This window comes from Erythrolamprus reginae, chromosome 2 (genome assembly GCF_031021105.1).
Source record: "Erythrolamprus reginae isolate rEryReg1 chromosome 2, rEryReg1.hap1, whole genome shotgun sequence".
NCBI classification, from domain to species: Eukaryota; Metazoa; Chordata; class Lepidosauria; order Squamata; family Dipsadidae; genus Erythrolamprus; species Erythrolamprus reginae.
Window position 1 is genome coordinate 273568647 of NC_091951.1, and position 112821 is coordinate 273681467.

Sequence of the window (112821 nt, forward strand, 5' to 3'; positions counted from 1 at the left end):
ATGAAAGAAGAGTGAGTCATCAGAAAGGAAGGGAAAGATTGGAAGCAATTGGTGAGATCCTGAAAAGGGGAGAGATGGGAAGAACAAAAGGTAATGTCTGGATGATTTGAATAGGAGATGCAGTTAGAATGGTTGGTGTAAACTACTTTTAGTTGTATTTAGCTCACGTTTTCTTATTTTGTTACTCTAATATTCCTGGCCTGCTGTTCCTAAACAGAATAGAATAGAATAGGTAGGGTAGGGTAGGGTAGAGTAGAGTAAAGTAGAGTAGAATAGAATAGAATAGAATAGAATAGAATAAACTCTTTATAGGCCAAGTGTGATTGGATACACAAGGAATTTGTCTTTGGTGCGTATGCTCTCTGTGTACATAAAAAGAAAAAAAAAATCATCAATAATCAGATAATACTTTTAAGATTAAATGATCTGTAGAATTTTATTTCAGAAAATCCCACTTTTAAAACCAAAAAGAAAGTATGAGGCAATGACAGCTTACTCTTCATTAAAATTAGCCCCATAAAGCTCTGTCTTCTTTGATGACATCCAAGATTTTAATCTCCTTCTGTATCAGATTCTGAGAAGCTTTGATCTTGACAGAATTACTTTAGTTCTTGGCTTCCTTCCATAGCAACATAAGACTGATGCAGCCTGTATTCAAGATGGAGATGTGGGAAGCAGGACTGAGACATTGCCAATCTTTTTACCTTGTGACAGTGCCTTTTGAAGCTAATCCTGTGGGTCTCATACCCTATGGACAAGCAGCATGGGATTAGTGGTGCGTGGTGGATTCTTTGCTCAACGTTCCCCCAAGCTTTGTTTCCGGAATACAGATTATTCTGCTCTGTGATCAATGCAAACTGAAGAGTTGTTTCACCTTGCAGAGAAACATCTATTATGGAGTTGTTCATGTACTTTCAACATTGTTGATCTGACATTCCTGCTGCCATTATCCATCTTCAATAGATGTGAAGTAGCAGAATCAAGTCTTAAATACATTGGAGGATTGTGATGACAATGGGATTGAAGAATAAACACCTCTGGGTCAGTAAAATGGACTTTATTATCGAATGACCTAAGTGCTAAAGCCCACTGCAACAATATCGCCAAAAAAGCCTCTAGAGTTGTTAACCTGATCCTACGCAGCTTTCGCTCAGGCAATCTCTCTCTACTCACAAGAGCCTACAAAACTTTTGCCAGACCCATCCTAGACTATTGCTCATCTGTCTGGAACCCATACCACATCTCAGACATCAACACCCTTGAAAATGTCCAAAGATATTTCACCAGAAGAGCCCTTCACTCCTCCACTCGAAACAGAATATCCTATGAAAATAGACTAACAATCCTGGGCCTAGAAAGCCTAGAACTACGGCACCTAAAACACAATTTGAGTATTGCCCACAAGATCATATGCTGCAACGTCCTACCGGTCAATGACTACTTCAGCTTCAACCGCAACAACACAAGAGCATGCAACAGATTCAAACTTAATACGAACCGCTCCAAACTTGATTGTAAAAAATATGATTTCAACAATCGAGTTATCGAAGCGTGGAACTCATTACCGGACTCAATTGTGTCAACCCCTAACCCCCAACACTTCTCCCTTAGACTCTCCATGATTGACCTCTCCAGGTTCTAAGAGGCCAGTAAGGGGCGTACATAAGTGCACTGGTGTGCCTTTTGTCCCCTGTCCAATTGTCTTTCCTTCTTTCACCTATCTTATATATTCTCTTCCTTTCATATATCCTCTCCTCTAAGTTCACTTTCACCCTCTTTTATATTATCACATGTCTATTTTTCTTCCTATGTATTTGTGTATTGGACAAATGAATAAATAAAATAAATAAATAAATAAACTCAATCTGAGTGTACCAAGTATTGGCATGATGGGTACACTCATTATCAATACTGAATATTTATTCATACTAAATTCTACAGCATTATTCAGCACTTGGACATTCCTGTCCTCTAATGCAGTGTTTTTCAACCAGTGTGCCGTGGCACACTAGTGTGCCGTGAGACATGGTCAGGTGTGCCGCGAAGCTCAGAGAGAGAAAGAAAGCAAGAGAGAGAGAGAAAGAGAAAGAAACCAAGAGAGAGAAAGAGATAGCGAGAGAGAAAGAGAACAAGAGAAAGAAAGCAAGAGAGATAGCAGGAGAGAAAGAAAGCAAGAGAGAGAGAGAAAGAGAGGGAGGGAAGGAGAGAGAGAGAAAGACATAGAGGGAGGGAGGGAGGGAGGGAGAAAGAGAGCAAAAAAGAGGAAGGAAGAGAAAGAAAGAGGGATGGAGAGAGAGAAAGAAAGAGGAAGGGAGAGAAAGAGGGAGAGAGAAATATAGCGAAAGGGAGGAAGAGAGAGAGAGAGATAATTTTTTGTCCAAACTTTTTTTAGCACCCCACCCCACCCCATTCAATGTGCCCCAGGGTTTTGTAAATGTAAAAAATGTGCCGCGGCTCAAAAAAGGTTGAAAATCACTGCTCTAATGAGCCAATCAGCATATTGTGCTATATAATTTTCTAAATAAAAACCCAATATTTCCAATATTTAGTAAATTGCTTTCTTGCGAGGCAAATGTAAATGTAAGTAGGCATGCTGGAAACACAATACAGAACAAAGAAAATATTTCCATGCAGTCACAGCAAAGTGCTCACCTATTCTGTTTCAACAAGTGCAGTCTTGAAGACTTTTCAGAATTTTCTACAACTGAAAATCTTTGCACTCAGGAGCGATATTTCTACTGACAGCTTTGCATTTGGCATCAAATATTTTTCTCTTGAAAGCATGCCTTTGAACATCTTGCCAAGTGTTGTTAGCTTGCTTTAATGAAGTCTTCTTTACTGATGGGTGATATCTCCAAGCCCTCCTAAACCAACAGAAAATCATAAAGTCCTTGACTAAAGGAAACCATAAAGTACTGGACGAGTTAAGTATCATGTTGAACTAGATCACAGAAAGTCCTCATTTAGTGACTGCCTTGGACAACAACTTTTCAGTATTATGATGTTGAAGAAAAAGTTGTCACGCTGAGTATTGGCAGCCCCAGAGACATTCAGAGACTTTCAGAGTTATTCAGTAATTAAATAGTTAACAGTGTGTGTGTTTTATTAGTTCCTCCTATTATGATGTAAAATCCTGCCACATCATTCATGCATCACTTCCGTCCCCTCCAGATCCTCCATATTGTATCTACACCTTTCTTTGTTAACTGCCATGATGTAAGACGTATTTCATATGCCTCCTAAGGCATTCCTTATTTTTTTTTACTTTTGTAATAAAAAGAAACTTCATTTGAAAGCAGATTCTTTCTTAAATCCATCGACTCTCAGAAATGATTTATTATAGTCCACGCGGGCGGTAATTTATCTCTATTTCTGTCAAAAGTAACCTTGCAACCACATGTACAATTTTCACAACTTCTCTGTCATGTGTTCACCATTACAGCCAATTAGTATTGGCTGTTTATTTATTTATTTATTATTTATATTTGTATGCCGCCCCTCTCCGAAGACTCTATCCTGTGCTTGACCCATTTTTCTCCAGTAGACTTGAAAGATTGTCTAAACAAGCTGTCTCTTCCTGAACTACCTTTCTCCACAGCAAAGTAAATCCTTAAAAAGTGCTCCCTGCAAGTTTTCAAACTCAGTTCTGTGACCTTAAGTAGTTGAATGGAACTCTGGTCACTGTTGCTGCCTGAAATTGATAAGATTCTAATCAGTTTTACACTAAAGGCTTTTTTTTCATATTATGTTTGCCACTCCTACAGTAGCTCAAACCTGTGAGTGTGCTATAGAGGTGGTTTTCAGTAAGTTCTGACCAGTTCTGGAGAACCGGTAGCAGAAATTTTGAATAGTTCAGTGAACTGATAAATACTACCTCTGACTGACCTTGACCCCATCTATTTTCTGCCTCCTGAGTCCCAAGCTGATTGGGAGGAAAAGGGGATTTTGCAATAATCTTCCCATGGAGCAAGGAGGGAATGGAGCTTTTACAGTATCCTTCCCCTGCCACATCCACCAAGCCATACCATGCCCACTAAGCCATGACCACAAAACTTGTAGTAAAATATTTTGAAACCCATCACAGGTGTGCTAGGCAGACAGCTGGCATATCACATTCCTTTCAAACTGTATATTTTTTTTTATTTTGTCCAATACACAATAATACACAATGAAGGTTATAGAGGATATAGTAGAGAAGAAATATGAGATATAGGAGAAACTATAGGACAGGGGACGGAAGGCTCTCTAGTGCGCTTATGTACACCCCTTACTGACCTCTTAGGAATCTGGAGAGGTCAACCGTGGATAGTCTAAGGGTAAAATGTTAGGGGTTAGGGGATGATACTACGGAGTCCAGTAATGAGTCCCACGCTTCAACAACCCGATTACTAAAGTCGTATTTTTTACAGTCAAGTTTTGGAGCGGTTAATATTAAGCTTGAATCTGTTGCGTGCTCTTGTGTTGTTGTGGTTGAAGCTGAAGTAGTCTTTGACAGGCAGGACATTGCAACATATGATCTTGTGGGCAATACTTAGATCTTGTTTAAGGAGTCTTAGTTCTAAACTTTCGAGACCCAGGATTGTAAGTCTAGTTTTGTAGGGTATTCTGTTTCCAGTGGAGGAGTGAAGGGCTGTTCTGGTGAAGTATCTTTGAACATTTTCAAAGGTGTTAATGTCTGAGATCTATGCCTGCTTACTCTCTTGTAACTCCTTCCTGTCCAATAAATGTAAATAAACATTAATTCTCTTCTTGCAAATTAGCATGAGGTGAGCATTCCAATGGGTGGAGAAGTAGAGAGCAAGAGATACAAGTTTCATCTTTTTACCCGGCTTCCTTGTGAGTGGATTCTGCATATTTCCCTACTGTTTGGCTTTACCAGGATGTTTGGGGTCATATCCTTCTGAGACAGGAAAGCAGGGAAACCGAAGTAAAGTTGTAAGTGCAGTCACTGTCGTGTGATTTGTTTAGGACCACTTCGCTTCACAACCAAGTTGCGGACTAAACAAAAATTATTGTAATGACTACAATGCCATGGGTTTGGTTTTGTTTTAAAGGGAGGAAGGGACATTATCAGTACAGAAATATTTATGAAATATTATGAACTAGTAATTTTCTTCCTAGATCTGTAGCACAAGACTGACAAGATCTAAAACATTATTGACAACTTCAAATCAGAATTAAGAATGGCTGCTAAACTACTATTGCCTGCATACAAGTCTTCGGAGAGGGGCGGCGTACAAGTCTAATAAATTATTATTATTATTATTATTATTATTATTATTATTATTATCATCATCATCATCATCATCATCATCATCATCATCATCATTATCCAAATACATCATTTTACATTCTTCTATTTGCATAATGAGCACTAATGTGGAATGACAAGTATATGATGATGAAAAAAGATTATGGATTTGCACAGATATGGGGCAGGATCCCAAATATTGTCTTTGCTAATATCTTTTCTGGCACTGAAAGATTTCCAGATCATTTTAGGCTTCCAGTCTAAATTATACTATGGTTATCCTAATTTGGTTTCACTCTGGAAATCCAGTCATTGTGCTTTCTAAACTTAGTGTTTAGGTTCAACATTGTTAGGGAGGTAACTCAGTACCTATTTAACAAATAATGGCTAAAACATACAATAATTTACTGCAATATGTAATTTAAGCCAGTAGTCCCCAATCTTTGCAGGTTGCTTACTTTTGGGGGAGGAAAAAGGGGAGAAATTATGTACCAGGTATTCATCTGGCTAGCATCCTTAGTCTGTTCAGATTCAGCACATTATTTTACCCCCTGGTTAGAGCTGAGAAAACCTTTTTCAGAGGGGGTAGGAATGAAAACAAGCTTGCAAAGAAGGAACAACTGCTTCGGAGGGAATAGAAATAAAAATAAATGCTGCAAGCCAGGAAGATCATTAGCACCATGTTAGGGCTGGGGGGAAAAAAGCTTTGAAAAGCTACATTCAGGATATAAGACACAGGCAAATTTTCAGCCTATTTTAGGGAGGAAAAAGGTGTGTCTTATACTCCGAAAAATATGGTACGTGAATCTGGTTGAAAGTTGCAAACTGGAGAATACAAAGGAGCCATTCATTTTCTCCAGGAAGTACTGGTTATTCTATGAGTTCCTGAATTTATTTATTTATTTATTTATTTATTTATTTATTTATTTATTTATTTATTTATTTATTTATTTATTTATTTATTTGGTCATTCATTCATTCATCTATTTATTTATTTATTCATTCATTCATTCATTCATTCAAGTAATATTGGTAGTACGTATACAAAGATATAACAATGTTTATATACTGTACATGATACTAGTAAGAGAGAAACATTAGGACAGGACAGTAGGAATTCTGGTGCACTTATGCACGCCCTTTACTGACCTCTTAGGAATCAGGTGAGGTCAACAGTGGATAGTCTAAGGCAGAGGTGGGCTACTGCCTGGACGGGGGGGGGGGGACACAGTGGGGTAGCGAAAATGGAGCTCCACCCCAGAGCACCCAATTTGCACTGAAAGATGTTGAAACAAAATGCATAAGCCACGCCCGCAGTGTGGAAGTAAAAATGTTGGTAGCCCTTCACTGATCTAAGGGTAAAGTTTTGAGGGTTTAGGTGATGAAACCACAGAGTCAGGTAGTGAGTTCCATGCATTAGCTACTCAGTTACTAAAGTCGTATTTCCTGCAGTCGAGTTTGGAGCATTTAAGTTTTAGTTTATCCTCCATTGATCATACACTCAGTAATAATCATGATGATTGGATTCCAAAATACAGCCCTAAAACATAAAAATATAGAACACTAATAAAATGAATAAGTATAAAAGATCAAAGAGCAAAAGCAATTGCAATTAAGTCATTATTCTTCAGATATATTAAGTGGATTAGTGTGGTGGAGAAAATAGGAGGAAAGAGAATTGGTATATTTGCCATCATGAGTTATTTATTAAAAAATAATAAAAATGGGATATAAAAAATAAAATATGGTCCTTACATTCTAAGAGATTAAAGACTTGTTTTAATATCAATGTAACCAAGACATTATTAATGGAAGAAAATCATGAGTTCAAACTTTTATTTAGTCATGGTGTATTTAAACATGGGACTGCTTTCAAACATCACCTTGAAACTTCAGCTGGCCCAGAATACAACAGCATGTATGTTCAGTGATTAGTTGTGGCATTGCCATATTATACCTCTGCCTATTAACTGCCCTGTTTATTAGGAGGTTTCCAAGAGCATTTTAATGTTCTGGTCACAAGCTGTAAAGCCTTACAACCAGGGGTGAAATTCAGCAGGTTCTGACAGGTTCTGGAGAACCTGTAGTGGAAATTTTGAGTAGTTCAGAGAATCGGCAAATACCACCTCTAACTGGCCACTCCGTGGGAATTTAAATTTTGTAGCATCCTTCCCCCGGAGTGGGGTGAGAATGGAGATTTTGCAGTATCCTTCCCCTGCCACGCCCACCAAGCCACGCCCACGGAACCGGCAGGGTAAAATTTTGAATTTCTCTCCTGCTTACAACTTTATATAGTTCAGAACCTGGCATTGTAGGTAACTATTTTCCTTATTATATATAAAATTTATGTCTACTCAAGTACTAGAGTGCCTGCTAAAATCATTCCTTTCCAGAAGACTCAGCATTAGGAGCTTGATGGCAAACAAGCTCCATTGCAGCTATCTTCTGGAACAGCTTGATCCTTGAAGTCTCCTCTTTTCAAACCTTCTGGGAGGCTTTGTGAACTAAATTGTAGACACTGGTGCAATTTTCTCTAATAAAACTATTATAAAATAATTACTGTTTTAATTCATTTATTCTAATGTTATATTCTGCCTTTATTATGTACCTTCTCTAGGCTGCCATGAATCCACTTAGTTTCTGGCGGTCAAATCCATTTCATAACAAAAGAAAATATTGTATTGTATGAACCACAACTACTGAGGCAGGGTGGCGCAGTGGTTAGAATGCAGTATTAATATAACTACCCTGTTTCCCCAAAAATAAGACAGCATCTTATGTTAATTTTTGCTCCCAAAGATGTGCTACGTCTTATTTTCAGGGGATGTCTTTTTTTTTTCAATGAAGAATTCACATTTAGTGCTGGACACACAAAAAAAGAGAACATTTATTATATACGTACAGTAGTTGTCATCACAAACCAGCATAACCAGACAAACTGTGAATCCTATCAAGAATTTCTTACTACTACTGTACCATTATGTACTACTACCATGTTGGATGTGTTTTAAATCTGATTGATGCAGCATTTTGGGATGCAATTTATGGACAGCAGTATTATATATGTTCTGTTTGGGAATGCTGCAAAACGAAACGTCTCCTACATCTTACTTTCGGGGGATGCCTTATATTAGGCAATTCTACAAAACCTCTCCTATGTCTTACTTTTGGGGGTGACTTATTTTCGGGGAAACGGGGTATAACTATAGTAAGGAATAAAAATTCCTTACTAGGGACTGCCTTCTGCTGCACGAATCCCAGCGACCAGTTAGGTTCCACAGAGTGGGCCTTCTCCTGGTCCTGTCAACTAAACAATGTCATTTGGCGGGACCCAGGGGAAGAGCCTTCTCTGTGGCGGCCCCGGCCCTTGGAACCAACTCCCCCCAGAGATTAGAATTGCCCCCACCCTCCTTGCCTTTTGTAAGCTTCTTAAAACCCACCTCTGCCGTCAGGCATGGGGGAACTGAGATATTCTTTCCCCCTAGGCCTTACAATTTACGCATGGTATGTTTGTATGTATGTTTGGTTTTATAATAAGGGGTTTTTTAGTTGTTTAGTATTGGATTGTTACATGCTGTTTTTTATCACTGTTGTTAGTCCCCCCGAGTCTGCGGAGAGGGGCGGCATACAAATCCAATAAATAAATAAATAAATAGATAAAAATAAATAAAAATGTAAAAAAGCTAATCTAAGAAGAAATCTAGTTTATGTGCTTTTTGATTATGCTATTATAATTACTGTTATTATATTATTCTTATTGTTTTTAGCTTGTGTATTAAGATTTATTATCAACTTTTCTTTGGTTATGTTCCATCTGTAAACGTTATCCTGACATGGCACTATTTTTCAAATATGTTTATGAATAATTAAACATTTTTTTAAAAAGAATGCAGTACTACAGGCTAACTCTGCTGACTGCCAGCAGTTCGATCCTGACCAGCTCAAGGTTGACTCAGTCTTCCATTCTCCCAAGATGAATAAAATGAGGACCCAGATTGTTGGGGGAAATATACTGACTCTGAAAACTGCTTAGAGCAGCATATACGCCTAAGCACTATTGCTATTTAAATTTGTCCAACCAATGATGACGATTGCAGTATTTGTGGTTGTCATTTTTGCAACTTGGCTAAATCACCATCTTTAACACAGCTAATGATATGTTTGGGTTTTTAAAAAATCTAAATTTACTTCCAGCAATCATATTTTGCTCTTGTGGGAAGCTGAGAAATATTGCTAAGATTAATTCAGACAGAGACCATCCAAAAAACCCACCTAATTTCATTTTGAATCTATTCAGGTCTGCGTCTCGGGCCTTTAGATGTGCAACTGGAATCTTGAATACAGTTGCTGTGGCAACCTCTTCTCCCTGCTTTAGGTAGCATTTAATCTACAGTGAATATTCACTTATGGTAAGGTCATTAGCGAGATAAACCCTTGAGACTACAGCTAGGGAAATACAGAATGATCCACCCCCTATTTTTTTGCCCAGAAGCTGTTAAAGCACATTTATGTAAGTCTGTCATTACATTCCTGAACTTTGGCATCTTCACTATGAGCTGCTTACAGTTACACAGTCTTAAAAGTTTTACCTTTCTCCCAGACATACCATAATAGCTTCCTTTCAGAAGGTTTGAAAAAACAACAAATTCTCTCACTTATCAAAAACTAAACCCAAATAGAAATAATACAACTAGCTTGTATTATTGAATGAAGTCCCCAAAAAATTGAAATAAACAGCAACAGTGACTTCAAATTTCATTGCACTCTTTTTCCAAAGGAAACAAATCTTTCACACTGCCAAGCAGGACCTAATGGCTATTCAAGAAATCAAAAGAAATTTAAAGGGCTTTATGAAAGTTACGGATAGTTGAACATGTCAAACCAAAATTTTCATTAGAGGCCTAAATTACCTTCTTAGATTACCTAATTATGTGAAGACCTAGCTCTCTAGTGAAAGTTTTAATACTGAGAAAGATGGAAGGAAAAAGAGGACAACCAGAAGCAAACTGGATGGACTCATTTACATTCATGATGAGTGCGCCATTGGAAGATCTGAGAAGACCAGTCGTGGAGAAAATCTACTGCATGTGGTTGCCAAGAGATAACTCTGCCCTAATCGGGCAATCATTAATCAATCCATCAATCCATCATTTCCTTTTTTAATGCAATGTCAAGAATAATCCAATTACCATTTTTGGAGTATAAGACGCACCGGAGTATAAGACGCTTAGTTTTTAGGGAGGAAAATGGGGAAAAGAATCTGCTTAGCAGGTATTCATCTGGCTAGTGTCCTTAGTCTGGTCAGCTTCAGCACATTATCTTATGCCCTGGTTAGGACTTTTAAAAAACCTTATTCGGAGAGAGTAACAATGAAAGAGTTTGGCAGCCATTAAGAGCTGGGAAAATCATTAGCATCTGGTTAGGGCTGGAAAGAAACTTATTTGGAGCAATTTAGAGCAATGAAGAAAGCCCTGCAAAGACCTAGGTCTTGGAAAACATTCTTTGCAGGGAGAAACGGTGAAAGGTAAGAGCTGGGAAGGTGCTAGCGCCTAGTTAGGGCTGGGAGAGGAAGCTTTAAAAAAGCTACATTCAGAGTATAAGACACACCTGAATTTTCAGCCTCTTTTAGGGAGGAAAAAGGTGTGTTTTATACTCCGAAAAATACGGCATATGGTTTGGTTTTAGCCTTAGATTATATGTTATAAAACCAGTCACTGTATTAATTTTTTTTAGCTATGGGTTGTAGTATGCCGACAAATTGTGATAAATTCACCACTCAAAAATAATATTGTTAAGTATATGTTCTGCTTGAATGCAATAAACAAGTTTATGTAATACCTGTGTTTCCCTGAAAATAATACCCTGTCTTATATTTTTTTGAACCCTAAAATAAGTGCTTGGCCTTATGGCCACGCATTCAAAAGCCCAATTGGCTTATTATCAGGGGATGTCTTATTTGGGGGGAATCAGGGTAGAATTGATGGATATGTTGCAAACATCTGTGTAATATAAGCATATACTTTTACGATCAGCATGCAAGCAGATGCATTGTAGAAATATTTTTAAAATTGCAACAGGAGCTAAACACAACATGTAGAATATTTTGTGGAGTAGTAGTAAAAAAATGTGACTGGAAAAATGGTGTCTGTAATAAGCCATGTTAGTATAAAATTACGATATCAGAATAACATTTGATTGCATATAGGAAACACAGTAATTCAGTGAAGAAGCTTTCACAGATAGATGGAACATATTTGTCGTAATAAAAAAAGAATAACTGTAGAAGACACATGGAACAACTTCAAAATAATAAATTCCCAAAGGAAGAGAAAAATGAGAACACACCACTCTTCCTGGACATCCTCATCAACAGAGGAACTGAAAGCAAATTAGAAATTCAAGTCTAAAGCAATCCATACTATCCAAGTGCTCCATTATCAAAATAATGACTGAACCTCCCATAAGAGGATAAGTGGAGGAACATTATCAAGACAAGTACAAATGTACTGCTGTAGGCCAAAACACCAGAAGAAGGAAACAGACTGCCTACTGTAGGGATGTCAAACTCAGTTTTTTAATCTGTTTGGTTTGGAGGTCACATTTGGCCCTATTTGGACAGGGAGTCTCTGCTCACAGTCACTCATGCCCTCATCACATCAAGGTTCGACTACTGCAATGCTCTCTACATGGGGCTACCTTTGAAAAGTGTTCGGAAACTTCAGATTGTGCAGAACACAGCCGCGAGAGCTATCATGGGCATTCCTAGATATGCCCATGTTTCGTCATCACTCCGCAGCCTGCACTGGCTGCCGATCAGTTTCTGGTCACAATTCAAAGCATTGGTTATGACCTATAAAGCCCTACGTGGCATTGGACCAGAATACCTCCTGGACCCCCTGCTGCTGCATGAATCCCAGGAGTAATCTATGACGTGCAATATAAGGACTATTGCAACTACTGTGGAGGACCGATAGGCAGAAGATTAACAGAGCACATCCATAAACACCAATTAGCAGTCTGGAGACACAATGAAAACTCCTTAATTTTAATCAACACTTAAATATTTTTATTTATTTTATTTATTTATTTTGTCCAATACACAATGAGGGTTTTAGTGGGTATATATCTATATACACATAGTAAAATACATGACGAAGATTATAGAGGAGATACTCATAGTAAAATATATTTCTCACCATATATAGACTCAATCCTAGTTCAACTGTGAGCATCCTAAACCAAACCAAATCCAAAAACGAGAGAATTATCTGGAAACATGTTATTCAGAAAACTCAGCCAACAACAGGCTCATAGAGGTAAACCACATTTTCATACCATTGCAGAGCAGAGAGGCAATAAAAAGTCAGGACAGAAACAAAAATACCAAAACACCTCATTGCCAAGAATCAACACCTGGATAAACAGAGATTAGAACTAGAATTAATACTAGATAAACTGTCAAGCAGTAAACAGCAGTTTACTCAAGGAACTAATGAGGAGAAAACAATATGCCTATCAGCACTGACAGGCCGAGCTATTATATAAACATAGAGCAAACCCTACTCCTTTCAAGCATTGAGTCAGATAATAAAAAATCTGCACGCAAACAACCAAGCTCAGAAAACACCAAGGGCATATAATCAGAATGTAAAATCAGTGTAAGGAATAGATTCAGTCTACAATATTGAATGAGTGGAGCTAAAGAATGACTGTTAAACCAAAGTGGAAAAACTATATACTGTATATTCTCAACGTGAGAAAAATATTCATGGGACTTTCACTTTATTTATTTATTTATTTATTTATTTATTTATTTATTTATTTATTTATTTATTTATTTATTTATTGTTGGTTGGTTGGTTGGTTGGTTGATTGATTGATTGATTGGATTTGTATGCCACCCCTCTTCGCAGACTTGGGGTGGCTAACAACAGTGACAAAAAACATGCTCGCATAAACACCAAAAAAAATATGTGGGATGAAAGCTTTTAAGCAACAAAAGGTCCAACGGCTGAACATTGATTTCTAACATTGAATGCAAGAAACATGCTGCATTTCCATAAATATCATCTATAGAGGAATAGAAGATCCTTTAAAGAAGATCAGACTAATGGAAAATAATGGCAAAATGTAGATAGGTTCAGGAAGGATAATGATAATTAAATGACAAGGATCAGAGATATTAAAGGCATTGGTCTTTTCAATGGTAACATGGCTGTAAGAACATGATGCTGAAAACAATTGAGATGGAAGAGATGCATAGGATACTTTTGGAGACAGTCACTAATAATACCATGGAACATGGATCCATGCAATCCACGTTAATGCATGATCATACTTGCTGATGATGTCTGGCGAGAGTGGTGTGGAGGCAGAGCAACCATCCTTGCTTTCCTTGGTCTCTTATTAACCTTTGATAACATCATATTTTTTAGCTGGTTGTTGGGTTTGGGGCTGGGCAGCACAGTTTTGCATTAGTTTGGTTCCTTTCTCCAATCAGTGTGGATAAGGAGAGAGAGGTCTAGCCCATGGTCACTTCTTTGTGGAGTGCCCCAGGACCCGGTACCTTCTCCACTCCTTTTTAACAGCCTTCCGTTTCTCCAGGGTGGCCCTGGCCTTTCGTGTATTATTTGGTGGCTTAACGGCGATCACCGACCTGGAGAGACAGTGATTTAATAGAGGAATTCCTTGTGTACCTGAGGGAGGTCGGCGGACCCACCAGGAAGCAGGGAAACCCTTTTTGCCAGCGCACGAAGAACAAATCTGCAGATCGGCCTGAAGCTGTGACGCTCCGACTCCATTAAAAAAGCTGTGAGAAGACGGCGGTGAAAGCTTTTGGAGTGAAATAAGTGAAGAAATTTTATTTTATTTTATTTTATTATTTATTATTTTATTTTATTTTATTATTTATTTTATTTTATTTTATTTTATTTTATTTTTATACCGCCCTTCTTTTTAGACTCAGGGCGGCTTACAACATGTTAGCAATGGCACTTTTTTAAACAGAACCAGCATATTGGCCCCACAAGCCGCATCCTCATTTTACCCACCTCGGAAGGATGGAAGGCTGAGTCAACCTTGAGCCAGTGTTGATATTTGAACCGCTGACCTACAGATCTACAGTCAGCTTCAGCAGTCTGCAGTACAGCACTCTACCTGCTGTGCCACCCCGGCTCTTATATTAATTAAAAGGGACAGTGTGTTCCCTCCCTCCCTATCTTTTAACTATAATATCTTGATCGGGATTTCTATTTTTATTCTTTTAAAGGTATTTGTTGGGATTTTCATGTTTTAAAGCTAGAAGCTGCCCAGAGTCATTTCCATTATGAGATGGGCAGCAAAGGAATTCAATAAATAAGGATTGTTAATATAAACAACGGTTGATGGAACATTTGCTCATGCAAACAACAGCAATTAAATACAACTGAATGCATTTGGCTAATTAGAGCTAAACACATTGTGTAAATCCAGGTACTGAATTAGGTCAGATCTCAGAGTTTATCTAGCATACTCTAAGGATTAATCCACACAACCATTTTTGGTCCAGTACAACGTGAAAGCGATCACTGCTTTACTCAGGCCAAGATGAAAAATTTACATGGTAGAGGAGATTGCAGTGTTGTGATTAGTTTAAGGAAGGGGTGTCAAATTCAAGGCCTGCAGGCCACATTTGGGCTGTGAGGTGCTTAGATCTGGTCCACGGGGTTGCCCTATAACAGAAATAGGCAAAGTTGGCTCTTCTATGACTTGTGGACTTCAACTCCCAGAATTCCTGAGGTAGCCCGATTGGCTCAGGAATTCTGGGAGTTGAAGTCCACAAGTCATAGAAGAGCCAACTTTGCCTACCCCTGCCCTAGAAACAGCAAGGGATCACTCTGCATTGCCTCTGCCAGCAAAAGTGGACTCCCAATCGCCTTTTTCAGCTGGGACGGCCTCCTGCAACCCTCTGCCAGTGAAAACAGAGCTCAGGAGGACTACACATGGCCCTCCCAAGCACTGTTTTCACTGGCAGACGGTTGCAGGAGGCCGTCCCAGCCATAAATGGAGATTGGCAGCCCATTTTCACTGGCAGAGCAATTCAGGCCACTATAGGCGCCCCTGACATTAATAATGTCGATGTGGTCAAGCCCCCTCTGGCCATGCTCACCCCAGTACCCCAAGGTCAAACACAAACCTGATGCGGCTCTCAATGACATTGAGTTTGAGCTCCCTGATTTAAGGTTTATCTTACTCATTGTTTATGGGCTGTGGGTCTTGTTCTAAGTCCCAATTTTAAAAAATATTGCCATAGATACATTTGCTGGGAGAACCACTTTGGTGTCATGTTAAAGTAGGGCACCAGGTTAGAAACCAAGAAACCATAAGCTCCAAATTTGCGGTAGGTACAAAGCCAAGTTGTGACCTTGAGCCAGACCCTCTCTTTTAGCCCTAGGACAGGGATGGCAAACCTTTTTTTTCTTGGATGCCAAAAGGACACACACACATGCGATGGTGCAATGGCATGTGCCCACACCCATAATGCAATGGCCTCCCCTCGTCCTTGCGCACACAAACCCCATCCCCGAGTTTCCGAACTTTCAGTTGGCCTGCTGGGTTGTTTTTCTCCACCCACAGGTTCTGGAGGCTTTCCTGAAGCCTGGGAAGGTTGAAAACAGCCCAATGGGTGAAAACGGCCTGTCCCCTGCCCTCCAGAAGGCCAAAATTCAGCTGGCCAGCATGCATATATGCACTGGTGTTGACAGAGGGCAAAATACCATGGTTTGTGAGACCACCTTCTGACGCACGAATCCCAGCGACCGGTTAGGTCCCACAGAGTTGGTCTCCTCCGGGTCCTGTCAACTAAACAATGTCACTTGGCGGGACCCAGGGGAATAGCCTTCTCTGTGGCGGCTCCGACCCCCTGGAATCAGCTCCCTCCAGAGATTAGAACTGCCCCCACCCTCCTTGCCTTTCATAAACTCCTTAAAACCCACCTCTGCCGTCAAGCGTGGGGGAACTGAAACATCTCCCCCTGTCTATGTAGTTATTTGTGTATGATATGACTGTATGTATGTTTTTATTATTATTATTATTATTATTATTATTATTATTATTATTATTATTAATTAGATTTGTATGCCGTCCCTCTCCGAAGACTATATTGGGGTTTCTTGTTTTTTAGACTTTTTAAATGTATTATTGTTATTTTAGATTCTAACTATTAGATTTGTTATTATATATTGTTTTTATCATTGCTGTAAGCCGCCCCGAGTCTACGGAGAGGGGCGGCATACAAATCTAATCAATAATAATAATAATAAAATCTCGAGTGCCTTCAGATGTGGCTCTGCATGCCACCTCTGGCACGTGTGCCATAGGTTCACCATCATTGCCTTAGGAAGAAGACAATGGTAAATCACTTCTGCAAATCCTACTGGGGAAAAAAATTGCAGGGACTAATCCAGACAATTGCCAAGAGTCGATACAAACTCAAAAGTGCACATACAAAATTGCTGAATGTTTATTTGATTTTATTTGCACAGCTGCCCAAGTCAGCAAGCAGCCATATAACCACAAGACATACTAACAAAAATAAACAGTACAGAGGCCTTCTTTTAAGCAACACGGCTTATTTGTAAGATGAAGGCAGGGTACTCGCAGTTCCCTTGTTACTAATAGTGACAGATAAAGCACATTCGGGGATGTCTTGGAGTGACCAGAGGAGATGAGACTTGATTGACTCTCAAATATCAGATCGATTCCGAACAACAAAGGCCATCAGAAATGTGCCTGAGTTACTGCCCTTCCTCCCTGTCATAATAATCATATCTGGCAATGTTTGTGTTGTGATTGTGGCTTGCTTACTAGATTGTAGATTGCAGACTCAGCCAGAATATGTAGATCTTGGACGTGAACAGTTTCGGGTTACCCAGATTTTCTCTCTGCAAACAACATAAGAAGTTTGGTTCTCTTCCAACAAAGAAAAACATTCTGGAGGACATTATTAGCTATCATTTCTCACAGCCTCCAAGCTAAGTTTCAAGTTTCGAAGAATCTGAAGAAAATCCAAGTAAATAAAGCAGATGAATTTTTGCTGCAGAATATGGTTCTTTCAGTAGACGTAGGTAAAGCCTCTATGCAGGAATTTGCATGAGATATTATGTTTATTATTTTTTTGCTTTCTCTATTGTACTGAAGCCTCATTGGCCAATGTTCTTATTTCCCTGTACTACTAATAAGAAACACATTTTCCTTTTTAGAAATTATAATCTCTAGTAACTTGATGCTTCTCCAAGCATCTTTCCAGAGATTCCAGCAAGGAAAAAAAACAATTTGTAGCAGAAAAATGCCATCTTGTGGCCTGTCCAAACTATTATATTCTGTTTTAATTTTTATTAGACAATTTGGTCATTCATCTTCTTCAGCCCTGGAAAACTCCATTTTAATGTTAAAAAGAGGTTTTACAATTTATTTTCTGTTTTAATAGCATGTTAAGAATATTTTTTTAAAGAAAGTGAGACTACACTACAGTATTTCACTGTACATGACCAGACCAAAGTATTAGACAAATGATATCACTTTTTGTATTTTAATCACAGGATAGGTGATCAAAAGCCTTTAGAATATGGAATCCTGGTGTGTTTCATACCACAAAGATTAGAACAATAAGGAACTGGGTACCCAACATAATTCCTCTCAAAGAACATCAATACATGACATTAAAAAACCCAGATATAGAAAACTATGATGGCAAAATTATCTCAAAATAAGCTGTTGGGTGGCGGGAGCATATATCACTGTGCACTGTTTTGTGTTGTGTGTATTCGTTTATATTATAAAACTCAATAAAAAAATTTTTTTTTTAAAAAAAGCTCCATTGACCTTATGGGTTATTACTTCTGGATAATTTCATGTCAGCTCTTTATTTCAGCCAAGTGAAATATTTTTAAAAATTCCAGTAATTAATTAATTAATTGATTGATTGATTGATTGGATTTTTATGCCGCCCCTCTCCGGAGACTCGGAGCGGCTAACAGCAACAATAAAACAGTGTACAATAGTAATCTAATACTAAAAACGATTAAAAACCCATTCGTATAAAAACCAGACATACATACAAACATACCATGCATAGGATTGTAAAGGCCTAGGGGGAAAGAGGATCTCAATTCCCCCATGCCTGATGGCAGAGATGGGTTTTAAGTAGTTTACGAAAGGCAAGGAGGGTGGGGGCAATTCTAATCTCTGGGGGGAGTTGGTTCCAGAGGGCCAGGGCCGCCACAGAGAAGGCTCGTCCCCTGGGTTATTGCCACTGAATTCCGAGTGTTAAAGCTAGAAAGTCAAAAGGAAATATGTTGATCCCATTTCGTTACTTGTCTCTTTTTCTGCCTTCCTGTAAATGAATACAAAAATTGCATTTTCACTTGATTCACTTGAGAGGATAGCAAATCCCTGAATTATTTGGCTGTTGCAGCAGCTGATACATTTGCTCCGAAGCCAGATTGCTCCCATGCTGCCCTCTGGCACCACATCGCTGCTTCCTCTTACATATCCAGCGATATCTTCTCCCGTTCCTGTTGCATTTAAGCTTTGGTTGGCTTCACTGCTACCGATCGCACAATTAACCCTTCAGCTGTCATTCTGACGGATTCGTCTGAGGAGCTGGGAATGTGCATTTTAATACATATCTGATCATTCCGTTCAGTTCTGCACATTGTACTAAGGCACGATGCGTTTCACCACAATTACTGAATAAATGACAATGGAACACAGATTGCAGCAAACCACAAAACAAGCAAATCGAAGAATGACTGAGTATGAGTCATGAATCCAGGTTGGCTTAACATGCATCTGTGAGTCACGTTGTGGGTTTGTGGGGAAAAATTAGGCTTGGCATTATTCCCAGGCCATCTTGTAGGGGCCAAACTTTTATCGCCTCCCGTTTCCCTTCCTGTCAGAGAGGCAGACAAAGAAGAAGGGAAACATTTCTCAATACTCAGCAATCCTTTGTGCTCTTTGCAGGTAGTGGTGTCATGTTTAACGTAAATGTAGACATAACAGTCCTGGTACTGCAATCAAGACAGTTGCCAAAACACAACTCATGCCGCACCTGGTAGACAATTCCATGCTCGCAAACTGAATTCTGTAGCTTTCCTCCCCCTGTTTCTAATGGCCCGGATTAAAATCAAATAAACTTTTTTTTTACAGAGGTCAATAAAGAAAGAGCGAAAAGAAATGTTGGGATCTTGACATTGCCGCCACATTGCAGAGTTTTGTAAAATGAGCGATAGTAGGTGCTAATCTGCATTGTTCTTTATTATTCATTAAATTTAGATGCCAATGACTCTGCTCTTAATTAAGTAGAGGTTGAGGGAGCTCAGTGAAAATCCCTGTCTTTCTGTGTGCTTTCCCTTTTTTTATTCATAGACTGTTTTGGCCCGTTCGTGTCCTGCACAATTAGCCATGGATCCAGAGGACTCAGAGACAGTGAAGGCGTGGTACAAGCGACCTGTGTTCCCGGGCACCCAAGATTGACAGCGAAGAGGATGTGGTGTCAGAGGATGAAGAGCAACCAGGGCCTTCTGCACCTCCTGAGATGAGTGACTCAGGAGAAGAGGAGGAGCCTCTTCTTGATGCTAGGATTTGTAGGGCCTATAGGAGGCAAGAGTGGTTACTCAGAAGGAGGATTCCTCGTGTGTATCATTGCTAGCTACTGGGCCACACCCTCAGGCTATTTAAGAAGGAGTCACACGATGTTTCGGTGCAGGGGACAACACAGTTTCATTCCAGAATCTTGTTGCAGATCTTGTCTCTGGCTTCTGGTTTAAAAGAACCACATTCTTGTATGCATTAATTAGTTCCAGACTTCCAGCCAAACTCTGTAAGTCTACAATATGGAACTTTGCTACAATCTAATAATCACTGTTGTGTTTACCTATTCTTGGGACTCTGACCAGCTGCTAAGACTTTATAATCAGCATGGTGAAGCCTTTATTAAATTTTACTTACTTTTTTTTAAAAAAGACTCAAAGCTACTAAGACTTTTGTTGGTAGTAAAATTTTTAGTACTAAATCTGGTTGTGTACATCTTATTTTGTGGGGCTCAACACTGGGACAGACAACAGTGGCAGAGGCATAAGTAGTTTCTTTGAAGGAAAGCTAATTCTTCTGCGAAGATTGAAAGAAGGTCCTAACATTTTGTATCACAACAATGTAAGAGGAGACCTGTGTACAGTGGTACCTCAAGATACGAACCCCTCGTCTTACGAACAACTCGTGATACGAACCCGGGGTTCAGAAAAATTTTGCCTCTTCTTACGAACTTTTTTCGAGTTACGAACCGGCGTTCGGAGACTGCTGGGAAGCCGCGCGGCTATTTTAAAAGGTCACAGCCGGGCGGCGGGGCTTCTCAGAAGCCTCCCGAACGCTGGTTCGTAACTCGAAAAAAGTTCGTAAGAGGAGGCAAAAATTTTCCGAACCCCGGGTTCGGTTCGGCAGGTTGCTGGGAAGCCCCCCAACCCGTCTGTCACCTTTTAAAACAGCCGCACGGCTTCCCAGCTGTCTCCGAACGCCGAACGCGGAAGTTCGGGTTTGGCGTTCGGCTTCGGGAGACAGCTGGGAAGCCGCGCGGCTGTTTTAAAAGGTCACAGCCGGCCTGGGGGGCTTCCCAGCACCCCCCGAACCCCGAACCTTTGCCGAACTTCCGGGTTCGGGGTTCGGGGGGGTGCTGGGAAGCCCCCCAGGCCGGCTGTGACCTTTTAAAACAGCCGCGTGGCTTCCCAGCTGTCTCCCGAAGCCGAACTCGGATGTTCGGGTTTGCCGTTCAGCTTCGGGAGACAGCTGGGAAGCCGCGCGGCTGTTTTAAAAGGTCACAGCCGGCCTGGGGGGCTTCCCAGCACCCCCAAACCCCGAACCTTTGCAAAACTTCCGGGTTTGGGGTTCGGGGGGGTGCTGGGAAGCCCCCCAGCCCGGCTGTCACCTTTTAAAACAGCCGCGCGGCTTCCCAGCTGTCTCCGAACGCCGAACGCGGAAGTTCGGGTTTGCCGTTCGGCTTCTGGAAGCTGCTGGGAAGCCGCGCGGCTATTTTAAAAGGTGACAGCCGGCCTGGGGGGCTTCCAAGCAACCTCCCGAACCCCGAACTTTTGCCAAACTTCCGGGTTTGGGAGGTTGCTGGGAAGCCCCCCAGGCCGGCTGTCACCTTTTAAAACAGCCGCGCGGCTTCCCAGCAGTCGCCGAAAGCCCTTTTTTTGCGGGGGTTTTTTTGGTTGCACGGATTAATTGACTTTACATTGTTTCCTATGGGAAACAATGTTTCGTCTTACGAACCTTTCGTCTTACGAACCTCCTCCTTGCACCAATTAAGTTCGTATCATGAGGTATTACTGTAGTTTAAAGCAGCCGGGGGGGGGGGGAATCCAGGAATCTATTAGCGCCTTTTTTCATTAACAAATTATATAAAAGGCAAAAGCTTTCATGAGTTGCAGTTCTTTTCACCAAAATGCAACTAACAAAGGTACCTTCTGAACTGATGTGATTCTCCCCCCCCACCACTTTCTCTGCATCAGCTGTATAATTAAATTTTATTAGAGAGCACAATAATCAAAGAACTTCAGAAGGACAGTTTTTAATCTTAAGAATTCTTAATAGAGAGCAAGCTGTTAATTGGGTATCTGACTTCACAACAGAAGCCATTATTACATTAAATTATTAAATTAGCAGACTTCCTGCAAAAGTATTCCACGAAGGGCTCTCCTAATTTTTATTCTTAAGGCCTGAAAGAGGCCTAAAAATCCTTAGTGAAGGAATATTATTTGGTATGCATGTTCTCTTTTGCTGATTAAGACTTTCTTAGTATTATTTCAGTGTGAGTCAGTTATTTCAATCCCAAGTTAGTTATTTCTGCCACCGTGTGGCAAACCTCCTGTTAATTCTTTAATATTAAAATTTCTTTCTCTGTCTTCATTGCTTAATATGGCTTTTGCCTTGTCCAGCTTTGACCCATTGGTTTTGCGTCCTTTTGGCTCTTCCCGTAGATAGGCTGCTTGCTATCTTGGAAGAAAACTGTTTTGTAAAAGGAATGAAGAACTGAAAGTGCCCCAATAGCTTCTCTGGGCTAGGTGGAATATGAGTTCGAAGTCTAATCCCCTTGCTCTCTCTAGGGTTGTTGGCCTACTGATAATGGGAAGTCCCAAGGCCAAGAGTTGAGAAAGTGGAGAAAAAACTTCACTTCAGATTCCATAGCCCAAATGGGCCAAGCAGGTGGACTGGACATTCCTTTAGTGATGTTCTCCAAAATGATATGGATTGCATTCAAAGGAGTAATTTACCATATATACTCGAGTATAAGTCGACCTTATTATAAGCTGAGGCACCTACTTTTGCCACAAAAACTGGGAAAACCTATTGACTTGAATATAAGTCCAGGGTGGGAAATACAGTGGCTACTGGTAACTTATAAAAATGGAATATTCTTCTATTGTAGCTTCTTAAAATTGTTTTTGTAGGAGAATTAAAAAAAACATGAAGAATGGTTGCAGGAACTGGGTATATCTAATTTAAAAAAGGACCAGGGGAGAAATGATAGCATTCTTCCAATATCTCAGAGTTTGCCACAAAGAAGAAAGAGTCAACCTATTCTCCAAAGCACCAGAGGGCAGAACAAGAAGCAATGGGTGGAAACTAAACAAGGAGAGAAGCAACTTAGAACTAAGGAGAAAATTCTTGACATTTGGAACAATGAATCTGTGGAACAGCCTGCCACCAAAAGTTGTGAATGCTCCAACACTGGAAGTTTTTAAGAAGATGTTGGATACCCATTTGTCTGAAGTAGTGTAGGGTTTTCTGCCTAGGCAAGGGGTTAGACTAGAAGACCTCCAAGTCCCTTCCAGCCCTGTTGTTATTATATTATGTAACTTTTTTCCTTCCAAAATGTTTTTTATTTCTTGCATCTTTCTTCCTCCCCTTCCAAAATCTTTCTTTTTTAAAAATTCCAAAAATTCTTAAAATATCTTTAGGAATGTTATCTTAATCTTAAAACCTGTTATCTTAATCTTCATTACAATATCATTATAATTTTCTTAATAATTGGGATTTCATATATTCTTTCAAAACAATTGCTTAAATCAAACTTCCATATGATAAATATTCAGATTTTCCATTTAAAACGTATTTCATAAGTTAAAATCATTATTACTATCTCAATAGATCAGTAAATAACAATTGGGGGTTACTCAATCATTAATTGTAAAATCTTTCTTCTACATGATATTTATCTTGCATAAGGAGAAACCACTCTTTAAAAAAGATAAATCTATTCATATTAATTATGTAGAACAAATTATTAATTACAAAATCCATACTATTATATTATCCTAACCTTTGTATTGTTTTAAACAAGTCAGCATTAACAATCCTCTTGGGTATGATAAGTATAGTTGGAAGAAAAAGTTTAATTACACAGAGTTATCCCCACTTTAAGCAACATTTTCTTACCAAATAACCTATCCGGTTAATCAAATTTAAATGGGTAACTTACATTTTACTTGTACATTTTATTTACTTGTAAAATATTGTTGCTGGCTTGATGAGAAGAAAAAGCCATGGTTCTTTCATTCTGAAAGTCTCTTCAACCCTCCCGCCCCTTCCCCCAGTGCTTCCTGTAGAGGAGGAGCTGTGATTGGTACAGCCTGCTGCCAATCAGATAGCTCTCTCAGTGCCTCCTTTCTATGTAGATGTGATTGGTTCAGCCTGCTACTAATCAGGCAGCTGAAGGGTAGCAAGAGCAAAAAGAAAAAAAACCCCACGTGTTGCCAGCCATGAGGTTTCTTTCCTCCCTGCCTTTCACATCGGAACTGTGGAGCTTTGGGACAGTTTTCAGGTCAGTGAAAGTCAGTGACTCTAGTATAAGTCAAGGTTGGATTTTTCAGCACATTTTTTGTGCTGAAAATATCGACTTATACTCGAGTATATACGGTGAGTTGTGTAGTCATTCCAGTTTTAATGAATAATAAAATCTCCAGCATTCCATGGACTGCATTGGATGCCAATTGGTTTCCGGATACAATTGAAAGTGTTGGTTATGACCTATAAAGCTCTACATGGCATCAGACCAATTTACTTTCAGGACCTCCTTCTGCCGCATGAGTCCCAGCGACTGGTCAGGTCCCACAGATTTGGCCTTCTCCAGGTACCGTCAACTAGATAATGTTGGTGGAGCCTAGGGGAAGAGCCTTCTCTGTGGTGACTCTGGCCCTCTGGAATCAGCTCCCTCCAGAGATTCACACCACCACCACCCTCCTTGCCTTCTGCAAGAGTCTTAAGACTCATCTATGCCGCCAGACTTGGGCTATTGGACTCTAGCCCCCCTGGCCAACAAATGTAATGTAGGTTTGTTGTGTGAATGGTAATGATTGATTTTAATATTATTGGGATTTTTAGACTAACTAGTTTTAATTTAATTGGATTAGGATGCTCACATTGTTTCTTTTATATGTTGTAAGCCGCCCGAGTCCTCGGAGAGGGGCAGCATATAAATCCAATAAACGAACAAACAGACAAAATCATCCTTTATTATTTCAACACACAGCTCCAAATAGTAAACCAACACAGTAGGGATGAGTTCTAACTTACCTTGCTACCAGTTCACCTCCTCCTGCACCATGCTGCGTGGATGTGGGTGTGCATGCATAGTGCAAAACAATCTGGGGGAAAAAGCCAAAAACAAGATGGCAACTGCATGCACAGTGCCGGAAACTCAGCTTCTGCACATGCTCAGAAGAAAAAACATAAAAATAACATAAAATAAAGCTGAAAACAAGATGGCAACTGCATGCACAGTGCCGGAAACTCAGCTTCTGCACATGCTCAGAAGAAAAAACATAAAAATAACATAAAATAAAGCTGAAAACAAGATGGCAACTGCATGCACAGTGCCGGAAACTCAGCTTCTGCACATGCTCAGAAGAAAAAACATAAAAATAACATAAAATAAAGCTGAAAACAAGATGGCAACTGCATGCACAGTGCCGGAAACTCAGCTTCTGCACATGCTCAGAAGAAAAAACATTAAAATAACATAAAATAAAGCTGAAAACAAGATGGCGACTGCATGTACAGTGCTGAAAACTGAGCTTCTGCGCATGCTCAGAAGAAATAAAAAATAAATCCAGAAAAAAATATTTAAAAGATGGCAGGGCCAACAAGATGTCATCAAGACGTCACCAGCGGGTCACTACTAGTTTGGGCAAACTGGGACACACTGGGACAAACCCACCCCTGCAACACAGCATATTTAGATAATACAGTAATCCTAACAAAAGAAAGTAGAATCACTAAATATAATCTGCTTATTTAAATTGAAAAATAAATAAAAACATTCAAAACATTGCTAATATCAATTCCGATACAATGAGTCCAAACATATTTATACAGCCAGGAACAATTATTTTCACTTAAAGGTAGCCATTGTTGGAATCTTATGTGTTTACCATAACATATTAGGTAGTCCTCACCTTGTAGTGAGTGATTCATTCTCTTATTAAGGATGCAATGAGAATAATGCTTCATTAAAACATGTTTTTACAATAACCTCAACTAATTATGGACTGAGAAGCAGTAATTATATTAATTAATTTTACCTGGAGACCAAGTTTGATATTTTTAAATAGAATAGAATAGAATAGAATTTTATTGGCCAAGTGTGATTGGACACACAAGGAATTTGTCTTGATGCATATGCTCTCAGCGTACATAAAATAAAATATACATTTGTCAAGAATCATGTGGTACGACACTTAATGATTGTCATAGGGGTCAAATAAGCAATAAAGAAGCTATACTAATAAAAATCTTAGGATATAAGCAACAAGTTACAGTCATATAGTCAACATGGGAGGAAATGGGTGATAGGAATGATGAGAAAAACTAGTAGAATAGAAGTGCAGATTTAGTAGAAAGTCTGACAGTGTTGAGGGAATTATTTGTTTAGTAGAGTGATGGCGTTCGGAAAAAAACTGTTCTTGTGTCTAGTTGTCTTGGTGTGCAGTGCTCTGTAGCCCATATTCTTTTAAATTGTGTATTATTAAATGTAAATGGTCAGCTAGTTAAAGGTCTGTACTGGGGACAAAATTCTTCTGTGTCTAACTGCACTGGGCCAAATAAAGTACCAGTATTCTATTCTACTCTATTCTCAAAGGTGTTTTTCCAAAAGGCAATTGGATTTTCTTGGGTTTTTTCCCCCTTGAAACCATTTCACTTGGAGGAAAAGCTTTTTCAGAACTGCTAGATCAGATCTTTCTGTTCTGTCCCAGCGATGAGCCCCCCAAGAAGTAGGCCACCACACGATTTAAGCATGTAATTCTAATATTTTAGGAGCAGGGAGATTTGGATTTAGAAATCTACCAACAAAGCAAGAAATACGTCTGTTTGGTGCCAGCTGCTAATTAGAGTCCAAAACAGCAACCAAAACCCACAAATATTTTATTTGATCATACAGCTCTCATTACCTGATGCACTCTGAGTTGGCAGGAAGCCTGGAGATAATGAGCCCAACTCCCCAGTTTGTAATTCATCATTGAAATAATAATATTCCAAGAGAGAAATCCAAACGGACATCTGGAACATAATGAAAGTGGACTTCCACTTTGAAGCGTCCTATGGCTCAACCTTAAATAGCCTAAGAGTGTGGGCAATTTTTCTAGATATCTATTCATGCAGAGACCGCCTCTTGCTTAGCCACTCGTGCCTTCTGGCAACTTTGCATACCCTAGCATCACGAAGAGACTCCTCCTCTTCTCCTGAATCACTCATGTGCATCTTGGGAGGTACAGAAGGCCCTGATTGGCTCTGGCACCACATCCTCTCCAACCTCCTCACTATCAGATTCGGGTGTCAGATACAAAGGCTAAGGTAACAGGCCACAACCGTCTCTCGATCCTTGGGATCCATGACCAACTGCGGGGGACACGGATGGGCCACAACACATTCATTTCCATCTTCCTAGCTGAAGACAGTGCAAAAAACATCAGCGTCATTCTGCTCTTAAATAAGTTGTGGATTCTTTCTTTTGAAATTCTTTCTTCTTCTTCTGCCAACTACAGTTGCCTGATGGGAATTGAAAGGCAACAAAAAAGATAATTCAGTGGTTTGCTGATAAGCACACAAGAAACCCTATGCAGAGACTCTAGACCACAAATGAATTCTGCATATATAATTTTTGGGGGCACAGAAAGATGCAGGAAGAACTCAAGCCAGCTGTTTTGCCTTTCTTAGGCAAGTGACGTCAATAGGACACAAGGCTGGGGATTTTCCTGTTTTAATCTTCCCAGATTGTTCCATTGTACCTACTGCCAATTTGAAACCATATGGAGATTCCAAAGAGAATATACAAAAACCAAAGAAATATATTCAGCTTGCTTAAAGGGCCAAATATACTTTAGCATTAATATTTGGCACTGAGGAGCATAACGGTTGGAAAAAAGACTCGCCAGCTGCCAATGCAAGCCAGAAAATAAAAATTAAACAAGATGTATTGAAGGTTGAGAAAAACAGTGTGACTCTAACAGGTTTGGGGAGCTCCCCCACCCCTCCTGAATAAGATCCACAATAAATCTAAATCTAGATTTAGCTAGACAATAAATCTAGTCAGTGCAAGGGGTATTCGACTGTGGCAACTTTAAAACTTGTGGACTTCAACTCCCAGAATGGAACCCACATCACATTTCAGACATAAACACTCTGGAAAATGTCCAGAGATACTTTACTAGAAATGCCCTCCACTCCTCCACTTGCGACAGAATGCCCCACTTACAATACTAGGTTTAGAAAGCTTAGAACTATGTCACTTTAAACACAACCTAAACATAGCCCATAAAATCATCTGCTACAGCGTCCTTCCTGTGAATGACTACTTCAGCTTCAACCACAACAGCCATATATTACAGTGATCCCTCGATTTTCGCGATCTTGTTCTTTGCGAAACGCTATATCGCGATTTTTCCCACCCGATGACGTCATTCTCTTCCTTCCTTTCTCATCTTTCTTTCTCTCTCTCTTTCTCTATCTTGCTTCTTCCTCTCTCACACTCTCTTCCTCCCTCTCTCATCTCTTTCTTTCCTTCTCTCTCTTTCTCTATCTCTCCCCCTCTTGCTGGCGGGCGGGCGGGCGGCGGGCGGGCAGGTGAGCGGTGGCATCAGCGAGGAAGACCCAGGGAAGGTTCCTTCGGCCGCCCAGCAGCTGATCTGCTCGGCAGCGCAGCGAGGAGCCGAATCGGGGTTTCCCCTTTGCGTGGGCGACGGGGAAACCCCGATCTTCGTCTGCTCGCTGCTGCTGCGCTGCCGAGCAGATCAGCTGAACCTTCCCTGGGTCTTCCCCACCGCCCACGCAAACTCCACCATCTGCGCATGCGCGGCCATGAAAAAAAGGGCGCGCATGCGCAGATGGTGTTTTTACTTCCGCAACCCGACATCGCGAAAAATCGATTATCGCGAGGGGTCTTGGAACGGAACCCTCGCGATAATCGAGGGATCACTGTAATGCTAAAGTATATTTGGCCCTTTAAGCAAGCTGAATATATTTCTTTGGTTTTTGTGTATTCACTTTGGAATCTCCATATGAGCACACAACAGATACAAACTTAAAGTAAACCACTCCAAAGTTGATGCATGGAACTCACTACCTGACTCTGTAGGATCATCCCCCAATCCCTCAAAACTTTACTCTTAAGACTATCCACTGTTGAACTCTCCTGATTCCTAAGAGGTCAGTAAGGGACATGCATCAGTGCACTAGCGTACCTTCCATTCCCTGTCCTAATGTTTCTCTCTTACTAGTATCATGTATATAAACATATTGGTGGTATATTATTGTATACCACCAATACGTACTTGACAAAACAAACAAACAAATAAATGAATGAAATAAGAATTCCCCAGACAGCAGGGTAATTCCACTGTAACCACTAAGCCAGGATGGCACTGTAGTTTGAGTACAGCACTGCAGGCTACATCAGTAGTTGTAGTTGTAGTTCAGCAGTTCAAATCTCACCACCAGCTCAAGGTTCACTCAGCCTTCCATCCTTATGACTTGGGTAAAATGAGGACCCAGATTGTTGGGGGCAATATATGCTGATTCTGTAAACTGCTTAGAGGGGGGCTATAAAGCACTATAAAGCAGTATATAAGTCTAAATACTATTGCTAAATGCTATTTTGGATGTTGAAGTCCATAGGTCTTAAAGTTGCCATGGCTGGACATCCTTGATCTAGTGCTTTAGCTAGAAGAAGACAGAAAATTATTCCACTTCTAACCAGTTACTTCACACACACAAAATTAGTTCAATTATTCTCTGAGTTGCATAACAAGGCAGATTTGGGATGTCATGAAAGGGCAGAGAATTGATACAGACTGTATTTCCTTTGCCAGGATGGACATAAATTGAATTTTTTTCCTCCTGTGTGCCACAATAGCTTGGCTGGTTTTGGGTACTCTTCAGCTTGATTTAGATGAATGGGAAAAGAAGCAATGTTTGTACACCTGCTTCAGGCAGCCAAATGTCTGGAGCGAATGCTGTTACCTAAAATCATCCACAAAATGTAGAAGAAAATCAGTAGCAATTATCCAGGGATGGCTGATCCTAATGCTTAATCTGTCTCCCAAAATGCGCAGGTACCTTTTAGTAGCTCCCATCTGTTAAACATTTTGTAACAACAATTTTATCTGGAAATTAATTCCCCAGAGTAAGAAACTACAGAAATGGAAAATCTCTTCCTTAAAAGTTATTTGCGATGCCTGTTGTAAACCGTCTTCTAAACCAGACATCTTTTCACTGGTAGCCATAGAAACAGCTCTTTGCATTTCTTTACCCTGAACTTCTGCAAGGAAGTGTTAATTTGGTTGAGCTAGAGGTTATTTCAAGGCCCTGCTTCATTACAGTTCCAAATTACAGGCATGCATTAACTCTAATGATTAAAGTGACCTTTTCTGAAAAATGCTTGAAGTTAATCAGACAGAATGATGGGTGGTCCTTTGTTGAAACTCTTTGTCTTCTGGGAACTCTGTTTAGGCATCAGCCTCCATCGGACAAATGCCCAGATCAACCTCAATAAAGCCATCTTTGTAGCAAGCACCAGGCAGGACTGTACGTATCACGCAGCCCCAGCTGGAAGAGTTCCCTAAATCTGCTGAGTTAAGAAACACAAAACCTCTTCCACTCTGTTGCCATATTAGCTGAAATTGGCAATTGCACGTGGTCAGCCGAAGTCCGTGACCAAGGAAACCTATCTTGCACATATGAAACAATTGTGAACATTTGAGGACAGCAGAGAGAAGATGGGTATGAATTCGCGAGAAGACCTTGTTCCTGTGGCTGGTCATGACCATCATCGTCAGAAACCCTATTGATCAGCTATATCAGTTACAGACTTAATGGATGCCCTCTAGGTGTTAGGAACTTTGATTCCCATGAGCCTTGACTAGTGTAGGTTAGGAGTGGTCCACGACCAGGTAAATTAGTGACAGAAGATGAACCGGGCCCATCTTGGTATCCTAGGCCAGCGTTTTTGCCAGCTGAATCAGAGAGTGAGAGTGAAAGAGAACTGGAATCTGAGGAACCTCCAGAGACTATAGAAATGCCCAAGGATGATAATGTCTGACTCAGAGGGGGAGGACATTGAGGCTCAGGAGCCCCTATTTAATGCCCATTTCAGAAGGTTTAGAAGCAGATAGGAACAGCTTTATGGGAAGTTTTAGAAAGTCTATGAAAGAAGTCTAGTCAGTTATAGCTCTGGGGAACAGTGACCATGCTCAAACAGTATAAAAGGAAAATTTCTGGGGAAGAGTCATAATGGTGGCAGTGCTAGATCCGGAGTTCCAGAAATGCTTCGCTGGCAAACTGCTGCTTTCCCTGTAACATCATCGCATAGAGATGTAGCTGTTTGTGAAGCTCCGAAGATTAATAGGTTATGTATTGACAAAACATGTAATCACTGTGGAATGTTCTAATTAGACTGGGATCCAGGCCCACAGCCGGCTCCTTTATCTTTTGACTCTTGACTGGGAATATTGCCAGCCGAAATTACAAAAAGGACCTTGCTTTGTAACTTCTGTTTCTAAAATACAATTTTGTTCTGGTTTGAACTTTTTGCAGTGGAAGGTTATTTGTTCCGATCAGTTCAGGCCCAAAGCAGAACAGCGTAGTTAGTGCTAAGAGGTTGCAGAAGTTACAGTCAGAGGTGGGCTTTAAATAATTTTAGCAAGGGGCTCTCTGCCAGGTAGCTGGGTGGGTGTGGCCATGGCCTAGTCAGCCTCCTGCACCATGGCAGAGGGATGTGTTTTTTTCCCCTCCCTAGGCTCCGGAGGCTTTCCTCAACCCTCCAGGAGGGTGAAAACAGCCTCCTCAGATTCCAGAGGCCAGAAGCAAGTCCATTTCCAGCCTTCCCAAACTAACGGTAGGCCCGTTTTTCGCCCTCACTGATCTTCCAGACCAGGGGGCAATTCCAATTCTTGCTGCTTCCGGTGTGCTGCATACCCAACTTTGCTTCTCCTGTGTGTGTGCGTGCATGCCCCAGCGTGTTTTTCCCTCTGCGCATGCACAGGAAGCAAAATCTTGCGAGGGGATGCACACATCTGTGAGATTTCAATGCAGAAGCAAAACATAGCTGAAATCTCATGTGAACACGCATCCCCTCACAAGATTTTGCTTCCTGCACATGCGCAGAAGCAAAACCATGCTGGGACACATGCACATAGAAGCTGCACATTGCAACTTTCACTACCGGTGCTCCGTCCTCATCCGTACTGGTAGCAACCCAATACTGCTCCGCGAGTGCCCTGCACTTACCTGCATCCAAAATGGGCTGCGAGGGGACTTCTGGGAGAGGGTGAGCGGGGTGGGGCCAACCAGGAATGGGATTTAGGGGCTCTCCAAATTGCATAGACTCTTTGCTAGAGGTTGTCCTGAACCTGTGATCCCCCAGCAGCCCACTCCTATTTACTGTATAGTCCAAAACAGATGTTGGTCTTGCAATAGAAAAAACTTGTGGTGCTTCCCAGTTTCTGGAATGTTTCTGTCCCTCCCAATCTGACCAGAATACAAAGGAACATCAACTTTGATAACAGTAGGGATTGTCCTTTAAGAGGGGAACTTTTTAAGATTTGCTTTTAAAACAGCTGACTCCAAACTCAATTGCAGAAAATACTTCAGCAACAGAGTGGTCAATGCTTAGAATATACCAGCTGACTCTGTGGTTTCATCCCCAAATTCCCAAAATTTTAACCTTACACTTGTCTACTATTGATCTCACCCAGTGATGGGCTCCTACGAGAACGGTCAGGAACGCAGGTAGCAAACTTTGGAGCTCCGCCCCAGAGCACCCAATTTGCACTGAAAGATGTTGAAACAAAATGCATAAGCCACGTCCACGGTGTGGAAGTAAAAAATTTTGGTAGCCCATCACTTATCTCACCCCATTCCTAACAGGTGTGTAAGGGGCGTGCATAAGCACACCATTGTGCCTCCCATCCCTGTCCTAATGTACCCTTTTATTTTTGCTCATATTCATTTCATGATTCAAATCATGTTTATATTTATTTGTACTATTTAATACGTGTTTGACTAAATAAATAAATAAGTGCTATTGCATATTGATCTTCCAATGTTGAGATGTTAAACTTATAGCAAGCAGGGTAGGAAAAGGTTAGATAACCTTTTATATAAGATTATATAAAACAGAGGAAGGAAACTAATAATGGGCTGATGTTTCTGCTGTCAGACCATTTCCCCTTGGAAGAAATTATCTCTTTTCCACCCTGGCTGGGCGACTTAAGGAATTTTTCAGATACACAAAATCAGCTGGAAAGGGTTTTTCTTCGGTGCAGAGGCTGATTACTTGCTTCTTCTGTGATGGAGTCTCCTTACAACTCCGTAGGGGGAAATAATAGCATCTGGTTATCTTACCAGGACAACTAGATTATAGGGTTCTGTTGTCTGCATCCTGACAGAAAATGTTCAGCTTTTTGTAGCTTTTCTGCATTCTGAGAATGTTGACCTTTGGGTTTACATCCATTCTTATTACATAAAAATGCTATCATCGCTCCATCTGTCTGTCGATATACTGAACATGCTTGGAAAAGAGCCACGATTGTTCTCCGGATGATCTTTAAACTGTTTTAGATTCAGGCTTGTAGGAACTGCAACTCAGCTATCTGATCATAAGTTTAAATGATGTTTCCAACACTGCATAAAAAGAAAGGCAAAGGCCCATTATGGTGGATTTGGTTTGCATTTTGCATGTCTTGTGAATCCAACCATTTAAAAAAAATCATGTTCATGTAAATTATTATTTTTATGGTTTAGGATAGAGGCAGTTCAGACTCATTTAGTCAACTGCAGTTAAATAAACAGGGCTTAAAGCAGTGGTTCTCAACCTTTCTAATGCTGCATCCCCTTAATACAGTTCTCATGTCGGGGTGACCCCCAACCATAAGTCTAGCGCCAATTCTCCCAGCAGAGCTTTAAGCTGATTGGCCGGAAGGTCAGAGGGACACCCCCACTTTAAATGCCTGATTGGTCGGATTGTAAAAATATATTCCAAGGCGCCAGAATTGAAGCTTTAGTTCACCATGGGAAATTTGTCTTTTCCCATGGTCTTAGGTGACCCCTGTGAAACGGTCGTCCAACCCCATGTTGAGAACCACTGGCTTAAAGGATGAATGATCAAGACAAAGCATGGAACTTGAATGCTGTCTTGTGGTAGATGAACAGGAGAGGGGGAATTTCTATTGGGCAGCCTGGATAATTGATAAGTTTTGATAGCAATTATTGTCCCTGAATATTTCTTTCCGAAATCTTTATTTTGCACAGAATAGAATGAAGAGTTAGTAGAAAGTTCACACCAGAGGTGAGTTTCAGCAGACTTTGGAGAATTGGTAGCAGAAATTTTGGGTAGTTTGGAAAACCAGTAGCAGAAATTTTGAATAGTTCAGAGAACCAGTAAATACCACCTCTGACTGTCCCTGCCCCCATCTATTCTCTTTCTCCTGAGTCCCAGCCGATAGGGAGCAAATGGGGATTTTGCCGTATCCTTCCCCTGGAGTGGGGTGAGAATGGAGATTCTACAGTATCCTTCCCCTGCCACGCCCACCAAGCCACACCATACCCATCAAACCACGCCTACAGAACCAGCAGTAAAAAAATTTGAAACCCATCACTGTTTCACACATAACACGAAGTCATATTGTGCCGTTTGGGATTTGGATTATGATTTCTTTTGTACAGGTTCTGAAGTTAGCCATTTATTGTTATTTTTAGTTTATTTAACCATGGTTATGGTTTAAAAAAATCCTGCTACATGGATAGGACAAATCCAGAAATACTAATTTAGTAGTAATTGTTTCTCCTTGCCACATCTTTCTTGTATGGGCATATTTACTAAAGTTTGGTTGTAGCCAATTCCGATTTGTATGTTACAATAATCCCTAAGACAAATGTGTCCAATTTAGCAACTTTTTAAAGACTTGTGGACTCTGAGAATGGACTTGTTCTCACGCTGTCTGGAAAGTTCTGGGAGTTGAAGTCCGTAAGTACAACAATGTTGGATTCCAATGTTGGTCACCGGTAGCCTAAGGGGAATTCAGGAATATACTTGGAGTTTGATTACCACAGTTGGTGGAAGGAGAACAAAGATCATGACATGTTAATATTTGGGAACTAGACTTGAATTTTTAACAGTACAAGAGGTGAATCAGTGATATTAGAAATAAGGTCATAGAATATACTTACTAAATTTCATTGATCTCAGTATTTCTAATCCAAGCTATGGTGACATATTTTTTAAATAGTTTTATTGAAGATTTTTTAATGCCAAAAATTGCAAATATTAAAAAGAAAGGCAGGGATTAATATGTGAATAACTAAGAAAGGGAAAAATGAAAAAAGGTTATAAAGATGTAGCTTTTGACAGTGGTTATAAATGCATTTATATTTTACCTTCTGTTTCTCTAAGTTCATTTGGTAATTTCCTTCATTCCATAAGCAACTCTTTCTAATCCTCAAACTCATAAATCATTAGTTCATTTTTCTATTTTTTCCCCCAGCAAAAAGTCCATAAGGGCAGGGTGGGTTGCTGCCTGGACCGCAGGGAGGGGGGGAACACATTGGAGTAGTGAAAATGGAGCTCCACCCCAGAGCACCCAATTTGCACTGAAAGATGTTGAAAGAAAATGCAGGGCATCCTGCATAAGCCACGCCCACAGTGTAGTAGCAAAAATTTTGGTAGCCCTTCACTGCATAAGAGGTTTCCAGGCACTGATAAATGTAGTTGCAAACCAAACAAATTAATTTTGTCTGACATATTTCCAAGAGTCAGAATGATTTTGATCTTCAGATTGGTTTGTGCCTTGAAAGCCCCCCTCCTGCCTTTTTAACTTTAATTAATCCATCCTTGTTTTAAATGCTTCATTTTACTGAAATATAATTTTATATAGTTTTTACGTTTTGAATTGTACATTGCCCAGAATTGCCTTGAGTTAGGAGATCTCTAAATTTATTAAACAAATGCATCTAGCGTAGCTTCAACAACCACCCCGGTATGCACAATACCAGGGATCCCCAAACTTGGCAACTTTAAGACTTGTGGACTTCAAGTCCCAGAATTCTAGCTGGCTGGAGAATTCTGGGAATTGAAATCCACAAATCTTAAAGTTGCCAAGTTTGGGGTCCTCTGTACAATGCTATAAACTGATAGTTTAATTCCAGAGTTTTTGTTCCATTTGTTCTGACCCTTCATCCTGTTTGAGATTTTGCAACTCATCAAAGTAGTAAACTGGAGGCAGGGAATATGGCCCTATTATCACTAACGGAGGCAAAATAACACGCTGTCCCTCTCATTTTTATTGTACAATTCCTCATCAAAGGTGAAGGCCACTCATTCTAAAGAGAATGGCTATGTTATGCAGGCTTTGGGCAAATTGCTCATGTCTGAATCATCTTCAATTCAATCTATATAAGCTTTTCACGAGGAGCACCTGTGGCAGATTTCTGATACAGCATTGGGAACAGTGGGTCTTCTTCAAAGCTGAGAACTGTCTCTGGCTCTTTTGCTAGAGGGCATTTTTTGAGTTAAATGTGTTTTGGCATTTGCTCCCGCTGGCAGAGTAGAAACTCCATTCAACCCTTTATTTTATTTTCATCCAGTGAGCAATTTATGTGTCACATATTGCCATAATCAGCGAAGACTCATCAACTTGAATTTTTATATATTCTGATTGCAGAGTACTTGGTTCTAACTTGCCACAAACTTTTCAGCCTAAAAGTAAAGCTATAGTAATAATAATAACAATAATAACAATAATAATAATAATTATTATTATTATTTATTAGATTTGTATGCCACCCCTCTCCGAAGACTTACTCCAAGACATCAGTCGGTAATGCCCAAAGTTGTAAATGAATAACCTTTCCATATTTACTATAAATGGATAATCTCTAAATTTATTGGACTACAATCCAAAACCCAGCATAACTGGGACCTATTCAACTTTGCACCCCTTGTCCAAAAAAGGAATGTTTGGCAGGAAATGTGCTATAAAAATGCCACACACCTCCCAGACACCAATTAGATCACAGAATTGGCCTCCTCTGGGTCCCGTCGACTAAGCAATGCTGGGCTGGTGGGCCCGGGGGGGGGGGGGGGGGCTTCTCTTTGGTTGCCCCGGCCCTATGGAACCAACTGCCTCCCAATGTCCATACTATTCCCACCCTACTGGTCTTCCGAAAGGCTGTGAAGACCTGTCTCTGTCGGCAGGCCTGGGGGCCGTGAACGTAACATCTACTCACGGCCAAATTGTGACTGATTGGTATTGATGTTTGATTGGCTTTTTAGTTATGGTTTTACAATGGGGTTTTACTGTTTTATAATGGGTTTTTATTGTTTTTTTAATTAATATTTGACTTTTGTAACATTCTGTCACATTTTTATTGTTGTAAGCCACCCTGAGTTCCAATGGGATTGGGCAGCATAGAAGTCAAATTAATTAAATTAAATTAATTATTATTTTTTAATCTAGGGCTGCTAGGACCCCAGAAAAACGACTGTATACTATTTAAGAACTACCTGCTTGGCATTTAGTTCCAGACTATGTGCAGATGTTTCTTTGTAACGTGCCTTGGTTTGTTTGTAGGCTTCTTGCATCATCTCCTAAATTTTTACCTAATTCTGATTTGGGTGCTAGTTCTCAAATCAACTTGTTTATTTGGAGGTATTAGGGCTACCAGGTTCTGACTTTTAGAGCAATTGCTAGGATAGAAACAGAATAGCAGAAGAGTCAAAAGGGACTTTGGAAGTCCCTTAAGTCCAACTCTAAACCATTCTGAACAAATGGCTGTTCAAGCTCTTTCTAAAAACCTTCAGCAATTGAACATCCAAAACTTCTGGAGACAAGCTTTCTACTGATTATTTTCATTATCAGAAAATTTCTCTCGTTCTAGATAATTTTTCATCCGTTACTTCTTGCCTTCCATCAGATGCTTTAAAGAATAGTCCGAACCCCTCCTCTTTATGACAGTCCTCAAATTAGATTAGATTAGATTTATTAGATTTGTATGCTGCCCCACTCTTGGGGCGGCAAATATTGGAAGACTGCAAATATTGGAAGACTGCTATCATGTCACCCATAGTCGTCCTCATTAAACAAGACATACCCAGTCCCTGCAACTGTTCCTTGTATGTTTTAGCTTCTAACCCTCTTTGTTGCTCTTCTATGCACTCTTTCTAGAATATCAACCTTTTTTTTATCGTGATAAGGAAAACTGAATGCAATACAGTGTTCCCTCAATTTTCGCGGGGGATGCATTCCGAGACCGCCCGCGAAAGTCAAATTTCCGCGAAGTAGAGATGCGGAAGTAAATACACTATTTTTGGCTATGAACAGTATCACAAGCCTTCCCTTAACACTTTAAACCCCTAAACTGCAATTTCTCATTCCCTTAGCAACCATTTAGATTATTACTAACCATGTTTATTTATTAAAGTTTATTTAAAAAAATATTTATTAAAGGCGGACAAAAGTTTGGCGATGACGTATGACATCTTCGGGCAGGAAAAACCGTGGTATAGGGAAAAAACCCGCAAAGTATTTTTAAAAAACCATGGTATAGCCGTTTCGCGAAGTTTGAACCCGCGAAAATCGAGGGACCACTGTATTCCAAGTGTTTTGCTCTTACCAAAGCAGTATAAAGCGGTACTAATAGTTCACATGATCTTGATACTATTTTTCTGTTGATGCAGCCTAGACTTTTTGGCAGCTGCAGCACACAGCTGGTTTCCAGATCCCTCTCCCAGTTACTGCTGTTGATCCAGGTACCACCCATTCCAGTGGGAGTGTTTTCCGCATGCTCATCAGACACGCAACCTGGAACAAGAGCTGCAAAGGGGGCACGCGCATGTCAGAAACTGGAAATTCATATATGTTCCACACACCTAGTCTTGCAGTTACTGCTCGCATGCGTGCTTCACAATCAGCTGGCCGGTGTTCATGGCACATCAAAAAACTTTCAAATTTCCAGATAAAATCGTTGTGCATGCATGAATGAACAGAAACCTAGAAGAAGAATGGATGATGATGCGCATGCCGGGAGAAATAGCTTCATGTGCCACTTTGGGCATGTGTGCCAGAGGTTCACCATCACGGAGTCCTATTCTATACCTGTGCATTTGTTTTTTCTCACCTAAGGATAAAACCTTACTTTTCTCACCACTGAATTTTATTAGAGTTTCCTAACCTGTTTTGTCTGTATCCAATGATACCTAATGAGATGACACAATGCCCTAGAAATAGCATCCATAACTGGAGAAACCGCAAAAAGATAACTTCCCTTATCCAAAGAACTATTGTCAGAATATATCAATTTTTGTCTGAGCCATTCACTATTCATGTGCATAGCCACAAAGACAATGCATTTTTGGGGGGCAGTGGTGGTGGTGGGGAGGAGGAAAATAACCTCCAAAATAAATTGGAAATAAAGCTGGCTTTAGAATAGCACACTAATATGCCAGGGCTAAGATTTTCAAATAGTCCAAAGTAAACAATCCTAATTCTCCAATACTTCTTTTTCTTGAGACTATAATGCCACCTCTCAAAAGAAAGACGTTTTAAACAAAATGTATAATAATGGAAGCATAACTACCAAAGTATTGATGTTTTTTAACAAATACTTTTTAAAAATTCTTTAATATTTTGTACAATCCAAAGGTGCACAGGCTGCCATTCAAGCATTTGGTTTAGGTGTATGTCCAGATCAAAACAGCAAGTGGGATAATAATATAATTTAAAATCCCAACAAATAAATAAATTATTTCACATTGTCTTAGTACTCCTAGGCACTTTAATTTCTATGGCATTTTTAGAACCTGGTTTAAGAGTTCAAGATCTTTCCGTTTGCTTGTCTTCACTCTGGTACAACCGTATTCCTCCAGTTGCAAAGGGATGTATTTTTCAATCACATCTGAGTCCTGTTCGGCAGAACCTTTAAAGAGCTTTACCCAAGATGGCTTAAAGTTCCCTTTGAATCCCAGAAAACTAATGCGCTCTGTAACAGACCGGGGGTGGGGGTGGGGGTAGAAAGTCTAAATTATATTTGACATAATTATTCTCAACAGATAAATTATATCATTAAAAAGAGTTTTTGTTCAGGTAACACTGCAGATTTGAAAAATGTCCAAATCTCATAAAATACACATACATTCTAATTTGCATGCTCTTTAAAATTTGATTTCAAAAGTTGTAGGGAAAATGTACAAAGGTAAACAAACCTGCATCGTGAAAATTTGGTGGTTTTGCTATCCCCAGGGTCATTAACGCTTGGGAGATGTTAAAGTCTGCTATGTTCCCTCTGCTGGTTAACACAACTAAAGACCTAAGAGAAAAATGCTGATCAGACAAATTTGGAGAGCAATGATTTACAGCAGCTAATAAATATGAGTCATGAGTGAGAGATTTTGAAAGCTGGAGAAATAATTTCAATATGCTTTGAAAATAATAACCTCTTGTATTACATATTCTGGTAATACAGAATATGTCAGACTCTATAAAATACTAAATTTCTATTTTCTTTCTCTTCTTTAAAAAAAATGGGATCTTTTTGTGGGTGGAAAGACAATTAAAATAACTGATGAGGTTTTAAGAAGCCAAGGAGAAACAAAAAAGATTTTGGTAATTTTTTAATACTATCTTGAGATTTCCCATGTATTGAACACAACTAAATCTACAAGATAATCTGTGCAATGCTCAATTTCCAAAACTGATCGAACTGCAGAATTATTTCTAGCACAAGTTGCACACAACTAAGCAGTTTTAATGAAAGAGCATGGTAGTTCTTCCAGCACTCTGAATTTTAAAGAAACTGCCAGTTTACAGCAATAAAGACAGGTCTTTGTTCCTTTAACAAAAGCACCATAACTATTCTAACAGCATTCAGGCAGATTTTAAAAACAAATACATTTTCATTTCTCTGTCCAATATGCTATATTGACCTACCTTTGAGGAATTCCAGTTTTTACATAATTTTCTACCAGTTTGATCTTCTCTTCAGGAAAAAAAGTTTCTTTTGTTACTTTACCCACACAGGCATCAATGACTACAGCAAGAAGGCCCACTTCTTTCAGTCGAAACGTGACACCATTGACCTGAAAGGGAAAACCTCTTCAATCATTAATTTTCTCATGCCTCTAAGAGTCATTTGTAAATACAGTAATCTTTTGCCACTAACAGAATAATGCTCTTGCATTTGCCATGCTTTGACTTATATGTGGCAATATAGGTAGCCTTCAATATACAGCTATTCATTTAGCAACTGTATGAAGTTACCGTGATGCTGGAAAAAGTGACCGATGACCGGTCCACACACTTATGACCATTGCAGTGTCCCTACAGATCCAAATGTGGGTGTTTGGCAACTGCCATATATTTTACAAGGGTTACAGCAGCCAGTAATCAACACTTGCGACTTTCACATTTGCTGGGCAGCCAATGAGAAAGCCAGGTTTCCTTAAGGACCTAGCAACTGCACAATGTAAAATTCAATATGACTCACTTAACATCTGCTTTGTTTAGTGATGGAAGTTCCAGTTCCAACTCTGGTCATAAGTTGAGGATTTTTTGTACTGAATTTCTGGCTGTAGACAATTAATATTGATGATTCAGCAAGAAACTACTAATAGCCTCCTTTTAAAAACTCTTTGTTTTATGGCAAACATGTGTGTGTCCAGAGAACACAGGTTGAACTGTGGAAAAAAGACTTGTTTCCAGCCTTGTATAGATGATTTTACTTAGAATTTTTAATGGCAAATCTATCACTGCAGTCTGCAGTTTTGCCTTCCTTTCAATTGCCTTGAGATTTAAATAAAACTCTTGCTAGTAAACCTACTTTTTTCCCCTCAATCCTGAATTTTGATCACAGTATCGGGATAATGCTTGCATTATGCTCTAAGGCATAAATACTAGTTAACGGAAAGATTTACTTTGAAGTTCTGTATTCAGAAATAGAAAAATGGAAAGAGATAAATTAATGCTACCTCCACCCCCCCCCCCCCATTTAAAACAAGCTTCTCTTCTAAGGATGAAGAGTATTAAAATATCACTATTGTGCGCTAATGTACAAATTTTCAGCAATAGGAATGTTAAAAATGTCAATCCTCTCACTTTCTTTCTCCTGTTTGCAAAAATGTGTGAAGCCGATTAAGCAGTTAGAAACAGAACAGATCGTGTGTTGTGTGAGAGAGAGAGAGAGAGAGAGAGAGAGAGAGAGAGAGAGAGAGAGAGAGAGAGAGAGAGAGAGAGAGAGAGAGAGAGAGAGAGAGAGAGAGAGAGAGAGAGAGAGAGAAAGATCCAGTTCTCTTACATCTAAAAACTTGCATCCAATTTATCTCCTGTACTGAGATAAGCCTGGGAACCTGCTTCAATAAACTGTGTTTGGTCTGCTTGTTGCTGATTGTTTCATTTGAGTTTCAGGCAAGGTAGGCAGCTAGCTTAGAGCAAACACTTTCCTCATTTCACTAAGCAAGTTCTTTTTTGTTCTGTCATGAAGCAGCCTCTTTGGGCTGGCCAGATTCATAGGCAGCCTCTCCCTTTTCACAAGGGGAAGTAGTCTGCGGCCACAGCTTCTCTTGGAAGGCAGGCAAAGATAACTCATGCTTCCAAAGAAGGGGCGAGGTTCTTCATCTCTGCCCTAACCATCTACTGTCAAATATCTACAAATTTTAAAGTTAAGTCTCTCACACGGAAAGGAACGTACAAGATACTTACAGAGATCGAATAATCTTGTGATTCTGAAGTTTGGATTTTCACAAAGATGTAGGTTTGATGAGGATCACTGGTAAATACCACCTGAATGTTAAGATACCATGTATATTATTATTTGATTGTTCATGTACAAAGCATCCATGTAAGATAAAAAGAGAAAGAATGTATTTTTGTTGAATCAAAGGAAAGTTGTTAAAAAATGTCTTTGAATTAAGATATAGTGCTCCTGGTGTGTACTGGATCCTGTACAGATTTGCACATTGGAAAAATCCTGTTCAATTTTATATATGTATAAAACTCCATTTATGGATAAAATTACATTCTCGATATCCACTCTCCCCATTAGTACGTTAAACAGGTGGCTTATGATAAAAATAATATAAATCAAATGAATAATAATTTTCCTAAGGAACTATTTTTGCACAATAACTCAGAAATGAAGCAATACAGAAAAACCCTAGTCATGATACTGTAAAAAAGTACAAATAGAAAAAGAGCCTCTACAAACAATAAATTATTTTGTTGTCAATTAAGCTTTTTAATTCTTTATCTACCACAATTTTCTGACAACCTTCACGATAAATCAAGGGAAGCTATCTAGTATTTTGAATTTTGTACTCCAAAGCCTACATTAGCAAAATTTCTTAGAAGAACTGTAGAAGTTATAGTATCAAATACCTAAATAACCTATGGAAATCTTAGTATCAACAACACCTATAACCACTAAAAAATAAAGTTTTCAAGGGATTCTTGAAAACCAGGATGTTGTTGGTATTCTCTATTGCAGAAGGGCAAAAGATTCCAAGGTCATGGCAGCAGTTGAGAAGGCCCATCGCCTAGCTCTGCTACCTCTGGTGATGAAAAAAATCCCTCTGCTTTACTTTCACAGATCACAGAAGGAAGCCACATCTAGGTGGGAAAGATGATCTTACACAGGGATATTGGCACCAAGTCATGCAGGACTTTAAAGCAACAACCAATTTTGAACTGGACCTAGAAGCCAGCTGGTGACCAATGCAACAATTACCCTAATTAGCAGCTGCCATACTTTGCTCCAGTTGAAGGTCTCAATTGTTTTCAGAAGCCATTACATGTTTAGTCTGTTAAGTGAACAAGATGACAGGAACACATCCCAATCCTCAAATTCCTGCAACCTGCCATCCAAAGCTGGAAATACAACACCTCCTACACCAGTGTTTTTCAACCCGGTGTGCCGCGGCACACTGGTGTGCCGCGAGACATGATCAGGTGTGCCGCGAAGCTCAGCTTCTGAGACCGGAAGCTGAGCTTTATTCTTCGCGCCCAGACTGGAGCTTTCCAGTGGAGGCGGCAACAAGTGTCCTTTCGGGCCCGGCGGGAGGGCAATGGCAGCAGGAACGGGAGGCTGCTGGCTGCAGCCGGCCCTGAGCAGTTGCTGGGGGATGCAGTGGCGAGCAAAAGCAAAAGCTCCAGGGCGGAGCCACCGGCAGCACCCCGCCCAGCTGGAGCTTTCCTGGCAGGGTGGCAACAACTGTCCTTTGGGGCCCGGCGGGAGGGCAATGGCAGCGGAAACAGGAGGCTGCCGGCTGCAGCGGCCCCGGGCACCGTTTCCTGTAGGCTGCGCACGCCTGCGCCAGCGCACCCCAAAATGAACCCCCGAGCACCCTTTTCCAGGGGCGCGCAGGGAGCCGCGGCCACCCGCCCGCCTGCCCGATTTTTCCTCCGTGTGGCTGGGGACGCGGATCCACCGCCCTCGCCAACCAGATTTCCCTCGCCCGGCTGGGGAGGTGGATTCGCCGCCCCCGCCAGCCACGATTTCCCTCCAGTGGCTGGGGACGCAGATCTACCGCCCTTGCCAGCCTGATCTCCCTCCGTGTGTGTGTGGGGGGGACGAACCGACGACCGGGGGGGCTGTCCGTCCGTGTTGGGTGGTGCAGGGCAGGCACAGGCAGCCCCAGGGGAGAACAAGGGAGGGAGAGAAAGGAAAGAGAGAGAAAGGGAGGGAGAGAAAATTGAATGAAAGAGGGAGAGAAAGAAAGAGTAAGAGGTAGAAAGGATAGAGAAAAAGGAAGAGAAAGGGAGGGAGAGAAAGGAAAGAGGGAGGAAGGAGGGAGAGAAAGAAAGAGAGATAGAAAGGAAAGAGGGAGAAAGGAATGAGAGAGAAAGGGAGGGAGAGAAAGGGAGGGAGAGAAAGGGAATGAAAGAGGGAGAAGGGTGAGAGATAGAAAGGATAGACAGAAAGGGAGAGAAAGGAAAGAGAGAAAGGGAGGGAGAGGAAGGAAAGAGAGATGAGAGAGGAAGGAGGAGACAGAAAGAGAGGAAGGAAGAGAGAAAGAAAGAGGGATGGAGAGAGAAAGGAAGGAAGAGAGAGCAAGAGGGAGGGAGAAATAGAGCGAAAGGGAGGAAGAGAGATTTTTTTTGTCCAAACTTTTTTTAGCGGCCCCCCCCCCTTCAATGTTCCCAGGATTTTGAAAATATGAAAAATGTGCCGCGGCTCCAAAAAGGTTGGGAACACTGTCCTACACCACCACCACCGGCCATGGATTTAGGAATATCTCAGGATCGTGGAAATGTGACAAATAACATATAACATATCCATGTTACATTTCTTAGACCAGTGTTTTGGGGTGCGCTGGTGCAGGTGTGCGCAGCCTACAGGGAACGGTGCCCGGGGCCGCTGCAGCCGGCAGCCTCCTGTTTCCCGCTGCCATTGCCCTCCCGCCGGGCCCCAAAGGACAATTGTTGGCCACCCCTGCCAGGAAAGCTCCAGCTGGGCGGGGTGCTGCCGGTGGCTCCGCCCTGGAGCTTTTGCTCGCCACTGCCATCCCCAGCAACTGCTCGGGGCCGCTGCAGCCGGCAGCCCTCCCGTTCCTGCTGCCATTGCCCTCCCGCCGGGCCCGAAAGGACACTTGTTGCCGCCTCCACTGGGAAGCTCCAGCTGGGCGCGAAGAATAAAGCTCAGCTTCCGGTCACAGAAGCTGAGCTTCACGGCACACCTGATCATGTCTCGCGGCACACCAGTGTGCAGCGGCACACCGGTTGAAAAACACTGTCTTAGACAAATAACATATCCATCTTGCAGAGATTTAATCTTAAACTTGTTTTGACAAGTTTACAGCCACTGATGGAAGCTAGGACCAGCTAGTACTTTGAAGCATCCTTAGACTGGCTTGGGCTATTATCAGCATTTTAACGATGCTCCCCCAAAATGAAAGATCTTCTAAATCGGAAACCCTGCTCCTATTCTAAAGAACATCCAGGTTCTACTGAAAGAACTTTGGACTTCTTTTGGGGAATAGTTTTAATCTGCTTTGTTGTTTTATGATTTTAATGGTTTTTAATGTCTTTATGCTATAAACCATCCAGAGTCATTTGACACAAGATGGGCAGCAAATAAATTTAATATTGATAAAATAATATTTTTGCCAGTTCTACTAAACACAAGCAACAATTCTGCAAACTGTGCTTGACAGGTTCCAATACATATTTTCCTTGAGAAATACAGTGGCACCTCTTCTTATGAACTTAATTCGTTCCATGGCCAAGTTCGTAAGACGAAAAGTTCGTAAGATGAAACAATGTTTCCCATAGGAATCAATGTAAAAGTGAATAATGCGTGCAATCCCAAAACTCACACCTTTTGCCTCATTACTGCTGGCATTCGGATCCTTGTTCGGGGGAGGGGGGGGAGACACCGCAGGCTGCCCGGAGGGAGCCTCGTGGTGGACCCTCCCCTCAGAAACCCCAAAGCCAGGACCCATCCTCCTTTCCCTGCTGCTGGCTCTCTGAAGGAAAGACAAGCCAGCTGGGTGGGAAGGGAGCTGAGAGAGAAGGAAGTCTAGATCCCCAGCTGGACATCCCCCCAAGGGCTTCGTTGGTGTTGGCTTCCCTCTCTCTCAGCCCCCCTCCCCACCCGGATGGCTTGTTTTTTGTTCTGAGAGCCGGGGGTTTTGAGGGGAGGGTCAGAGAAGCAGGGAGCCACCCTCCTGGGCTTGGGGGTGCCAAGGAGGGGCGACTCCAGACCCCCAGCTGGACATCCCCCCAAGGGCTTCGTGGGCGGTGGCTTCCCTCTCTCTCGGCCCCCCTCCCCACCCGGCTGGCTTGTCTTCTCATGCACGTCCGGAGGCGAGAAATCCCAGTGGGGGCAGGAAGCAAATGGGAAATCCTGGCAGTGACAGTCACAAGGCAGGGGAATCCCTGCGGCAGTAAGCAAGCGCACGCACAGTAAGAGAGCCCACGCCACCCGGGCTCGGGTTCGTAAGAAAAAAATGGTTCTTAAGGCGTGGCAAACAAATCGTAAACTCCGGGTTCGTATCACAAAAAGTTCATATGAAGAGGCATTCATGAGATGAAGTATCACTGTATATTCAATTCTTTCTGCAACTCACCTGACAACCTGATAGGATAGCCATGGATAAACTATTCAATACTTAACATATAATCTTATCTCTACAATAATTTCTCACCTGGTCTGAGCCGCATTTCTGACAGGTGTTAGTTATTTTTGTAGGCATTCTTTTCACAGCTGTTGGTTTCTGGAAGTACTTTGGATAAGCGTTTGCTGAACAGTTCATGTAAGACTTTGACTGAAAGCTGGCCTGTATTTTGACCCTTTCACATCCCTGAGATGAACAGTAGCTGTGCCCTTCTCTGTGATATTTGGCTTGCAGGAACAGAAACAACAGCCTGCCGAGGAATACAGAAGTAGGAAAATATCACGCCCATTCCAAAGGATGCTACAAGGGCACAACTGTTTACTTGTGCATCTTACTCTATGCATCTCCCATCAATGCTATTAATTTCATTTTTTGTTGTTATTTAAATATAATCAATTCCCCATACAGACTTTGAATTACATTCATGTTTAAATTCAGTTACTGTGGATTTATCTACCACGTCAAACTTCCAGCAGACGTGGTAGATAAATCCACAGTAACTGAATTTAAACATGCCTGGGATAAACATATATCCATCCTAAGATAAAATACAGAAAATAGTATAAGGGCAGACTAGATGGACCAGGAGGTCTTTTTCTGCCATCAGACTTCTATGTTTCTATTTTTCTATGTTTCATTCTGCCATTTATAACAGCCATTTTGCTAGAAACGAGAGCTCCTTCTTTCTAACATTTATTTATTTATTATTTATTTATTAATCAGATTTGTATGCCGCCCCTCTCCGCAGACTCGGGGCGGCTCACAGCAATAATAATACAATGTAAACAAATCCAATATTTAAGTTTAAGTTAATTTAAAACCCCAATTTAAAAACCAATCATACATACTAACATACCATGCATAAATTTTATAAGCCTAGGGGGAGGGAAAGTCTCAATTCCCTCATGCCTGATGACAGAGGTGGGTTTTAAGGAGCTTACGAAAGGCAAGGAGGGTGGGGGCAACTCTGATATCTGGGGGGAGTTGGTTCCAAAGGGTCGGGGCCGCCACAGAGAAGGCTCTTCCCCTGGGTCCCGCCAAACAACATTGTTTAGTTGACAGGACCCGGAGAAGGCCAACTCTGTGGGACCTAACTGGTCGCTGGGATTCGTGCGGCAGAAGGCGGTCCCGGAGATATTCTTGTCCGGTGCCATGAAGGGCTTTATAGGTCATAACCAACACTTTGAATTGTGACCGGAAACTGATCGGCAACCAATGCAGACATGCTGTGTATGTGTAGTTGAAAGAAACAAGGTATGTGTGAGTAAACACATTCAAGCTGATGGAGAAGAGATGATACAGTCCTGGATAGAATGATTCTAAGATAGATAATGAAATTGACAACAAAATGGAAAATAATTTTGGGGCATTCTTAACAGCCTAGCTTTTGCTAAACTTTAGAAAAATGACCCTTCGGTCATAAATCTTTTCGTAACCACAAACCACAAGGTTATTTCTTAGAACTGTATCCATGCTGCATCTCTCAACTCTTAAGACAGCCAGACCAAACAGTCTTTAGACACTATATAAAACTCTACTTTTTATGGAAAACGTCTACCCAGTGCTATCATCAAAATAGAAAATCTTCTCTGTTCGTCTCCTCTGCAGCTCAGCCATTGAAGACACGGCAACATAATCCTCCATATTATAATAAGCAGATGCCTGTCTCTGGAATACATCAAAGGTGACTTGAAAAGAAGCGTCTGGTGGGTAACAGAGGCCAACTCGAATCCAGTCATTTCTGAAAAAAAGTGATGAAAAAGATTGTCATTTATGATTTGATCTTTGTTGCATTGAACCTTCTTACTTAGCAAAGATTATGAGAGCTGAAAATTCCAGACTTTGTCTATCTGGTGAAAAAAAACCTTTGAAACAAATAAACAAGTTTCATTATGTTGCTTGTTTGACACTGGTACATGCCGTGAGTTGTTACTCCATATCTAATTAAATATTCTCTTATTTAATTAGTAAAGGTCACTCTTATTTAAAGTCTTACTTTCTGATTCCAATGATTCTATTCCCTTAAGTACAGTTGCAATTTCATTGCGTAATATATAAATTGGGTTGGTCTGTGTATTAAATATTACCGGCATATACACAAGTATGTTTTTTGGACTCTTTATTGGCCACAATAAAGAGTCTTAACTATGTTCTCCTGTGGACTGTCAGATTTCACAGGACGCAAAAGTCTAGAAATACTATTTATTACATGTTTAAATAGTACAGCAATCTATCACAAAAGAACAGGGCCAGAGCGGACACGATAGCAGTCTACAGGTATACGAGGGGTTGCCACAGAGAGGAGGGGATCACTTTATTCTCCAGGGCACCGGAGGGCCAGACCAGGAACAACGGCTGGAAGCTGACCAAGGAGAGATTCAACCTGGAAATAAGGAAGAACTTCCTGACGGTCAGAATGATCAACCAGTGGAACAACCTACCAGCGGACGTATTGTGAACTCCAATACTCTGGACATTGTAAAGAGGAAATTGGACTACCATTTGGCTAGGATGCTATAGGGTTCCTGCTTAGGAAGGGGGTTGGACTTGATGACCCGCATGGTCCCTTCCAACTCTAACAATAAATAAATAAATAAACATCACATGCAAACGTACTTGTTGAAATTAATGAGGTACAAGAAAGTTATTTGTGGGGACTGTCCATTCCAATGTATCGTGTAGCCCTTTTGAAGCATTACAACTGGCTGGTATTGCTGGAAGTCAGCTTTCTGATTATTAATACCTCGAAGTATCAAAGGGTTGGAAGGATACTCGTCTCGTATCATAGTCATTATTAGATTCTGTGGGTTCCGGGTCTGGATGTATACCTACAAGAAGAAAACAAAAAGGAGAAATGCTAAGTCCTATGAAATGACAAAGATCGGGTATAGCAAAAACACATGTAAGATGAGCAAGTCAATTACATAGGAACTCTGAATGACGAAAACTATCTTTTACAAAGAATTATATGATCTAAGGAAAACAATAAGAAGAATGGTTCAATGAAAACCATGCAGTGTACAGTGATCCCCCGGTTATTGCGTCCCCAACCATTGCGAACAGGGTAATTTGCGAATTTTGAACCCGGAAGTCAAAATACCATCTACGCATGCGTGCCCTTTTTTCTATGGGCACGCATGCGTAGATGGCGCCGGGCAGATCAGCTGCTGGGCGGCTTCCCTGGGTCTTCCCCCTCTTGCTGGCGGGAGGGCGAAGCCCCCCCAGCACCCGCTCGCCCGCCCTTCGCCCGGCCACCCGCTCGCCCACCCGCTCGCCCTTCGCCCGGCCGGCTCCGATCGTTTTAAAGCAGGCGCGCCGTTCTCCGCTGACTTCTAAAGCGGGGAAGTTCGCTAGGAGTCAGCGGAGAACGGCGCGCGTTTTAAAGCAGGCGCGCGTTTTAAAGCAGGCGCGCGTTTTAAAGCAGGCGCGCGTTTTAAAGCAGGCGCGCCGTTCTCCGCTGACTTCTAAAGCGGGGAAGTTCGCTAGGAGTCAGCTGAGAACGGCACGCGTTTTAAAGCAGGCGCGCCGTTCTCCGCTGACTTCTAAAGCGGGGAAGTTCGCTAGGAGTCAGCGGAGAACGGCGCGCGTTTTAAAGCAGGCGTGCGTTTTAAAGCAGGCGCGCCGTTCTCCGCTGACTTCTAAAACGGGGAAGTTCGCTAGGAGTCAGCGGAGAACGGCGCGCGTTTTAAAGCAGGCACGCCGTTCTCCGCTGACTTCTAAAGCGGGGAAGTTCGCTAGGAGTCAGCGGAGAACGGCGCGCGTTTTAAAGCAGGCGCGCGTTTTAAAGCAGGCGCGCGTTTTAAAGCAGGCGCGCGTTTTAAAGCAGGCGCGCGTTTTAAAGCAGGCGCGCCGTTCTCCGCTGACTTCTAAAGCGGGGAAGTTCGCTAGGAGTCAGCGGAGAACGGCGCGCCTGCTTTAAAACGATCGGAGCCGGCTCCGATCGTTTTAAAGCAGGCGCGCCGTTCTCCGCTGACTCCTAGCGAACTTCCCCGCTTTAGAAGTCAGCGGAGAACGGCGCGCCTGCTTTAAAACGATTGGAGCTTTCCAATGAGTCCCGAAGACAAACGTCAAACTTCCGCGTTTGTCTTCGGGACTCATTGGAAAGCCGCGCCGGTGTTTTAAAACGTCGCCGCCGACATGGGGGGCTTGCTAGCACCCCCCCAAACCCGGGTTGGGGGTTCGGGGGTGCTAGCGAGCCCCCCATGTCGGCGGCGACGTTTTAAAACACCCGCGCCGCCCCCAATCTTCGGCTCCTCGCTAGCGCTGCGGAAGTTAAAAACACCATCTGCACATGCGCAGATGGTGTTTTTACTTCCGCAGCGCTACTTCGCGAAAACCCGCTCGTTGCGGGGGGTCCTGGAACGGAACCCTCGCAACGAGCGGGGGATCACTGTATATGGGTTTAGGGAGTTAGGAAATCCTCCTTGTGAGCAATTATCTTTATGGCAAAGTATTATTAGGGTTATTAGGGTTCATTAACAAAAAAATGAACCCTAATAATACTTTGCCATAAAGAAAAAAAATAAAATAGAAGAAATGGATTGAATTGTTTCTGATTTAACTGGCAATCTTGCATGACTGGAGGAATATTTAAGCATTAGATAGACATAAAATCTGAAAGAAAACCAGAGTCAGGAATGCTGGAGAGACTATGAGTCAGATATTTAAGTTTTCTAACCCTCTAAGCCACATTTGAACAGAGTTAGTTTTATCATAATCTGTTCCTTGTGAAGTCATAGCTCTATTTATACACAATATGACATATTAAAAAGTGCATTAATAAAACAAAGCTATTTTATTACAGAACAAGCCCAGACACATCAATGTGTTACTTATACTTCCATCTCCCGTGCCCTAAGTATTGGAAAAACTGTGACTATGATATGGATAAAACAATGTAATGGAATTTTTCTTTCTTCATATATCTGACCCTATATTTGCTTTCTTTATGCTAGTCTTTTACATCAATTAGTATTATTTTAAAAATAATTAGAAATAGAAATGGCGGCAAGTGAATTATGGATTTATTTATTTATATATTTAGTTAGTTAGTATGTATGTAATATATATGATCATCCAACTTACTCAATGGCTCTACAGTCATTGTGTAGCTCTATTTTTATCCACGTTAACCTATTTCTTATTTCATGAATTAATTTAATCTTCTGGGTTTTTCAATGAACCATAACTAGCTGTTCCATAGGGTAAAAACAGGAGGACTATAATCTAAAGCCAGCCATTGTATGGATATGGGTGAGAAGACAGAACATGCATACTCAGCTAACAAATATTCCAATTGCTGAATTTAAATCTAAATGCAAATCAATAATTCAATCTTTTTCTCTAGAAATTGGATATGGTATTCATATTTCATACAACAGAACATTCACATATCTCTCTTAACCTGAGCAAAATTGCCACTGCAGACTACACCATTCCACTTGAGAAAATTAGAACAGTCTGGATGTTGAATCAGATAGTTATCCATTCTGCCAACGTAAGTGTCCTTGTAACCTGTCACTGATCCATCGACATCATGGAATACTGAATTCTTGTCACCGTCCAGATCAGCTTCTTCAAACCATGGGCCAGGTTTACCAAAAAATACTTTTAAAGAAACCTTACAAAATAAAAAGTACATTAATATTTATATTATATCAACTGTAATATAGTGGTACCTCTACTTACGAACTTAATTCGTTCCATGACTAGGTTCTTAAGTAGAAAGCTATTAAGAAGAAGATATGTTTCCCATAGGAATCAATGCAAAAGCAAATAATGCATGCAATTGGGGAAACCACAGGGAGAGTGGAGGCTGTTTCCTCCCAGAGATTCCTAGAGAGGCCCCACGGAGGCTTCTCCCCTCCTTTTCTGGTTAAGAGTTTTGGAGGCTCAGGTTTGTAAGTGGAAAATGGTTCTTGAGAAGAGGCAAAACCCCCCGAACACCTGGTTCTTATCTAGAAAAGTTTGGAAGTAGAGGCATTCTTAGATAGAGGTACCACTGTATTATATTATAATTATTTAAGAGCTGTGGTGACAAAGTGGTTATAATGCAATACTGTAGGCTACGTCTGCTAACTACCGGCTGTTCAAATCTTACTGTTTCAAAGTTGACTCAACCTTCCAACTTTCTGAGGTCAGTAACATGAGGACCCAAACTGTTGGGGGCAATACGCTGACGCTGTAAACTGCTTGGAGAAGGTTGTATAGAAACATAGAAGTCTGACGGCAGAAAAAGACCTCCTGGTTCATCTAGTCTGCCCTTATACTATTTTCTGTATTTTATCTTAGGATGGATATATGTTTATCCCAGGCATGTTTAAATTCAGTTACTGTGGATTTATCTACCACGTCTGCTGGAAGTTTGTTCCAAGGATCTACTACTCTTTCAGTAAAATAATATTTTCTCATGTTGCTTTTGATCTTTCCCCCAACTAACTTCAGATTGTGTCCCCTTGTTCTTGTGTTCACTTTCCTATTAAAAACACTTCCCTCCTGGACCTTATTTAACCCTTTAATATATTTAAATGTTTCGATCATGTCCCCCCTTTTCCTTCTGTCCTCCAGACTATAGATTGAGTTCATTAAGTCTTTCCTGATACATTTTATGCTTAAGACCTTCCACCATTCTTGTAGCCCGTCTTTGGATCCATTCAATTTTGTCAATATCTTTTTGTAGGTGAGGTCTCCAGAACTGAACACAGTATTCCAAATGTGGTCTCACCAGCATTCTATATAGCGGGATCATAATCTCCCTCTTCCTGCTTGTTATACCTCTAGCTATGCAGCCAAGCATCCTACTTGCTTTCCCTAACGCCTGACTGCACTGTTCACCCATTTTGAGACTGTCAGAAATCACTACCCCTAAATCCTTCTCTTCTGAAGTTTTTGCTAACACAGAACTGCCAATACAATACTCAGATTGAGGATTCCTTTTCCCCAAGTGCATTATTTTACATTTGGAAACATTAAACTGCAGTTTCCATTGCTTTTACCATTTATCTAGTAAAGCTAAATCTAGTAAAGCACTTATGAGTCTAAATGTTATTGCTATTATTTAATTTATGCACTGCCCATTTCTCTCACAGAGACATTAGTTTAATGCTGCCAATTATCATTACTGTCTTCAAAGTCCTTTCCTTTTTCATGTGGAAAAAGCAACTTTAATTTTAAAAAAAACCCTTACATTTTCATCGAATGCCACCAGGGAAATATTGTTCTGTGGTGTAATTTGCCAGGTATTTTTCAGTAGGAATCCAATTGCACTAGTGAATCTATCAGTAGTTGGCACAAAATTATTGAAAGTACATTTGGTGAGGCGAATAGGTCCATCATAAATTTGAAACCCACGGATTGGATAAGTCCTGTAAAAGCAGGAAAACGTTTAGAAACATTATTTTTCTTGCCGATACAAATATTTACAGACTAAGCAAGTAAGAGTTAGGAGTGTTATTAGGGAATAAAAACTATTAAATATAATGAGATACAGTGAAAAGATACAGTTTACAGTATGGCAAAATTTATGAAAATATTTGCATGCTATATTCTTACATGTAGTTTTTATTCTGGGGGAGATTTTACTGTACCTTCCACTCCTTTAGTCCCAAGGAATAATGTGAGACAGAAGAACATAAATGTATGTGTGCATTTATATTTTAGACAAAGTCTTCAGTGTGAAAATTGCAGTTAATGAATTTGTTGTCCTCCCACGGATTACCCTAATGGCAAGTGGAGGCTGCGGAGTCCCCTGAAACACTTCAAGACAAATAATTATATGGGTAAAAAATACCAAGGAACAGGTGGATGTTTAATTTTGAGTCATATTTCCAATCCATTTGAGAGTAGATAACACAGATCTTGCAATATTGGTAAATCAGCAATTCCAAGATAAATGAAAATAAAATCAAGATCATTTTATAAGACCTTGGTAAGGCCACACTTGGAATACTGCATTCAGTTTTGATCGCCACGATGCAAAAAGGATGTTGAAAGTCTACAAAAAGTGTGGAGAAGAGCAACAAAGATAATTAGGGGACTGGAGGCTAAAACATATGAAGAACGGTTGCAGGAACTGGGTATGGCTAGGTTAATGAAAAGAAGGACCAGGGGAGACATGATAGCAGTGTTCCAATATCTCAGGGGTTGCCACAAAGAAGGAGTCAACGTTTTCACTAAAATACCTGAGGGTAGAACAAGCACTGGGTGGAAATGAAACAAGGAGAGAAGTAACTTAGAACTAAGGAGAAATTTCCTGACAGTTAAAACAATTAATCAGTGGAACAGCTTGCCTCCAGAAGTTGAGAATGGTCCAACACTGGAGTTGAGAATGCTCCAACACTGGAGGTTTTTAAGATGTTGGATAATCATTTGTCTGAAGTAGTGTAGGGTTTCCTGCCTAAGCAGGGGGTTGGACTAGAAGACCTCCAATCCCTTCCAACTCTTGTTGTTGTTGTTGTTGTTGTTGTTGTTGTTATTATTATTATTATTATTATTATTATTATTATTATTACTCCAATGATATTAGTTTCTGCCTTTTAGGATCAACCATCAACAGTAAAGGAAAACTCAGTCAAGAAGTATGCCAAAGATTAGCACTCCTTAGAAAAGCCACAGAAGCCTTGGGGAAGATATTCAGATGTGCTGATGGGTCTGTACCTATAAAGATCAGAGCTGTGCGAGTCATGGAATTCCATGTTACACTCTAGAGCAGGAGTCCCCAACCAGCTGGGGAATTCTGGCAGTTGAAGTCCTCCAGGCTTAAAGTTGCCGTGGTTGGAGATTCCTGTTCTAGAGAAGCAAAAGCTGAAGTAGCAGGAGAGGAAAACAAAGGACTTTGGTTTGGAGAAGACTCTCAAGAATGCTGTGAAAGCCAAGAAAACTAATGATGTATCAATGAACAAATCAACCACGAGTTCTCATTTGAGGTACAATCCAAAAGGATTATATTATCCCTACTTGGTATCCCTACTTTCTACAGCAGTGGAAATCTTAAAAGAACAGGTTAGGAAATTATCATAATGGGGAAACTCTACCTTTGTGGTCACTAGCAGTAGAAAATGACTTCATGGCACGTAATCAAGGAAAATACTTTTAGAAACAGTTTAGCTCATCATAATTCTACATGAATCCTGACTGGGTTGGATTTCTGCAGTACATATATAAGCTGTTAAAAGATATATGTATATGTATTTATTTATTGCTAAGGTTTTTTTCTTTAATATTCAATTAAGTAGATACTCTGGGCAGTTTAAAAGTATCATTTAGAAATACAGTGTTCCCTCGATTTTCGTGGGTTCGAACTTTGCAAAAAGTCTATATACCACGGTTTTTCAAAAATATTAATTAAAAAATACTTCACGGGCTTTTTCCCTACACCACGGTTTTTCCCGCCCGATGATGTCATAGCTCATAGCCAAACTTTAATAAATATTTTTTAAAATAAACTTTAAAAAATAAACAAGATGAGTAATAATCTAAATGGTTGCTAAGAGAATAGGAAATTGTAATTTAGGGGTTTAAAGTATTACGGGAAGGCTTGTGATACTGTTCATAGCCAAAAATAGTGTGTTTACTTCTGCATCTCTACTTCGCGGAAATTCAACTTTCGTGGGCGGTCTCAGAACACATCCCCTGTGGAAATCGAGGGAACATTGTACTACGAATGAAATATAAAATGTGTTTAAAACCATGTTAAAATCATGGCAATCAGTTTCTGAAGACTGGGAACAGGAATAGATGATAAGAAGTAAGGATAATATGGTCATCATATCTGCTAATCTTGGCTATGCTTTGCTGTATTTATGAGTAACAGAAGACTGATTGAAAAGTAGTTGGCAACCATCCATGTTAACTCCTTTGTCAAGAAATCTATGCTGGTATCCATCTATCAGCTTACATCTTCCCAGGGCAAGCTAAGTTTCTTTCTGATTATCACCTCTTTAAAGAAATGGATACGTCCCTTTTTGTAAAGAAAAAAAAGATGCATTATCTCCTAAAGAAACTGGACATCCTCTTTGAATTGTTCTAAGGAATGGAATACAAGTGGTCAGATGTGCTGGGCTCAGTGTTTTCCACAACATTCTGATGGATAAAATTGCCTTGAATCACACTTTTGCAAAACAGTTGCAGTATGTTTCTAAGAATTCTGCAGTATAAATTCAAAGCTAAATTGTACTATGCTTCTAACCAAGTAATAAAGTCATGGTTATCCTTGCTACCACCACAAAATCAACCAGACAACAAGTTGAAGCACATATCCAGGCTATGAAACACTTACCGGTTTCTAGGCAATGTGCGTGTTCTATTGTTTATCCCTCCAGTCCCCCAATATTTGTTCTGGCCTCCTAAGTAGCCATAATTCTTGCTTTCACCAACAAACAGAGAGTTTGAGACTTCTTGGCTGGACCCTTCATCACTCGGAAAACTTCCATCACTATCAAAACCAAAACAAAAGACAGGTAACTTTTAGCAGTTGTAAAAAGTTTACTTCCAGCAAGGCTTGTGCTACATTTAACAGAAGAAATGACCATCACTGTGAGTTCTTGCATGGTTTTGATTTTGTACTTCACATTATCTGTATGATGGCCTGATCAGAGAACTAGGCTAGTAAATCTGGTGAAATTTAAATTTTTTGAAACTCACTATGTGGCAATACGGATAGGAAATAAAAATAGGAAGTAGGAGAGTGTGCTGCCCTGATCTATTTAAGAGTAGAAATAAAATATAATAAATTTCATATGTGTGTACACTGTCCAGTGGTCCCCAATAAATGGCAACCACTGAAAATAAAGCCAAAACAGTACTAACCTTGCAAATGTTAAGCCTATTCCATTGTCAGCAAATCTAGGATAGAGGGGGAAAAACCCTGTTTTAGAAAACAGCTTCTTTTGATTAGCATTAAAATAAATACATTTTCAAAATGCGGCTCAGAACTTGAGCCAGGCAAGGAGAAAATGCTGAATCAGAGCTTGGCAGCTGAACCCATTTTCCATAAATACAAGCGGCTGGTTCAAAGCAAACTTAAAAAGATAACAGCAGAAAATTTGCTTGTATATTTTCAAGCATACTAATCCAGTATGTTTCTGCTACCTTCCAAGAAAATAACACCACTAGATTTAATGAATGTAGTCAGCTCTGCCAGCCCTTTCAAAATTATTTACTTTAGCAACATGCTCACATTTGCTCTGGAGGACTCACCCGGAGTTCTGAATGATGATGTCTCCACCTCTGACCCAAGCCCCGTGGTCATTGTTTTTATAGGCTATTAGTCTTTCTATAACAGCAGCAACCCGGGGCTTTTCAGGATTTGCATCTTCATGTGGCCGAAACCTTATAAATGAAAGACAGACAGAATTGTATTGGCCCATAACAGTGATGGCGAACCTTTTATCCCTCCGGTGCCGAAAGTGTGTGTGTATGCTATTGTGCATGCACCTACACCCATAATTTAATGCCCCCCAGGCACCCCATCCCCTGTGCATGCATGTTACCCCCCACTGTGCTGCCCCTCCCCTATGCAGGTGCACACAACCCCTCCCCCATTTTCCTGACCTCCGATGGACCCGGAAGGACCATTTTTCTCCCTTCCCACGCTCCAGAGGGTTTCTTTGCGCCTGGGGAGGGTGAAAATGCCCTCCCCACTCCCCGGAGGCCCTCCGGGAGTTGTAAACACCCTCCCGGAGCCTCCACATGAACTGAAAATCAGCTGGAGCCTAAGGCATGGCTCATGTGCCTGCAGATATGGCTCCATGTGTCACCTGTGCCATAGGTTAACCATCACGGGCCTATAAGCAAACCTGCCTACATGTCCAAACTATTAAAACTACTGGCTGACATAGGAGACTTGACCAAAGAAATGAAATAGAGAATCAAAGATTGGCTTAGGTTTGACCCAGAAACAGAGACAGATCATCGTGGAACACAGTTGTTAAACTATCATGCAAGCTATCATGCTAGCTAAGTCCAATACCAGTCTATTTCCACTATCTCACTTAAAGACTGTGTAATCTCTCAAAGTAAACTACCACTGAAATGAGGAAAAAGAGTGCACTATAATATTTACATACTGCGCGCATCTTATATTCTGTTTCCCCAATTTCTTTGTAAGAAGACAGGAAAGCACTGAAGTTATGAGCAACCATCTATTTTGTAGAAAAAGCTCTGTGGTCAGATTTAAATAGCTCTAATGCAATCCCTATTATAGTGTACTACAGCATCATGTGGTATGTTGCAATGAAGAGGATAAATCTCTAAACACTGTGGTCACCAGGGTGTCAAGTAGCTTTGCAATTCAGCGGAGAAAATGGGACAAAAATTTGATTGGAACGGAATAATAGATCTATTCATGATAGCAGTCAGCAATCAGAGATGCAGGAGAAAGCATTCAAGGAGATCAAGGAGACAAGAATAAAAATGAAAACTGTAATATTGTATTATTGAACTAATAATGGGTATCAGCATAGCCAATATTTAGCTAGTGTTTTCAGAAAGAAAATAATAAAAGCTAACATAAAAAGTACTTAGGCTCACATTCAAAATTTCAAGCAACAAAAAGGGCTTTTTGTGTACTTCATTTCTTATCTCATATTTAGAAAAGAATGCATTGCTTTGTGGGCACTGATACTGGTTTATAATAACAAGTTATGCAACACACCAAGATGACTTCCCTTTTTGCAAAGTAATTTAAGTTGATCAGTGGAATGCAGTAGACATGGTATAAAAGTTTCCCATTATGTCCCTAATAAAAAAAGTTAGCAAGATGTGGACTAGACCAGGAGTTTCCAACCTTGGCAACTTTAAGACTTGTGGGCTTCAACTCCCAGAGTTCCTCAGCTACCTTTGCTTTGCTGGCTGAAGAACTCTGGGAATTGAAGTCCACAAGTCTTAAAGTTGCCAAGGTTGGAGACCCCTGGACTAGACTACATTACCGAGTGGTTGAAGATCAAAGGCTCCATTCTTAACGGTGTATCATTCAACATATTTGTAAGTAACTTGAATTACATGTTAGAAATATAATTTCTGGATGGCACAATGTATTTGACAACAAATACTTTACGTAACAGCATTAAGATTCAGGAACACCTTCATATTTGGAACAATAAGCAGAGGCAGCAATCTTTCAGGAGGAGCATATGAAAACTCCTTTATTTGTACAGAAAAGCCAGTGGCAAAAATATTGTAGAAAATCATCATCCAGACAGTAGACCCTGCAAAAATGAGCTAGCTGGCTTGGATAAATTATTAATTGAACAGTGTAATGCAGTTACTTAAAAAAGCAAATGCAATCCTAGATATTATCAATAATAGTGTCAAGATCAAGAGAAGTCATTCTGTGTTAGCCAGACTTAAGTTATGATACTGCATTTTAGGAAGGCACTGATCAAGTGGAGTAACCGGAGGGCAACAACCAAGAATATAAAGGACAAACATAAAAGAAAATTTAAAACAGGAACAGTTGGAAGCAGCAGGTATTGTAATCTTTAGTAGAGAGAGCTGCAGGGATAATATTGCTGTCTCCATTTACTTGAAGGGCGGTCATAAAGAAGATAGGAAAGAAGTGACTGTAGCTGTTCCAGAAGAAACAGTGTGTTTAAATTATAAGTGTGGACATATCCATCTCTCCCTATTAAGAATGGTTCAACAATGAAACAGGCTGTTTTGGGAGATGGTTCATTCTATTCTGGAGGTATTTAAACCAAAGCTGGCTGGCCATTTGTCAGGGCTGATATAAAACAGATAGTTCTTGACTTACAAGAGTTCATCTAATGACTGTTCAGTTACAACGGCATTGAAAAAAGAGACTTATGACCATTTTTCACTCTTACGCCTGTTGCGGCATCCCCATGGTCACATGATCAAAATTCAGACGCTTGGCAACTAGTTCATATTTATAACCATTATGATGACCCATGGTCATGTAATTCCCTCTTGTGACCTTCTGACAAGCAAAGTTACGGGGGAACTAGATTTACTTAACAAATACAATGACACACTTAACAACTGTGGCAACAAAATTCGTAAAATGTGGCAAACTCGCTTAACAAATGTTTCACTTAGCAACATTAATTTTGGGGTAAATTGTGGTTGTAACTCAAGGACTACCCGTAGTGGAATTCTACACTGTCCAGATGCAGAATCCTCGTGGTTCATTACAGTTCTTGCATTCTATGATTCTGTTTAAAACACTGCTAAGTATTTTGTCTTATGACATTAAAATTCTGGACAAGAGTTTTTAGATGCAACCTTTAACCATTCTTCACTATATCCCCAAATTTCATTTTACCTTGCATTATTGTCCAAAGAGAGGTATTCTCTTTTATCTGCAGCACTTGCATTGGTGGTTTTTACTCCTTTATCAATGAATAAGCCAGCCTCAATAAAGGAAAAAACAACAACAAATTTTTAATCTTTTCCACAACTGAAAATCTGTAGATATTGTTGCAAATCTTAGTCATATCCTCTAACTAGGGATAACTAGGTTTTCTGAGTACTTGAGACTCCTTCATATTAAAATATATTAAAACACTCTAATATGCCACAATGGTCACTAAATATTTCAGAAAGACCCTTTGTGAAGGAATCAAGAGGCAGGTTATGGATCCTCTTTTTGAGCCGAACACATGACTTGTACAATATCTGAGTTTGTTCATTCTATCCCCTCCCAAAACCAGATAATTGGCATAGTTACTTATGTAGACTCAGCATACTGTATTTTCGGAATACAAGACACACATTTTACCTTCCTAAAAGAGGCTGAAAACTTGTCAGCCCCTACCCTTCAGCCTCTGTGCATCCTCTTCCTGGCTACAGAGATTGCCACGGCCAATGGCTTGTGTTTTGGGACTCTGCGTGTTGCATTTTCAGCCTCCAAACGCTTGTGTGGTGCCCAAAATTGCTACCCGGAACACCTGCTGCCTTGTCTCATCCCTTCCCTGCTTTACCTGCTTTAGTCACTGGAGCTCCCTCCAAGGATCAACTGTGCTTTTGAAGCTGTTTTTCAGCCCAAACACGAGCTACACAATCTTCTGTGCTTTGCCTACTTTTCTAATTGCTGCTCCCTCAGACAATCAGCTGTGCTTCAGAAGCATAGCCGCAGCCATCCCCAAACTCAAAGCCGGTGAGCGAACAAACGTGATGAAGCTGACCAGGCAGATGAATTTACGGTAGGCAGAATTGCCCCCCTGCCCCGCTAATATTTTCCTCCCCAAAATATAAAGTGCTTGTCTTATACACTGAAAAATACGGTATCTGAATTCACCAACATCTTAGCGATACAACTTTTCAGCAACTAATCTGTTCCTTTTAATACAAACAAAAAGAAGATGCCCACTAGTAGTTTCAAATTATTTTGGGGTGGGGGGAACCCGAGAAGAATATCACAGGCCAGTTTATTATATACTAATTAAGATATTTCTTTTTTTCAAAGAAAAAGAGCTTATAAATACCTTCACTGAAAGGATGCAAATGAAACAGACAAATATTCCCATGAGGGAAGGAGTAGGGACAAGGAGGTCATCCTGGTTTTTTTTGATCATTTAAAAATGTTAGGGAAACTACAGTTTGTTCTAATGATATATCCTGATACTGAATACACATTGCAATATTTATTCAGGGACCAGTTTCACTGCATTCAGTGGGGATTGCTTTTAAGTAGGGATACATAACTTTTATTATGTTCATCGAAACAAATAGTTCAGGAAGGAAGGAAGGAAGCTATACTTACAAATGCATATATATAATGAGTTGTGGATTATAAAGGATATGAGTGGTTTATTGTTTTCTTTATTTTTTTAAAAAGGCTTTCTCAAATTACTGGGGGGGGGGGAACATGGCAAAGGCATAAAAATAACAAAGATGTGACTAATATTATTTTAAAATTAATCATTGTTTAAACTTACCAAGATCTGACTTTGGATTGATGTTAACAAAATGAGTTAAGCTATGTCATCTGCACATGCTTTAAAATAGTATTCTATATTTTATAGAGGATCATTTATGCTGCAATTGCAATGTATATACACTAGTTTTAATTGTAATGGTTTTTATGCTGTTGGAAGAAAAACAATCCCTTCAAGTATAATACCTCAAAAAGGTTAGCAAGGAATTTGATGACGATCTTATTCTGAAAAAGTCATTTGTGAGTATGGTAAGGAAGAGATTGTTTCTGAAATATATTCTTAGCTAAAATTCCAAACCAAAACAGAGAAGGTGGTTAGGAGAGATCGTTGTGTATTTTTCCTACATTAAAAATGTTATCAAAAATAACATGAAGTCTTTTTCTGTGGTGACTGTTGTTGGGAGAACCCCAAAAGTTATCTGAGAAACTGGATCACCCCAATGCCCATCCCATCCACACCGATAGAAGGGACATGCTGAGGACCCTTTCAGCCAAGGACTTTCAGCTGATGAGATCCAAAAGAAGAGCATTTTCTTGCCATGTTTCCCTCTCTTTGAAATTTGCCAACCCAGGTCAGATCTCTGTCCACCCTTTTCCTTAAAGCCATAGTTGTGCCAGCTGTCCTGGGATCCCGATGGAGGTGTGGTATTTTGAAGGTGGCTAATAGTTTAGTTAACACCCCCCGCCCATCTTCTCCTTGTGCACACTTTGCTCCCTCTCTCTCCATCTTGCTTAGTTTTATTTTAATTGAATTTTAAGAACCTTATTTATTGTTTTAATGTTTTACACTGCATTTTATATAAGCCATCTAAAGTCATCTTTGGAGAGATAATAAATAAATAAAAAACAAAAATAAAGTGCTGCTGGAAGTTCACAAACAAGCTATACAACAGATTAAGTTATAGATAAAGGCATTCCATTGTCAAAGCATATATCGGTTTAAGTACACCTGCCCACCAAAAAAGGTATGAAAGTTTCAATAAATATTAACCAAGTGATTCTATTTGGGTTTTTTTTTCTGCCTGCTCAATATTTTCAGTCAAATGATCGGATGAACTAATCTCAAAAGAAGTATGACTGCTTACTAGTGAGACCATGAAGTTGTAGTTAGTAATTAATATGTGTAATATAGGTTACCTATATTAATATATGTTCGTGATAATATTTGTAATCTATAGGTTTAATGATAAAATATAGATTAATACTTTATTCAAGCTCTTAAGGAATCTCTCCTAAAGGATCAGTAAGAAAAAAAATCTTCAAAATGCTCCCTGTAAGCACACAATATCATATCAGATGTGCATATAAATCTTTGTAAAGATTTTAGCAGCATGCATACTTACATTTCTGTGTTATATAGTTGATTTTATAAATAGCATAATGAATATTTTAAAATGAACAAATGAATCAGTATAATAAAACACAGAACGGTTTAAGATCATAATTATAATTCTAAGCATACTTATTACAAGCAAGTTATAATGAAACAGCAGGATTTCCCATATTAAAGAACGCCTTTGGTTAAACTATATGACTTGTCTTGCGTGAGTACAACCAGTTTTATTTAATTTAGATCACAATCCATTCATAAACATATAAATCATTAACAGGTTCAGTTACCTTAAAATTGGAGTGGACTTTGTTGTTATAGAAAATTCCTAGGGGGGTAAGTTCAGCTTTTGTTTCAAGGAACAATCCATGGGAATCTCCCGTAGGAACTTTATGGAATATATACCATATTCCAGCATCCTAGAAATTAAAAAAATGAACTTCAGGGATGTGCGAGGGTTTTTTGTTATTAGATTTTTATCTGTAGGGGTTCGGGATAATATACACAATATTGCCATTCCCTATATCCATATTGGTTCAGGAATTCTGGGAGTTGAAGTCTGCAAGTCATAAAGTTGCCATAGTTGCATTTAACTTTGGGTAAGAAATACAAAACATTCTGTGTTGCAGTTCAGCTGCATGAGGCTTATTGTCATTAACTGTGGTGCTAGCGGCCACGATAATCTGAATACAAGAATTAACTGAGCACAGTTCCCTTAAAAAGTTGAAAATGATATAGTACTTTTTTTTTAAAGTATATTTTTAATGGTATTCTACAGTGGCCAAAGAAAACAGTGGGTTTCTATCTATTGGGTAATTTTCTGGCTCTTAAGATAAAAGCCTTCTTTGAATGGAGCTGAACTCATGGTGATTTTGTGGACATGTGTACACAGTTTTCTCGGCTACATTACGGAAGTGGTTTGCCACTGACTCCTTGTGGGATGTTTATTTAAATTCCCAGGCTAGCCTAAGGTTGAAATTTCCTGGTAGTATTTCATCCAAGTACTAACTGGATCTGACTCTGCTTAGCTTTTCAAAATTAGACAAAGTTGGCTAGCTGCTGCAAAACTATTAGCAGTAGACTCTTGATGTTCTCTTCCTGAGGAAATTGAGTTCCAAAATTGCTTCCATTCTCTGGCATAAGGCAAAACAACAACAACAACTGTTCTTGTTCAGGTATTTCATAATCCGGAGTAGGGTGGGTTTTTTAAACACATTTTTTATCATGTAAGCCTTGCTTACATGCTGGGAAGAAAAAGTTGAAATAGTTCAATAGATTAGCTACACAGAGTTGGCTACTAATGCAGTCTAATATTGAGGCAGGCTAGGACTGTACTGGTGTGTGTGTGTGTGCTTTTCTTCTCTCCCATTTGCAAAATCAAAAGTCTATGGAAGACCTTGTTTTACTTTTTATTTTGACAAGTGAATGGAAAGTTTGCTACAATCTTAGAAGATTTTGGAAGGTCATAAAAAGAGCATTTAGTTCATTGATCTCTGTCCTACATTATACTACAGGTGGCCCTTGACTTATAACAGTTTATATGAAGTTACAGTGGCACTGAAAAAAGTGACCTATGACCATATTTCACACTTACGAACGTTGCAGCATCTCCATGGTCATATGATTTACATTTGGATGCTTGACTCACATTTATGATGGTCGCAGTGTCTCAAGGTCATGTGATCATCTTTTGCACCCATCAGAGAAGCAAAGTCCTTTTTTTTATGATATTCAGGAATTGAATATCATTAAGAGGTATTTAACAAGTTTAATCCACATATGTTATGAATAATTTGAAGCCTTCACTTTTAACTAAAACAATTGTTCTCTTTAGAAGTAGAACATTGTTGGTTGAACAATTCAACTGATATGAAAGACACAGAGATATATATTTCTGTATATCAGGAAATGCTGATAAAAAACAATATTCTACGAAATATATCATTAGCAATGCAAATTCATATTTTAACCTTATTTATACATCTAAGAAAGATTGCTTAACATCTAGGATACTACAGAACTAGTTAACTACAATGAAATACAAAGAAAGCAAATGATCTTATAAATATATTATTGCCCCAGGAAAAAAAGTTAGTTACTGCAATATGTCAAACCTCTCACCTGTGAGCCAGCAGCTACATTGTTTATAAGATTATTGTTGGGATGGGCAATCCAAAATGTTGATACAGCCCTACAAACAATTGGTAAAACAATTGTTAAGAGTGTTAGAAGACTCAAGTCTAATAGCAGTAAAAGAGTTATATAAACAACAGTCATTTCAGAAAGAAAGATCTCTCCAGCAATTTGATTTTCTGGCAAAGATTGTGAGATCTTTATGTTGCCCTTACCAAAATATTTGCTTTTAGATGCCGAGAATAAAATATTATCTTGAAATGGATTTTTTTCTGGAAAATAATGATATGAACCATCCCCATTGTATTAGTAGTACATTAAAGTGTTGTTCAGAACATTGGGAAGGATTTTCCAACCTTTACAGGGTTAGTGAATCTTCTGGAGCAGTGCAGAAATAGATCAGTAGTGATCTACCCTCCACCAAAACAATAGATAATGAAATGAGTTCTCCTGATTCTGGAAGAACCACCCTATTTAGGTTCTTCTTCAAGTACACACTGCAAGTTGTAGCATATATTTAGTTACCTGATCATGACTCAGATTCTCTGTCTCAGACTAGCCTAAAATCTCATGCATGACAAGTGATTTGAATCTAGTTTTACTTATTATACCATTCACATTATTTCCAATTACGTCAAAAAAAGAGAATGTCTTATGTAGAGACCATCAAAGACCATACTCAGGCCATTCAAACATCTCTCTAATTTACTTACATGCAATCGGTGGCTGGTACTGGTTCATAGTTTCCATAGACATGATCCTTGATTGCTGTGCACATTGTGCTATTTCTGTCTGTTGGAAGAAGGGTGCCTGGTTTGGTGACAAGTCCTAGATTATGAAACAATATATTCCTTTGCTCAATACCATCCTCCATGAAAAAACAATGGCCTAGTGTATTGTATCCAACAGTGTCTTCTATCTGCAGAAATAAAAAATCATCAGATATCTCTATACATAACTAATTTTAAATATAACTATTATTTTTTCCTAAGTTCCCAAATAAACCCATGGCAAATAAATATTTATATGTGTTTGAACCTGTTTCTACTAGCTTGATTTTTGACAATTTTTTAAAATTTCACAAAATAATTAGTCACCAACAGCTTATGACACTGAAATTAACACAAGAAATGTCCCTAGCAGTGGTTCTCAACCTGGGGGTCTGGACCCCTTTGGGGATTGAATGACCATTTCACAGGGGTCACCTAAGACCATGGGAAAAGACAAATTTCCCATGGTGTTAGGAACTAAAGCTTCTATTCTGGCACCTTGGAACCTATTTTTACAATCCGACCAATCAGGCGTTTACAGTGGGAGTGTCCCTCTGATCTTCCTGCCAATCAGCTTAAAGCTCTGTTGGGAGAATTGGTGCTAGACCTATGGTTGGGGGTCACCACAACATGAGGAACTGTATTAAGGGGTCATGACATTAGAAAGGCTGAGAACCGTTGTGCTAGAAAATCATGTTTATACTTCTTGACAAAAGAGTTGCCCCTTATTCTCTCTCTTTTATGAGATGGAGAAAATGAAACTGTCTATAGACACTGATGATTCTCGCAATTCAAGATCTGCAGTATCAATGCAAGCTGAAGAATCAGAAGGCTTAAAGGTTTGAATCTGATCTAGAAAAAGTCACAAGTAGACCATTATGAACGGGATAGCTCTCTCAGACACACATTTTATCTTGCTTTGTTTTTGAAATGCAAATATAATGCTGGCTAGGTTATTCCAATTCCATTTCTAACTAATCTGTGGTTTGGAGGGAATCATGGTTAGCCAAGCCACGCCATAAACATAATGGATTGATGTTAGAAAAGAAAAGCATTTCTTTCTGTACCTCTGCAATCAAGACTGGCAGCAAATTCAGGAATACTGAAAGACCTGTTTTATTTTGGTCATTTGCACATTTAGTCTCCAAACATTTACTCATTGCTCTTACCAGCAAACCATTTGTGCCATGAATTGTCACACATCTGGAGAAACAATGATGAATTGAGAGCCCTTCTACGTAAGTCCTATAAGTGTATCCTCCTTTCTCATCCACATCACCACAAAGGTGAAAGTGAACAGGGTACCTGCCATTTATTTGCTGACCCATCTGTTTCAGCTCCACATAGGAAAGATGAACAGACGTGAAATTCTTTAAAATCTGGAAGAACATGCAAAAATAATCCAATTTACTGTCCACATTTTCTTCAGTGAAAATGCTTCCCAAAAGTATTTGAAAAATATTTAAACAAACAATCATCAACAAACTAAAAATATACACAGCATAACACAAAATATATCTCAACATACTATAGTTTGAAAGGGAGATTAGGACAAAATATCAAATTTTAAATTTCCATTTTAAATTCTTTTAACATTTGGGTTAATGCAAATAATTTAGGATTAACTGTATTAACATACCGGTAACTAAAAATGGCTAACTAAATATTACAAGGTAACATATTAATGAAATCATTTATAAGAGAAAATTCCTAAACAAAAGATTTTCAGGGTTCTCTTTTTTGTTATGGTAATTTCTTCAGCCAGGGCGATTCAGATTTTTTTTTTCAAAGTTTATTTAATAACAAATGAAGAACCTAGCAATATGAATTTAATTACCCACACTGTACCATTTTATAATATTGGCAATAAAGTCACTAGAATTAACTACCAAAGTAAGTTCTGTAATGTTTACAATTTTCTCAATCAAATAAAGTGTGTGCATGTATGTGTGTTTGTGTGTCTATTTGAGTGTGCAGGAAAACAAATCAAACACCAAATTAATTATGGTTCTTCCAACATAATTTATAAAGCCTTTAACTGATGCAATGCAATTGTAGGAAGGTTTAATATCATATATGAATTTTTATAATTAAATATTTATGCTTTGATATTATGGACTTTAAGGGAATTTTATAGTGTTCTAAGCTGACAGATTCTCTTATAGAGATAGTCCTTGCTAACTGTTGACAATTGAGACCAGCAAAGTGTTGTGGTTACTAACTCTTCTGCCGGGCCCTCTGGTATGAACCTCCCGAAAATTCAAGGGTACAAATTTCAGACACACACACGTTTGAAAATTCAAAACAATGTTCTTTATCACAAAATTCAAAAGAAACAAAGCACCCTTTTTGTATTGCAAAGAGTACTCGTTCCAAAACAACCTTGTAGGCTGTACAATTCCCTTAATCAGTCCTTAAGTACTTAGCTAGCAGCTGTGAAGAAACGTCACAGCCCTCCTTCTTCCAACAAGTGAGACACACACACTTTGCTCTGCTTTGGTTTCAAAGGCATGAAAAATCAACAAACAAAGTCCGGAAAACACGGTCCTGAAGAATTGCGATCAGATAATCTTCCACAACAGCCAAACCACGTTGCTATTTGTGTCAGCAGCTCTAATTACTAAAGCCCCACCCAAACATAGGTGGCCTTTCTTATCTCCTGTAATATGTCCTCAATTGGTCTCTTCTACGCATAACTCTGCGCCTGCGTGGGTCCAAGACTTCCGCATCCGAATCGACCAAAGATAATGGAGATTGGCTTCCTGGGCTATGTGCCAAGCCCCCCTTTTCCAAGTCACCCACACCTTCTTCTTCGTCCGAGGAAACTGCACTACCTGCCTCTGTCAGCAATAAAACAGGCCTATGACATGTTGATGTTTCCCCTGCATCCACCTCCACATTCCTAGGGGCAGGAGCTGGGCCAGTGCCAACCACAACACCAAATAGAAAATCACATGAGCACAACTCAATTTACGACCTTATCTCTACTTAGTCAACACATGACTAAGACTTAGAATTTTACTTCTGCTTTTTGTATTATTAACTCTTCTTGTTGCAAGTCAGTTGCATCTCATACAAATAGTGAAGATGTGACAATGGCATGCTACAATGATCATAAATGCAAAGACTGGTTGCAAAATTATTTTTAGCACTGTTATAGTTTTGAATGATCGCTGCATGAGGCGGTCAGTAAGCAAGGCTTACTTGTACTTTTAAAGACTTTCAGGAAAGGTCGTACCTGCTGTAAGAATTCTATATCAGTGTTTCCCAACCTTGGCAACTTGAAGATATCTGCACTTCAACTCCCAGAATTCTGGGAGTTGAAGTCCAAATATCTTCAAGTTGCCAAGGTTGGGAAACACTGTTCTATATAACATGGGGAGCTTTCCTTTTAAATGATGTGGCTATACACCTTGTTTTAAATATTGTCTAATAACAATTAACTGATTTACAATAAATTAGGTATTAATTTAACCTAAACACAAACAAAATACTTAAAGTAACCCAACCATGAAATGAAATATAGAAGAATAGGTGAAAATCTCCTATTTTAAATCATAAGCTGTAGCATCTCAATAGTAAATAAATCAAGAATCACTGTAATTGAGTTGTTGCAGAATAGAATTAGCGGGCTAAATTTGGGTTCTGAACAAAGGCAACTTCACTTCATCATGCTATAAAAAATAGCACTATTTCATAAGTGGACCTAGAAATACTGGACTACAACATGATCAATATTTCACACAGCTGCTCAACCTAATGCTTAACAGGCAGCAGTCATTAAATAGAATGAAACAGGACGCAGTTCCCTCCACTGTATCCTATTTGCAAGAGCAAAATCCACTGGAACCTTGATACGGTGAAATTAAACCTTTCATTCCATACCTGGATATGTCCACCAAAAGTGTCATAATTGAAGAATCTGCAATCTTTGCCAGTATAGCAGTAATCTTCCATCTCTCCTTTGATTACAATGTTTCTGGTAAGAACTCCAACCTCTGCCCTCATATCTACTCCATCAACAATTTCTCCCATGTGCAGGAATTGAGGCAATTCTGGTTCAAAACAGAGAAAACAAATGAAGAGAAGGATGAAAATGACACACTTGAAGAGGGGCATGGCCATCACCCGTGTGGCAAAGAATTCCCTGTGCTCCGCAGGGAAACCCCAAATCTCAGCCACTAGGAGACTCAGTACATGTCAGAACTACCCTGGACAAGCAGGGACAAAGAGACTGGTGGACTGGGGCTATATGTAGCCAACTGGGAGAGTTATCATGCTTATTTCAGCTTCATTCAAAAAAACAAAAAAACAAAAGCCACTTGTGTCTGAATAGATCAGATTTGGTTTACAAGGATTTGGCTTTTAACGCTGCTGGAAAATACAATACATCCATTTATTATATTAAAAAATTTATTTCCAAAATTCATTTTATTAAGTTATATTTTCATAAAAGTCCAGTCTACATTGTCGAATGCTTTTTTTGCGTCTAAAAATATTAATGCCGTTTGCTTTTCTGGATGTTGTTCATAGTATTCTAATGTTTATAATTGTCCTCAAATTATTTTTAATCTGTCTATCTGGCAAAAAACCGTTTTGATCTTTATGTGTTATTCCAATCATGATGTTTTTTAACCTATAAGCAAAAATTGAAACAAAAATTTTATAATCCATGTTCAGTAATAAAATTGGTCTATAGTTTTGAATTTTTTCTTTTTCTGTATCAGGTTTGTGTATTAAGGTTATTAGGGCTTCTGACCATGTTTTAGGGGTTTTACCATCTAAAATTATGTTGTTAAAAATCTCTAACGTATTTATTAAAAGTATATTAGTATTTAGCTTATAAAATTCAACAGGTATAACATCGGGGCCGGTGGCTTTATTAGAAAATACAATGCATCCAATGTAGAGTAGGAAAAAGGTTTTTTAAAACCATTTTCTTCATTTAGCATAGGACAAAAATGGATTTTGCCTCCATGAACTCTTGTTCTTTTTTTTCAACCAGGCTTAGAATAATTTCCACAATTTATGTTTATGGATGACTTGATATATGCTTATTTATGTGTTAACCTTCATACGTATATCTCCCCCCCCCCCCCCGCTCTCCATCTTGCAGCTTATGTAGTTGTGTTAAACATGATTATTTTTGTAAGAAAATTGTTCTTGACTAAATATCGCACAATCTCTTAATGGCATGCCCTAAATTCCAAGTTTTTACCAGTTAGGAAAAATGATTACCTTTCAATAATAATGAAACAAAAGCTTTAACTGATACTTCAACTTATTTTGAAGCATCAAGAACCAGCTGATAACAGCAACCAGCAACAGAAATGTGGGTTGCTATGACAAGGCTATGCAAAATTAGAATCACTGTTATCCATATTATTTGTGAATATACAGCTAAAAGGTTCTTCCAAGAATTAGAAAAATGCTTCTGTAGTGGCAATGAAAGCAATGCTAAATCCTGCATATAGACAATGATTGCCAGAAAGGAAAGAAAGCTATGGAAATAGAAGTTCCGTCATGGAATCTAATCAATTTCTTAAAACAATACACTTGTTTTAAGTGATTCCCTAGAAAAATAATATATGGTACGGTGCAAAAGTCTTAGGCCACCATCCACTTTGTTATTTCAGCGGATAGCCAGGCCTTCAAAGAGGGAATAGGTCCTGCTACCGTCCTGGTGGAGCCATGGTGAAATAGGTGTGAAGGTAGCTGATGGCAGGGAGCGAAGTCTGTTGCCTGAAGCTGAAGAATTCTACAGAGGAATGGCAGCGGAAGTCGCCACTGACCCAGAGGAGAGGAGTGCTCCCTGGGGAACAGGCTCCTCTTCCACCAGCTGGATTGGATGATGGGGAAGAAGCATGGTTGGAAAGTCTGGACGGAGCCCCATCTGGAAGACTCCTTAGTGACTGGCAGAAGGTCGACAGCATTGGGCCAGAGACCGCTTTGGTCCTCACGAACTCCCTCTAGAGGGCTTCCTGCCGCTTATGAGCCGCCCTCTCTGAGGCTTGTGATGTTTGAGAGCCTTCGAACTGCCACTAGGCTGGCAGATCTAGTTGGGATCCTGGCCACCTTATAGGAGGTTGAGGGGGACCAAGAACCCCTCTATTGAGAGGCGATCATAGCCTCCCTGTCCATTCTGATCAGAGTGGGAAGGAAAAGAAAAACCAGACAGAACCGAGTCAGTAAAACTGCTGCCCTCCAGCTAATAGATTAGATTAGATTAGATTAGATTAATAGAAGGGCTACCCCATGGTGGTGTCTGTGATCTAAGCCGACAGCCAAAAGGCTTGAGTCCTACATGGAAGCAGATATGTCCCAAACCTGGAAACATACTGATGAGGCCGGTAGTTGAAGGCAGGCTTGTGCAAATCACCTCTGCCACTGCGAAACCAGAGATAGGAGTATGGAAACCAGGAACCCCTTCTCCACGCAGCACAAGCCTGCAGCAGGGCAGAAAATGTTACAACTTCCCTGCTCCTCAGCGTTTGTCTGAAAGGCCAAATCAACTTCACAAATAAACGGTGCTATTTCATCTTATTTTTGAATGAGACCAATGTGTTGAATCTTAGCATATTAATCTCATTATAGCAGACCTGTAAAAGTTGACTTTTGGCTTTATTGTGGCTTTTTCATTATGGTTACTGCATTATGGGTGCTTCTTTTCTTTTTTTCTTTTTTTTGGTAACCATTCAATATAGCATATAATTTTTGTCCAGACACAAATCCTTCAAACCAGATGATGTAAAGATCTAATTCAGAAATAATGAATACCAACATGCAAAATGACAACAGTTACAAAAAGGAAAAAAAATGTATAGTGGCTGTGCTGGAAGTTTAACAGGTAAAGTGAACTTGATTTCTTGCAGAAAAATCCAGCCGGACTGTACATGCCTGTGAAGTAGGAAGGGATGAAGCTCTTGACGGATTTTTGGAACACGGAAGGAAACTGGATATTAAATGAATAGCAAGCTGAGGAACTGTTTCCATATGGGAATAGTTTGCTTGCCTTTCCTCATTCATGTGAGAGGGTTGGCACAAGCTTTCTGCAGATGCTTGAAGTCTGAGGACTAAAAGAAGCAAAGAATAAAATTTCACTAGTAAGAGGATGAGATCCATATTTCAAGCAGAAAGAACAGCTCACTATAGAGAGATAAAATTATCCTGAGAATACTTAGGATTCATATGAAAGTAAAGGCAATGGGGAAACAGAAATTTCAGTATCACTGATTCTTGGAATATTAGGGTTACTCCTGTGTTATCTTCAATTCCATCTAAATTAAGGTACAGTAACTTCTTCTTTACCACAGTAAAAATCTGGTTGGGCTGACATCACCTTTTCCTGCCTTCTTACATCCAGGCTCTACAACCTTAATAATACATATTCACATCTGCAGAAATGCATCCATCAGTTCCTAACTTTTAAAACACAGGTAGTTCTTTTTGAATGGCCACTTGCTCAGTGAATGTTCAAAGTTACAATGGTGTTGAAGAAGAGAGATTTACAATGGGTTTTTGTAGTTGTGGCCATTGCGGTATCCCCATAGTCACATGATCACTATTTGTGCAACAGGCAATTGCTTCACAATTTATTTATTTATTTATTCATTTATTCAATTTTTATGACGCCCTTCTCCTTAGACTCAGGGCGGCTTACAACATGTTAGCAATAGCACTTTTTTAACAGAGCTAGGCTATTGCCCCCACAATCTGGGTCCTCATTTTACCCACCTCGGAATGGTTGCCACATCCAGCAATCAGGTGGTTGCCATTTGTGAACTTCACTGCTGGCTTCCAACAAACAAGTCAACGGGAAAGCTAGTGGGAAGTCACAAAGGACAACCATATGACCACATAATGCTGTGACAATGTAAAATGTACCTGATAACAGCAACTGGGATTGATGAAATTACTGTTGTAAATTGTCAGTCATGGAACATCACACTTTACAAATGCATCAATTAGCAACCAAGTTGCTAGTCCCAATTACCATTTCAAGCAAGGACTACCTGTATGTATGTATATATGCATGATTAATTTATTTGTAAAATAGCAGTGAACATATCCAAACACAGCTTCCTCTTACAATTTTATTATTATATACTAATAAATTTTACTGTAACTAGATGGTTATGGAAAACAGAAGCTGCTAACAAATATATTCTTCTTCCCACTCATTTTCAGTGACTTTTTAACAAATGAAATTCTAAAGGGGATATGTACACTGCTCAAAAAAATAAAGGGAATACTTAAACAACACAATCAAACTGTCCACTTGGGAAGCAACACTGATTGACAATCAATTTCACATACTGTTGTGTACATTCAACTTTGTACAGAACAAAGTATTCAATGAGAATATTTCATTCATTCAGATCTAGGATGTGTTATTTGAGTGTTCCCTTTATTTTTTGAGCAATACATATAGAACTTGGGAAAATATATTATTTCCTAGGCTATAGTACTTCAAGATTCTTCTTGCAATCTTTAAGACAAATTAGAAATAAAGTAAGAAGCAGTTCATTAAAAGGTAGCTAAGATCCTATAAAATCTTCAATTTAGAATTTAGAATTAGATTTCAATAAATATTAATCTCTTTCCTTTTATCATGCAAACACGATGGGCAGTATAGAAATTTGATAAATAAATTATTATATTCATAGTCATTTTTAACCAGTATTATACTTAAAGAATTCAAAGTTTACACTAACCTTTTCTGGGCATTAATAATTACTACTAGCATAACTGAGTTTAAATGGATGCTCCTAATCTGAATACACCTTAAAACCATATAATTATTTTAAGATCATTTAATAGTTACTTTAAAGCAGACATGCTTTCTGCTAAGAACAATAATTACATGTGATTTTGGGGGAGTGGACAAATCACTATTTTCCAACCTTGCAAACATTTCACAAATTTCATAGAAATTGTTTGTTTGCCTGGCATGATTTTTGTCTTACTAGAACATTATATTTCTTAGTATCTCTGAAGCATTAGGCTATGAAGAAATGCAATCTCTCAAACACACCCATCTTTCTGAGTAAGAATTTGCATCAAATTCTGGTTAGCCAGCCTTAGATGTAGTTATAGATGGCAAGTGTTAGAAAATCCATGAGAAAAGTAGGAGGGGAGGAGAAATGACCCCAATCCCTTGGTGAAGAGACTTGACTTGCACTAAAGTTTGACTGCTTGATATGAGAGTGAATTATCCTAATAAAATTACTGTCCAACATGAGAAATTATTTATCTCTGTAGCAGGTATAAGGCAAGCACTACAGAAATCAACAATAGTATGCTGAACGCTTCAGTGTTTAAGACAGTCACCACAAATAAGGAAAATGCATGGAAGGGAGAAACAATAGAAAAGGGAAAGGGTTTTTTTTTCAAGAAATAGTAGACATTTTTTAATTGACATTGATCCAATTTTAGTTGAACAGAATCATCATTTGGGCCATAAAAACGGGTATGTGGATGTAATTGTTAATCAACTCGGATCAAATCAAATTTACTTATTCTCTTATTTGCCTCTTAGAACAAATAAATTTAAAGCAGCCTTTCCTTTCATAAGCCCTGTGCCTAAAGAATCAATGCCATGCATGTCACATCAGAGTCAATTGAGGATTTTAGACAGTGGTGAATATTAAACATCTAGAAAAATATTCTCAAAGCAAAAAGTCACCAGGATTGTGAAACAGCAGGACCATATCTTTGGGGGTGGCGGGGGGGCAAGCTTACTAGATATACTCATTTTTACTTCTCAGCTCTTACCTTTCACTTTGACTTGGTATTTGTTGCATTCTGGGCAAGGAAGGAGCGAGAATTCCTCTGTTTGATACATAGAGTAATCAGTGCTTGCCACAACAATCTGGTCTCCAGGCTTCCAGCTGCTAACATCTTCTGACAAATCCATTATCACTCCATGCACAGCTTTAACCTGAAAACCCCACTTTGGAACACCTTGGAACAAAAAAATTAACAACTTTCTTGGTTCATTTTTTTTAGAAAAGTCACCACCTTTGCAAATGCTCATGTAATGTACATGCAAATCAAATCAGCAAGACCAAAAGTAGTACAGAGCTAAATTTAAACTTCCTATGATTTACCAAAAACAATTGCAGTAGTATTTTTAAGTTTATTCTTGTGGATTATGAATGAGGAACAACCACTCGTAAGGGGTTAGGGTTAGGGAGGGTTGTCTCACATAGAGAATGATTTCTTGGATGAAAAACAAAGGCGCAACTGCAGATTACTCCAAAGTCCATATTGTTTTTATTTTTGCCATACTATCTACCAGAACTGTATGTAACCTAGTGAAGACACTGGCCTCCCACATGGAAAGTTGAGAGTTCAATCCTAGATAACAGCAGACGTTTCTCTCCTAGGGCATAAAGAAAAAAATATCTGCTGCAAACTGCACATGGTGTCAGGAAGGGCATCCGGACAGTAAAAACTCGGTTCCATCCAGTCGCCCTGACTTTACCCCAAATTACGTGATTACACAGGCTTCTTAAAAAGGAGTGTGGTATGTAATATAACTCAAGCACATAAGAATGTAACTGGAATGCCTAATATTTATTAATTATAGTCAAAGCATTTGAATTAAAATCTAGATTGCGATACGCCAGTGATGATGAACCTTTTTTGGTCCGCATAGCAAAAAGGGGGGAGCACGTGTGCCCACTTCCATAATTCTATGCGGGGGACCCCGTACATGCACGTGGGAGACCCCTGGCACGCAAAGCCTCCCCCGGCTTCAGAGCATTTCTAGGAGCATGGGGAGGGCAAAAATGGTCTTCCCCACCCACCTGAAGACCCTCCGGAGGCAGAAAAAGGTCCATTTGCTAAGTTCTGGTTGAACCTTAAGGCCTGCTTTTTGCTCTCCACAAATTTCAATCTTTCTAGGAGCCTGAGGAGGGCAAAAACAGCCTTCCCCATCCCAGAGGCTGAAAACAGCCTGTTTCCCCAACTCCCAGTGGGCCCGGAAGCCGGACCTGAGCTCACGTGCCCATCGATATTGCTCCGCATGCCACTTGTGGCACACATGCCATAGGTTCGCCATCACAGCTATAAGCTCTGAGCCTTCTAATTTTGCCTCTCTATAACAGACAGGAATATAGGAACCTATTTTTTCTTTAGTATTTGATAGATCTCAACAAAGCGCATTTATAATTTAAGAATATTTAATAAATTATATTTTAAGTATATTGATTAAAGAGCTACAAAACCCATGATTTATTTTTCCCTATTTAAAAGTATGAAAGTGACATCTGGCCTTATGGGAAAAAACATTTTAAATTACTTTCCATGGCTTTTTTGTAAACATTTTAGATCAAAAGATTTTAGTTGCTACAAATAACAATTATTTCACAAACATTAGAAAGGTTGACATTTCGTATAAAACAGTGCCCCCCCCCCAAGAAATTGAACAAGAAAGCAATAGTGTGTTTTCTTGCCAGCAGACGTATCCTGTATATCTCTCACAACATTCCATATTTCTTGTGCTTATTAAAACAAGGACATAAAATAGAAATTTTGATCATTTTTAAACTTTCAATTTATTTTTTTTTACTTCTGGCCTCCAAACAGACTACAGCTTCTTATGATCAACATAAGGTACATAGCAATAAAGATACATTCTAAATATAGGAAACCTAGCTGCACAAGATAATCAAACTAAATTTTGTTTTCTAAAATTAAAAAATATATAGCATGTTCCTACCAGCAATCCATTCACTGAAAGCCCTCACAACAAATTTCTGGCCATCTACTGTGAAAAATTCCTTTTCTGCAAGAGCTTTTCCTCCTGTGCTGTGATTTTCATAGTCTCTCACAGATTCATTACAAGATGAATTACGGTCACCAATTACACTCACTAAAGCCCAGGCTTGCCTGTAAGAAGAGAGAACAACTTTAAATACTTACCCTAAATAGGGTTTCCTTTAAAAGACAAAAAGACACATGGAAAAATATCATTTAAAAAAAAAATCCAAATAAAATATTCTTCACTTTGATGCATTAAGGAATATTTCCCAGTTGTTATATTTCATTTTTAAAGAAAAGTAGCTTCAGTGGGGATTATAATATTCTCATTATGACAAGTACCCATCTGTCAGGTGGCTGGAGAAGCTTGTTTTGATGTATTCAGGAATTAATTCCCAAGAAAGGACTGCAGAAGCCTCCTGAACTTAATTCTTTACACTCCTAAGCTCATACCCGAACCAAAAGAGATAAAAACTTAAGTTTAAAAAAACCCCAAAAGCTTCTTAGAGAAATATTTGATTTCAAATGATTTTTTTAAACACACGGAGATAAGCATTGTGCACACTTGTTTACGCAAAAGGAAGATAACTTGGAACTGAGGATACTTCCTCAAAAAGGGAGGTTATATAAGAAGACAGATATAAATACCCACAAAAATCTTATTCTTTTGTTGAGGCAGGGCCGGGGAGGGAAAGGAAAAGAAAGGCTGACTCAGCCTTCCATCCTTTCGAGGTGGGTAAAAGGAGGACCCAGATTGTTGGGGGCAAAATGCTGACTCTGTAAACAGCTTAGAGAGGGCTGTAAAAAGCACTGTAAAGTGGTATGCAAGTCTAAGTGATATTGTTAAATGAATCGGTATGTCTCAGCGCTGCAGTTGAACACTCCATTGGCATGAAGGCCTCACTGTAGATATAACCATGAAAGCAAACCTATGGCATGTGTGCCATGCAGAGCCATATCTGCCGACATGTGAGCCGTTGCTCTAGCTCAGTGTTTTTCAACCAGTGTGCCGTGGCACACTAGTGTGCCGCGAGACATGGTCAGGTGTGCCGCGAAGCTCAGAGAAAGAAAGCAAGAGAGAGAGAAAGAAAGAAAGCAAGAGAGAGAAAGAGTGAACGAGCGAGAGAGAAAGAACAAGAGAGAGAGAAAGCAAGAGAGAGAAAGAGAACAAGAAAAAGAAAGCAAGAGAGAAAGAGAGAGCTAGAGAGAGAGAGAAAGCAAGAGAGAGAAAGAAAAAGAGGGAGGGAAGGAGAGAGTGAAAGACATAGAGGGAGGTAGGGAGGGAGAGAGAAAGAGAGCAAAAAAGAGAGGAAGGAAGAGAAAGAAAGAGGGATGGAGAGAAAGAAAGAGGGAGAAAGAGGGAGGGAGAGACAAATAGAGCGAAAGGGAGGAAGAGAGAGAGAGAGAATTTTTTTGTCCAAACTTTTTTTAGCAGCCCCCCCCCCCCCGCTCAATGTGCCCCAGGGTTTCGTAAATGTAAAAAATGTGCCGCGGCTCAAGAAAGGTTGAAAATCACTGCTCTAGCTCACCTCCACCGCGCATGTGCATGCTGGCCAGCTGATTTTTGGCTTGCACGGAGGCTCTAGGAGGGCATTTTTGGTCTCCAGGGGGCATTTTTACCCTCCCCAGGCTTCACGGAAGCCCCTGGAGCCTGGGGAGGGTGAAAAACAGGCCAACCCACCCCACTGGAAGTCGGAAAATGGGGGAGCCGGGAGTCATACATGCATGCACATGGAGGTGGAGCATGGAGGAGGGGGCATTGCATATGGAGGAGGGGGCATTGAATTATGGGTGTGGGTGCACAGGTGCACTTTCAGCACCCAAGGTAAAAAATCACTGTCATCACTGTCCTATAAATTACTTGTTCAAGCTAGAATGTAAACCAAGACCAACTTCTCTACTCCTCCCTATCTCCTGAAAATCTATACATTCTTGACAGAAAGGCTTTTCCTTTTACAGCTACTCTCGGTTTCTACATTGGTTCTAAATTAAGACACCGTTGATTTCACCACCTGCTACCGCACAAATCCCAGCGACCGATAAGGTCCCACAGAGTTGGCCTTCTCCGGGTCCCATTGATCAAACAATGTCATTTGGCGGGCCCCAGGAAAAGAGCCTTCTCTGTGGCAGCCCCGGCCCTCTGGAATCAACTTCCCACGGAGAATAGAACTGCCCCCACATTCGTCTTTTGTAAATTACTCAAGACCCATCTATACTGCCAGGCATGGGGGAGTTGAGACACCTTTCCCCCAGGCTTTTTTAATATTTATGTTTGGGTATGTATATGTTGTTTGCTTTTTTAAATATGATAGGGTTTTATGTGCTTTTTAATATTAGATTTGTTTTCGCTGGAATTTTGTTTTTATTACTGTTGTGAGCCGCCCCGAGTCTTCAGAGAGGGGCGGCATACAAATCTAATAAATTGAATTGAATATGACCAGAACCAAGAAATTCCCATTTTCTTCCTCCTTCTCTATCGTTTCTCTGCTTTCTTCTCCCTCCCACCCTTTGTGTTGGCAGTCCATGGGCTTGATTAAGATACAAAGGGCTCATGATCAATTCACATCTATTTAACAATGGAATGTAAGCCCTTTTCTGGATATAGCACAAAACCGTAACATGTTTCTCTACAGAGTTACGCATTATTATTATTAATTTATGTTTAAACAGTTAGTAGGAAAGGCTGCTTAAGTAATCACTAAACTCATTCTACTTAACAGATGCCTCATCTCTACAGCTCAGCAAATCCCACAGCAGTCAAGACCAATAATGTTGCTATGAAGTTATTCCTCCAGTGAGAATGTAGCAAACATAATAATCCCCCTCAAATCAATCAGAAATAATAACGACTTGAACGTTATTCAGTTATTCAGTCACTTGTATAATCATTATAATTACAATTCAATCATTTCTACTGAGAGATTGCTTCATGTGTTAACACTGTATTTTAACTCAGCTTTCCCTAGTGTTGAAGCCCTCTAGAAATGTGCATTTCAATTCACAGAAACCTCTAATTAGCATAAACATTGCTGAGAAATTTTGGAGTTCTCTATATGTGTGTGTGTGTGTGTGTGTGTGTGTCATTTTTGTTTTTACATATACATACATACATACGTACATAGATACATACATATCACTCACACATTAATCACAAAGTTTCCAGAACTGTAAAGCCTACAAACTTGAAATTTGCCACATATGTTCCTCCTGCCTTCTAGGTGCTCACTAAGAAAGGATTTTTCAAAATGACCATCAGAGCATGAATATTTCTTATATTATTATTAAAAAGCTCTGATGCCAAGTTCTACTCCCCACTCCCCACCTGAAAAGAAATCTGATCCAAATGCAAAACACAAGCAGAGGAGTTTCAGTTTCAGTTTCGCTTTTGCTTTCACAAGAGCAAGAGCTTTAGTACAGAACAGTTGAGCTAAGCCACGCAGACTCTCTCCTATCATCTTCTTGCTCACACAGCAAATACTGTTTGAGTTTCCAAAACACCCCTCCTCTCTCACACACACTAACAGGACACTAGCCAGATGAATACCAGTGGATGCTGGTAAACAGAGAAAGACTTCCCCTACTGATTCTGTTCCTTCTACTGTAACACCAGTTAAAGGAAAAACAGTCAAAAATGTAGGAAAAGATGTACAGATGCAATTAGGAAAACACAATAAGGGAAGCTGCCTGTTTCTCCCATGGCCAGTTCTATGTAACATGCTCCAGTCAGCCTGGTCAGACTCCAGCCAGAAAACAAAACCAGGAATGTTGCTAACAAAAAGATCCTGAGCAATTCATCTGAGGGATGAATTAAAAGTCTATGCCAGTGATAGCGAACCTTTTTTTCCTTAGGTGCCGAAAGGGCATGGGCGAGTGCTATCGCGTATGCACAAGTGCCCACACCTATAATTCAATGCCTGGGGATGGCGAAAACAGCTTCCCCCACCCCCTGGAGGCCCTCTGGAGGTCAGAAACTGCCTTTTCCCCAACTTCTGGTGAGTACAGTAGGCTCATGTTTATTTTAACTGCCATTCTACTTTAATGAAAGCAATAGCTTATTAAAAGTAGTCCTGGATTTACAACAATACATTTTGTGACCATTCAAAATTATAATTACACTCAAAAAAAGTAATTTATGACAGTTTCGTATTTATGACTATTGCAGCATCCCCACGGTCATATGATCCAAATTTAGATACTTGGCAACTGATCCATGTTTATGACAGTTCCAGGGTCCTGGGGTCATGTGATCACCTTTTGTGACTTTCTGACAAGCAAAGTCAATGGGGAAGCTAGATTCACTTAACAACCATGTTACCACCTTACAGCTAGCTGCAGTGATTTACTTAACTGTGGCAAAAAATGTTGTAAAATAGGGTAAAATTCACAAAACAACTGTCTTGGTTAGCAATAGAAATTTTGAGCTCAATTGTGATCATAAGACAAAGACTACCTGTAGAGTGCACTGAAAGTTTGGGGGGAAAATCCACTATAAGGCAATGTTAGGATCAAATTGTGAAAAAAAGTGTGCTTTGTAACCATCATAGGTAGATAAATATAGACACGACATAACATGTTATTTCACCATGATGCTTGGCTTTCAATCTTCTCATAATCCCTTATTTTACTCTCTTTTAGAAAAAGGGTTTCCAATCCCTGGTCTGTGGACAGGCACTGGTTGTTGGAATGCCAGAATCGGGGCCACGGCAAACAAACAAAGCCCTATCCACGGAATGCAAACAGCACATAAAACCATGCCCCCTCGTCCATGGAAAATCCTCTTTCTGTTGAACTGGTTCCTGGTGCCCAAAAAAAGATTGGGGACCACTCTTTCAGAGTATTAAAGAAATTACTATAAGAAGTACTCTTATTCTACATTTCATTAAAGTAACAATTTCAAAATCAGGCGATGTCTTTACGTGATTTCTCAGAATACATATACTGTACTTGAGTAGGCAATAAATACACATTTAAGATTGTATAAATATGTAAAATGCCACTCTTAAACAATCCTTACATGCCTCTTTTAGATATAGATACAGAGTCATTGGTTTCCCAATTGCAAGACATCTGGTTGCCTTCTGTATTATGAAGAGAATTGACTTTCACACTGCTGGCTATAAAAATTTATAATCAAGTCACACAGATTACAAAGCAGTTTGCTATAAATAAGAATAGAAGGGCAAGAGTTTGTTTTCTTTGTCTGCTGCCAGAGCAGGTTAGTAGACTAATACATGTAACTGAAAATATTATGGATTAAATCTAGGCATTAATCTATAAGAGCAGAAGAAATGAAATTTTCTTGTCCCATCCTCCTATTGCCAGCCTTTTTGAGTAACCCTGAAACAGCTGTATTGAATTTCAGAGGCAATGTTAAGCAATCTAGTTAAACTGCATGTACTAAACAGGAAGGGAAATATTGAATAAAATTGTGCAAAGAAATATTTTGCTCTATATACAGAGGATTCCTTGGCCACCATCCTGCAGTCTCTTTCCACTTTGAGTCCTATCTCTTCAAATCATTCCTACCTCACATCTTTCAAAGAACATTTCTACTGCCTATTAGGGAGAACTCTTGGATATTTCAATATTTCCTTTAAATCTATTTTTATACCAAATGATCAATACTGCATAATAATGGGTATGCAGTCAATTTTTCAGAAGAAACCAACATGGAGGTATTTCTGCTTAACCATTTCTCAATGATCAGCTTGATATGAAAAGCAATAATATTAAATGGGAGAAGGGACAATGGTGTGAATTGGTGTGAATTTGAAGAGAAAACAAACTGCCTTTGTCTAAATATATACGGTGAAATTGGATTTGGAACATGGAATTGTTTACTTATGTTTTACTAATGCCATAATCAAGTGTCCTGGGGTGGGACTGAGAAATATATGTTTTTTTCCTAGACACTAAGGAGGAAAGTAAGGTGGCCAAATATGTTTTTAAAGGGTCTAAATTTCAATATATGACATGACAATCAATTTTGATTTTTGTTCATTTTGCCCACTTCAACCAGATATTAGTTGCCTAGAATTGAATGGCCAGTTGATAGCCATATTTTGATTTTTGTTGATGAATAAAAAAAATTGATCATTAGGTTGGAGTTAGGGGTAATTTAATGACTTTTGTAAGAATTATCAGAATTGTGAAGCAATGATTATTGTTATGGAACTTCCTGATGCAGCTCTGCAAATCATACTCAAAATGTAATGTGTTTAGCCTTTATATTTATGCATTAAAATTAGCTGAGGTTAGATCTCAAATAATATAAAAACCACCTTTAAAGTAATTTGTTTAACCAAGAGCATGGAGGACTTTTTGCAAAACATTTTTCTTTTACCTATAACTCAATCCTTTGACGAGCTTACTTCCCAGAAGATCCTCAATGGTTCTTTTCGTTTCTTCTAGTAGGTTTTTAGCAGCTGAGTCTGCTACAACAATAGCAACAATGCGACCAAAATGCTGAGCCTTTAGAAAATCCTGAAGTTTTTTGCTGTCATCGAGAGATTCATGAGTATCAAACCTTCCCTTTTCCAAAAGCTTTGAGGTATCTTGGTCAATCACTCTCACGTTTAGACCTCGAAAAAACTCCTTTTCGTATGTGTAGGATCCAGGGGCCAGCCCTGAAGAATACAGAGTCTTTGACAGGGACGTCCATGATAATTTCTGAGAGCCATGCAATTCCAGTGTTCCACCAGGGCCCACGCCCACAAATTTTTCACCAAATGTTGGCACATAATCACCTTCGTTTAATTTGCCATATAAGACTATAGTTGCTTTGGACATATAGCGACATTTTTCTGCTCCAATATGAAGCATTCCACCATCCTTTATTAGGATAAAACGTGTTTTCAGGGTAATATTTTTAGATCCACTTTCATCATCCCCAAAGACAAGTAATCCTGTAGGAAATAATATTGTTAGGTAAGCAATTCTTAAATATGTAGCAGCAATATAAGAACAAGGGGACACAATCTGAAGTTAGTTGGGGGAAAGATCAAAAGCAACATGAGAAAATATTATTTCACTGAAAGAGTAGTAGATCCTTGGAACAAACTTCCAGCAGACGTGGTTGGTAAATCCACAGTAACTGAATTTAAACATGCCTGGGATAAACATATATCCACTGTAAGATAAGATACAGCAAATAGTATAAGGGCAGACTAGATGGACCATGAGGTCTTTTTCTGCCATCAGTCTTCTATGTTTCTGTTTCTATATATGTGTGTATGTGTGTGTGTGTGTATTAAAGGCAGACTTTAAATCACTGGTATACCCAGATTAACACCATACACATAACCTTTAGATTAGAGATCCCAGTTTGCACAAAATACCATGTGTACATTTGGGGTTATACATAGAAACATAGAAGTCTGACGGCAGAAAAAGACCTCATGGTCCATCCAGTCTGCCCTTATACTATTTTCTGTATTTTATCTTAGGATGGATCTATGTTTATCCCAGGCATGTTTAAATTCAGTTACTGTGGATTTATCTACCACGTCTGCTGGAAGTTTGTTCCAAGGATCTACTACTCTTTCAGAAGTAGATCCTTGGAACAAACTTCAAGCAGACGTGGTAGATACTGGGGCTTTTGACATGTTTGCAGCATATTTGTCAAAACAAATGGATACTTTTCCTTACCATTAGCCATTAATGCCAATGAGCCATTGATATAGTAAAGCTGAAAAACCTAAGGCTACTTTTTATAAAATCATTATTAAACAAAAGCAAGATGGCTGATAAAGTCCTTCTTCATGGTTGTTCTTCGGGAATCTTCTGTTGACTGTCAATGTATGGCAGACTATGACTTGGAAAGCATGAAGAATATATAGTAAAAATAATGAATTAAGGAATGAAGGGAAAAAATAAACATGTTCTGGGTGGTGAAGGTAAGAGAAATGGAAAGGATAGAATCTAATTGAAGAAAGATGATCTGATCTTGCTGAGCAGGCTTGATTAATACATGTAGAGAAGAAAAGACTAAAATGGATGCAAGAAAATATATTATCTAGTTTGTTGTGGATCCATACAAAAATAGGAGTTCAAAGATAGATGAGCTCTGTTTATTACATTCCAGTAAATAATAGTAATGGAGAAAAACAAGTTTTGGGGGAAATTGTGTAACATTCTGAATAAATGTGAAAGGGAAAAGATTATTAGATGATATGAATGGATATCAGGAAGTAAAAATTATAGGAAAAAAAAGATCTGGATATTTGAAGACCAAAGACTGAATAAGACTGGTGGTGGCAAATATCTGCTCAGAAATAGTATATGTGATTTAAATATTATTTGCTTCATGCACATACATGGAAAATGAATGAATAATAAAAGCACATCTGATTTGATTGTTTATGATAAAAGACTTAATAGTATAACGAAGGACATTGAAAACAATGAGAGGTTTTGGATGTGAGACTTAACAGTGTTTAATGGTGTCAAGAGTGGACCTTGAAGAAAAAACAGAATGGAAGAAGTACAACAAGTGAAAGGGGAATTAATACAGAGACAAAGTGCCAGTTCTGTATGAAAACGCATTAGAATATATACTACGAAATAGATGGGGAAACAGTGGTCTCCAACCTTTCCCCAAACATTTCAAGCCTGGTGAGGAGAGAGAGAATGGTTCCGCACCAGCAGTGGGTAAACATATGCACTCCAATTGTGCAAGTGGCATTTGTGCATGGGTGCCCACTGCTAACAAAGATGGAGCTATGCATGCACCAGGGTGGATTTGATTTAAATCAAGTCGATTTAAATGAAACTGATTTAAATCACTAGTAAAAAGGCTTGATTTAAATCATCATTTTTAAAGAGCAACTGTCATCTCTGTCCTGTAGTGTCTCCTTCTCTGACCCGCTATTGACTCCCTGACAGTCACATTCACTTTAATGGGATGGCTGGTGATGCAGCAGTGACACAATGAAAGGTGAGGGATGCCCGCTAACAGGCGTTACCATGATGACAGGTGCTCTTTAAATGTAAGGACTCATTTTTGCTGATAATAAGGATCTTCAATATTATTTGCAAACAAAATTAATATTTCCTATTTAACTTGCAGAGCTTGAATTTATTGAATGAGTTTACCAATAATGTAAATATAGCAGAATATACAGCATGATGCTACATAACTATGCTCATTAAACTAAATTTGTATCTTAAATAGAAAACTATCTTTAGATAGATTTTTACTCCAAAAGAATTCTATTAAAATACATTCGATAAAAATTTAAAAATCCAATTTTAATTTAATAATCCGATTTTTCATTTTAAAAAACGCCATTGATTTTTAGCCACCCTGGCATGCACGCATGCATGCCCACTGCTTGTGCAAGTGGCGTTGTGTACATATGCGCTCACTTGCCACTTCTGTGGGCCAGTTCCAAATGGGCTGCGTTCAGGGGCTTGAAGACCCCAGCTTAGAACCAAGTGAAAATAGTATATTATAGAATGGCATAGAAGAATACTGAATTTCACCAATGGAAGGTATGAAAATGTTTGTTAGAATGATAAATTGAAAGTTCTAAGTAAATGCAAAAATCTAGAATAAGGATACAAACTTTTATACCTTCGTAAAAAAAATCACTTAAAGATGGGGAAATGGATAGAGAAATATTAAGGTCTGCAAATAATGACTGAAATGCAATGTTTGCAAAGATATAAGAATGTATAAGAGAAAGCTTATGCCATCTTGTTCTCCTAAAATGAGAACTAAATATATCAGGGTAAGTAAGAATGAGATGTGGGTGTTAGAACAAGAAGCAATAGGCTATAATAAATAAGACAATGGGTGAATGTGGATTGAATCCACAGTATGAAAGAAATACATTCTTGGGGTTGGTCAAAGAAAGGCTGGATAAGGACTAAACAGCATTGAAAAATGTAAATATGCATTAATATTTAAAGATATGTTGTACACTGTCTTAATAAATCTGGTCACTTTCTTGTAAAATTATCAGCCAAGCTTATTGTGTAAGGTTCTTAAAACACTGATGGCTAAGCAGTATTTCATTTGCTTGGTATATCTGGTAGAGCAGCAAGAAATACAGTAAAAGATTCCATGCATTAAAAAAAATGAAAATGGACACAACAGCAGAAAATATCAAAGTGAAATAACTATTGTATATACAGCCCAAGATGATTTTAAATAAAAAAGGGATTGGGTACACAATTTTAATAGCTACTTAATTATATCCTATTTACTATAGTTATAGTGATAGTGAGAAAGTACTGTTTTTAACTTACTTGCTAAGAAGATATCAGAGAAACAAAATAAGTTACTAAATGAATGCCTAGTAGTTTTTATATGTATAAAAGAAGAAGAAAAAATGGTGTTCTCAGGAAAATAATTTGTGGCAGGGGGAATCTATCTTATTTGCCATTATTTTCTACATCATTCTTTAGAGTTTACTAGTGTAATTTAGTGTGCATTTTCTCTCTTTGCTTCTTCCTGGAAATATTCTTGAGCAACTTAAGTTGTTTCTACTGGCTTGGAACATGGGACATTTTCGCCTCAAACCATCTAGGAGACAGCTTGGTGAACCACCATTACAGTATATATTATCACCCTAGCTGTGTGTTCCTTCTCCAAAGGACAGGAAATAAACTGGGAGGAAACTTCCTTCCGATAAAATGATTTGAAGTATCTGTTCTAAACTTGGGTGGTTATTCAACCGTTTTTCCTCCTTGGGATATCACTTGCAGTAAATATGGACAACTGCCAAGATGCACAGCAATTCTGACATATGTGGATTTTTGCAATTGGCAGCATGACCGCTGTAATTTCTTGGAACTCTATTAATAGCCTGAACGGATGCAGTTTTTCAAAAGATGTCAAATGAAATAATACTGAACGTGGACTACCCAAAGTAGAGAAAAATATCTTAGCAATGAGCCAATCCATACTAATTTCATTCAATGAACATTTCCCCTGTCTCTTTAATCATATCAGATTTTAAAGTACAACATAATGGCTAGGACTGTCATAAAACTCTTATCAGTTTCCCTGGGTAGATAAGTTTCTTTGTGTATAACAATGGGAATGTGCCAGTGAGTGTTATTTATTGTAATAAAATTGTAGCAGGAAATTATTTATTCATTTTTCTTGCTGCTCCCTAGATATCCTTTCAGTTGATAGTAGTACTGCTGCACACAGCTATTAGCATAAAATAAAGACAGTGTCAAGGATCAAAGTCTAACAACGGAGACAAAAACATTACCTATATATAAGATTGCTCAATTCAGACTTAAAACTAGGGTAAAGAGCATATATTTTAGTAAAAGAAATTAAGAGCATATTATCACAAAAGGGCAGGGTTTTCTGGGAGAAAATGATTGAATGAAGCTGGAGAAAACTGTACCTAAAGTGATTGCATAGAGCAGGGACCACCAATCCCTGGTCTGTGGACCGGTACCTGGAATGCTAGAACCTGGGCATGCAAATAAGCCCCATCCATGGGACGCTGGCAAACCACGCCCCAGTTCAACAAACAAACCTCTCTTTACAGAACTTGGCCTTGGTGCCTTAAAGGTTGGGTGCCACTGACAGACTAAGGAAAGATGGGTGGGAACTATGCTTCGGTCACGTGAGTAACTTTTAATGCAGATTTTTTTTTCCAGATGTCTATTTAGCAAGTAACTACAGCTAATGCATAAATAAGTTAGAAAACCCTTGCCCATATACCATTCAGGTTAGCATTATGAACTGCTTTGCCTACCTCCATCCTGTATAACTATGGAATGTACTGTGGCATCCACATTGAGACAGAAGAAATCTCCTTTTTGGATTACGATTCTCTTTTCTCTATCATGTCCTGGATTCCAGTTTTTAAGGTGTGGATTTTGATCTGGACAGTTCTCTGTAATACAATAATAATTGCAATTAAAGTATCACAGTATTCAGGAAATTATTACAGCAGTGATAATATACCACTCACCCCTAATTTTTAAATCAAAATAAAATGCCCAATTTTGAAAACAAATTTACATTGATCTAGCAAATATTTTAATGTTATAATCCAGAGATGTTTAACTTTTTCCGGACTGAGTACTCAAAGCGTTCGCCCAAACCCCCAAAATGCAATGTGAGTGCGGCTTCTGCACATGTGCTCAGCCCCCACACATGTACATACCCCCATCCCGCCATGCATGCACGCCCATGCATGCACAGCCCCCATGGCAGAGACCTGAAGACAAGTTGACCATATGCATATGCATGGCAGAGCTGAAATAGAGTGACTGCCTGTGTGCCCACAGAAAGGGCGCTGCATGCCACCTCTGGCATGCATGCCATAGCTTCATCATCATGGTTATAGTCCAGTAATTTTTGAACATTCCAAAACTCTTATTTAGTAAGTAAGGTGCCCTTGGTCACAAGTACTGAAATCAAACTATATTCTAGATCAGTCTTCTCCAGACATGTTGGACTAAATTCTCAATCATTAACAGTTACCATGGCCACTGACAGATATGACCACTGTCATTAAAAGTAGCTGAAGGCCTGACTGGAGATCACAAGGATCATAGTCAACAAGTACGAAAGGTGCTGACTGGAGAAAGTATTACTGAAGTAGGTATGTACCCGAAGCTCTCGTTCCAGAACAAATTCTAGTAATTTAGGAGCCTTCTAATTTAGGGAGCAAAATATTAAGAAGTCCTCTCTTTCTTTTTCACCAGCAAATAAAATAACTCATTTGCTTTAAAAAATATTTTCATTTTTTGACAACTTCAGCAGTTAGGAAATGTTTCTAGACAAATTTAACCACTACTAAAGTCGCTTGAAGATTAGTTGCTCTCGTTGTCAGAAAATGTCCCCTAGGTTGTATCTCACGAGCTGAGGTGGCGCAGTAGGTAGAGTGCAGTACTGCAGGCCACTAAAGCTGACTGCTAGATCTGCAGGTCAGCGGTTCAAATCTCATCACGGGCTCAAGGTTGACTCAGCCTTCCATCTTCCAAAGTGGGTAAAATGAGGACCCGAATTGTGGGGGCAATATGTTGGCTCTGTTAAAAAGCGCTATTGCTAACATGTTGTAAGCCGCCCTGAGTCTAAGGAGAAGGGCAGCCTAAAAAAATCAAATTAATAAATAAAATCAATCTCTCTGACAAGCTTCCACCCATTATTATTATTATTATTTTTATTTATTTATTTATTTATTTATTAGATTTGTATGCCGCCCCTCTCTGTAGACTCATAGACCATTACTTCTTGTCCTGCTTGCTGGTGCCCTATGTAATAAGTCACTCCTGGAATTTTTTTGTGACAGCACCTCAAGTACTGAAAGACAGCTATCATGTCCTGTCACCCCCACCCCACACAAATAGTTTTCATTGGTAAGCTAACTAGATCCCTCAAGTATTGCAATTTTTGCCTGGCAGAATGGAACATTATAGAAGGAATTGTTAGCTGCTGTGCTGCTATGGCCAGGAAAGGATCTCCACCTGGAAAACACAAAAAACACAAAACGCACAAAAAAAAATCTTTTCCTGGTAGATTGCCTGTATTTACATTGCTTAGTAGCAGGCAAAACAAAGGAATCTCTACTAATCATGGGCACATCCTTATTCAGCAATGTACTGTAACTCTTTCCTTTGCAGCTAAAATGTGAAAGGGATAGAAAAACTTCAAATGAATCTTTGCAGCAAACTCTAACAAGGATTGCATCCACTATGCACAAGTGCACAATACAGACATCATCACAAATCAAAATACGGTTTTGTTTTTTCGCTTTAAAGTGGACTCTAAAGTTTCTTTTAAAAAAGAGGGCTGAAGTGCCATCATATAAATTCTAACCATTTATCAAATGGGCCAGTTATTCCTTTTAATTTTTCAAATATACAAAAAAAAACCCCAAAAAACCCCCACACCCACCAGAGAACGGGTTTTTCAAGCAGCCAATCAAACCAAGACATAGCATACTGTAGTACAGCACAGCACAGCAAACTTTGTTAAAAGGTACAGTATGTCTATATGGTTTGTAACATTCTGACAAATGTATTTGTCCCTTTATGTACATTGAGAGCATAAGCACCAAAGACAAATTTCTTGTGTCCAATCACACTTGGCTAATAAAGAATTCCATTCTATTCTATTCCATTACATTCAGCTAACCTTCAAACCAAACACTGTGGTTTACCCAGAATGTGGAGGTCTCGTGATAGCAGCTATGTAATCCTGCAGAGATATGGCTGCTTTGATAAATCATTGACAACTGCACATTTCACTCACACACTTCCAAAGAGCTCCTACACTGCCTGACAGATAATATTAGTTTGAAATTAACAGCCTTTACTTTTCAAATGTGTGTGTGCATAAGCATATTTATATAACTATGTATGTGGATATGTGTGTGTATTAACATAAAAAAAATCACTGGAGATATCTAATGACGTTTAATCTTCATGAAAAAAGTCAGGTACAAAACACGGCAAGTCCAGGTACGAAGCATAGAAATTAAATTTAGCTTACATTATAATCTAATTAATATTAATTGTATTAAATATAAGTTACCTTCTCCATTATTTAATGGCATAATTCAGCTATCATTTTTGGTGGCGTTTCTGAGACTGTTTTGAGTTCCAGACTCTTTAATTAAGCGGCTTTGAAAAACTTGTATTTCTTGTGCTTTTGTGGCAAATGTGATGTATTGTACAGTATAAAATGTAGTTTTGTACTTCAGAATGAGTGTTTATGTGTTGATAAGACATCAAATATATTTTCAGAAAAAGAGGAGAGGAGCATGGCCAAGCACCGCGGTGACACAGAGTTCCCCGCACTCCACAGTGGAACCCTGAATCTCTGTCGCCTGGGGACTTGGTTCAATTGGAACCAGGTCAGAACTGTCCTGGAAGGGCCGTGAAGAAGAGGGATGTTATCGGGGATTTTGTAGGAGTTGGCATACCCCACAGAGAACCAACTTAGGGCCCTCAACTGGCGGCAGTGGAAATTGGCTTGCAAAAGCCATCCAAGCCGCAGCAGAATTATCTTTGGGGCATTTAGTTAAGATAGGGTTACGAAAAATGAGTGATGAGTAAGAAAGTAAGGAAATGAATGAAAGGATTAGATTTATTTAGCCAGAGAGAATAACTATCAGAGGAAGTAAGCAATAGCATTAAAATTTAATTGAAAAATGAAACAATTCGTGTAATTCAGGTGACAAAATTAGACAAAGAAGGCAGCATGAATGACAATACCGAGAGTAATGAATATGAAATTGAGAAGTATTAATGATTATATTTAGTGGATGATATATGCTTTTTAAGTTGTATTGAAGTATAAAAATATTTTTTTTAAAAAATTGTTATCTAGAATTATCCATGCAGTGAAGGATTTAGAGGAGTAAGAGGAAGTAGGAGAGAAGGAGAGAGAGTAGAAAAGGATGTAGAGAAGCAAGAAGGAAGAAAGAGGAGATGGTAGTAGGAAAGGGGAAAGAAGAAATGAGAGGCAGTAGGAAGGAGAGAAAGGAGTAGAAGGGGACTCAGAGAAGGAGGAAGAGGGCATGATAGTAGAAAAGGGGAGAAAAGGTATAAGAAAGTAGGTATTGGAGTGGAATAGCCATGTGAGATAGAAAGAGTGGAGAAAAGATTGAGATAGACTGAATAATAAAATTAAAACTAGGTTATTGTATTACTGTTTTTAAGCAATAATACATGCATATAAAGACATGTGTGATGTTATGTATGTTTTTGATGTGGAGAAAAATAAAAAAACCAACTTCAGAACTACATGCACACTAACCAACCCTACCAACTACAATATCTTCTGTGATTTTTGATATATCAGAAAAATGAGATCTATTAAAGGATTGTCATCATTAAAAATTGAGGGAGATAGAGGGAGAGTAGTAGTATGCAATATGGAAGTAAAACAGATGGGAAAGTACTAAAGGTGCAAAATTAGGATATTTGTTTATGGCATATTTGTCCAAAATGTATAATTATGTATGTTTTGATATGATTTATGGTATATGATTGAGTGTGTAGGTAAAGTTGGTGAATTTTTTTAAAAAATTGCTAGTTTCCAAATTAAGGATAATTTAATCATAAGAACATAATAACATAAGAAGAGCCATGCTGAATCAGGCCAAAGCCCATCGAATCCAGCATTCTGTGTCACAAAGTGGCCCACCAATTGTCCTTGGGGATCTTGAGCAGAAAGAGAAGGCAAGACCCTCCCTTTCCCCTGACCCCCCAACAAATGGTACTCAAGGGACTCCTGTCTGCCTCAACCAATATAGAGGCGGCACATGGACATCCGTTTCAATAACCACTGATACACTTGGAATCCATGAATCTGTCTAATCCTGCCTTGAAGCTATCAAGGCTGACAGCAGTCACGACCTCTTCTGGAAGTGAATTCCATAAACCAACGACCCTCTGACTGAAGAAATATTTCCCTTGATTTATTCTCACTTTCTTACCTATGAGCTTTAGGGAGTGCCCCCTTGTCCTAGTATTGTGTGATAGAGAAAAGAATTTTTCTCTATCCACCTTTTCTATCCCATGCATGATTTTATACACTTCGATCAAATCACTCCTTAAACACCGTCTTTCAAGGATGAAGAGACCAAGGCGTTGCAACCTGGTTTCATAAGGGAGGTGCTCCATTTTCTTTATCATTCTTGTTGCCCTTTTTTGCACCTTTTCCAGTTCCATTATATCCTTCTTGAGGTGCGGTGACCAGAACTGTACACAGTACTCCAAGTGTGGTCTCACCATCGATTTGTACAGAGGCAATACAACACTTACCGACTTATTTTCGATTCCCTTCCGAATCATGCCAAGCCATCATAGTTAAAAGCCTGATCATGCCAAGCCATCATAGATAAAAGCCTAATCATGCCAAGCCATCATAGTTAAAAGCCTGATCATGCCAAGCCATCATAGATAAAAGCCTAATCATGCCAACCCATCATAGATAAAATCACTGCACTTAAAATCTGTAGTTTTCTTACGTAACAGCAGCACAGAGGGATCCCCCCCTCCCCATCAGTAGCAATATTCAATAAAGAGCACAACTTACTGAAACTTACCATCAGGAGCATACTTTGATGCTATGCCCAAAATAATTCCAAGTGCAATAAAAAATGAAAAGCTGGATATGGCAAAGCAAATAAATGTATTTTTGTGCTTATTCTTTCTTCTTGCTTCTGCTTGACAGCTTTGTGGATCTCCTGAAGAGGCTACTGTGGCGAGAGCTTCCTGTCGTGCACAGGAAAATTTGGCTGAAGCTTGGTGATTTGAAGGTGGTGGAGGACGAAGTGGGGCGACTCTTCCTGGGACGTAAGCAGATTTATAGCGGCTTCCATTCTGTGGCTGAAGGAAGGAAGGAGAACTTCCCCTGGAACCAACGGTGTGCATGTTATACAATTACTAGAACAAGAATAAAAAGGATTATTCCAGCAGCTCCAATAAAAAGACAACATAATGGCTAAATGAATGGTTTTTAAAAGAAAAAATTAAAATTACTTGCAATGAAAAGAAGCCCATCTTTTACATAATATACCCCCCCAAAACATGAAATTTTCCAATTTAAGTCAAGCTTCAACTAAAATTTATTTTTATACAGGGATTTGTCAAGCAAATAAACACATACGTTTGAGAAAACACGCTTGGAAATTTCACCAACATTTAAAGGACTTTAATCACTGTATCCAATACAATACATAATTGGAATAAGCTTTTAGAATCTAAAATTTAGATCATTGTAGAGTTTTTAAATCTAGGCATACAAAAATAATTCAACAAATGTTCAATTGTGCTCAAGATTGGAATAATTAAACACGCTTATAAAAAGTGGGTTTGGGATGTGAGAAAAGATTGTCATAAATATGGACTATGATTGTGGGTATGGCAGTAATATTTAGTCAGTGAAGGTCAGAACAGAAGTCTAGTAAATGTAATCAAAATTTTTATATGTAAATTTTCTTTCACTTGCACTGCTAATTTAAAATGGTATCTTGGCCCACCTCGTGAATAAATATCAGAATATGTAAATGATTTGCCTATAATCAACCAGTTTACTGGATATTTTTCTTGAAGGCAAAAAAAATCTTCCCCACGTCTGTGAAATAGTGTTGAACTGCCTGAGAGTGGAACCAATACCATATTCTAATCCAGTGTTTTTCAACCAGTGTGCCGTGGCACACTAGTGTGCTGTGAGACATGGTCAGGTGTGCCGCGAAGCTCAGCAAGAGAAAGAGGGAGAGCGAAAGAAAGCAAGAGAGAGAGAGAAAGAAAGCAAGAGAGAGAGCGAAAGAAAGCAAGAGAGAGGAGAGAGAAAGAAAGCAAGAGAGAGGAGAAAGAAAGAAAGAGAGAAAGAAAGAAAGAGAGAGAGAGAGGGAGGGAAGGAGGGAGAGAGAAAGAGCAAAAAAGAGAGGAAGGAAGGAAGAGAGGAAGGAAGAGGGATGGAGAGAGAGAGAGGAAGGAAGAGAGAGAAAGGAGAGAAATAGAGCGAAAGGGAGGAAGAGAGAAAGGAAGAGGGATGGAGAGAGAAAGGAAGGAAGGGAGAGAAAGAAGGAGAAAAATAGAGTGAAAGGGAGGAAGAGAGAGAGAATTTTTTTGTCCAAACTTTTTTTAGCCCCCCCCCCACTCCACCCCACAACCCCCCCTGCTCAATGTGCCCCATGATTTTGTATATGTAAAAAATGTGCCGCAGCTCAAAAAAGGTTGAAAATCACTGTTCTAATCTATTGCAGTGTTTCCCAACCAGTGTGCCGCGGTCAGGTGTGCTGCGAGCCCGGCCTGGCTGGAGCTTCCCTGGCGGTGACGGCAAGTGAGCTTTTGGGGCCCGGTGGGAAGGCGCTGGCCACTGTTGCTTCTAAGCTGCGTGGGCGTGCGCCTGCACAGCCATTAGGAAAACCCTCCCGCAGAAATTTTTGAAGTGGTGCAAAGCCACACAGTCCTGAATCGCTCCCTTCTCCGGCCAGCAAAGTCGGCTGCCCACGAAAGCGCCGCGTTTGAAAAGCGCGCGTTTAAAAAGCGCACCGCTTTCCCAAGCAGACGGCTTGCTGGACGGAGAAGCGAGTGATCCGGGACTGCGTGGCTTTGCACCATGATGACAACAACGGTACCGTGGTGGCCTTCAAGCGCCGCCCTTCGTGGCGCCCCACCACCCATTCATGCAGGTAGAAGTCGGGCGGGGTACTGGGAGGCGGAGGCGGCACGTGGCCGGGCACTGAGCGCCATGGATACCTGGGAGGGTGAAGGGGTGAATGTGGCTGCTGCCTCTTAGGCGGAGGCGAAGGCAATGGCGGAGTCCATGCTGGGGCCATGCAGGGCCGCTGATCCAGGGGGCTGCAGACCGGCAAGCCGCCCCCCACTCTCTCTTCGCTCTCTCACTCTCTCTGTTGCCGGCGTGGTGCACAAGAGAGAAAGAGACAGAGAGAAAAAGCAGGAGAGAGAGAAAGCAAGAGAGAAAGAGAGAGAAGGAAAGCAAGACAGAAATCAAGAGAGAGAAAAAGCAAGGGAGAGAGAGAAAGCAAGGGAGAGAGAAAGAGAGAAAGAGTGTGTGTGACAGAGAAAGCAAGAGAGAGAGAAAGCAAGAAAGAGAAAGAGAGGGAGAGAGAGAAAGAAAGAAAGAAAAAGAAAGCAAGAGAGAGAAAAAGAAAGCAAGAGAGAAAGAGAAAGAGAGAAGGAAAGCAAGAGAGAGAGAAAGCAAGGGAGAAAGAAAGCAAGAAATAGAGAAAGAGAGGAAGAGAGAGAGAAAGAGAGAAAGAAAGAAAGAGAAAGAAAGCAAGAGAGAAAGAGAAAGAGAGAAGGAAAGCAAGAGAGAGAAAGAGAGAGAAAGCAAGAGAGAGAGAGAAAGCAAGGGAGAGAAAGAGAAAGAGTGTGTGTGAGAGAGAAAGCAAGAGAGAAGAAAGCAAGAGAGAAGGAAAGCAAGAGAGAGAGAAAGAGAGAGAGAGAAAGCAAAGGAGAGAGAGAGAGAATAAAAGAGAGATAGTAAGAGAGACAGAGAAAGAGAGAGAGAGAGAGAAAGAATGCAAGAGAGAGAGAAAGCAAGAAAGAGAGAAGGGGGGAGAGAGAAAGAGCAAAAAGAGAGGAAGAAAGAAAGAGGGATGGAGAGAGGGAAAGAAAGAGGGAGAGAGAAATAGGGCGAAAGGGAGGAAGAGAGGGGTTTTTTGTCCAAACTTTTTTACACACACACACACACACACACTCAATGTTCCCCAGGATTTTGTAAATGTGAATAATGTGCCACGACTCAAAAAAGGTTGGGAAACACTGATCTATTGTATGGCTCACTACCAAGCCAATAAGATTCTAATTATCTTATTGGTATCAACAGTATACATTTTTATTGAGATATACTAATCATATATGACAATGTAATTTAAAATATTACTATTCTTTCACTATTGATATCAGCCTTAATGATTGTTTTTTTAAAAAAAAGCACATAAACTTGAGTGTGTAAAATAATTCTTTTATACTGGCACACAATGAATGAAGTAAACAACTCCCTTGGTTTTATCCAATCCTAAAATGTCAGGTTCATCTGCAAATCTACTAGACCAACCATGCCCAAGCGTGTGCTTTCTAGATGCGTTGGCCTTCCTATTTTACTAATTTGAATCAGGATATAGTAGGTAACAGGAAGGGAAAGCCAGAATCACTTAGAGACATGATTAATTTGAGAACTGCAGTGATTTACTTAACAACCTGGCAAAAAGGTTGTAAATTGAGTGTGACTCATTTAACAAGTGCCTTGCTTAGCAACAGAAATTCTGTCTCCAGTAACTTAAGGATACTGTATTCAATAATCAATACTGTATTCTTTAAGAGGAACATAAATTTCTTCCTCTCCAATGAGAATCCTTGTTCAGACAACATCAGCTGGCTGTAAATGTTTAAGGCACTTGTATTAAAAATGCATTGTTTTAAAAATTAAGGAAGCCTGTTAAGTTTTCATTAATCAATTAAACTTTGTAACCTATTTAGATAATTAAATTTTATGTTGGGTATGCCATATGCTGAGCGCAAATAAAGATACTTTTTAAACTAGCCTTTGGCTATGGTCATAATTATGCCGTTATCCACAGCATTGTACTAATTAGCTTTATATTGTCACAATTAATGCCAGCATAGTACACTATCACTGTAAAACTCATTTATACATCATTACTGAAAGTATTATCTTTTATAATTGACTGAGCATGCTAACTATTAAAAGTAGATAGGAGCTAACATCTAGTGCTTGAACTCCCAAATGAGGCAAACATCTCCAAGACTGTAAGAATAAGTTTTCTTTTTACCTAATTTCATTACACTGAGTATTCTTACTTAATTTTGGTTAGGAACTCATTAAATGAAGATTTTCCATTTTGTTTCAGCAAGATTGCACATGCCAGAAGTACCCACACAGTCTTGGCACAGCTATGGAATGTAGTACTTTCCATTAAAGAATTCAAGATGTATTAACAGGCTTTTAAAAGACGGAGCTTTCTGACACATTAGATCTATCACATGAAATTATTAATATGCAACTTTCACTGTCTGCTGGATACAATTCTGTATTTCATACTGTGCATAAATACATAGTTTAATAGAATTTTGAGCAGTTCTGTCCTTGGCCATCTCTTGCTTCTCCCAAAAGGATGCTAGAAAATGTATTTGTTTTGGCTATCTTCTACTTTTCCTAAAATAAGAGTGTAAGACAGCTAACATTGAGTAAGAGCTTGTTTGGAAGCACTCTATTTGGGGATCTTTTAAATGTTGCCAGATCAGTGATTTCCAAATCCTCTCATTGCTCCATAGCAATTCTTTCCAGGAAAGTAGGTGGCAGAGCTGAAGGAATCCTGGCGATTTTGGCCTGGTGACAAATACTGTAATCATTGAAGGAACCAATCTGTGGACCACATCCCATTTGTATGTGTTTAACATCTTCAATAGGTGGATTGACTACAATACAGAGAACATATGTAAATGTGCGTTTGTGCATGTATAGTGTGCCAATAAATAGCACTTTTTTCTCCTCTGTAGCTTCCCATTCTGACAGAAATAACAAAATATGTTGTGTTTGGATGTGTTTGGTAGTTTCAATGTTGAGTTCCTTTCCTAGTGATCCTTGAGAAATTACTGAGTTCAATCCATGATCAGTCTGGGATTTTTATGAAATTGTATAACAAGTTGCATCAACCACACTGTGTACAGTCAATAATCAATGGTGAATGGAATGACCATATATCAGGTGTTTCCAATCAGCATACATGTCTGGAGAATTTTGGAAGTTGAACATGTCTCAAAGTTGCCAAAATTGGGAAGCCCTGCTACAATCATAGTTATAGATAAGATTGAATTACATGGGTGAAAGACACAAGTTACAATCATCAAAACCAGTAGTTAATCCTCTTTGACGATTAACTTTTAAAACCACCTAAACCTGTAAAATTAATTGTGACAGATTTTAAAAAAGCACTTTCTATGATTTATCTTAAATCTCATAGATGACACCAAGATTTAACATTGAGGAAAGACAAAGAATTCTTTCCATACTGTATCTTTTTTGCCTCTCAGGTAAAAACTGTCAATTCAAGACTACACATTTCTAATTATTTTGGTTGCCAATTTCAGCACTCATATTTGCAATATTTTTCTTGAGTTCAGTGACCAAATATACACAGAATTTGAAGGTTTTATAAACCGGCATTAGCCCAACTGTGTGGGAGCACTTAACTGACCTCCCAGGAGTACAAAACCCTGACCCAATTATCTTTGGATGAAAAACCAACAAGTTTTAAGTTTCAGTTCAATTTTTTAACTTTAAGTTTAAAAAGCATATCTACCCTATACTGGGAAAGGAAGAAGGGGGGAAAAGGGATCCGTTTTACTGATGATAGCTGCATGATTGGAAGATTTGCAAGGTCAGGTTAGAGACACACATCATCATGGAGAAAAGTGCTGCCAAGATCTGATAGGGGCTTCATGGCACATAATCAATCAACCAGTGGCCACAGCTGCCTGAGGTAAGTCACTGGTAAGGAATGTGGAAGCTGTAAACCACAAAAAGCTCCTGAGGTGGAGGATTCCTAAAGAAAAGAAGAGGGGATGAAGAAATATGTTCATGTTTCTATTCCACTTTTTTTTTTTTAAAGGTGAATTCTGAAATATTTCCCCCTCAGCTAAGCAGTAGGAGCAGCTGTTTTTTAGATGCCAGTTACCAACCACCAACCAGAAAATGGGTTGAAAAGGCTGCAGTATGGCACTCAAAGAGAGTTGGGAGGACTATTTAGCTTAACATAGTGCTTCTGAAATAATGGGGCGCGCCCCCGGGGTGGGGAGCAGATGACCCCAGGAAACGTGCTTTTTTTTTTTGCTGCAGGGAGTAGAACGCACGTCCTTTAAATATGTCAAAGGGTTAAATAAGGTTCAACTCTTGGCAGCACTCTGTATAGTCTGGAGGACAGAAGAAAAAGGGGGGACATGATCGAAACATTTAAATATGTTAAAGGGTTAAATAAGGTTCAGGAGGGAAGTGTTTTTAATAGGAAAGTGAACACAAGAACAAGGGGACACAATCTGAAGTTAGTTGGGGGAAAGATCAAAGGCAACATGAGAAAATATTATTTTACTGAAAGAGTAGTAGATCCTTGGAACAAACTTCCAGCAGACGTGGTTGGTAAATACACAGTAACTGAATTTAAACATGCCTGGGATAAACATATATCCATTGTAAGATAAAATACAGGAAATAGTATAAGGGCAGACTAGATGGACCATGAGGTCTTTTTCTGCAGTCAGTCTTCTATGTTTCTATGTTTCTATCTGACACTTGTAACGGTACCTCCATTGCGTTCCTTGGTATTGTGTCCAGGGCAGCCCATTCTAAAAGAAAACATCTTGCGAGTTCTTGAATTTGCGAGATGTTTTCTATTAGAACGGGCTGCCGTGGACACAATGCCGAGGCAGGCAAAGGAGGTACTGGTACAAGTGTCAGGTAGGACATGCATCTTGCAGTGGGGCGCAATTTGTAGGTGGCAAGTTGGGCAGGGCGTGTGAGACGTATGTCCTACATAGGACTTGTAACTCCGTCATGTTCCAGGTGTTGTGTCCACTGACCCACCCCTGCTCTTGAGTTGAGAGGGCGTGAAATGTTTACTTCTTCCTGGGGGGGGGGGGGCATAACAGAAAATAATTGAGAAGCATTGGCTTAACAAAACAGTCCTGGGAGAGACGTACATGTAATCCTCAACTTATGTCAATGGAATTCAACATTTCAATTAAATGAAACATTTTAAAGTGAATTTTGCCTCATTTCATGACCTTTCTTGCCTCAGTTTTTAGGTGAATCATTGCAGTTGATAAGTCAGATAACCTGGCTGTTAAGTAAACTTGGCTTCCCCATTGTTTGCTTTGCTTGTCAGTTGGTTGCAATAAAAGAGGATCATATGATCTTGCGCTGGTCATAAAGAGGAACCAGTTGTCATTTTGATTACAGTACACGATCATTGTGATGCCAAGAAAAGGTTGTAACTTTGAAAAACCATCGCCACTTTTCATAGGCGCCGCTGTAACTGTGACCGGTCACTGAAGGGCTAAAAAAATGGTGGAAGGTCTTAAGCATAAAACTGATCATGAAAGACTTAATGAACTCAATCTGTATAGTTTGGAGGACAGAAGGGAAAGGGGGGACATGATCGAAACATTTAAATATGCTAAAGGGTTAAATAAGGTTCAGGAGGGAGGTGTTTTTAACAGGAAAGTGAACACAAGAACAAGGGGACACAATCTGAAGTTAGTTGAGGGAAAGATTAGAAGTAACATGAGAAAATATAATTTTACTGAAATAGTAGATGCTTGGAACAAACTTCCAGTAGACCTGGTTGGTAAATCCACAGTAACTGAATTTTAAACATGCCTGGGATAAACATATCCATCCATCCTAAGATAAAATACAGGAAATACTATAAGGGCAGACTAGATGGACCCTGAGGTCTTTTTCTGCTGTCAATCTTCTATGTTTCTATGTCACTAAATAAACTGTTTCAAGTCGAGGAGTTTATCTGTACAGTTCGCGTCTATCACTTTGCTACCAGACGGATAGTTTGGTCTTTAGCGAAAAGGGATAGAAGGTGGCCCCCCATTCTTCGGGGCCGGAGCAGCTTTAAAAAAAAAATTTTTTTTCTTCCTTCGGAGTCTGCAAGGAGCTGCTCTGCATTTGAAAGAAAGCTCGCGGGACACCAAGCAGGCGCCTCTGCAGCCGAGGAGGGAGAAGAGGCGAGAGACAAGGCAGACGAAGAACAACAACAACAAAAAGGGCACCGGAGAAAAGATCCCGGGGAAGACCGAAAGAGCCGGAGGGGGGAAGTCCAGTTGGTGGGCGGGTGGGGGAAGGGAGCCCTTGAAGCGCTCGCCAGGAATGCGGGGCGCGCGGGGCTCCTTTCCCCAAAGATCCTCTGAGGGAAAAGCGCCCGGCCGGCGGGAAGGAGGAAGGCGGCACTTACCGGGGCCTCGAGGACGGCGGGAGGAAGAGGAGACGGTGGGAAGGAGCTCAGGGCGGAGGTGGCTGAGGCATGGTGTCGAAACGCTCGCTCGCTCTCTGCCGTCCACCACAACCGCTCCTTCTTCCCAATGGCACCCAACCCCTTCGCGCCCCGCTGGCGGCGGGGAGGAAAGAAACAGCCCTGCCCGACGCGGCGCCGCTCCGCCCAGTCGGCCGCAAGCGCCTCCTTCGGCCTCCTCCCCCCCACACCGCCCCCAACAAGCATTTGCCCGCGTCTCCCCCGGCGGGACTCGACCAGCCTTCCTTCCTTTCTTCCCCTCAGTTTGGCGGGGTGGAGCCTTCCCGCGAGGCCCTACCCCGGCTCTCGTAGGGGTGGAAAGGAAGAGAGGGAGAGCGGCGCCCGGGGAGGCCTTGCGCGCCCCTGGAAAGGGGAGCCGTCGTAGGCAACGCGCGGAGGTTATTTGTGCGAGGCGAATGGCGGGGGGGCTTCGGGAACGACTTTAACACACCCACCCCGCTACGGCCGCTCGAGTTTCCAAGTCGGAAGCGCTCGGCATATTTCGGTGGCGTTTTGCAACGAGCTCGTAAGACGCGCGGCCGCTTCGGAAAGCCTTCACCAAAAGCCGAAAAGGCACGGCCGGCTTTCGCCCCGCCGCCCACGGGTTTTGTTGCTGCTGCTGCTTCCTCAGGCGAAACTACTGCTTAAAAAAAATAAAAATAAAGGGAACACTCAAAGAACACATCCTAGATCTGAATGAATGAAATCTCATTGAATATTTCCTTGGCACAACTATTCCATTTGCACACCACCATGTGAAATTGATTGTCACTCAGTGCTGCTTTCCTAAGTGGACAGTTTGATTTCATATAACTTTGATTTACTTGGGAGTTATATTCTGTTGTTTAAGTGTCCCCCCCCCCTTTTTTTTAAAGCAGTGTAGATTTTGCCGGGCTTTTGAACGACGCGGTGTATTTGCAGCGGCTTGCCTACTGAGGCGATGCTGTGATTAAAGCCAACCTCGCTTCTAACCCAAAAAGCACCTGATGCCTTTGTGGGCAACAGCCAGGCGCAATGGACGCGTTAAGTCCTCTTACAATACCGCCGTCGGGTTTTTTCCCGATTGCTTATTTGACCCCTACGACAATCATTAAGTGATGCTTGACCAATGTATCTTTTCTTTTATGTACACTGAGAGCGTGTGCATCAAAGACAAATTCCTCGTGTGTGCAATCACACTTGGCCAATAATAAAGAATTATATTTTTTTTCCGACTCCTTAAGGCGGGAAGCGGCCCAGCAGCTGAGAATAAATTGGAATTAAACACACACACACCCCTCCGGTTGCCCTATTTAATCGGAAGCAAACATTTTCATTGAATTTAATACCTGTCTTACTTACTGGCAAGCTCATGCGCTCGCGACTGTTCACTGCAAGCGTGTGTAAAAGAAAAGCCCGATCTTGAATTACTCCACACAGTTTAACAAAAGACCTAAATTTCACTAAATTACTTTTGTTTTTCTCTCCCCCCCCCCCGCCCTTCGTGAGGGAGAAAGCGAGCCCGGTTTTGCAAAGTTATTTCCTCACTTCCCGGCCGAAGGGTTTATTCCTCGAACGCCCCTCGCTCCTTGGAGTGACGCATGAAGCAATCGGAGGTTGCGCATGGAGCCAGGAGCCCATTAGCAGGACTGCTATTGTCCCTTCATCCTGACAGATGGAGGCGACTGCTTAGTTGTGAGGAAATCTTCGGTTGAGTAGGCCAGTGTTTCCTAACCTTGAAGATATCTGGACTTCAACTCCCAGAATTCCTCAGCCAGCGTTTGCTGGCTGGGGAATTCTGGGAGTTGAAGTCCAAATATCTTCAAGTTGCCAAGGTTGGGAAACACTGCAGTAGGCCACAGACACGGGCCTTTCCTCTCACAACTGGCCTCGGGGAAAGGAAGAGAACCTTGTCATGAGCTACCGGTCGTTTTTCCTGCCCTTTTTTTTCTGCGGTTGCTGCCCCCTGGAATTGCCTGGCCCCTTCAATCAAACTCCAGTTGTGGAACTGCCACCAAACCGAGGTGGTTTTCCTGAGTTTTTCACAGAGAAAAACTGTAATAAAGAACAGGTTCTGTTTAGGATATTCAGATCTTGGCAACTGCACAGCCTCTAAGAATCCAGGACTTCTCTGTGTTTATGAAATCACTTTTATCTCTTAACTACCCCCAGCCCTACAATAGTGAATGGCTCCACAGGAATGAATGCAAGTCGTTCACAAGCTCGTAATCAGGTTTTTAGAGTACATAGTTTTAAATCAAGGACTTCAATTGCAAAAATTAAAAAAAATTACAACTGAATAGACCTGCAAGTTAGACTAATGTTCTGTTCCTTCTATTCTATTGCTAATATTTTTAGAAATGGCTACCACCCTATACAATATTTTTTTCCATTTGTTTTATGAGTTATTCCTGTATTTAATTTAATTTAATTTATTAAATTTATAAGCCGCCCAACTCCTTTAGAACATTATGAATTATTTAGTTTAATAATAAAGATCAACTGCACATATTGCATGCTTATTGTGTAACAGCTCCATACACTTTGCTGGTACTACATACTTAAGTCTCTTGAGAATTGGTCATAGAATAGCCTCATGTGAGTTGAATGTTAGCTCAGTTCATGAGCTCCCTCAGATCATTGTTTGCCATATCATTGTGAGACGGAATTGGCTTTTCCTTTTCTGGTTTACAGTGTAGAATGTGAACAGCATCAGTTCCGAGGATTCCTTGATAAGCATTGCAAGGTAAAGTCCCTATATAGACTCTGAAAAAATGTAAAGTACAGCCTTTATGTAACAAAGCACTACTTCTACATGCCTACTTTCTGGAGGACAGAAATCAACTGACTTCTTGGAATGCTTGTATTTGATCAGAGTTGTTTTTATTGAAAACCTCCGTAAGTGAATGATTAAACCTAAAGATCATGAGTGGATGAAGTTAATGGATATCCATGTACCTCAATAACTGGAAGAATATTGGTTCTCTTGTTAGTTAAAGAGAATGTTGGCACCTATCTATCTACCGGTATCTATCTATCTATCTATCTATCTATCTATCTATCTATCTATCTATCTATCTATCTATCTATCTATCATCTATTAGATTTGTATGCCGCCCATCTCCGCAGACTCGGGGCGGCTCACAACAATAATACAAACAATATATCACAAATCTAATATTAAAAAGTCTCTAAAAACCCCTTATTTGAAAAAAAAACATACACACAAACATACCAGGCATAAATTATATAGGCCAGGGGGAGATATCTCAGTTCCCCCATGCCTGACGGCAGAGGTGGGTTTTAAGAAGTTTACGAAAGGCAAGGAGGGTGGGAGCAATCCTAATCTCTGGGGGGCGCTGGTTCCAGAGGGCCGGGGCCCCCACAGAGAAGGCTCTTCCGCTGGGTCCCGCCAGACGACATTGTTTAGTCGACGGGACCCGGAGAAGGCCAACTCTGTGGGACCTAACTGGTCGCTGGGATTTGTGCAGCAGAAGCCGGTCCTGGAGATATTCTGGTCCGATGCCATGAAGGGCTTTATAGGTCTTAACCAACACTTTGAATGGTGACCGGAAACTGATCGGCAACCAATGCAGACTGCGGAGTGTTGGTGTAAGATGGGCATACCTTGGGAAGCCCATGATTGCTCTCGCAGCTGCATTCTGCACAATCTGAAATTTCCGAACACTTTTCAAAGGTAGCCCCATGGAGAGAGCATTACAGTAGTTCAGAATGATTTAAAAAAAACATTTATCCTTTGTCATTTGCTCAAGGTTTTCTTGTTTGCTCTTGATATTCCAGTGACACTGAGCAGAAAAACTTATAAATAACTAGCATATATTTTTCAAAAATTTGAAATGATATTCATAATTCTAAATAATGTGAATTATTTAGCCAAATTATGTTAAATTTAATCAAAGATGTATCATTCTCCTTTATATAAGCAGCAGTACAAGAGACATTTTTCCTTAAAAATATATTAAAAATTTCAGTTTCAGTTTAAATTGAGGTCATAATAAATGTTATAACAATACACTTATAAATACAACAAAACAGAATTGTTCTGTTAACAGTGAAATAAAAAATCCTCAGCACTGTCAAACTATTCACAAGACTGCATTACTATTATTAGTCTTCTCATCGTTCCTATCAACCATCCCCTCCCACTTAGGACTGTATGACTTACATATTGTTTACAATTTAAATTAATATTATTTCCTGGTTGCTTATTTTTAACCTGTGACAATCATTAAGTGTTGTATCTCATGATTCTTGACACATATATATTTTCTTTATGTACACTGAGAGCATATGCACCAAAGGCAAATTTCTTGTGTGTCCAATCATACTTGGCCAATAAAAAATTGTATTCTATTCTTTTAAAAAATGCACTAACCTATTATATAGTGGGCAAGAATGCTGCATTTCAGACAGCTGTAAGTTTTTAAAACATACTTTAATATATTATTCAATGTATATATAATATGCACCCTTAAATCATATATGATTTGTTTGTTAAATTAGAGCTATCAAAACTTAGAGTCTAGGGATTCTCAGTCATCCAGGTGAGGGTTGTCCCAAATGTGCTTTTTCAGGAGGAGAGCTGAAGAAGCTTCTTGGATGAGAAGCAAAACAGTTGCCTATTGAAAAAGCACTTTTGGGATAAATTAAAGGGAAATCTAGGCTCAGCAGGTATTCAAGTACAGTTCTGTTCTATGAGCCATATTGTCCCTCTGAAAATATTTTTAAAGGCAAATAAGGTTACATACATGAAGAAAAAATACCCAGGGAAAATCACAAGAATACAAACAGCTGTGAATGTTAGAAGCAGCCTCTGAGACAAAATAACTTTTAAAAAAGTAGTCTGAATTCTGAGTTACCAGAGTCATATATATTCGGGTAATTGTGAAAATCAGATTGCATGATTTAGAGAGACTTAAATTTAAGTACATTGTAGAATAAAGTATTTAAATGCTTACCTCCTTGCTGACACCATATATGAAATAAAGTGAATGCAGGGAACAGAGAGCCTCTTAGTTGTTTGTCTCTACATGGGTAGTCAACAATGGAGCAAATGACCCTCCTTGCTTTCAGTGAATAAATATCCAGGCTTGACACTGGTACAGGAAGAGCATTATCTCTCAGATTCTGTGTTCAGGATGTCATGCCAAGCTCTTATTTTTCTGACTTAGAAAAACAGGAATTGTCTCATGTGACACCTTAGTGTGAGCCAAATACTGTGATTTTTCAACCATTAGAATCACAAGCATTTCTACTTTTGCTAATTTTATTTTTCAAGATTAAGTGACTTGACAACATCATTGAAGGCACTTCTATTCAGAGTCCAGAGTTACATAGAGCTTATTCACATTCAGCCCTGGGGATATTCACCTAGTTTGGATTACAAAATGTCCGCAAGAAAGCCAAGCTTAGCTCAGAGTCCACCAACTGCCTCCTCATTCACAGGTAGACCTCTATGCAAAATCCAGTTTTCTATATAAGTATCTTTTCTTTTAATAATAATGCAATTGCTGTTTGAAGAGTGAGGAAGGGTTCAAAAATAGACCACGACCATGTAGGAGCGAAATAATGAAAGCATCTTTATTTTTCACCCAGCTCCCTTATATTCAATGTTATCTCTGCAGTACGTGATGTGATAACTTGTATACAATGTTTCCCCAACACTCCGCGGCCTACATTGGCTGCCGATTGGTTTCGACACAATTCAAAATGCTGATGATGACCTATAAAGCCTTACATGGCATCGGACCAGATTACTCACGGGACCGCCTTCTGTCACACAAATCCCAGCGGCTGATAAGGTCCCACAGAGTTGGCCTTCTCCAGGTCCCATTGATCAGACAATGTCGTCTGGCGGGACCTAGGGGAAGAGCCTTCTCTGTGGCAACTCCGGCCCTCTGGAATCAGCTCCCTCCAGAGTCGTACTGCCCCCACCCTCCTCACCTTCCGCAAGACACTTAAGACCTATCTATATTGCCAGGCATGGGGTAGCTAGATCATGTCCCCTTCCTCTCTGACCATGAAATGTTATGTGTGGATGTGATTGAGTAGACTGACTGTTATTTATATAATGGGATTTTATTTTACTGTTTTAACTATTAGATTTGTATACATATTGTGAGATGCTCCGGGTGCTCAGAGAGGGGCAGCATACAAGTCTAATAAATTGAATTGAGTTGAGTTGAATTGTATCATTGATAATGTTACAGGTGCAAGGACAGAGCTTTAGGGAGTAACTTTAGGGAGTCTTGGCAGCAAACAAAGAATGTGTTTTGATGGCACCAGCTGGCATGTCCCTCCTGGGAACTTGCCCCAGGCTTGAACTTTCCAGGCCTACCCAGAAACTCCATGTTTGCAAGGCCTAGGCAAAAAATCCATACTAAGTTGTGCTAATAGTATGATGGGAACTGAGCATCCATATGTGGCTTTGTGTCATATCTGGGCTTGCCCAACCATATGACCTTTGACCTATACAAGGAATACTACAGTTGTTAGTGTTGTCAAGTAGTCGGGAGGGGGGAGAAAAGAGACATAGACTTTCTCTTCTGATATAAAGCAGGGGTGTTAAACTAGTGGCCTGCTGGCTGGATGTATCACACGCAGGCCACGCCCACCCCACTCTGAAAAAACATTGTGCTACATCACATGGCAGCAATGTGATGCCATGAGTTTGATACCCATGGACTAAAGCAACGGTATGCTTTAAAATTATCTAAAGCCGATGTTGCTTCCAGTATCAGAAAATTTATTGCTGTAGCAGCTTTATCTAAACGAATGTTTACTAAAGTAGTGTGATGAGAAAAACCCACATTCTGAATTATTCTAGTTTCATAAACTCTTGTGTCAAATAATTTACCACGTTTTAATTTTCATAGTTCTTTATACTGTATGGTAACACACTATGGCATAACATCCAGTAATTTATGTATTGGAGTTTATAGAACATAGTAAAACATGTGGCCCCCCCCCTTTGAAATATTCTTTGGATAAAGAGCTATATTTTAAAGTCATATTCTTCTGCATTGCTTGCCTATATATTGTAAGAGCAATAAAATTCATTTAAGTGGCAGGAATCTCAAAGATGTTAATGAGGTGGAGATACTCTTGGCTCATTCAGCTGAAAATAAATACATAACCTATGTACTGTATTTATAATCCCACTAATCTATGGATAATAATTCTAGAAAAACATTTGAAACTATTTTAAAATTTCCAATTGAAACATGGCAGAATAATTGTTGGAAAGGCTATATATTCTGTGCTGACCAATGGCTAGAGATAAAAATTGTTTTTTAAATGAGCGCGTTTCATGAAAAAACTCAGGTGAACCTGAATGATTGTGAATAAATGCCAACATATGCCTCCCTTCTGGTCTTGCATTGCCTCCTACTACATAGTGTCATGTCCCTTCAAGGGAGTTCCGTGTACTATTATGACTCAGTGTACAGTATTTGCTAAGTGGCTGGGACCTGGTCTATTTTTCCTTGTTGCTTTCCTTCCTTTTTCTATATAATAAATGTTCATTTTGCAAGACTTTGGTTTGGGCTGTGCCAGGGCTGTGCTACTGCACGGATGGGGGGGGGGGGGGGAATGCAGTGGGTAGTGAAAAAGGAGCTCCACCCCAGAGAACCCAATTTGCACTGGAAGATGTTGAAAGAAAATGTAGGGCATCCTGCATAAGCCACACCCACAGTGTGGCAGTAAACATTTTGGTAGCCCTTCACTGGCTGTGCCTCACTGCAAAGGGACACCACATTTTGTTTTCTCTTGTATGTTTTTATAACTGTGAGGTACTTTGTGAGACAATATATCCCGTTCAGAAGTAGGAAAAATGTGACAAATAAAATACATTATCTGAAATAATTTATGCATACCCATTATCAACCATTGGAACAATTTTTGTAAAGCTAGGGCTAAAATGTCTATGATGTATTATTATTCATAGTCCTTAAAGACCCTTTGCATGCAATTAATGTATATGGCTACTTATATTCTAGAAAATGGATTTTAGACTACAATGTTAAGAAAGCACTTTAAAAAAAAAAAAAGCAGAAGCCAATTGCAAAATAATCTGTATCTATAGATATGAACCAGAGTGGTGCAGTGGTTAGAGTGTAGCATTGCAGGCTACTTCAGCTAACTGCTAGCTCTAGTCCAGCAGTTCAAATTTCACCACCGGCTCAAGGTTGACTCAGCCTCCCATCCTTCCGAGGTGGGTAAAATGAGAACCCGGATTGTTGGGGGCAATATGCTGATTCTGTAAACTGCTTAGAGAGAACTGTAAAATCACTACGAAGTGGTATATAAGTCTAAATGCTAATACTATTGCTATATGATCCTTCAACAAAGGATATACCATAGTTTGGAACTAATATTTTTGTGGTACATATATTGAACTTTAATAGGATCAGATAATATGGAAGAATGATCGCTTCCTTAAAAGTTATGTGGAAAATTAGGCAAAGTATTTCAATTAAAACATGTAACTCTT

The 112821-nt window shown here is 39.7% G+C and overlaps 1 protein-coding gene across 1 annotated transcript; it reads right to left on the bottom strand.

Moving 5' to 3' along the window:
* Positions 1-39416: 39416 nt before the first annotated feature.
* CEMIP2 (cell migration inducing hyaluronidase 2) lies at positions 39417-104509 on the bottom strand. Its single transcript, XM_070742655.1, has 24 exons — positions 104274-104509; positions 95865-96204; positions 90555-90695; positions 85175-85736; positions 78791-78960; positions 76840-77028; positions 70951-71120; positions 68235-68444; positions 67009-67214; positions 66284-66353; positions 64453-64581; positions 61219-61307; positions 58134-58265; positions 57744-57779; positions 57214-57369; positions 54124-54301; positions 52342-52557; positions 49554-49765; positions 48496-48678; positions 46968-47187; positions 42526-42606; positions 40759-40907; positions 40035-40138; positions 39417-39811 (listed from the first exon to the last, which is right to left on the bottom strand). The coding sequence occupies exons 2-24, from the start codon at positions 96190-96192 to the stop codon at positions 39615-39617; spliced, it is 4128 nt and encodes a 1375-aa protein (XP_070598756.1). The 5' UTR covers positions 96193-96204; positions 104274-104509; the 3' UTR covers positions 39417-39614.
* Between the last annotated feature and the right edge of the window lie 8312 nt (positions 104510-112821).

Excerpts from the sequence above, each read along its gene's own strand:
- CEMIP2 (XM_070742655.1), bottom strand. The coding sequence starts at position 96,192 with ATGCACACCGTTGGTTCCAGGGGAAGTTCTCCTTCCTTCCTTCAGCCA. Across the intron at positions 67,215-68,234 it reads ATGGCACAAATGGTTTGCTG|ATAGAAGACACTGTTGGATA; the intron begins GTAAGAGCAATG and ends TTATTTCTGCAG. Across the intron at positions 49,766-52,341 it reads GCAGTGGCAATTTTGCTCAG|GTATACATCCAGACCCGGAA; the intron begins GTTAAGAGAGAT and ends TTCTTCTTGTAG.